The 144,179-nt window shown below is 34.5% G+C and overlaps 1 long non-coding RNA gene across 1 annotated transcript; it reads left to right on the forward strand.

Moving 5' to 3' along the window:
* The first annotated feature begins 9,092 nt into the window (after nt 1-9,092).
* On the forward strand, nt 9,093-106,761 carry LOC149895195 (uncharacterized). The gene is made up of 3 exons (XR_016458534.1): nt 9,093-9,197; nt 57,757-60,454; nt 106,631-106,761. It is a non-coding gene; the product is annotated as an uncharacterized LOC149895195 (long non-coding RNA).
* Nucleotides 106,762-144,179: the final 37,418 nt, after the last annotated feature.

Below are 144,179 nucleotides of genomic sequence, written 5' to 3' on the forward strand. Positions count from 1 at the left end.
GTGATTTTTCGTTTTTGAGGTTAGTATATTTTTTCTCTAGCTCTTTTATTTGTTTATTTTGGGCTTCAACAGTTCTTGTTAGTTCGTCGATTTTGTCACAGCAGAAGCTTAACGATGTTTCGATGGGCTGAAGCTCCTTCTTAAGTATTCTTTTCATTTCTAAAGTAATATCTTTTAGGAATTTGTTAGTATCTATACAACTTGTACCTTGGTTCCCTTCTGAAATAGTATCATCTTCTTCCTCCTCTAAAGGTATTATAAAAGATGATTTTTTGTGAGGCGAGTTAATTTGACAATCGTCACAGGTCCATTCCAGGCTCCCGGCGCCACGCAAGGCGGAGAGCTGTTTGGAGGACAGTCCAGTACATGATTGGGTTGCATGAACAACCTTTCCGCACTTGCTGCATTCCAATCCTGGTGTTCTTTTCGTTAGGCCCTTGTTACAGTTATCACACTTTGACATTGTAATTATTGCACGAGATGTATTGCACAGCAGAACCGGTCAGCGTAGCGGCGCGTATAAGACTCAAGTGTAGTACCTACTAAGAAAGTTCCCACCATAGGTTCACACGGTAACTCGTATATAAACAGTTTGTGCGTTATGCACAGTTAGTTAAGGGCTTGTCGGGACGCGGGTTGGTCGCATTAGGTCGAATATTAATTACATACGAATATATATATGTAGTTAACCTTTGCGTAGTTATTACATCTTTTATTACACCCGCACATAACAAGCCCCTACATTGGTGACCCCCGACGAAAAGTGAACATTATTATAGTGAATTGCATAGATTTCGTTTGTGTGATTATTTAATTTATTGATTAAATAAAAATTTAATTCAAAATGAATCCGGCAGTTCCAGTTAGAGCAGTTTCGTCGGTACAGTTAAACCTTCTCGAGCAGTTAGCACAATTAAAGCAGCGGGTAAACCAGCTGGAATGTGCAGGCTCGAGAGGCAGATCGTTTAGTGGTCGAAGGTATGGGAATCGCGCGCATCGCTCCGCATCCCGAAGTCGCGATCGTGCAGGGATATCAAAACAGAAAAATCCCAATTGGCTATGTTTTTTCATTACTGCTTTAAGCATATCGCCAGATTGTACTATCGTCAACCTTGTGCGTGGCAGAAGCAGCAGGAGAGCCGACTTTTAATAATTTTACCAGTGTCGAAAAATAACCAATCCGCGAGTGAGTGTACTGTGTAGTGATTATAAAGTGTAGTTTAGTGTAATTAAGACATTTGGTACTAAGTTAATGACTTTAGATCTTAGTTTACGGCGACCGTATAAATGGTTATTTATTATCGCCAAGGTAACTCAACTTATATTTTTGTTTATAAAGTGCAGATTTTTTTAGCACCCTAAGGCCGATGCATCGCTCGCACTTATGACGGACGCATCGGATACTCATGTAGGTTATTTTTCTAAGAATCTATCTAAGACTGAACGCAAGTATAGTACGTATGATAGGGAGTTATTAGCAATTTACTTAGCTATTCGTCATTTTCGGAATATGGTCGAAGGACGACAGTTAACGGTGTATACGGATCACAAACCGTTAATTTATGCATTTTCTAAAGTAAATAGCGAGAAAGAGTTACCCAGACGTACACGACACTTGATATTCATTAGTGAGTTCACAACGGATTTGAGGCACGTAAGTGGGCAAGATAATGTCATTGCAGATTCGTTATCACGAGTCGCAACAATAAGTTGTCCCACTGTAATAGATTATGCAGAACTTGCTAAGGATCAACAACAAGATTCTTATATGTTACAATTATCTAATTTGAAAGACGCTAATAATAGGTTAAAGAAAATAATGTTACCTGAAAGTGGTACATTTATTTATTGTAATTTAGATAATGATAAAATTAGACCCTACTTGACTGATAAATTTCGACGTATTGCCTTTGATAGTGTACATAATTTATGTCATCCCGGAATAAGGACTACACGCAAATTGATTCAAAATCGTTTTTATTGGCCAAATATGATTCGTCACGTTGGCCAATGGGTTAAAAGTTAAAACATGCATTGAATGTCAACGATCGAAGGTTAATCGACATACAATGTCAGGTTTAGGATCGTTTCTGCAGTGCGATAGGTTTGAACATATTCATGTTGATTTAATTGGACCTTTACCCACTTCACCCGAAGGTTTTAGGACGTATTGCCTAACCATAGTGATAGGGGGACGCGATGGCCAGAATGTTTTCCTACGAGAGATATAACTGCTGAAACGATTTCGCGTGTAATATATGAAGGATGGATCTCTCGTTTCGGTTGTCCGAAAAAGCTAATAAGCGATCAAGGACGCCAATTCGAAAGTCAATTATTTGCTACACTAATGAAGTTATTAGGTATTAATAAGTTGCGTACGACACCTTACCACCCACAGAGTAACGGGGCGGTAGAGCGTTGGCATAGGTCGCTTAAAGCGGCATTAACGGCTCGCTTATGCAATATATCATCTTCTTGGGTTACGGAATTACCAACTGTGTTGCTAGGACTTAGAACAGCAGTAAGAAGTGATACCGGCATAAGCGCAGCAGAAATAACGTACGGAACAACTTTACGATTACCAGGTGATTATTACGATAAAAAATCGAGTTTTGAAATAGATAGCAGTCTTGAGTATGTAAGTAAATTACGAGACTCTATTAGGAAATATCAGTCAGTAGCTATTAGGCAGAATGAAAGACGGAACATATTTATTCACCCCGATTTGCAAAAGTGCGATTATGTTTTTGTAAGAAACGACGCAGTACGTAAGCCTTTACAACCAACATACGACGGTCCTTATCGTGTGTTGAGTCGAGAGGAAAAGGTATTTTATATTCAAATGACTGGCAGGAAAGTTAGTATATCTGTAGACCGTCTAAAACCTGCATATTATTTGAATGATGATAGTGATACGACATCTGGGGCAGATACTGAGGTTCCGTTACAAATTCCAAGTAGCGAATTGCCTAATACACATACCACGCGTAGTGGAAGAGCTATACGATTACCAGTACGATTTAGGTAATAGTATTGTATTTGTAATTTTTTCAACTATTTTATATTTATTAGAATTACGATGATTATAAGTATTATTAAGTCTTCTTAGAAATGTATAATAAATACTTACTAATCAACACATCGTATTTAATAAATAATAGAACTTAAGTAATTTTGAAACGAGTTCATTGTTTAACGTTTTAAGTATGGTATTTCAAATTTATGTTTGTGTTGAGTTTTGATTGAAATGTTTACTACTTAGAAATTTAAGTACTTTTGATTTATGGCTTATGAGTGTATAGTAATAGCCTTTGTAATATTAAACGATACAAGTGTAAAGAACGTATTGAGATTTGAAATGTTGACGTTACTAAGTGTTAATTGACGTGTAACAATAATCGCACGCCACTTAGAAGACCCAACCGAGTTTTTGTAATAACATAAATAGTTTAACGAAATTAGGTGTTAACTGTAACCACTTGTATACGTTATGATTGATTTATATTGTGAACATTTTTTATACTTTATATTGTAAACATTTTGTAATCTTATATAGCGACACTTTATATATACCCCTTTGTTTATTGTTTAATTTTATTGTAAGATTTTTTTACTTGTATACCCTTTTTATTTTAACCCGCCAGACTCGCGCCTCAAGAAATTACATCAGCACTCGCGTGTAGAGCATTTTGCTCACGTTTATGAATGTCAATAAATGCATGTTTTACCAAAAAATATGAATAAAAAAACATTTTATTCAATAAAATACACATTATTTATTCTACAAAATATATATTCAAAGAGTTAACAATATTAATCTTTTTTATTTTAATTGACAATCATAGAAACTAATTTGCCAGTCTTGTAAGGCAGTCTTACGGAAAAAATTCGACAAAAAAAACTTTTCAAAAAAAAAACTTAACTAAATATAAATAACTAATCTTCGTCGTATACGCGAGCTTTACACATATCACATACTGTACGACTATGCTCGGTACATAAAAATTTTTGGCAGTAAATGCAGCTCTTTTTGGTCTTGCGATTTTTGCGTCTTGGGCAAACCGCGCAGATACCATTTGGTTTTTCTTCTTCTGGTAACTCAGATTCTGGTAAAAAAACGATTCAACACTTGCTGAAGAGGATATGAAATATTTTGGAAGGTGCTTCTTCTTTGGATATGTGGCTGTGTTAGTTGAAAAGCTAGTTGTTTCAAGTAGTCTTTGCGCGTGATGATTATACCCGTATTTTCTTTGTAAATGATTTGACTGTTGATTCCGGCTATGTTTAGGATCGTGAAAAATAATCTCAGCGGCCATCTACATGCCACTCTTGCCACAGAATACTCTTCTTTTAGTCGATCCACAACATCAACACCTCCTTTCGGTTTATTATAAAAGGTGATAATTTCTGGTTTCGCGGTAGTTCCAGTTGTTGGATCGATTTGGTCGTCGTTATGAAGTGTACTTATCATAAGAACATTTTTTTATTCTTCTTGTTTGGTACGTAAGATACCAGAACCTTGCTCTTATGAAAACCAAAGATACTACTAGGTTTTGGTCTAAAATAAAATAAAATTTGTTCATCCCTTCGATCACGATCCATCTATAACAGAAATTCATAATAGATTACTATTTCAGTAATGTAAAATCATAATATTACATAAAAGTAGCAGTAAAACAGTCGCTAAGATGAAAAAAAATAAAGTCATGAGTAAAAAAAAGTACTTGCGTCGATACCCGCGCGATGAGCAAAACGCCGCCTGATGGTACACGGCGCAACAAACCACCTCGTCCAAGTGACTGGCGCACACTTTCGAGAAGTGAACTGCATACAGGGGTGGGGGACGGAACAAAACTCAGCTACCAAATGAACGATGTACGTACGAATAATTTTGACAAAATGGCGGATGTTTTAAATTTACTGTGAGCAAAATGCTCATAGCGCGAGTGCTCGCGGGTTAAGGGGGGAATGATGTAGCGACGACAAGCCAATTTACGAGTTACCGAAATATTTCAAGTGTAGTACCTACTAAGAAAGTTCCCACCATAGGTTCACACGGTAACTCGTATATAAACAGTTTGTGCGTTATGCACAGTTAGTTAAGGGCTTGTCGGGACGCGGGTTGGTCGCATTAGGTCGAATATTAATTACATACGAATATATATATGTAGTTAACGAAATATAACCTTTGCGTAGTTATTACATCTTTTATTACACCCGCACATAACAAGCCCCTACATCACTTTTAAAGTAACAAAACACGGCTGACCTACCGTGTTTCGAACAAAATGCATGAAAACTTTCATTAGTAGATAGTTAAGTCTTGTATTTTAAAAGCATGCAATAATTTGTATTTCATTCAAAAACATAATTCGTTTATCGAAACGTTTTTTGCTTAAAACGGTTTCACAATGCATTTTTCTAATTATTATTTTCATTTCAATAATTAGTTACCTAGCCAAATTATTACAAACAATATTTTCGCTCCAACTCCAAGGTATCGTATTACGAGTAGGTACGAGTTAATTGTGTCTTTATGAAGTATAGTAATAAAAAAAAACAAAATAAATCTCGTGTAGAGCCATTTAAATCTCGATAATTATTTCTATTAATATTACCTATAGGTACAAACTTTTAAAACTGTCAATTAATGTCAATTGCGCGGCAAATTTGTATTTTTTTATTCTCTTTGAAAATTTCATCATCTGTTGTTTTACAGTATTTTTCTATGAAAATATGTGCAGTTTACAATAAAAACTACGTATATCGAAACAATACAGCTTTGTCTGAATATTAAAATATTATGTTCTCAGTTCAATTACATTATTACTATTTTCGTACATTTCGATATCAGTTGAAAATATTGTATCATATAAAATTTTTGGTATAACAAGGTAATGCGCTTTCGTGTTTTAACTACATAATTAGTTCAATATTAATTTAGCCGTAAAATACGTTATTTTGTTATTAATTTGAATAATATTATTGTAAGGAATCTAATTCAGTGTTAGATTTTCAAAATTAGATTAAGGATAATTTGTAATAATTGAAATAAATATTTTTGGATGTACATACTGGTATTTTTATTTTATTCCCCTGTGCTCATATTATGTCATGAAACCTTTCAGTAGATACATGGACGAAATCGCAGCCAGCGCCCAGCAGCAATTAGCTATAACATACCTATAGGTATTAGGTAAGGTAATAAATAATAGCTCTATAGTTAATACGCACCTTGATACTTACCGTAGAGTTGTTTGATGTTGAATCCGTAATAAATAAAATTAACACAATACATGTGTGATTTATATGTGATTTCACTAAGCCCAAATACATAGTCGTACGTACATCGACGATATATAGTTGTAGCATACTGATGGTTGTGTTGTCTCGTACGTTGTGAAGTAAATGTGTGTTGCGTGAAATAATATTGTGATGGTAATGTAGTTCATCGAAGGATGGTGGTGTTCTATCTGGCATGAGGTCCAGGATAGTAGATGTGTGTTCTGACCGGTCAGGAGGACCGGGGCAGTATGGTAACCCTGTAAGGTCAGTGTGGGCTGAGGCAGGATGGTAGTTATTTTGGTATCCTGAGATGAATTACCGTAGTAATGTAGTGTGAGAAATGGCGTACGGGGACACATGATTGTCAGTATGGCTGTATAGGAGATAACTTGAGTTTTAATATACTGTTGGATGAGTAATATTCAGTTCAGATAAGATTTCATTTTTTTTAACTGTTGAGCTATTGAATCCTATAAACACCAATAATCACTTTGAAAAGAAAGATGTTGTTTATACAATGTTCGGGTAACTTCACTTTGTCAATATATTGAGAATGCCTGAGGGCCAAGTACCACTTGAAGTTGATTAATGTTTGAAACTTGAGTTTGAGTTGAGTGATAGCGGTGAATCTTAGTTCGATTGGTCAGTGTGCCAGTAGTCATTTCGTAGCCGTAGTCCGTTGAAGTCGGTGTCTGCTATAAGGGGATTATGGCTGCTTATAGTAAACCGTGGATGCGCGGTATTACCGTAGTCCGTTGAAGCCGGCGTCTGCTATTAGGAGTACAGATAGCTGCTTATAGTAAACCGTGGATGCGCGGTGCGCGGGTGACGCTGGCGGAGGTTGGGTCTTGTAGAGACCATTAGATATGGAATATGGAGTCCGTGGGACTCGGCATTCGGAGGAATGCGTGTGGAACAAACATGAGGTTTGTTGTGGGGCTTAGTGAAAAGCCAGAGTTTGCATTCGGAGGAATGCGTGTGTGTTGTTGGGCTTAGTGAAAAGCCATAGTTGGCATTCGGTGGAATGCGTGTGTGATGATGGGCTTAGTGAAAAGCCAGAGTTGGCATTCGGTGGAATGCGTGTGTGATGATGGGCTTAGTGAAAAGCCACAGGCCTCGGATAAGATTCATGCTCTAGTTTTTTTGTGATACTTTAATAATGATCTTCTGATGACAATAGCAGTGAAAGTGGTGTTTGGTCGCTTATGCGTTATTTTCTTTTAGTAGTAGTTCATAAATTTAATTGAAATGATCAGAATTCAATGTTTCATTATTTTAATCAAAATGGTTAATTTCAAAGGGTTGAAGTTGGAAATTATTTTAGGATATTCAAATTAAGAAAAAAACCTGTTTAGTGTTTTCATATGAACTTAAATTTTGTTTTATGAGATTCTTTGCTATAAGACGTTTCTTGTACAAATTTCATGATTCTGTGTTCACAAGAAATATCCTGAAGGTATCGATTCCATGTGTCCGCTGCGAATGTCGAAAACTGCTATCTTTTGATCGACTGTTATAACTTTTCAAAGCTTAACGGGACGATGGTATGCGATATGAATTTCAAAGGTCTTGATAGATAGACTGATAGACTTACGGACAACTAAGTGATCATAAGGATTTAGTTTTTCAGTTTTGTGGTTTAAAAGCCTAAAAATTAAATATCAGAGTTTAATTGTAAAAATTTGTCAGGATTGGCCGAAGAGCATGTACTGTGCGAGATGTTTTCTGTGTTACAGCACCCACAAACACGAGGACGTGTTCAGCGCAGGATGGCCGTGTCGGAGACGGTCAATAGCGCGGATGTAAAACGACTCTAAGCACGAGTTCCAGGGAGGTGGCAGCACAGTGAAGTTGGCGGCTTACTTCATGCTTGTACCGGGTCGAGCCCGTGAAGGCTCGCCCTCGGGACGGCACTTCACATTCGAACATCGAAGAGTTCGGATCTTCCACTACTAGGAACTGTTAACCATTTCTCTGCTAGTGTTTAATTTAAATGTGTAACGTAACGGTTATTAAAATTGATTGTATTTAAAGTGATTGTATTTAAAATGACTGTATTGTAAAACTGACATGATTAAAAGAGCAACTATGGAGTTTCTTGCCGGTTCTTCTCTGTAGATACTGCTTTCCGAATCGGTGGTAAATAAAGAAATGATTGAGTTTGAGGTGTTTCTTTGCTCGATTACCCAACGCAACGCCCACAGCTTGAAAATAGATTCACAATCTACACCTTGCTCCGACATCAGAATTGGGATCAAATCGAGCAAATGAGAAAACACGTGGCGATAACCTCGATACGATATACGATAACCTGATTAAAAGTCAAAGCGCCGCAACCACGTGGCACTTCGATCCAGTTTCAACGGGAAGAAGCATCCTACAGATCTACGAGCATACGTGTCACTGAGCAGCCGGAGACAAAGGGAGAGCTCGTTATGTGCGGGCAGGGTGGCAACTTCGCCTCGCGCTGCACGGATGACACTGCCGCTCGCATCACCGCGTCGGAAGCCGTATCATCGAGAGCAGCGCCGTGTCATCATGTCGTGCACCGTGCCATTGCGTCGAGCGTCCGGCTTCGAGCATCATGCGTCGATCGTCGAGCATCATGCGTCGAGCATCATGCGTCGAGCGTCGAGCGTCATGCGTGGCGCCATGTGGTGCTGCATCCATACTGTGCGCCGCGGCACCAAGCTGGGCTCCGCGACACCACGCCAGGCGTTGCGCATCCACGCCAGGCACCGCAATATCACGCCGGGCGTCGCGCTACCATCACTACCATCAACACGTCGAGCCTGAGATCACCGGAACCAGAGCGACGTGTCGACGTGTCGTGCAACTATCCTTCAATCTCATACAAAACCGGTCAGTAGATAACATTCCACTTTGAGTGTACAGTAAGATAAAGAAAGTAGGTTTTCAAAATGTAGTTAACTTCAAGTAACTTATTCGAAAGAAAAAGAAATTTATTGCCAAAAACATTAGTTACAAAATTTATTTTAAATTAATTGAGGAAAATGGTCACAGCCGCGGCAAAATGCTGCACAACAAGTCAATAACTGCGTTAAAAACAACCGACTTCAAACTTGCACTTGCAACATTTACAAATACAGACAAAAATGCTCATAAAATAAAACTACGGGGCCTATCCGAATAAAATTTTTATGGGACCAATTCGACACCATCCCGCATCGAACAAAAAAAGAATCACGTAAATCGGTTCAGAAACCTCTGAGTAATCGGTGTACATACATAAAAAAAAAAAAAAAAACATACCGGCCGAATTGATAACCTCCTCCTTTTTTTTGAAGTCGGTTAAAAACAGTGCTGATTTACAGGTTGTACCGAATGTAACGATTAGATTTTGTTAAAAGTTGTAGCCTACAGACCAGTGTATAGTTAAATCGTATTGCATTACATTTAACTCAACTTATTTACGCAGTGTTGTTGTTATTAGGTCGTGCGATATTGCTTTACGGTTTTGTAGTTAGTTAAAACTTATTCCATTACATTCAGCCCATCTTAGTTACGCAGTGATAAATTAACAGTACCTATTTCACTTATTCAGGGACGGGTTCACTTTAGTAGGTAATTCACGTAATTTTAAAAAATACTTTGTGGCGTAAGCACTGCCAAACTGATGCGAAATGGGATTTTGAAAGTTTATGTTATGAAATTGTTCTATGAGAAAAATCTTTTGAAACATTTGTCTTATTGGCAGTACATTACAATAGCTAAATAGTTCGAGAGGTTTATCTTTAAACTTGTTTTTAATATTAATAGGTACAATTTTTTTTATTAGTCTTAGTTGTAAATTTGTGATTCTATCAATGTAAGTATTAAATGTACGTCCATAACTTGTGATACCGTATTGTATTATTGATTCTGCCAATGATCTATAGATACCGAGAAGAATTTTGTATGGTACTTTATTTCTGATGATATATAATTTTGAGAGTATGGCCCTAAGTTTATCACACAGATGGTCTATATGATGGTTCCAATTAAATCTGTTATCAACAATCAGTCCTAAGTAAGTATAATAAGGCACTTGGTCCACACATTCACACGAGCAGTCCGGGTTATAATATGTAGCTTTGTGAAGACATACGTGATTGTGTGCCGTGATTTTAAAATTATTAAAGTTTTTCAAATGACTCGAGTGTACATGTACTATTTTTGTTTTCTTAACATTTATGACAAGACCCGCATCGTGCGACCACATTAGGATACGCGTAAAATCTTCCTGTAACTGTTGAGCTGCAGTATTAATATTTTTGTCTGAGGCTATTAGACAGGTGTCATCAGCATATTGATAGATAGAACAGTGGTTGATGACATGTTCCATATCATTTACATACGCCAAGTACAATAAAGGTCCTAACACCGAGCCCTGTGCTGTACCCTCGGTGATGGTCATTTCATTGCTCATTTCATCGCCTACTTTAACACGAAATTTTCTATTAGCAAGATAATCTTTAAACCATCCCAGAAGAGGTCCACGGATACCGGAGTTGTCTAGTTTGTGTATAAGAGTGTCATGCCTGAGTGTATCGAATGCCCTACTATAATCGATAAATAATAGCAGTACATGTTTTTTGTTATCGAGACATGAGTTTACTTCATCTGTAAATTTTGACAAAAGTTGTGAAGTTGACTTACACGGTTGAAATCCAAATTGAGAGACAGATAAAATTTTATTTTCGGCATAGAAATTCTGCATTTGTTCGGCTATAAATTTTTCCACGATTTTGTCTAATACCGGAAGAATGGTAATCGGGCGATAATTTTCATACTCACTTCGCGTACCCTTTTTGTGAATAGGTCGGATTATTCCAGTTTTTAACTCTAAAGGATATTTAGCATTAACAATAGATGCATTAATAAATTTAACTATAATATCTACGATTTTAGTGCATATATTTTTTATGTCAATACATCGAATGTTGTCGAATGCGGGAGCTTTATTGATATTAAGTTTTTTAATTATATTACATACTTTATCTCTGTTAGCTTTTTTAAGTAGCATTGATTTATTTTGTGGATAATAATAATCATTTTCACATAATAGACGCTTATTGCATTTAGGAATGATTTTTTTAATACTATAATAAAATTCTTGTGCAAAATTATTAGCAATTGTTTTAATGTCTATGTTATTTTTATGAAATGCTTTTAAGATACAGTTGTCTATTGAATTTTTGCAGCGACCTGTTAATGAATTCAAAATTTGCCATAAAGCGTGACTATTGTTGTAGTTTTGATTAATTATTTGATTATGATAGTAATTATTTCTTGATTTTTCTATGAATTTACGCGTTTTATTACGTAATTTATTGTATTTTAATCGAAGTATTTTATTAGTCGGGTCATTTTTCCAGTCAATAAAAGATAAATCTTTTTTTTCACACATAGTTTTTATGGTGCTAGTAATCCAAGGATCTTTGTTTCTTTTACTTGATTTTGAAATTATTTGTTCAAATTGTGATTGATTATAACAATTTTGGATGGTATTTTTTAAGTTATCATATAATTTATATGGACACTCTGTATTCGTAAAATCATCCCAGCTAACATGATCAAGCAAATTATTAAGTTTATTGTTATCTATTTTTCGAATGACTTTAACGTCACCCTGTACATGTGCTAATGATTGTCCAATGCACGACAATACGATCATACGGTGATCAGCCATTGCAGTGCCGAGCGCGCCCGAGTACAGGTCTAACAATTGCGTCCTTACAAAAATGTGATCGATTACGCTACGCGTTATTATTTGGTTTCTTATTTCAATTCTTGTATAATCGGTTATAACACTTGTTAGACCGCACTCGGCCATGCTATTTATGTAAAAATCTTGAATGTTACCCTTTATTTTTATATCTATGTTCATGTCTCCTAAAACAAAAATATCTAAGTGTTTAAAAGGTTTACTAGATAAAAGATCCTTTATCTCCCTTACGAACAAGTATTTACTTTCGTTGGGTGGCCTATATATTGCACAAATTGTTGCAACGTATTTGTGATTAGTCGTTAAATGACCTATGATTGATTCACAGTGATTTAAAGTGTGATGTTTGAATGTAAATACGTGAACGTTCCGTATGTATATTATAATACCGGCACCTTTTTTATTCTTACGTAACTTTTTGTGCATTATATAGCCATTTACATTGAACATATTTGCGATATTATCTTTAATGTTTACTTCAGTTAATATGAGAATATCTATTGGTGAACATGAACTGTTTATTAATTCTAAAACATAACAAAAATTTTTAATTAGTGATCTTACATTTATATGGACTAAATTTAACTTAAATTGAGATTTCGCTAACGATGGAACATTTTTACAAAATGAGTTATATGTACTACAATTAAAAAGTTCTAAATTATTGCTTGGGATATTCGACTGAACTATGGTGACCTACATAAAATACTATATCTATTACCGCCGATGATGTGCTGGTGCTGCCTGGTTGAGGAGATTTTCAATGTCTGTTTCGCTTCTGATCACAATAGGTTTATTATTCTCTGATTTACGGATTAATATATTCCCATTCTGGAACCACACATATTTATAATTTGGTGTTAATTTTTGCTTAGCTTGCCACAGCAGGGTTTTATTCGCTTTAGTTAGGGCTTTGCGTACTATCACTTTGGTTTTAGCTGCTGGTACTGCTTCATCACATACCACCTGTCCCACAAGTACCTCTCTGCGTCTGGAAGCACGTACCCACATATTACATAATTCCTCCTGTTTGAACTCCAGTTGAATACATCCATCCTGTCCGTTTCTTCCTTCCAGGCGCTTCACGTTGGAGATTCCTTCTTTGGTTAGATTTAGGTTATCAGCTAACTTGTTACATAAGTCATTAAGGTCTTCATTAGGACGAGACGGAATGTTGGCAACTTCTATGACGGTATCCAGACGCTGCTGTTCCATATAGCGCACGTGTTGTTTTAATGCATTTATTTCTAGATCGAGGTGTGAATATGTGCGTGTACTACGCACGAAATGAAACTTCTTTATGACCTTATTTTTTCAAAAAAAATAATTTACTATATGCAACTTTACAGAAATATGTCGAATCACGCGTGATAGGGATAAGAAAAAAAATGGTGCGTAACGGAAAAATGTCACGCTAAATTTTTTTTCAACCCCGATAAAGAAGTTTCACTTCAAAAACCTTCAGAAAACCTGGATGGGTTTTTCTTTTCTCTATGCAATTAAACAGACATTATCTGACGATAGTATGTAAACTGTAAAGGCGCTATTAACCTTAAGATTATTTTCAACAGTCTTAAATCTTAATATCTTTACATTGAACGGACCCAAACGTCGATGAGATAGTTAAAATAATTTTAAAGCAATCAAGTTACGTACTCAAACTAAATCTAGACCCGTATTCCAATCATAACATTTATCTTAGGCCAGCTGTTTATTTGAACACGCTAATTATCTGCGACATTGTATTATGAACTGCCTAAATAAGGACCTAATAAATTCTCCCAAGTAAAAATTCAAAACTAAATGCCTCGATTTACCTTTTATTCGATCAAAGTAAATCTGTAACATTTCATAAAACTTCATATCGTAAAACTGTATACTGTGAATTGTTCACAACTTTATTTTAAGAAATTACCTCAAATATCACCTTAAATAAAACCTACGAAAAGTTTTTTTTTTAAACCTCTAATGCACTAGTTAAGGCATTACTTTTCGTTTTTAATCGAATAGCAATAAGGCTGTCTTTGTGTAGCAATTAATTGTTATTTGTCAAGGGTTATAGCCTAAATAAAAACTAACGCAGGTAGTTTAAGAAATTAATGCGGGTAGTCAAGAAACTAACGCGGGTAGTTAAGAAACTAATTTGAAAGTAATTCGCATACTGTTTTTGTTCTGATACACGGACAAGTGAATGTTTATTGTTTACGTTCGATTGAAGGATCTGGATGCAGTGTACCAATTAATGTGCTTTCTTTGTTAGTGTTAGCTCACAAAATAACAAACATTAAAGCAATTCGTTACTTAATTTATCTTGATGGCAGTGCTTACGCCACAAAGTATTTTTTAAAATTACGTGAATTACCTACTAAAGTGAACCCGTCCCTGAATAAGTGAAATAGGTACTGTTAATTTATCACTGCGTAACTAAGATGGGCTGAATGTAATGGAATAAGTTTTAACTAACTACAAAACCGTAAAGCAATATCGCACGACCTAATAACAACAACACTGCGTAAATAAGTTGAGTTAAATGTAATGCAATACGATTTAACTATACACTGGTCTGTAGGCTACAACTTTTAACAAAATCTAATCGTTACATTCGGTACAACCTGTAAATCAGCACTGTTTTTAACCGACTTCAAAAAAAAGGAGGAGGTTATCAATTCGGCCGGTATGTTTTTTTTTTTTTTTATGTATGTACACCGATTACTCAGAGGTTTCTGAACCGATTTACGTGATTCTTTTTTTGTTCGATGCGGGATGGTGTCGAATTGGTCCCATAAAAATTTTATTCGGATAGGCCCCGTAGTTTTATTTTATGAGCATTTTTGTCTGTATTTGTAAATGTTGCAAGTGCAAGTTTGAAGTCGGTTGTTTTTAACGCAGTTATTGACTTGTTGTGCAGCATTTTGCCGCGGCTGTGACCATTTTCCTCAATTAATTTAAAATAAATTTTGTAACTAATGTTTTTGGCAATAAATTTCTTTTTCTTTCGAATAAGTTACTTGAAGTTACTACATTTTGAAAACCTACTTTCTTTATCTTACTGTACACTCAAAGTGGAATGTTATCTACTGACCGGTTTTGTATGAGATTGAAGGATAGTTGCACGACACGTCGACACGTCGCTCTGGTTCCGGTGATCTCAGGCTCGACGTGTTGATGGTAGTGATGGTAGCGCGACGCCCGGCGTGATATTGCGGTGCCTGGCGTGGATGCGCAACGCCTGGCGTGGTGTCGCGGAGCCCAGCTTGGTGCCGCGGCGCACAGTATGGATGCAGCACCACATGGCGCCACGCATGACGCTCGACGCTCGACGCATGATGCTCGACGCATGATGCTCGACGATCGACGCATGATGCTCGAAGCCGGACGCTCGACGCAATGGCACGGTGCACGACATGATGACACGGCGCTGCTCTCGATGATACGGCTTCCGACGCGGTGATGCGAGCGGCAGTGTCATCCGTGCAGCGCGAGGCGAAGTTGCCACCCTGCCCGCACATAACGAGCTCTCCCTTTGTCTCCGGCTGCTCAGTGACACGTATGCTCGTAGATCTGTAGGATGCTTCTTCCCGTTGAAACTGGATCGAAGTGCCACGTGGTTGCGGCGCTTTGACTTTTAATCAGGTTATCGTATATCGTATCGAGGTTATCGCCACGTGTTTTCTCATTTGCTCGATTTGATCCCAATTCTGATGTCGGAGCAAGGTGTAGATTGTGAATCTATTTTCAAGCTGTGGGCGTTGCGTTGGGTAATCGAGCAAAGAAACACCTCAAACTCAATCATTTCTTTATTTACCACCGATTCGGAAAGCAGTATCTACAGAGAAGAACCGGCAAGAAACTCCATAGTTGCTCTTTTAATCATGTCAGTTTTACAATACAGTCATTTTAAATACAATCACTTTAAATACAATCAATTTTAATAACCGTTACGTTACACATTTAAATTAAACACTAGCAGAGAAATGGTTAACAGTTCCTAGTAGTGGAAGATCCGAACTCTTCGATGTTCGAATGTGAAGTGCCGTCCCGAGGGCGAGCCTTCACGGGCTCGACCCGGTACAAGCATGAAGTAAGCCGCCAACTTCACTGTGCTGCCACCTCCCTGGAACTCGTGCTTAGAGTCGTTTTACATCCGCGCTATTGACCGTCTCCGACACGGCCAACCTGCGCTGAACACGTCCTCGTGTTTGTGGGTGCTGTAACACAGAAAACATCTCGCACAGTACATGCTCTTCGGCCAATCCTGACAAATTTTTACAATTAAACTCTGATATTTAATTTTTAGGCTTTTAAACCACAAAACTGAAAAACTAAATCCTTATGATCACTTAGTTGTCCGTAAGTCTATCAGTCTATCTATCAAGACCTTTGAAATTCATATCGCATACCATCGTCCCGTTAAGCTTTGAAAAGTTATAACAGTCGATCAAAAGATAGCAGTTTTCGACATGCTACAACCCTACTCAACTAGAACTCTACTGAACTATACCTCCCAAATCTATCATTGTGCTAGCCTGTGCAGCTTGCTCAAATGTTAACAGCAGTTTTATTTTGTTGTTATGATCATTGACAAACAAATGTGACAACAGCACAAAAATAACATCTTAAAAAGTTTAAAACGAATAATTCGTAACTGAACCGCAGAAAACACTCAAAAAGTGGTGAAAGCTTATTCTCAACTAAATATTTACCAACTTGAATTTAAAGTAATCATGTGATAAATGCAGTAGAAAAACCCAGTAGTCCAGAGATATAATTATGATCTCCGAAGTTTATATAATTATGATAATTTTACGGAATTTTAAAAGCATATAAGTAGTTTACTAAATGTTACTTCATTACATATACATAATTGTAAATAAATAGGTCACAATGGTTATTTTATTGGTATACTAGATTTCCGCCCGCGGCTTCGCCTGCGTTTTCAAAGGAAAACCCGCATAGTTCCCGTTCCCGTGGGATTTCCGGGATAAAACCTATCCTATGTGTTAATCCAAGTTACCCTCTATATGTGTGCTAAATTTCATTGTAATCGGTTCAGTAGTTTTTACGTGAAAGAGTAACAAACATCCATACATCCATACAAACTTTCGCCTATATAATAGTACTAGATTTCCGCCCGCGGCTTCGCCCGCGTTTGCAAAGGAAAACCCGCACAGTTCCCGCTCCCGTGGGATTTCCGGGATAAAAACTATCCTATGTGTTAATCCAAGTTACCCTCTATATGTGTGCTAAATTTCATTGTAATCGGTTCAGTAGTTTTTACGTGAAAGAGTAACAAACATCCATACATCCATACATCCATACATCTATACATCCATACATCCTTACAAACTTTCGCCTTTATAATATGTATTAGATTAGATTTATTTGAATGATTTTTTTCCAAGTCACGTTTCACATGATATCTATAGTATTATACTATAGATTGAGTATAAAATGGGATCCAGACAACTTTAATACTAGGACGAAAAACCTTCAATTTTAGTAAATGACGATTATTGTCCTCCGCTGGATTTGGACTTCAAGCAAAGGGAGTGGGTGGCTGAAGATGTTGTCCGGAGTAAAACCGAATATGTTATGGGGTTTTGTTACCCATGTATAATGAAAGTCGTAGATTGTAAAATAAACCTTTAATCGATCTTTCAATAATACAGTACTATGTTGTTAATGCTATACAATGTTTCACCAGTCACCACAATGAGTCTAGTCTGTACAGGTTAGCAGGAGACAATCATTGAGTATTGGTATTAAATACGTATCAACTGCGTATTGCGTTTTGCGTATTAACTATTCTGCCGTCCTTTAACTAGAAAGCCGTTAAGCCCACGAAGTGAGTTTCGAGTAAATGGCAAAAAACACGGAAATCGTTATTTCTTAAAAATTATGACACTTAGAATAATTATTGTGAGATACATCGATCGAAATTTAATTATATTATATATAAATAATAGAATGCATAGAACGTGCATAGAATAAAATAGTAGGTAGCGTTTATTTCCCTCTGAGTAAGTAGTGTGTATTGTGTATCAAAAGTAACATTCAATTATGTATTGTGTTAATTTTATTTATTACGGATTCAACATCAAACAACTCTACGGTAAGTATCAAGGTGCGTATTAACTATAGAGCTATTGCACGCCTCATAAGCGAAGCGTTGAGGTGGGTACTACTGTCACTTCGCGCAAAACATCTGATTTTTCAAATTTAAAATGTCTTTATGTATCATACATTGCACTTGTAAGATAATACATACACACACATATTAAGAAAAAACACTATTTTTAACGTTCATGATATTTTTGATGTCATTTTTGTTATTTAAACTAGTTAAAAAACAGTTTAAAAAAGTTCTGTCTTGGACGTCCGTGTGTCTGTATGTGCGGATTTACATATTATAATAAGAAAAGCTTAATAAAAGTAATAAAACTTACTACAATGAATGATAAGGCACAGCCTATATTGTCTAGAAGCGTGAAATGTTCTATGAAGACTCGCAAAATAAAATTCCTATCCATAGTTAGTCGGACACCTTATGTTAATATTGTGAATAGTCGTAGTGCAGTTTTTTTTTAATTTTTATATTAAAATTATTATATTGATTTTTTTGTGATTTTTTTTTTAATTTTTATATTAAAATTATTATATTAATTATTTCTGTGATGATTAGGTATTAATTAATATCCGCTATATTATGACTAGCCACTAGGATGATACTTGGCCATATTTTTACGCTTAAAGTATGATAGTCTCACTGTCACCGTCTTATTATCATCGAATTAAGGTTAAAATAACATAAGAACTCACGCATAGTAAATCACGCATAAACAGACATACATACAATTACATTTCATTACTCATTCATGCTCTATGAAATTATTATAACTTAAAAATGTATACCTATGTTTCTACATAAGTATAATAGGTACTGACATTTTAACCCCCGACACAAAAATAGGGTTGTATATAAGTTTGACTAAATAACTGTCCGTGTGTGTATCTTTATGTGGCATTGTAGATCTGTTAGCTCTCAAAAGGATGGAATGAATGCTGCTTTTTTTAGTCAGGTGCCATGAAGTTCTTAGCCGTGTTTAGTAAATCGGTCAAAGATGGCCGCCACAACATATCTGACTTAATAATTTTTACAACTCCCTCAATATGTGTTAAATGTTTTAAAATTCAAGATGTCCGAAAATAAAAATGGAGTCGGGGGATTTTTATGGACGTTCAATATATCAGAAACTCACCTCGCATCTTATAATTTATATTTATCATAAACTAGTGGTCCGCCCTGGCTTCGCCCGTGGTACATATTTAGTATCCTATGTCCTTCTCCTGTCTCTTAACTACCTTCCTGCCAATTTTCAGCTAAATCGGTTCAGCCGCTCTTGAGTTATAAGTGGAGTAGGTAACGAACACGACTTTCTTTTATATACATATATAGATGAACGAATTCATAGTTAATATTTAATAATAAATAATTAAAAATACCAGTATGTACATCCAAAAATATTTATTTCAATTATTACAAATTATCCTTAATCTAATTTTGAAAATCTAACACTGAATTAGATTCCTTACAATAATATTATTCAAATTAATAACAAAATAACGTATTTTACGGCTAAATTAATATTGAACTAATTATGTAGTTAAAACACGAAAGCGCATTACCTTGTTATACCAAAAATTTTATATGATACAATATTTTCAACTGATATCGAAATGTACGAAAATAGTAATAATGTAATTGAACTGAGAACATAATATTTTAATATTCAGACAAAGCTGTATTGTTTCGATATACGTAGTTTTTATTGTAAACTGCACATAATATTTTCATAGAAAAATACTGTAAAACAACAGATGATGAAATTTTCAAATAATTTGGAAAATCCAAAAGTGCACGCCTCATAATTTTTTTTTAATAAATATTGCACGCCTCATAAGCGAAGCGTTGAGGTGGGTACTACTGTCACTTCGCGCAAAACATCTGATTTTTCAAACTTAAAATGTCTTTATGTATCATACATTGCACTTGTAAGATAATACATACACACACATATTAAGAAAAAACACTATTTTTAACGTACCGCGTATCCACGGTTCACTATAAGCAGCCATAGCTCCTAATAGCAGACACCGATTTCAACGGACTACGGCTACGAAATGACTACTGGCACTCTCTGACCAAACGAACTAAGATTCATCGCTACCACTCAACTCAAACTCAAATTTCAAACACTAACCAACTTCAAGTGGTACTTGGCCCTCAGGCATCCTCAATATATTAACAAGGTGAAGTTACCCGAACATAGTATAAACAAAATCTGTCTTTTCAAAGTGATTATTGGTGTTTACAGGATTCAATAGCTCAACAGTAAAAAAAAGTGAAACCTGAACTGAACTATTACTCATCCAACAGAATCAATATTCTTAATCGTTTTTCATTTTAATAAACTCAAGTTATCTCCTATACAGCCATACCGACAATCATGCGTCCTCGTACGCCATTTCTCACACTACATTACTACGGTAATTCATCTCGGGATACCAAAATAGCTACTATCCTGCCTCGGCCCACACTGACCTTACAGGGTTACCATACTGCCCCAGTCCTCCTGACCGGTCAGAACACATCTACTATCCTGGACTTCATGCCAGATTGAACACCACAATCCTTCGACGAACTACATTACCATCACAATATTATTTCACGCAACACACATTTACTTCACAACGTACGAGACAACACAACCATCAGTATGCTACAACTATACTCCACTACAACTCTACTGAATTATACCTCCCAAGTCTATCATAGTGATAGCCTGTGCAGCTTGCTCAAATTTTAACAGCAGTTTTATTTTGTTGTTATGATCATTGACAAACAAATGTGACAACAGCACAAAAATAACATCTTAAAAAGTTTAAAACGAATAATTCGTAACTGAACCGCAGAAAACACTCAAAGTGGTGAAAGCTTATTCTCAACTGAATATTTACCAACTTGAATTTAAAGTAATCATGTGATAACATATCTGCCTACAAAAAAATCGCGAGAAACCCTTCAAATTTTTTTTTTATCGGCAAATTTGAAAACTCAACTTAAAACAATTATTAAGTGTAGGCTTAAACTCATCTGTGAATCTAATATCGAACGGCAATAGGGCTGAGCTAAATTTTAGTTTCAACGTAATAAGAATGAACTGCTCAACAACTACTGTACAACTACCTAATTGATGTATTCAGTTGATGTCAAACTGCAGCTAGTCACAAAAACTATTATCAAGAAATTACATTAATAGTCCATTGAATGAGTCCCTCCAAGGGGGGTTTAGAGTGCGTGAGTTAGTAACGTAAGATGTTTCTTCGGAAACATGTCAAGAGTCCCTAGGTAATAAACATACTAAAACCCCGGGCCACTAGGAGGAGCCCCGGAGTGGGGGGAGAGGGGAAATGGGTCCATTTTTTCATTTTTCGCTTAAATCTCAAAAACGGTACATGTTAGAGAAAAACTTTCAAGGAAAAGTTGAAAGGCCATAAAATTATCTACAAGTTGTACCTCAATCATTTTTTCCTATATCCTACCGTTTCTGAGTTATACGCAGTAAAACATGATTTTGGCTCAAACAATTTCCACATCAATCGATCAAAAAATATTTCTTTCTTCCAAAAAACTCAAATGTGCAACTTGTGACCAGTACTGATAGATTGCTCTTAATTAGGTCTATAATTGGTAAAATGAACACATTCCTCCATGGAAGCCTTTAGGAGGAATCGATTGTCAAAATATTATAATAGGGCAGTTTGAGTTACTGAACTTGATATTTTATTTTTTTCTTCCAAAAAACTCAAAAGTGCAACTTGTGACCGGTACAGATAGATTGCTCATAATTAGGTCTATCATTGCTAAAAATACCAGATTCCACCACGGAGGCGTTTACGGGGAATTGAATTTTATCAGGGTAGTTACGATACATGAACTTTTTATTTTTTTTCTTCCAAAAAGCTCAAAAGTGCAACTTGTGACTGGTACAGATAGATTGCTCATAATTAGGTCTATAATTGGTAAAATAAACACATTCCTCCATGGAGGCGTTTACGGGGAATTAAATTTTATTAGGGTAGTTAGTTAAAAAGTTCATGTATCGTAACTACCCTAATAAAATTCAATACCTCCTAAACTCCTCCATGGTGGAATCTGGTTTTTTTATCAATGATAGACCTAATTATGAGCAATCTATCGATACCGGTCACAAGTTGCACTTTTGAGTTTTTTTATAAGAAAAAAAATAAAAAGTTCAAGTATCGTATCTACCCTAATAAAATTCAATTCCCCGTAACGCCTCCGTGGTGGAATCTAGTATTTTTATCAATGATAGAAGTTATTATGAGCAATTTATCTGTACCGGTCACAAGTTGCACTTATGAGTTTTTTGGAAGAAAAAAATAAAAAGATCAAGTTGAGTAACTCAAACTACCCTAATAAAGTATTTTGACAATCGATTCCTCCTAAAGGCTTCCATGGAGGAATGTGTTTATTTTACCAATTATAGACCTAATTAAGAGCAATCTAACAGTATCGGTCACAAGTTGCACTTTTGAGTTTTTTGGAAGAAAAAAATAAAAAGATCAAGTTCAGTAACTCAAACAACCCTAATATAGTATTTTGACAATCGATTCCTCCTAAAGGCTTCCATGGAGGAATGTGTTTATTTTACCAATTATAGACCTAATTAAGAGGAATCTATCAGTATCGGTCACAAGTTGCACTTTTGAGTTTTTTTGGAGAAAAAAAATAAAAAGTTCAAGTATCGTAACTACCCTAATAAAATTCAATTCCCCGTAAACGCCTCCGTGGTGGAATCTGGTATTTTTATCAATGATAGACCTAATTATGAGCAATCTATCTGTACCGGTCACAAGTTGCACTTTTGAGTTTTTTGGAAGAAAAAAATAAAAAGATCAAGTTCAGTAACTCAAACTACCATAATATAATATTTTGACAATCGATTCCTCCTAAAGGCTTCCATGGAGGAATGTGTTTATTTTACCAATTATAGACCTAATTAAGAGCAATCTATCAGTACCGGTCACAAGTTGCACATTTGAGTTTTTTGGAAGAAAGAAATATTTTTTAATCGATTGATGTGGAAATTGTTTGAGCCAAAATCATGTTTTACTGCGTCACTCATACTTTAGTAAACATTATTATAGTGAATTGCATAGATTTCGTTTGTGTGATTATTTAATTTATTGATTAAATAAAAATTTAATTCAAAATGAATCCGGCAGTTCCAGTTAGAGCAGTTTCGTCGGTACAGTTAAACCTTCTCGAGCAGTTAGCACAATTAAAGCAGCGGGTAAACCAGCTGGAATGTGCAGGCTCGAGAGGCAGATCGTTTAGTGGTCGAAGGTATGGGAATCGCGCGCATCGCTCCGCATCCCGAAGTCGCGATCGTGCAGGGATATCAAAACAGAAAAATCCCAATTGGCTATGTTTTTTCATTACTGCTTTAAGCATATCGCCAGATTGTACTATCGTCAACCTTGTGCGTGGCAGAAGCAGCAGGAGAGCCGACTTTTAATAATTTTACCAGTGTCGAAAAATAACCAATCCGCGAGTGAGTGTACTGTGTAGTGATTATAAAGTGTAGTTTAGTGTAATTAAGACATTTGGTACTAAGTTAATGACTTTAGATCTTAGTTTACGGCGACCGTATAAATGGTTATTTATTATCGCCAAGGTAACTCAACTTATATTTTTGTTTATAAAGTGCAGATTTTTTTAGCACCCTAAGGCCGATGCATCGCTCGCACTTATGACGGACGCATCGGATACTCATGTAGGTTATTTTTCTAAGAATCTATCTAAGACTGAACGCAAGTATAGCGTATAGTATCTAATATGATATCAATAAACTAATCTGAATTATTACTGACCCTACAATTCCTATTTTCATTAAGTATTCCAATTATCTTAATATTAGATACCCAATCTCGATTAAACGCGTTTCTATTTGTGCTTTTCCGTAAATCGTTGTTTCATTTTCGAATGTCACTTTTAAAGTAACAAAACACGGCTGACCTACCGTGTTTCGAACAAAATGCATGAAAACTTTCATTAGTAGATAGTTAAGTCTTGTATTTTAAAAGCATGCAATAATTTGTATTTCATTCAAAAACATAATTCGTTTATCGAAACGTTTTTTGCTTAAAACGGTTTCACAATGCATTTTTCTAATTATTATTTTCATTTCAATAATTAGTTACCTAGCCAAATTATTACAAACAATATTTTCGCTCCAACTCCAAGGTATCGTATTACGAGTAGGTACGAGTTAATTGTGTCTTTATGAAGTATAGTAATAAAAAAAACAAAATAAATCTCGTGTAGAGCCATTTAAATCTCGATAATTATTTCTATTAATATTACCTATAGGTACAAACTTTTAGAACTGTCAATGAATGTCAATTGCGCGGCAAATTTGTATTTTTTTTTCTTTTGCACGCCTCATAAGCGAAGCGTTGAGGTGGGTACTACTGTCACTTCGCGAAAAACATCTGATTTTTCAAACTTAAAATGTCTTTATGTATCATACATTGCACTTGTAAGATAATACATACACACACATATTAAGAAAAAACACTATTTTTAACGTTCATGATATTTTCGATGTCATTTTTGTTATTTAAACTAGTTAAAAAACAGTTTAAAAAAGTTCTGTCTTGGACGTCCGTGTGTCTGTATGTGCGGATCCTTTTTCTTGTTAACACGATAGCGACCGAAATACTTTACTAATCGAGTCTTTTTTTTTCTCTTACGCTTGAGTATGCTCAGGAATAGAACCCTTTCATTTTTCAGGGTCTGATTCGATGTGGTTTAATTGTTATTAAATAAACAAAAATAATAATTAATAAATATTTATTAAAAAAAAATTATGAGGCGTGCACTTTTGGATTTTCCAAATTATTTGAAAATTTCATCATCTGTTGTTTTACAGTATTTTTCTATGAAAATATTATGTGCAGTTTACAATAAAAACTACGTATATCGAAACAATACAGCTTTGTCTGAATATTAAAATATTATGTTCTCAGTTCAATTACATTATTACTATTTTCGTACATTTCGATATCAGTTGAAAATATTGTATCATATAAAATTTTTGGTTAATGCAGCTGGTATAACAAGGTAATGCGCTTTCGTGTTTTAACTACATAATTAGTTCAATATTAATTTAGCCGTAAAATACGTTATTTTGTTATTAATTTGAATAATATTATTGTAAGGAATCTAATTCAGTGTTAGATTTTCAAAATTAGATTAAGGATAATTTGTAATAATTGAAATAAATATTTTTGGATGTACATACTGGTATTTTTATTTTATTCCCCTGTGCTCATATTATGTCATGAAACCTTTCAGTAGATACATGGACGAAATCGCAGCCAGCGCCCAGCAGCAATTAGCTATAACATACCTATAGGTATTAGGTAAGGTAATAAATAATAGCTCTATAGTTAATACGCACCTTGATACTTACCGTAGAGTTGTTTGATGTTGAATCCGTAATAAATAAAATTAACACAATACATAATTGAATGTTACTTTTGATACACAATACACACTACTTACTCAGAGGGAAATAAACGCTACTTACTATTTTATTCTATGCACGTTCTATGCATTCTATTATTTATATATAATATAATTAAATTTCGATCGATGTATCTCACAATAATTATTCTAAGTGTCATAATTTTTAAGAAATAACGATTTCCGTGTTTTTTGCCATTTACTCGAAACTCACTTCGTGGGCTTAACGGCTTTCTAGTTAAAGGACGGCAGAATAGTTAATACGCAAAACGCAATACGCAGTTGATACGTATTTAATACCAATACTCAATGATTGTCTCCTGCTAACCTGTACAGACTAGACTCATTGTGGTGACTGGTGAAACATTGTATAGCATTAACAACATAGTACTGTATTATTGAAAGATCGATTAAAGGTTTATTTTACAATCTACGACTTTCATTATACATGGGTAACAAAACCCCATAACATATTCGGTTTTACTCCGGACAACATCTTCAGCCACCCAATCCCTTTGCTTGAAGTCCAAATCCAGCGGAGGACAATAATCGTCATTTACTAAAATTGAAGGTTTTTCGTCCTAGTATAAAAGTTGTCTGGATCCCATTTTATACTCAATCTATAGTATAATACTATAGATATCATGTGAAACGTGACTTGGAAAAAAATCATTCAAATAAATCACAAAATAAAAATTTGAAACAATTTTAAAAGTTACGAAAAGCCCAATTATACGTCAAAATGACGCACAACATCCTCTTTACAACCAAATGGCGGAATTAACATGGATGAGCCAACTATGTACTGCTAGGTCTCGACGGCTAATGAGTTGGTTCTGGATTTTGCAGCGATTCGATGGTAAATATAGAAGAGTTCATACGTCAAATTTACGTAGATTGGACTTCTAGGGTTAAATGCATGAATACCTAAATGATGTTTTGTTTTTATTATCTAATAACGATAAAAAAAACCCGTTGATTTCATTCGTTTTTCAAGCTACGTGCATAGTTTTTCCACTAAAAAGCCTCAATTGAGTCATAAAGTACACAAATTTCAAGCATAATAAGTCACATCATTTCTATAAAACCAAAACTGGCAATAATATAAGTCGTGTTGTGCGATTATGAACATAGTGCATAAGGGCATAAGTCGTTATATTATATATAAATAGCTAACTTAATTGTCTTACCATTTAACAATACCTCAGTCATGAACCACAGATCCTCGCACTCCGATTCCCAATTTTGAATGCGATACGATGGAGTGTCGCGTGATATTGCAAACAGTATTGTTATCGAGGGTACTTATAAAATTACTTAAAATTAATTAAGTTTAGGTAAGTTGATATTCAACTAATAATCCATCGTGCTATTATCTCGAATAGCCTCCTGGATAAGCAGGTAATTATAAAATAATTAAATAAACAATTATCTTAATCTAATACATATTATAAAGGCGAAAGTTTGTAAGGATGTATGGATGTATAGATGTATGGATGTATGGATGTATGGATGTTTGTTACTCTTTCACGTAAAAACTACTGAACCGATTACAATGAAATTTAGCACACATATAGAGGGTAACTTGGATTAACACATAGGATAGTTTTTATCCCGGAAATCCCACGGGAGCGGGAACTGTGCGGGTTTTCCTTTGCAAACGCGGGCGAAGCCGCGGGCGGAAATCTAGTACTATTATATAGGCGAAAGTTTGTATGGATGTATGGATGTTTGTTACTCTTTCACGTAAAAACTACTGAACCGATTACAATGAAATTTAGCACACATATAGAGGGTAACTTGGATTAACACATAGGATAGGTTTTATCCCGGAAATCCCACGGGAACGGGAACTATGCGGGTTTTCCTTTGAAAACGCAGGCGAAGCCGCGGGCGGAAATCTAGTATACCAATAAAATAACCATTGTGACCTATTTATTTACAATTATGTATATGTAATGAAGTAACATTTAGTAAACTACTTATATGCTTTTAAAATTCCGTAAAATTATCATAATTATATAAACTTCGGAGATCATAATTATATCTCTGGACTACTGGGTTTTTCTACTGCATTTAATTCTACTGATTCTTTGTCAATAGTATCAGATTTCGGGGCATCACACCCTCTTCGATCTGCCGATATAATTTCCTTCATTTTTTTCTCTAACTCCTGATAAAACTCTTCTGGGTCATCGTCATCTTTTCTTTTAGGTACCACTTCAATATTTAGCTCTGGTAAAGATTCACTCGAGTCAGTACTGCTGCGTCGCTCTCGCGATTCTGATGAGGGAGATAACCCTGAAAGTAAATGAACAATGATTTAGTTATTATACCTTTTCTTTATTTTTCCGATCGCATTGGAATCACTACATAGTATAAAACAAAGTCGCTTTCTCTGTCCCTATGTCCCTTTGTACGCTTAAATCTTTGAAACTACGCAGTGTACGCTACGATGTGACAAAACACATTTAATTCTACTGATTCTTTGTCAATAGTATCAGATTTCGGGGCATCACACCCTCTTCGATCTGCCGATATAATTTCCTTCATTTTTTTCTCTAACTCCTGATAAAACTCTTCTGGGTCATCGTCATCTTTTCTTTTAGGTACCACTTCAATATTTAGCTCTGGTAAAGATTCACTCGAGTCAGTACTGCTGCGTCGCTCTCGCGTTTCTGATGAGGGAGATAACCCTGAAAGTAAATGAACAATGATTTAGTTATTATACCTTTTCTTTATTTTTCCGATCGCATTGGAATCACTACATAGTATAAAACAAAGTCGCTTTCTCTGTCCCTATGTCCCTTTGTACGCTTAAATCTTTGAAACTACGCAACGGATTTTGATGCGGTTTTTTTAATAGATAGAGTGATTCAAGAGGAAGGTGTATATGTATAATAATTAAATTAAATAGTGGAGAAGTACTGTTATTTTTGAGGTTTCTAATGTGATGCCGTAAATAATTACATTTTTTCCTCTTACCTACATTGCAAACGCAGGCTAAACCCTACGAGTTTTATCAAAATAATGTACTAAGTATTGAAAAGGTCTACAGAAAAGTCCGTGATGGTATATATTATGTCTATCTCTTATGGATAACCCACAATAACTTTCTTTTGTCATTTACTTTAAAAATTGCGGGACGTAGCGTTTGCGGCGGTACCGGCCGGCCGCCATTGCACCCGTGCGAAGCCGGGGCGGGTAGCTAGTTTATATATAAAGAATAGTTTATGAGCAAACATAAACTACAAGTATCTTTTGCACATGATATCCCTCATAGAAGTGGACTTCATCACAGGGCCGTAGCTAGTCGAATTTGAGGTAGGGCAGCGGTTCATCATCATTATCTCCAGCAAAATTAGCCATAAGAGGTTAAAAAATACTAATAGCAGTACAGGCTTCTATTTTGATAAAATAAATATTGTCTCAACTTACTTGGTTCCTCCTCAAAATATTCTTCATTACTTAAGCGCGACATATTTAATTAATAGAGTTTTGTTTGATTTAACAATTAAATGAGATTATCGTGTTTAAAAAAATACTCTTGAAGAGGGTAGACGTGAATTAAAAGAATTCTAATTACGATGACGTGTCTCCATCTTGGCCCTCTTTTGTTCGCGGTTTTTATAAATGATGCACCCTTACGATTTAATATAGGTAGTAAATGTCTACTTTATGCGGATGATCTGAAACTATATAGAAAAGTCGATAATATTGCTGACTGTCAGTTGCTTCAAGAAGACTTAATTGCTCTTCATGCCTGGTGTAAGAGAAATTTAATGAAATTAAATACCTCTAAGTGTCATGTTGTCACATTTACTAATAAAGTAAACAGTATTAACTTTTCGTATCAAATTTCAAATATTATCTTAGGTCGTAAAGAATTCATACGAGATCTAGGGGTGACATTCGATAAAAGTTTATCATTTATCGATCATGTCGAATCTACTGTCAAAAAAGCCAATCAAAATTTAGGCTTTATATTACGAATGTCCAGATCTTTTAAAAATAAAAATAGTGTCCTAATTCTTTATAAATCTCTGGTCCGTAGCACCCTTGAATATGGCTCCTCAGTGTGGTCTCCATTCTACAAAACACATATCGACAAGCTCGAATCGGTACAAAAACGATTTTTACGTTCTCTATGCAATCGTGAACACCTTAGAAGATCCTTGCCCACCTATGACATTCGACTTAAATATTTCAATTTGGATTCACTTGAAATGCGACGTAAATTCATTGATTTAACCTATATGTATAAAATTATCAATAACCTAATTCACACCGATATACTTTGTAAATTCTCTTTATATTGTAACGCTCGTGTCACTCGGAACGCTAAACCCTTCTATATACCCGCCACTCGCTTATATATTTCTTATAATAACCCAGTATATAGGTTATGCCGACTATATAACGAAATAGTTAATAAAGATAACACTATTGACATTTTTTCAAATAGTCTAACCAGTTTTCGTCGCCTAGTACTTACTGCTCTGCGTAGCACCTGAAGCATACGGATTTATGTCGAATCTTGTTAGCCTATAAGTATATCTTTTATTGTATTTTTTTTTTTTTTTATTGTTGTGGTAACAGTATTTTTAATTGTTTTTACATCTTTCACACTCTAAACATTTGTGTATCCATAGAATAGGCTTATACATAGAACGTTATTAATTGTACTTGAATAATTTGTTTGTTATATTGTTGTATAAGCTGTTTGGAAACTAATAAAATAAAATAAAATAAAAAAATTTGCGACAAGAACGTGTTAACGAGCATATGTATCGTTATGGAATAATGACACAGTAGAATCCGGCGCATCGCGCTCTACTTTCTGCTAAAACGCGATATTTCTAGCTCCAAAAATGACCGAGTTATGAGGGAAAAGGTCGGCGACTATCGGTTTAGCGAAATCTCTTTAGGCTCTTGAATTTAATGCAAGAACGGTTCATGTCAGTTGTTGCTACTCCCTTGAGAAGGAAACTGCTGCCCGATTGCGGTAAAATCGTAACAGCTTATTGTGTCACGGTTTTGCTGAAAGGTAAGTACAGCTTTTTGTTTTTTTAGTGATTTATATTTTCAACTATAACGGGACATTTGCATGTGGGTCATTATTGTAGTAAAAATAGTATTCGCATGCTACGGTTTACATAGGAATGTCCCGTTGTTGCTGAAATGAACAATGTTTTTTGTTGGTTAATTTAATATGTTCCGTTACAGTTGATAATAAAAGTACAAAATGTTTTGTCTTTATGTTGGTTATCTCAAGTTAACACATTTTTCATGAAAAATAATACATTTTTACAACGAATACACTACAATGTTGCATTATAAATGATAAAAATGTTGTCTGATTACTTAATTTATTTTTCAGATGAAAGGTCTGAAGGTCTGATGAAGAAATGAAGGAAGATTGTAAATCTTGTCCCAGGAAATAATGAAAATTCACTTATGCTAGAAAAATTAAAAGATCATACTGATTCTCGAATTACTAATAAAGTTCTGAATATAATTTGATTCAAAAAAACGAGAACGTTTTAATATGTTATATTGAGCTGAATAGTCTAAGCATAATAATTAAAAAGTTACAGGAATTTTAAACTTTCAAATGCGTTTTCCCAACAATTGAGATTTTGACTTTGTCACGTTATAGAAGCAAATGAGCGATATTAGGTAAATAGGCATACAGCCGGTAATCAGGCCGAATACTCTGAACACAGATAATTATATAAAGTATAGGTAAATCGATGAATTTTGTGACTGCTTGAACCAAAAACGAATCACACTGGCGAATTTTTATATGGATAAATACAATTTGTACACTTAATTAAATGTTTATTTAGTTATCTCATTTCATTTCGTGTTCACAGTTTAGGCATGACTATCATCGTAATTCTTCTTCTTCTTCTTTTTTTTTCAAATGGCAACTCCTGATCCCAGATCATCGTAATTAGAATTCTTTTAATTCACGTCTACCCTCTTCAAGAGTATTTTTTTAAACACGATAATCTCATTTAATTGTTAAATCAAACAAAACTCTATTAATTAAATATGTCGCGCTTAAGTAATGAAGAATATTTTGAGGAGGAACCAAGTAAGTTGAGACAATATTTATTTTATCAAAATAGAAGCCTGTACTGCTATTAGTATTTTTTAACCTCTTATGGCTAATTTTGCTGGAGATAATGATGATGAACCGCTGCCCTACCTCAAATTCGACTAGCTACGGCCCTGTGATGAAGTCCACTTCTATGAGGGATATCATGTGCAAAAGATACTTGTAGTTTATGTTTGCTCATAAACTATTCTTTATATTATATAAACTAGCTACCCGCCCCGGCTTCGCACGGGTGCAATGGCGGCCGGCCGGTACCGCCGCAAACGCTACGTCCCGCAATTTTTAAAGTAAATGACAAAAGAAAGTTATTGTGGGTTATCCATAAGAGATAGACATAATATATACCATCACGGACTTTTCTGTAGACCTTTTCAATACTTAGTACATTATTTTGATAAAACTCGTAGGGTTTAGCCTGCGTTTGCAATGTAGGTAAGAGGAAAAAATGTAATTATTTACGGCATCACATTAGAAACCTCAAAAATAACAGTACTTCTCCACTATTTAATTTAATTATTATACATATACACCTTCCTCTTGAATCACTCTATCTATTAAAAAAACCGCATCAAAATCCGTTGCGTAGTTTCAAAGATTTAAGCGTACAAAGGGACATAGGGACAGAGAAAGCGACTTTGTTTTATACTATGTAGTGATTCCAATGCGATCGGAAAAATAAAGAAAAGGTATAATAACTAAATCATTGTTCATTTACTTTCAGGGTTATCTCCCTCATCAGAATCGCGAGAGCGACGCAGCAGTACTGACTCGAGTGAATCTTTACCAGAGCTAAATATTGAAGTGGTACCTAAAAGAAAAGATGACGATGACCCAGAAGAGTTTTATCAGGAGTTAGAGAAAAAAATGAAGGAAATTATATCGGCAGATCGAAGAGGGTGTGATGCCCCGAAATCTGATACTATTGACAAAGAATCAGTAGAATTAAATGCAGTAGAAAAACCCAGTAGTCCAGAGATATAATTATGATCTCCGAAGTTTATATATGTAATTATGATAATTTTACGGAATTTTAAAAGCATATAAGTAGTTTATTAAATGTTACTTCATTACATATACATAATTGTAAATAAATAGGTCACAATGGTTATTTTATTGGTATATAATTGTTTATTTAATTATTTAATAATTACCTGCTTATCCAGGAGGCTATTCGAGATAATAGCACGATGGATTATTAGTTGAATATCAACTTACCTAAACTTAATTAATTTTAAGTAATTTTATAAGTACCCTCGATAACAATACTTTTTGCAATATCACGCGACACTCCATCGTATCGCATTCAAAATTGGGAATCGGAGTGCGAGGATCTGTGGTTCATGACTGAGGTATTGTTAAATGGTAAGACAATTAAGTTAGCTATATAACGACTTATGCCCTTATGCACTATGTTCATAATCGCACAACACGACTTATATTATTGCCAGTTTTGGTTTTATAGAAATGATGTGACTTATTATGCTTGAAATTTGTGTTTTTGTGTACTTTATGACTCAATTGAGGCTTTTTAGTGGAAAAACTATGCACGTAGCTTGAAAAACGAATGAAATCAACGGGTTTTTTTATCGTTATTAGATAATAAAAACAAAACATCATTTAGGTATTTATGCATTTAACCCTAGAAGTCCAATCTACGTAAATTTGACGTATGAACTCTTCTATATTTACCATCGAATCGCTGCAAAATCCAGAACCAACTCATTAGCCGTCGAGACCTAGCAGTACATAGTTGGCTCATCCATGTAAATTCCGCCATTTGGTTGTAAAGAGGATGTTGTGCGTCATTTTGACGTAGGTATAATTGGGCTTTTCGTAACTTTTAAAATTGTTTCAAATTTTTATTTTGTGATTTATTTGAATGATTTTTTTCCAAGTCACGTTTCACATGATATCTATAGTATTATACTATAGATTGAGTATAAAATGGGATCCAGACAACTTTTATACTAGGACGAAAAACCTTCAATTTTAGTAAATGACGATTATTGTCCTCCGCTGGATTTGGACTTCAAGCAAAGGGATTGGGTGGCTGAAGATGTTGTCCGGAGTAAAACCGAATATGTTATGGGGTTTTGTTACCCATGTATAATGAAAGCCGTAGATTGTAAAATAAACCTTTAATCGATCTTTCAATAATACAGTACTATGTTGTTAATGCTATACAATGTTTCACCAGTCACCACAATGAGTCTAGTCTGTACAGGTTAGCAGGAGACAATCATTGAGTATTGGTATTAAATACGTATCAACTGCGTATTGCGTTTTGCGTATTAACTATTGTCCTAGTGAATCATTTTCACTATCGTCGAATCAATTTAAAATTCGATCAAGTGCGTTCCGTTTCGGAACGCCACACATAATAAAATATAGATAATAAAAGTGGCAACGCCACAATGTCATGGTGGTATACATTGAGGATACAAGCACTATAAAGAGATAAGAGAAGCCCGAAAACCATATTCCTGTATGTTCAGTTAATACAGGAAAAGTTATAGGTGGTCAGTGGCGATATTTTACGGCATGATATAGAATTTTAACAATTTCTATATCATATAATATCAAAATAATGTAGATAAATGCTAATGCTTCCTTCTAGGGAAGCGCGCTCCATCATAGGCCACATCTCAGCTTACCATTAGGCGAGATCGTGGTCAAGCGCTTCCCTATCACACAATAAAAAATAAAAAAAATAAATAAATAAAATACAATGAGCCGCAAAGATTTTATGAAAAAATTAAGCACAGATTTGAAGGTGCCTTGGATGCAAATACGACTTGTGGCACGCACTTTGAAGAGACTCTACGTGACAATAGCCCAATTTTTTCAAAATATGTGGTACCAGAGTATCCATAAAATGTTTACGAAAATGCAGGACCAAAGAAGTATCGATATTGCGGATTTTTTTCCCATAAAAAGGCAAATTACCAAAGCACAGTGGCTAAAACGCTCATAAATTGTCAAGACTGGTTATAAATACTTTTTTTTTATGCGACTATTATAGACTATAGTATTATTGTCTTGATTATTGTAGTTAGATAATTTTTTTGAAAAAAGATTAAAAACGAGTTATTTTTTAAAAACTTACCCAATTATAAGAAGAAAATATAAGTTTAACATTTTTTGTTGGCTTTTTTTAGATGATTCAATTATCGTTCTGTATTTATATAAACAAAGAGTATAATATCATTAAATGCACTTAATGTGTTAACTGTATTTTTAATATCTATTGCAAAAAATAGTTAATTTCCATAGAAATATATTAGTATCCCAAGTTAACTGATAAATACCTTTTGCACGCCTCATAAGCGAAGCGTTGAGGTGGGTACTACTGTCACTTCGCGCAAAACATCTGATTTTTCAAACTTAAAATGTCTTTATGTATCATACATTGCACTTGTAAGATAATACATACACACACATATTAAGAAAAAACACTATTTTTAACGTTCATGATATTTTTGATGTCATTTTTGTTATTTAAACTAGTTAAAAAACAGTTTAAAAAAGTTCTGTCTTGGACGTCCGTGTGTCTGTATGTGCGGATCCTTTTTCTTGTTAACACGATAGCGACCGAAATACTTTACTAATCGAGTCTTTTTTTTTCTCTTACGCTTGAGTATGCTCAGGAATAGAACCCTTTCATTTTTCAGGGTCTGATTCGATGTGGTTTAATTGTTATTAAATAAACAAAAATAATAATTAATAAATATTTATTAAAAAAAAATTATGAGGCGTGCACTTTTGGATTTTCCAAATTATTTTTAAAAATATAAAGATTTGTTGTTGCAGATTTATTGAAAAAAACGATTTAAAAATAATAAGGAATAGTGTGTGTTGTTTCCGTGCAGTATTCAATTAATAGACCAATAGCAACACGGCATTAATGCCAAACTGTCTCATGTCGTCACTTGAACCAATGACACTAAAAGAGTTGTTCCTTTATGCTCATGAAACTGTATATAATATTATGTAGTATTTAATAAACTAAATATACGTGTTTGTGAAAAAGTAAATTCTAGCCTATGTTCAAATAAAAATAGTAGGTAGCGTTTATTTCCCTCTGAGTAAGTAGTGTGTATTGTGTATCAAAAGTAACATTCAATTATGTATTGTGTTAATTTTATTTATTACGGATTCAACATCAAACAACTCTACGGTAAGTATCAAGGTGCGTATTAACTATAGAGCTATTATTTATTACCTTACCTAATACCTATAGGTATGTTATAGCTAATTGCTGCTGGGCGCTGGCTGCGATTTCGTCCATGTATCTACTGAAAGGTTTCATGACATAATATGAGCACAGGGGAATAAAATAAAAATACCAGTATGTACATCCAAAAATATTTATTTCAATTATTACAAATTATCCTTAATCTAATTTTGAAAATCTAACACTGAATTAGATTCCTTACAATAATATTATTCAAATTAATAACAAAATAACGTATTTTACGGCTAAATTAATATTGAACTAATTATGTAGTTAAAACACGAAAGCGCATTACCTTGTTATACCAGCTGCATTAACCAAAAATTTTATATGATACAATATTTTCAACTGATATCGAAATGTACGAAAATAGTAATAATGTAATTGAACTGAGAACATAATATTTTAATATTCAGACAAAGCTGTATTGTTTCGATATACGTAGTTTTTATTGTAAACTGCACATAATATTTTCATAGAAAAATACTGTAAAACAACAGATGATGAAATTTTCAAATAATTTGGAAAATCCAAAAGTGCACGCCTCATAATTTTTTTTTAATAAATATTTATTAATTATTATTTTTGTTTATTTAATAACAATTAAACCACATCGAATCAGACCCTGAAAAATGAAAGGGTTCTATTCCTGAGCATACTCAAGCGTAAGAGAAAAAAAAAGACTCGATTAGTAAAGTATTTCGGTCGCTATCGTGTTAACAAGAAAAAGGATCCGCACATACAGACACACGGACGTCCAAGACAGAACTTTTTTAAACTGTTTTTTAACTAGTTTAAATAACAAAAATGACATCAAAAATATCATGAACGTTAAAAATAGTATTTTTTCTTAATATGTGTGTGTATGTATTATCTTACAAGTGCAATGTATGATACATAAAGACATTTTAAGTTTGAAAAATCAGATGTTTTTCGCGAAGTGACAGTAGTACCCACCTCAACGCTTCGCTTATGAGGCGTGCAAAAGAAAAAAAAATACAAATTTGCCGCGCAATTGACATTCATTGACAGTTCTAAAAGTTTGTACCTATAGGTAATATTAATAGAAATAATTATCGAGATTTAAATGGCTCTACACGAGATTTATTTTGTTTTTTTTTATTACTATACTTCATAAAGACACAATTAACTCGTACCTACTCGTAATACGATACCTTGGAGTTGGAGCGAAAATATTGTTTGTAATAATTTGGCTTGGTAACTAATTATTGAAATGAAAATAATAATTAGAAAAATGCATTGTGAAACCGTTTTAAGCAAAAAACGTTTCGATAAACGAATTATGTTTTTGAATGAAATACAAATTATTGCATGCTTTTAAAATACAAGACTTAACTATCTACTAATGAAAGTTTTCATGCATTTTGTTCGAAACACGGTAGGTCAGCCGTGTTTTGTTACTTTAAAAGTGACATTCGAAAATGAAACAACGATTTACGGAAAAGCACAGATAGAAACGCGTTTAATCGAGATTGGGTATCTAATATTAAGATAATTGGAATACTTAATGAAAATAGGAATTGTAGAGTCAGTAATAATTCAGATTAGTTTATTGATATCATATTAGATACTTACTTAGGTCGAGTGAACGCATTTTTACAATTCGTTCTATACAAAGTATGTTTTTAACTAAATTTTCGAATTTCATCGTGTATTTTACAATAATTTTGAATGATTTGAATGCGAAATGTACTAATGTATGATCAAACGAACTTCAGAGTGAAGTTTGATCATTATTATATGAATCGTTTCATTCGAAGATATTATTTACTATGTAGTTCCCTTTTTCAATGCTAGCAACTACGCACGCCTTTAGATTTTATTTTTTTTTTAATTGTGGGTATTACGACCTGACAAGTATTTGCTCGCTTTGTACGATATTCGTTATTTTTAGAGTCTGTAATCTTACAAAACTTTGGGTTAGGGTGTGGTGGGTGTTAATATCTTCGAATGAAGCGATTCATATAATAATGATCGAACTTCACTCTGAAGTTCGTTTGATCATATATTATATTTCATCGCTTCATTCTTCAGATATTATTTACTATGTAGATGTTAAGAGATAAAAGTTTTGTAAGAATCATTTTGGGTGCAAGTTTAGAATAAAACATATATAGATATTATTAGTTTTATTTTGTATATTAACAAAAATATAATCAAACATTATTCTTGCAAAATTGATTCTGCAAATTCGTTTTCATTAACTACATTAAGTTTATAGAACCTTGCAAAGGTTTCGGAATGTTTAGTCCAGCCAGCAGTTTTACGTATATTATCAACGCATACACCACTAGCACAAGCAGTAGATGTTGAAGCGTGTCTTGTGCTATGTGAACTAAATATTGAAATGTTGACACCACTTTCCGATAAAACGTTTTTGATCCAACGACTGATTGTTTGAGTTGTGGCGGGTTTATTAGGTTTTTTAAAAGTTAGTATTAATCTATTGTCCTCCTCATTCCTCAAATGTTTTGTGACATTGATATAATCAGAAAGTGCAGTAGCGGGACAAATACTTATATTTTCTTTAAAGTATGGAAGTATAAGAAGGGGTTGATCTCTACCCGGAGCCGAAGTTTTTATCAAGTCTGTTATGAAAATCTTAGCTCCACTGTCTGAGAAATAAATATTATTAAGATTGATAAGGGATAAAGTTTGGAACCGCTGTGCTGTACACAGCGCAAGTAAAATTACTAATTTTTTAGTCAACTGCTCCAAATTAATGTTTATATTAGGAAACCAGCTTGAGATATGGTTCAAAACTAATTGTGGGTCCCAAGAATAATTGTATTTAGGATTACTGGGTTTCAATTTGAATGCTCCCTTTAGGAGTCGTTTTATGCATTCATCCGACCCGATATTATTTCCTAAGATTAAAGACAAGGCAGACCTGTGCGAGTTTAAAGTACCATATGAAGCCCCTTTGTTAAACTCATTTGTTAAAAACGATATAACTGTCGCTACTGTACTTTCAAAATTGGAAATATTTCTATCTAGACAAAATTGCCACCATAGTTTATAAGTTACGTTATATTGATTCTTAGTGTTACTGGAAAGCGATGCCAACATTAGTTCGACAGCTTCCGATGGGATGTTTCTCCGTAAGAAGGCTTCGCGGAGAGCCTCGCTGCAGCCAGCGTAAGGTGTGAGTGCAGTGGGCGCGACAGGTGACTGAAATGAGAATGCGTTAGATTCGTATCTGCTTTAAACTTGGAACCCCTACCCTTTACGAGAAAGCTCTGCCAAATGACTTCTCATTTCTTTGCTTTTAGGGGGGGGGGGGGGGGGGCAATAAATGAAATGTACAGACTATACGGCTTTTAAAATATAAGTCTGGTAAGCGAACTAAACTTTGCTGGTTTAGTTCTTGCTATATCGCTATCCGTGCCTGCTTCTCGTGTTTACGGGTGAATTAAGTTTATCAATAGTCATAAATGCAATGCTATACAGAGGATATACTGCATTTAAAACATGACAAAGTCTGGTAAGCGAACTAAACTTTGCTAGTTTAGTTCTTGCTATATCGCTGTCCGTGGCTGCCTCGCGTGTTTACGGATGAATAAAGTAATGTCCTGTCTTCGCATCCACAGCTAACTGTCCTATACTGTCATAATCTTAACACAGATTCATTCGACATAGCTCCCCACGAGCTCAGTTCTTCATTTTTGCACTCGCACAACTGTGGACAACACAAGAGCAATGCCTCCATTGGTAGCAGTTACAATCAAGGGCTAGCAAGGCAGGCTAGCCATATTACGGATGTTGGAACAACCGACTATATTTAGGGCAATTTTCTTTGTACAGTGTAACGTTTAGACTGTCGTAGCATTCCTACGGAACAAAGATGGGATCAGATCTGCATCCTTAATTAAGTTAATCGAAAGGAGATACTTTCAGACGACGATAGTATTCAAAATCCACCATATTCCTGAACATAATAATAAAAAATTAAATTTTTGTGAATTATGTTCGTCAAAACTTTACGGAAGTTTTAGCGAATAATAAATATAAAGCGAATTCATACAGACCATTAACATAGCACAATAATTAGTTTACTTTCCTTTTTTCAATATAATTTTGCGTAGATATTAGGTAAGATCGAGCTGAGTGAATGAAATGATACGTCCAGGGTACTTTTTTCAAGTTTTGTGGTGTATTAGTTTCTAGATTAGTCAAGACTAATAAGGCGTGTGAATGTGTGCGTTTCGAGTCACGGGATCGTCCATTTGTTTTATTCAAGGTCGAACGCGGAGGGGGGAGGGGGGGGGGAAGTTGGTTAAGTAGTAGTTAGTAGTCGGAAGAATGTCACGAATTGTCAATAGAGGGGTTACCATGTTTTATAGGAGTATTATTTCCAATGTGGGCAAGTGATGGCGCTCGACTACTAATACAGGGTTAATGAAAATTAGCGCATAACCTCTTGTAGGCATCCTAACAGTATTTGTTCTACCTCTAATTTTCATTACCTAACCCTGTAGAGCGCTGTCATTTCCACACTGGATAAAATACTGCATTAAACATTATGGGGCGGGGCAGGTGCTAGGGGGGAAGAAATGAGATCACGTGTATTTTTAAATATAAGGTATATTTTTATATATAGGTAATAATAAGGTAGGTGTTCACCTAAGATAACACAAAACAAATACATATATGTCAATTTAATTAAGAGGGGTTAACATATGAATGAGAGATCTAAAATAGTATCTACATACCAGCAATGTGGCGTTCGATTCTAACAATTGTTTCAAAAGTCTAAAATTCTCATATTATCTGCGTTATATAAGAAATACACGTGAATTTGTAGGCGTGGTCGGTTTGTAGGTTGGGCGGGGGCGAGTTGGTCGTAAATATTGAGGGTAGATAAGAACCATCCCTGTGTGAAAACATTGAAAAACAAAGAGTCAAATACCGGCAGAAAAGATCAATATTAAAGTGATTTTCAAAAGTTATTACAACAATTTATAAAATTCAATCTTATAAATAAATAAATCGAAAATTCAAACTTAACAAAAATATTTCAAAATTTTCATTTGACCTAATATTACCTATGATATCAAACATCTAATAAGAAAGTATTTATGTAGTTACCAACTTTTCATCTATACTCTTTTATTATTGTGTTTAATTTCAAATCTTTTCTGATATTTGATGCCTTTAGACAAACAGTTCTTATAACCTTTTCCACGATTTTATTACCTTAGGACTTTATACCCATAATTTAAAATCATCAAGATTATATTATAGGGATGGTAGGGGGTTTGGGGGTCTAATGAAATAACGGACGACCCCATGACGATTAGAATGTATGTCATACAATTTTAGTACAAAACAATGTAGATACCACAAGCTACAAATGTATTTATTGGGCGATATAAGGGTATTATATTTAATAATTATCACATATGGGCACACGAAAAGATTTGTGTAAATATAGATTACTTATAAGATTCGAAATGTGATTTCGTATGTAGATATGTAAATATAGGTTTAAACAAATTCAAATGACCCGCGTATCTTAGTTATTAAATAGCTTATGTTACCTATTATAAATACCAACACAATAGCTGGTTAAATCTGAATTGATGGTCATTGGTTAAACTTAAGTGTTTTTATTAAAATTGAGACATTTTAATAGCTAACATTTAATTTCTGTCAGTTTTATCTGCAAAGTGTTACCTCACATGTGTTATAAAAATATTATTTCATCCACTTTAAATTTGTCGATAGTTTTTTATTGTTTGGATGAAATATAAAATCAACCGCGCTTTTTAACACGCATTTTGCTAGTAAACATCAAATTTTGTAAGGCCACCTAGGTTTAACCAATGTCTCCCGATTAAACTTCGTTCTAGCCATTATAAACAAGGTGCAGCCTCGATTCATATTATGTGGGTATCACTATTTATTGGTATAGAGTTTTTCAATAAGTAAAAAATGATTAATAAATAATAATAAAATAAGAGTTTTTCAATAATAATAAGAGGCGTAGGGATGTGACGACCCCACCGCCCACGGGCTGGATAACTGTGTGACAGTAGTTATCCAACCCGTGCAGCCAGTCAGTACCCATTCCCAGCAAGTGTGCAAACCGTGCTTCAGCTGGGGAGTACATAGGGTACTAAAAATATATGCAATTAACGGTTTCCTCGGGGAAGTGGGCGACCCTCGAGTGTATAAAGCCTGGTTAATGGATGGCAGACAACAGAATACGATCAGGGCCGCTTCCTGGGGGTCGACCGACCCGACCACCTGGTCGGTCGAACCCACCATCCCCACCAGTTAGCTTGACGACAGCAGGGCCGGCAACGACCCAGCATGACCCAACGACCTGCTGAATGACCGCCAATACGGCTTTCGACGTAATAGATCAACTGGCGATCTTTTGGTGCATGTGACTCATCTTTTAGGAGAAGCCGTTGAGGAATTCTTATCAGATGTTTTGCGCGAAGTGACAGTAGTACCCACCTCAACGCTTCGCTTATGAGGCGTGCAATATTTATTAAAAAAAAATTATGAGGCGTGCACTTTTGGATTTTCCAAATTATTTGAAAATTTCATCATCTGTTGTTTTACAGTATTTTTCTATGAAAATATTATGTGCAGTTTACAATAAAAACTACGTATATCGAAACAATACAGCTTTGTCTGAATATTAAAATATTATGTTCTCAGTTCAATTACATTATTACTATTTTCGTACATTTCGATATCAGTTGAAAATATTGTATCATATAAAATTTTTGGTATAACAAGGTAATGCGCTTTCGTGTTTTAACTACATAATTAGTTCAATATTAATTTAGCCGTAAAATACGTTATTTTGTTATTAATTTGAATAATATTATTGTAAGGAATCTAATTCAGTGTTAGATTTTCAAAATTAGATTAAGGATAATTTGTAATAATTGAAATAAATATTTTTGGATGTACATACTGGTATTTTTAATTATTTATTATTAAATATTAACTATGAATTCGTTCATCTATATATGTATATAAAAGAAAGTCGTGTTCGTTACCTACTCCACTTATAACTCAAGAGCGGCTGAACCGATTTAGCTGAAAATTGGCAGGAAGGTAGTTAAGAGACAGGAGAAGGACATAGGATACTAAATATGTACCACGGGCGAAGCCAGGGCGGACCACTAGTTTATGATAAATATAAATTATAAGATGCGAGGTGAGTTTCTGATATATTGAACGTCCATAAAAATCCCCCGACTCCATTTTTATTTTCGGACATCTTGAATTTTAAAACATTTAACACATATTGAGGGAGTTGTAAAAATTATTAAGTCAGATATGTTGTGGCGGCCATCTTTGACCGATTTACTAAACACGGCTAAGAACTTCATGGCACCTGACTAAAAAAAGCAGCATTCATTCCATCCTTTTGAGAGCTAACAGATCTACAATGCCACATAAAGATACACACACGGACAGTTATTTAGTCAAACTTATATACAACCCTATTTTTGTGTCGGGGGTTAAAATGTCAGTACCTATTATACTTATGTAGAAACATAGGTATACATTTTTAAGTTATAATAATTTCATAGAGCATGAATGAGTAATGAAATGTAATTGTATGTATGTCTGTTTATGCGTGATTTACTATGCGTGAGTTCTTATGTTATTTTAACCTTAATTCGATGATAATAAGACGGTGACAGTGAGACTATCATACTTTAAGCGTAAAAATATGGCCAAGTATCATCCTAGTGGCTAGTCATAATATAGCGGATATTAATTAATACCTAATCATCACAGAAATAATTAATATAATAATTTTAATATAAAAATTAAAAAAAAAATCACAAAAAAATCAATATAATAATTTTAATATAAAAATTAAAAAAAAACTGCACTACGACTATTCACAATATTAACATAAGGTGTCCGACTAACTATGGATAGGAATTTTATTTTGCGAGTCTTCATAGAACATTTCACGCTTCTAGACAATATAGGCTGTGCCTTATCATTCATTGTAGTAAGTTTTATTACTTTTATTAAGCTTTTCTTATTATAATATGTAAATATATTATAATTACGGTGTACATTGACAGGGTCGAGCTGTGAAACTAATTTTGTGAACCAGGAAAATAGCTAACATACTAATAATCTTTTAAAATGAAAATTGTATATCATTCAAGGATACGATACAATCCCATCCTTATAACATCTGACAGTCATAAATCGATACAACTTTAAACCTAAAATTCAAGCCTAGTTCATGGAAAGAGTGTTAGAGAAATTATTTCTCGTGTTCATTGAATTTGTACACGTTTCGGAGCCGGACTTGTACAAATGACGATTTTCATTGAACAGTAATTTCTTAGTATACAGTAATTTCTTAGTATACTTATGTAGTCTTGTACATAGTAGTGCGTAGAATTAGATTTCTATAACTTAAGTATTAGTACGACGAAATTTTTTTTGTCTCGTGTCAGTAAAATTATTAATATTTTGTTTTTCTTTTAAAAAACCCTCTTGAATGGCCTAATGATTTTACCACTTTGCATTGTGTGTACTGAAATGAAATTAATTATATTGAAATAGATGGTAGTTTCTCGACTGAGAAAACCACGAGCAAACATTTATAACAGTGATACATAGATACTCAAAAATTAACGAATCGATTTTATCTCCGGTGCGTGAAGTAATACTAAACTTAAATTAAAGTAATCCTCTTGGTGAATTATAATTTCAGTTCCTTTGCTAAAACTAACGTTATAGGTTGTATATATGTATAGCGGTAAGAATTACATTAAGATGTAGAATAGTTATTCCCCGACAGGCTGCAGTTAGGTTAGGAAACTCGCATAAATTCATTGAATTTTTATTTCATTCATTCACGATCATAACACGTCACTGTTAAACTAAATGCCGAATAGGTTTAACAATAAGCATTGTAAATATCATTATCATGTAAGAATGGTTACTTATTTTTTTTATATTTTAAATTTTTTATGTGTGCATGGCGAAATCATTTCATTGGGAGGACTCAAACTTAGGGTGTAGCGTATTGAACAGATTATAAGGTACCTGCGGATAGACCGCGTTGTCGCGGTTTAGAAAAATCTATATCTATATGTATATATCTATATCTATATATCTATATTATCTACATATAATAATATTAAAAGAGGAAAGGTTTGTTATTATGTATGTATGGTTTTCACGCATAAACTACTGGACCGATTTCAAAAATTCTTTCACCATTAGAAAGCTGCAACTTCACTGAGCAACATAGGCTATATTGCATTTTCAATAAAATTAGAGATCCTTACCAAAAATGCAATAATGTAACCCAAGGTGTAAAAAATTCCTCAATAAAAATTCTGTCATCGCGTGCGCTGCGGAATCGAAGTACGAGCTTGAAGTACGAGGGTGGTTCTTATGAAAAAAAAAACGTAAACATGTAGGTACCACGGGCGAAGCCGGGGCGAACCGCTAGTATATTATAAGTTACGTAAAAGTACCTACAGCAGTTTTCGAGATATTGGTCGTTTTCGAATATTCCAACCAATACAAACAACCCTTTGAAACTAAACATGAAATATATTTTTATGAACCGCCACAACGTCCACTACCCGCTAGTGTAAAATTATCCATTCATTACGGAACACCCTATATATTGGTTGGAGTTCACATCGGCGGAGCGGGGTTGGGGCTCCACATTTGAGAAAAATTGTATAATATATTGTGTAATTGTTGTGCATATTACTTATAAATTATTGAATATATAGTTGCTCTTGTATTTATTTATAAGAATGTGCACAGATATTTTAATATGACTTGAATATATTTTGCCTACGCGCTTGGTTAGTTATTTTATTATTGCGTAGTTTTCTCTCAGTAAAGTATTTTGTAGATTACAAGCATATTTTTTCTTCTTTCCATTCATGCATCTGTGCCAATGACTTATGTTATATACTTTTTATTTATAACAATATAAGCGTGATCCGGGGGACTTGTAGATATGGTTGAAGTCCACGTTGGCTAGCGGGGCGGAGCTGCCAAACTAATTTCATGAACTGGGCTGTGGGCTTTTGATATTTCTCAAATAAACCATCCACCCTAAGATGCGTTTCCACCAGAGATGTGCGAGGATGCGCAGCGAGGGATGGGTTTGTAAAGAACCAATCATATCGTTTCATATAGCGTTTGAGGCGATACTATTGGTTCTTTACACGTGCCTCGCTACGCATCCTAGCTTATCTCGTGTGGAAACGCAGCCTTAACCTGAAATCTCAAAATGCTTCAGATATTGTGTGGTGGCCGGCATCTTTGACCGATTTACATGAAACATGGCTAATAAAAAAACCGCATTCATCCTTTTTAGAGCTAACAGATCTACAATGCCACATAAAGATACACACACGGACAGTTATTTACGTCAAACTTATATACGACCCTATTTTTGTGTCTGGGGTTAAAACCACAGTTTAAAACGCTAGTAAGACTTGAGTAGTAGTAACATATTATTTTTCATAGAGCATGTGTGAGTAATGAAATGTATGTGTATGTATGTATGTATATGCGTGAGTTCTTATGTTACTTTAACCTTAGTTTGATGATAAAATAGACGGTGACAGTGAGATTATCACATTACTTTAAACGAAAAACGGTACGGTACGGTCTACATTGACAGGGTCGAGCTGTGAAACTAATTTCGTGAACCAGGCAAATAGCTAACATTCCTCTAGTAATCTTTTAAAATGAAAATTATACATCATTCAAGGATACGATACAATCCTTTAATTATAACATCTGACAGTCATAAATCGATACAACTTTACACATATATATTATATAGATACAAATTCAAGTCTAGTTCATGGAAAGAGTGTTAAAGAAATTATTGGTCGTGTTCATTGAATTTGTACAAGTTTCGGAGTTGGACTTGTACAAATTACGATTTTCATTGAACAGTAATTTCTTAGTATACTTATGTAGTCTTGTACATAGTAGTGCGTAGAATTAGATTTCTATAACGTAAGTATTAGTACGACGAAATTTTTGCACGCCTCATAAGCGAAGCGTTGAGGTGGGTACTACTGTCACTTCGCGCATAACATCTGATTTTTCAAACTTAAAATGTCTTTATGTATCATACATTGCACTTGTAAGATAAGACATACACACACATATTAAGAAAAAACACTATTTTTAACGTTCATGATATTTTTGATGTCATTTTTGTTATTTAAACTAGTTAAAAAACAGTTTAAAAAAGTTCTGTCTTGGACGTCCGTGTGTCTGTATGTGCGGATCCTTTTTCTTGTTAACACGATAGCGACCGAAATACTTTACTAATCGAGTCTTTTTTTTTCTCTTACGCTTGAGTATGCTCAGGAATAGAACCCTTTCATTTTTCAGGGTCTGATTCGATGTGGTTTAATTGTTATTAAATAAACAAAAATAATAATTAATAAATATTTATTAAAAAAAAATTATGAGGCGTGCACTTTTGGATTTTCCAAATTATTTTTTGTCTCGTGTCACTAAAATTATTAATATTTTGTTTTTCTTTTAAAAAACCCTCTTGAATGGCCTAATGATTTTACCACTTTGCATTTTGTGTACTGAAATGAAATTAATTATATTGAAATAGATGGTAGTTTCTCGACTGAGCAAACCACGAGCAAATATTTATAACAGTGATACATAGATACTCAAAAATTAACGAATCGATTTTATCTCCGGTGCGTGAAGTAATACTAAACTTAAACTAAAGTAATCCTCTTGGTGAATTATAATTTCAGTTCCTTTGCTAAAACTAACGTTATAGGTTGTATATATGTATAGCGGTAAGAATTACATTAAGATGTAGAAAAGTTATTCCCCGACAGGCTGCAGTTAGGTTAGGAAACTCGCATAAATTCATTGAATTTTTATTTCATTCATTCACGATCATAACACGTCACTGTTAAACCGAATGCCGAATAGGTTTAACAATAAGCATTGTAAATATCATTATCATGTAAGAATGGTTACTTATTTTTTTTATATTTTAAATTTTTTATGTGTGCATGGCGAAATCATTTCATTGGGAGGACTCAAACTTAGGGTGTAGCGTATTGAACAGATTATAAGGTACCTGCGGATAGACCGCGTTGTCGCGGTTTAGAAAAATTAATATCTATATGTATATATCTATATGTATATATCTATATGTATATATCTATATGTATATATCTATATTTATATATCTATATTATCTACATATAATAATATTAAAAGAGGAAAGGTTTGTTATTATGTATGTATGGTTTTCACGCATAAACTACTGGACCGATTTCAAAAATTCTTTCACCATTAGAAAGCTGCAACTTCACTGAGCAACATAGGCTATATTGCATTTTCAATAAAATTAGAGATCCTTACCAAAAATGCAATAATGTAACCCAAGGTGTAAAAAATTCCTCAATAAAAATTCTGTCATCGCGTGCGCTGCGGAATCGAAGTACGAGCTTGAAGTACGAGGGTGGTTCTTATGAAAAAAAAACGTAAACATTTAGGTACCACGGGCGAAGCCGGGGCGAACCGCTAGTATATTATAAGTTACGTAAAAGTACCTACAGCAGTTTTCGAGATATTGGTCGTTTTCGAATATTCCAACCAATACAACCCTTTGAAACTTAACATGAAATATATTTTTATGAACCGCCACAACGTCCACTACCCGCTAGTGTAAAATTATCCATTCATTACGGAACACCCTGTATATTGGTTGGAGTTCACATCGGCGGAGCGGGGTTGGGGCTCCACATTTGAGAAAAATTGTATAATATATTGTGTAATTGTTGTGCATATTACTTATAAATTATTGAATATATAGTTGCTCTTGTATTTATTTATAAGGATGTGCACAGATATTTTAATATGACTTGAATATATTTTGCCTACGCGCTTGTTAGTTATTTTATTATTGCGTAGTTTTCTCTCAGTGAAGTATTTTGTAGATTACAAGGATATTTTTTCTTCTTTCCATTCATGCATCTGTGCCAATGACTTATGTTATATACTTTTTATTTATAACAATATAAGCGTGATCCGGGGGACTTGTAGATATGGTTGAAGTCCACGTTGGCTAGCGGGGCGGAGCTGCCAAACTAATTTCATGAACTGGGCTGTGGGCTTTTGATATTTCTCAAATAAACCATCCACCCTAAGATGCGTTTCCACCAGAGATGTGCGAGGATGCGCAGCGAGGGATGGGTTTGTAAAGAACCAATCATATCATTTCATATAGCGTTTGAGGCGATACTATTGGTTCTTTACACGTGCCTCGCTACGCATCCTAGCTTATCTCGTGTGGAAACGCAGCCTTAACCTGAAATCTCAAAATGCTTCAGATATTGTGTGGTGGCCGGCATCTTTGACCGATTTACATGAAACATGGCTAATAAAAAAACCGCATTCATCCTTTTTAGAGCTAACAGATCTACAATGCCACATAAAGTATGCGGGGACAAAATGGTTCTGAATTCTATTTGTTTCCGGGAGAATATGAATTAAAAGATGGATTAGGCTGTCTTCTTATCTTAAATCCTAGAACTAAGGGTTTAATTCTAGAACGTGAACAGTTGCTGATACGCAGTATGGTAATGAGTAATGATTGTAAATATGTAAATAACGTTAATTTCACTGACAGGAATGATATATCTGAGCCTGTTATAGGGGATAATCTTAGCGAATTAGAAAAACAAATGGTGAAGGACTTGCTCGCAAGATATAGCAGCTGTTTTTCTTCCTGTCTTAAGGATCTCGGATTTACAACTGTATTAGAAATGGATATACAATTAAAGAATGAAGAACCGGTAGTTTACAGGCCTTATAGACTCTCGTATGCAGAAAGAGAAGATGTCAGGCGCATGGTAGCAGAAATGTTAGATTGTGGTATAGTTAAGGAGTCTTCATCACCTTACGCGAGCCCCATTGTATTGGTAAGAAAGAAAAGTGGTGAGAGGCGAATGTGTGTTGACTACAGAGCCTTAAACAGCAGGACTAAGCGAGACCATTATCCTCTCCCTAGGGTAGAAGACCTTCTTGATCAATTAGCGGGCCATAAGATGTTCATATCGCTGGATTTGGCTTCAGGGTACTATCAGATTCCCATCTCGGAGAAGTCTCAAGAGAAGACCGCGTTTGTTACGCCAGATGGACAATATGAATACACCAGAATGCCATTTGGCTTAGCAAACGCTCCTTCGGTTTTCCAAAGAGCCATGCATAAGATTCTTAATAAAGCACGGTTAAGTTATGTAATTGTGTATATGGATGATGTTTTGATACCCGCGCGTTGCTTTGATGAAGCGCTGCAAAGACTAGAAGAAGTTTTGAACTTATTAAAAGAAGGAGGCTTAACACTGAAAATGCAGAAATGTAAATTTATGTTTGATAAATTAGACTTTTTAGGGTTTGAAATAAGTGGTAATGGTATCCAACCAGGCTCTGCGAAAACTGGAGCAGTCTCAAAATTTCCTACTCCCTTAAATCAGCATGACGTTAGACGATTTTTAGGTCTTGCCAGCTTCTTTAGAAGATTTGTCAAGGATTTTGCTCTGATAGTAAAACCATTGACGGGTCTTCTAAAGAAAAATGCGCCTTGGAAATGGGGGGAAGAAGAAGCAACTGCATTTACAGAGATTAAAAAACGATTGACCAGCAGACCAATTCTCGCACTATACGACAAAAATTTAGAAACTCAGTTACACACGGATGCGTGTAGATTCGGCATCGCGGGTATTCTTCTTCAGAAAGACGAGAAAGGTTTATGGAGAGTTGTAGCATACTACAGTCGTCAAACCACGGTAGAAGAGCAGAAACTTCACTCGTTTGAGTTAGAAACTCTAGCTGTGATAGCGTCATTAAACAAGTTTAGGGTCTACTTGTTAGGCCTACGCTTCAAAATACTAACAGATTGTAATTCATTACGCACCACACTTACAAAACGAGATGTGATCCCGAAAATTGCAAGATGGTGGGTGCAGTTACAAGAATATGACTGTGAAATTGAGTATCGACCAGGAGATAAGATGTCACATGTGGATGCCCTGAGTCGAGCTCCATCAGACTCAAAAGTAGACGATTTGCACGTTATTGATATACTTAGTGTTACTGCTGAAGATTGGATTACTACTGTTCAATCTTCAGATGACGATATAAGGCGTATTAAAGAAATATTAAGTGATCCAGAATCCCCCAACATAGTAAGTACATTTCAAAATTACAAATTAAAAAATGGACGTGTATACAGGATCATAGCTGATGATAATATCAAATGGGTAGTGCCTAGAGGCGCACGCTGGCAAATTGTTAAAGCCAATCACGATGACGTAGGCCATTTTGGGTTAGAAAAGACTTTAGATCGTATTCGGGCATTATATTGGTTTCCTAAAATGAGAACCTTTGTCACCAAATATGTTTCAGCATGTTTAGAATGTGCTCACCATAAGATGCCAGGTGGTGCTCGACAAGGTCACCTACATTCCATAAAAAAAGTAGAAATCCCCTTTCACACGGTCCACGTGGACCATGTTGGGCCTTTCATTAAGAGTAAGAAGGGGAACTCATATATCTTAGTAATCATCGATGCCTTTACTAAATTTGTTTCTTTGGCTGCCGTCAAAAGTACCAAAACGTCGGAAACTATAAAAGTAATTAAAAAAAAATCTTATTGGGTATTTTGGTACTCCAACACGCCTCATTTCTGATAGAGGTAGCTGTTTTACCAGCAAGAGGTTTAGGAAGTTTATACAGGCCTTAGGCATAAAGCATGTTATGAATGCAGTAGCCACGCCGCGAGCAAATGGTCAAGTAGAAAGGTCAAACCGAACTATATTGGCATCATTGGGAACCATGAACCATGGCAAAGATCCTAGAACATGGGATGATAATCTATCGGATATACAGTTAGGCATTAATACGACAATACACGACGTCACAAAAAAAACTCCTAGTGAATTATTATTTGGGCGTAGAGTTACAAATCCTTCGCAAGGTATATTAAGTGAAGTAATTTCGGATGTAGGACATGGAATAGTAGACGGTAAGATTGACGATATTAGATTAGATGCACGCTGCCTGATGCAACAGCAAGCGAAGGTCAGTGAAGAACGGTATAATAGAAAAAGAAAAGCGGCAAAAGTATATAAAGTAGGTGATCTAGTGCGAATTTTGAGAGCAGTTGCATCTGGCAGCGGGATGCCTAACTGTATATCCGATAGATTATCATCCCATGTTCTAGGATCTTTGCCATGGTTCATGGTTCCCAATGATGCCAATATAGTTCGGTTTGACCTTTCTACTTGACCATTTGCTCGCGGCGTGGCTACTGCATTCATAACATGCTTTATGCCTAAGGCCTGTATAAACTTCCTAAACCTCTTGCTGGTAAAACAGCTACCTCTATCAGAAATGAGGCGTGTTGGAGTACCAAAATACCCAATAAGATTTTTTTTAATTACTTTTATAGTTTCCGACGTTTTGGTACTTTTGACGGCAGCCAAAGAAACAAATTTAGTAAAGGCATCGATGATTACTAAGATATATGAGTTCCCCTTCTTACTCTTAATGAAAGGCCCAACATGGTCCACGTGGACCGTGTGAAAGGGGATTTCTACTTTTTCTATGGAATGTAGGTGACCTTGTCGAGCACCACCTGGCATCTTATGGTGAGCACATTCTAAACATGCTGAAACATATTTGGTGACAAAGGTTCTCATTTTAGGAAACCAATATAATGCCCGAATACGATCTAAAGTCTTTTCTAACCCAAAATGGCCTACGTCATCGTGATTGGCTTTAACAATTTGCCAGCGTGCGCCTCTAGGCACTACCCATTTGATATTATCATCAGCTATGATCCTGTATACACGTCCATTTTTAGGGTTCCGTAGCCAAAATGGCAAAAACGGAACCCTTATAGTTTCGTCATGTCCGTCTGTCCGTCTGTCCGTCTGTCCGTCTGTCACAGCCGATTTACTCGGAAACTATAAGTACTACAGTGATGAAATTTGATGGGAATATGTGTTGTATGAACCGCTACAAAAATATGACACTAAATAGTAAAAAAAAGAATTGGGGGTGGGGCCCCCCATACATGTAACTGAGGGATGAAATTTTTTTTTTCGATGTACATACCCGTGTGGGGTATCAATGGAAAGGTCTTTTAAAATGATATAAAGTTTTCTAAAAAACATTTTTCTTAAAGTGAACGGTTTTTGAGATATCAGCTCTCAAAGTCGTAAAAAGTATGTCCCCCCCCCTCTATTTTTATAACTACGGGGTATAAAATTCTAAAAAAAATAGAGGTGATGCATGCTAATTAACTCTTTCAACGATTTTTGGTTTGATCAAAGTATCTCTTATAGTTTTTGAGATAGGTTGATTTAACTGTAATTTATTATATTTGCTGCTACGGAACCCTTTGTGCGCGAGCCCGACTCGCACTTGGCCGGTTTTTTAATTTGTAATTTTGAAATGTACTTACTATGTTGGGGGATTCTGGATCACTTAATATTTCTTTAATACGCCTTATATCGTCATCTGAAGATTGAACAGTAGTAATCCAATCTTCAGCAGTAACACTAAGTATATCAATAACGTGCAAATCGTCTACTTTTGAGTCTGATGGAGCTCGACTCAGGGCATCCACATGTGACATCTTATCTCCTGGTCGATACTCAATTTCACAGTCATATTCTTGTAACTGCACCCACCATCTTGCAATTTTCGGGATCACATCTCGTTTTGTAAGTGTGGTGCGTAATGAATTACAATCTGTTAGTATTTTGAAGCGTAGGCCTAACAAGTAGACCCTAAACTTGTTTAATGACGCTATCACAGCTAGAGTTTCTAACTCAAACGAGTGAAGTTTCTGCTCTTCTACCGTGGTTTGACGACTGTAGTATGCTACAACTCTCCATAAACCTTTCTCGTCTTTCTGAAGAAGAATACCCGCGATGCCGAATCTACACGCATCCGTGTGTAACTGAGTTTCTAAATTTTTGTCGTATAGTGCGAGAATTGGTCTGCTGGTCAATCGTTTTTTAATCTCTGTAAATGCAGTTGCTTCTTCTTCCCCCCATTTCCAAGGCGCATTTTTCTTTAGAAGACCCGTCAATGGTTTTACTATCAGAGCAAAATCCTTGACAAATCTTCTAAAGAAGCTGGCAAGACCTAAAAATCGTCTAACGTCATGCTGATTTAAGGGAGTAGGAAATTTTGAGACTGCTCCAGTTTTCGCAGAGCCTGGTTGGATACCATTACCACTTATTTCAAACCCTAAAAAGTCTAATTTATCAAACATAAATTTACATTTCTGCATTTTCAGTGTTAAGCCTCCTTCTTTTAATAAGTTCAAAACTTCTTCTAGTCTTTGCAGCGCTTCATCAAAGCAACGCGCGGGTATCAAAACATCATCCATATACACAATTACATAACTTAACCGTGCTTTATTAAGAATCTTATGCATGGCTCTTTGGAAAACCGAAGGAGCGTTTGCTAAGCCAAATGGCATTCTGGTGTATTCATATTGTCCATCTGGCGTAACAAACGCGGTCTTCTCTTGAGACTTCTCCGAGATGGGAATCTGATAGTACCCTGAAGCCAAATCCAGCGATATGAACATCTTATGGCCCGCTAATTGATCAAGAAGGTCTTCTACCCTAGGGAGAGGATAATGGTCTCGCTTAGTCCTGCTGTTTAAGGCTCTGTAGTCAACACACATTCGCCTCTCACCACTTTTCTTTCTTACCAATACAATGGGGCTCGCGTAAGGTGATGAAGACTCCTTAACTATACCACAATCTAACATTTCTGCTACCATGCGCCTGACATCTTCTCTTTCTGCATACGAGAGTCTATAAGGCCTGTAAACTACCGGTTCTTCATTCTTTAATTGTATATCCATTTCTAATACAGTTGTAAATCCGAGATCCTTAAGACAGGAAGAAAAACAGCTGCTATATCTTGCGAGCAAGTCCTTCACCATTTGTTTTTCTAATTCGCTAAGATTATCCCCTATAACAGGCTCAGATATATCATTCCTGTCAGTGAAATTAACGTTATTTACATATTTACAATCATTACTCATTACCATACTGCGTATCAGCAACTGTTCACGTTCTAGAATTAAACCCTTAGTTCTAGGATTTAAGATAAGAAGACAGCCTAATCCATCTTTTAATTCATATTCTCCCGGAAACAAATAGAATTCAGAACCATTTTGTCCCCGCATACCACCTCTAACATATACAGTACAAGAAAGTTCAGGTTTTGCTAATACTGTGACAGTTTGTATTGCCTCAGGGTTAATATAAGTTTGCTCCCTACATAACAAGTGTATTTTAGCGTTTTGGGTCTTACAAATCTCCAGTTTATCTACGGTTTTAGTAATTTTAATACCCGGCCGTTCTGAAAATGAATGCCCTAGAAGCACTGGATAGTTAATGAGGTTATCATTAATAACTAATATTTCTATATCTTTTTCAGTAATTCCTTGTACCTCAATATTAACTAACGACTTACCGATAGGCTGGTACGGTATATTGCCTAGGCCTTTTAGTAAGGGTAAATCATTTGTGGTCCAATCGAACCCTAGATTTAGGGCGTCCGTCAACCTTACTACGTTTCCTACTTCTACGGTCCCGATCAATATTCATAATTCTGCTATCGTGGCGATTTCGTAGCTGACTGCGGCTACGACTTCGATGTTCACCTGATCGTTGGCTGCGACGTTCAATACTACGCCTAGAACGTCGCTCACCGGGACTCCTTTGGTGGTGCTCAGTGTTAGGGCGGCTCCGGTGACTGGCACTTCGGTTCGGGCTTGGGCGCTGACTGCGGCGGTCTGAGCGCTTTTCACTGCGGCGCTCTCTACTACGCCGGCTTCGCTGTTCATTGCCCTCACGACTGCCGTCTCGGCTGCGTGAAGGAGTCCTTGACCAATCACGGCCCATCACCAATCTTGTTATCGTTATCCCACTTCTGAAGCTGTTGGGTTGTGGAATGAAACGCCTTCTTCACAATTGATATTTTAATATTCCTCCTTGTTACATTCACTTTTTACTATAATATTCGCAATCTTTCACAATCTTAAATAATAGATTTAAATAACCCTAAAACAAGCATGAGGCACGACTAAGGCACTGACTTGTTGACCGCACTAGTCGGTTGTTCAGGATCAATTGCTAGCTGATCGTTTCTTCAAAAAATGTGAGCGATCGACTGACAACTAACCGACTGGAGGGGAGGTTAAGTTGTCAGGCGGTAGATTATAAATAACAGAAAACCTTGTCTATGGAAAATAATGTACTATGTATGATTTTAAGATTTGTAACAGCTCGGCCATCCGATCTTCAACGAGTGCCTTCGTTGGCTTAAATTAAATTTAAACAAAAATAAAATGTTAAAATATGGAAAACAAAATGCAACCATACTTACATGAAATTGAAACAAATACTTATAATAATATGTATTTACAACTAGTTCCCGAAGTTTGAATTGGTATGATTAGCTTTTACAAATAATCAAAATTACACAAGGAAACAAGCCTAGAATAAGATTTACAAATTTCGAAAAAAAAAAAGAAAATAAATAAATATATATGTCGGAGACGGTCAATAGCGCGGATGTAAAACGACTCGAAGCACGAGTTCCGTGAGGTGGCAGCACAGTGATGTTGGCGGCTTACTTCATGCTTGTACCGGGTCGAGCCGGTGAAGGCTCGCCCTCGGGACAGCACTTCACATTCGAACATCGAAGAGTTCGGACCTTCCACTACTAGGAACTGTTAACCTTTTCTTTGCTAGTGTTTAATTTAAATGTGTAACGTAACGGTTATTAAAAGTGATTGTATTTAAAGTGATTGTATTAAAATGACTGTATTGTAAAACTGACATGATTAAAAAGAGCAACTATGGAGTTTCTTGCCGGTTCTTCTCTGTAGATACTGCCTTCCGAATCGGTGGTAAATAAAGAAATGATTGAGTTTGAGGTGTTTCTTTGCTCGATTACCCAACGCAACGCCCACAGCTTGAAAATAGATTCACAATCTACACCTTGCTCCGACATCAGAATTGGGATCAAATCGAGCAAATGAGAAAACACGTGGCGATAACCTCGATACGATATACGATAACCTGATTGAAAGTCAAAGCGCCGCAACCACGTGGCACTTCGATCCAGTTTCAACGGGAAGAAGCATCCTACAGATCTACGAGCATACTTGTCACTGAGCAGCCGGTGACAAAGGGAGAGCTCGTTATGTGCGGGCAGGGTGGCAACTTCGGCTCGCGCTGCGCGGATGCCACTGCCGCTCGAATCACCGCGTCGGAAGCCGTATCATCGCGAGCAGCGCCGTGTCATCATGTCCTGCACCGTGCCATCGCGTCGAGCGTCCGGCTTCGAGCATCATGCGTCGAGCGTCGAGCATCATGCGTCGAGCATCATGCGTAGAGCGTCGAGCGTCATGCGTGGCGCCATGTGGTGCATTACGCATCCATACTGAGCGCCGCGGCACCAAGCTGGGCTCCGCGACACCACGCCAGGCGTTTCACATCCACGCCAGGCACCGCAATACCACGCCGGGCGTCGCGCTACCATCACTACCATCAACACGTCGGGCCTGAGATCACCAGAGCCAGAGCGACGTGTCGACGTGTCGTCCTTCAATCTCATACCAAACCGGTCAGTAGATAACATTTCACTCTGAGTGAACAGTTAGATAAAGAAAGGTTTTCAAAATGTAGTAACTTATTTGAAAGAAAAAGAAATTTATTGCCAAAAACGTTAGTTACAAAATTTATTTTAAAATTAATTGAGGTAAATGGTCACAGCCTCGGCAACATGCTGCACAAAAACAGCGCTAATTTACAGGCTGTACCGAATGTAATGATTACAGATTTTGTTAAAAGTTGTAACCTACAAGACCAGTGTATAGTTTAATCTTATTGCAATACATTTAACTCAACTTATTTACGCAGTGTTGTTATTATTAGGTCGTGCGATATTGCTTTACGGTTTTGTAGTTAGTTAAAACTTATTCCATTACATTCAGCCCATCTTAGTTACGCAGTGATAAATTAACAGTACCTATTTCACTTATTCAGGGACGGGTTTACTTTAGTAGGTAATTGACGTAATTTAAAAAAAATATATTAACTAACACTAACAAAGAAAGCACATTAATTGGTACACTGCATCCAGATCCTTCAATCGAACGTAAACGATAAACATTCACTTGTCCGTGTATCAGAACAAAAACAGTATGCGAATTACTTTCAAATTAGTTTTCTAACTACCCGCGTTAGTTTCTTGACTACCCGCATTAATTTCTTGAACTACCTGCGTTAGTTTTTATTTAGGCTATACCCTTGACAAATAGCAATTAATTGCTACACAAAGACAGCCTTATTGTTATTCGAATAAAAACGAAAAGTAATGCGTTAACTAGTGCATCGAAGGTTTAATAAACTTTTCGTAGGTTTTATTTAAGGTGACATTTGAGGTCATTTCTTTAAAAAAATAATAATAATAATAAAGTTGTGAACAATTCACAGTATGCAGTTTTTACAATATGCAGTTTTATGAAATGTTACAGATTTAGTTTTATCGAATAAAAGGTAAATCGAGGCATTTAGTTTTGAATTTTTACAGAGAATTTATTGGGTCCTTATTTAGGCAGTTCATAATACAATGTCGCAGATAATTAGCGTGTTCAAATAAACAGCTGGCCTAAGATAAATGTTATGATTGGAATACGGGTCTGGATTTAGTTTCAGTACGTAACTTGATTGCTTTAAAATTATTTTAACTATCTCATCGACGTTTGGGTCCGTTCAATGTTAAGATATTAAGACTGTTGAAAATAATCTTAAGGTTAATAGCGCCTTTACAGTTTACATACTGTCGTCAGAAAATGTCTGTTTAATTGAATAGAGAAAAGAAAAACCCATCCAGGTTTTCTAAAGGTTTTTGAAGTGAAACTTCTTTATCGGGGTTGAAAAAAGAATTTAGTGTAACATTTTTCGTTACGTGTGACATTTTTCCGTTACGCACCATTTTTTTCTTATCCCTATCACGCGTGATTCGACATATTTCTGTAAAGTTGCATATAGTAAATTATTTTTTGAAAAAATAAGATCATAAAGAAGTTTCATTTCTTACGTGTACACGCACATATTTTTTGTTTTTTTAGCTTCAAATAAGTCCTAAACGTGGAGTATTCGATAGTACCTAATCGATTTACATCGATAGTACCTGATCGATTTACATCGATGGTACCTAATCGATTTACATCGATAGTACCTAATCGATTTACATCGATAGTACCTAATCGATTTACATCGATAGTACCTAATCGATTTACATCGATAGTACCTAATCGATTTACATCGATAGTACCTAATCGATTTACATCGATAGTACCTAATCGATTTACATCGATAGTACCTAATCGATTTACATCGATAGTACTTCATCGATTTACATTGTGTGCATTTAATGTAATTTCTTGATAATAGTTTTTGTGACTAGCTGCAGTTTAACATCAACTAAATACATCAATTAGGTAGTTGTACAGCTGTAGTTGTTGAGCAGTTCAATCTTATTACGTTGAAACTAAAATTTAGCCCTTTTGCCGTTCGATATTAGATTAACAGATGAGTTTAAGCCTACATTTATTAATTGTTTTAAGTTGAGTTTTCAAAAGCAAACATACCGTTAAGGAATTTAGCCATATGCAAATTTGCCGATAAAAAAAAGTTTTGAAGGGTTTCTCGCGATTTTTTTGTAGGCAGATATGTTATCACATGATTACTTTAAATTCAAGTTGGTAAATATTCAGTTGAGAATAAGCTTTCATCACTTTTTGAGTGTTTTCTGCGGTTCAGTTACGAATTATTCGTTTTAAACTTTTTGAGATGTTATTTTTGTGCTGTTGTCACATTTGTTTGTCAATGATCATAACAACAAAATAAAACTGCTGTTAAAATTTGAGCAAGCTGCACAGGCTATCACTATGATAGAATTGAGGTATAGTTCAGTAGAGTTGAGTTGTAGCATACTGATGGTTGTGTTGTCTCGTACGTTGTGAAGTAAATGTGTGTTGCGTGAAATAATATTGTGATGGTAATGTAGTTCATCGAAGGGTTGTGGTGTTCTATCTGGCATGAGGTCCAGGATAGTAGATATGTGTTCTGACCGGTCAGGAGGACCGGGGCAGTATGGTTACCCTGTAAGGTCAGTGTGGGCTGAGGCAGGATGGTAGTTATTTTGGTATTCCGAGATGAATTACCGTAGTAATGTAGTGTGAGAAATGGCGTACGGGGACACATGATTGTCAGTATGGCTGTATAGGAGATAACTTGAGTTTATTAAAACGAAAAACGATTAAGAATATTGATTCTGTTGGATGAGTAATATTCAGTTCAGGTTTCACTTTTTTTTTACTGTTGAGCTATTGAATCCTGCAAACACCAATAATCACTTTGAAAAGACAGATTTTGTTTATACTATGTTCGGGTAACTTCACCTTGTTAATATATTGAGGATGCCTGGGGGCCAAGTACCACTTGAAGTTGATTAATGTTTGAAATTTGAGTTTGAGTTGAGTGATAGCGATGAATCTTAGTTCGGTTGGTCAGAGTGTGCCAGTAGTCATTTCGTAGCCGTAGTCCGTTGAAATCGGTGTCTGCTATTAGGAGTTATGGCTGCTTATAGTAAACCGTGGATACGCGGTATTACCGTAGTCCGTTTGAAATCGGCGTCTGCTATTAGGAGTACAGATAGCTGCTTGTAGTAAACCGTGGATACGCGGTGGGCGAGTGACGCTGGCGGAGGTTGGGTCTTGTAGAGACCATTGGAATATGGGAGTCCGTGGGACTCGGCATTCGGAGGAATGCGTGTGGAACAAACATGAGGTTTGTTGTGGGGCTTAGTGAAAAGCCAGAGTTTGCATTCGGAGGAATGCGTGTGTGTTGTTGGGCTTAGTGAAAAGCCAGAGTTGGCATTCGGTGGAATGCGTGTGTGATGATGGGCTTAGTGAAAAGCCAGAGTTGGCATTCGGTGGAATGCGTGTGAGATGATGGGCTTAGTGAAAAGCCACAGGCCTCGGATAAGATTCATGCTCTAGTTTTTTTGTGATACTTTAATAATGATCTGCTGATGACAATAGCAGTGAAAGTGGTATTTGGTTGCTTAAGCGTTATTTTCTTTTAGTAGTTAGTTCATAAATTTAATCGAAATGATCAGGATTCAATGTTTCATTACTTTAATCAAAATGGTTAATTTCAAAGGGTTGAAGTTGGAAATTATTTTAGGATATTCAAATTAAGAAAAAACCTGTTTTCATATGAACTTAAATTTTGTATTATGAGATTCTTTGCTATAGGACGTTCCTTGTACAAATTTCATGATTCTGTGTTCACAAGAAATATCCTGAAGGTATTGATTCCTTGTGTCCCCTGCGAATGTCGAAAACTGCTATCTTTTGATCGACTGTTATAACTTTTCAAAGCTTAACGGGACGATGGTATGCGATATGAATTTCAAAGGTCTTGATAGATAGACTGATAGACTTACGGACAACTAGGTGATCTTAAGGGTTTAGTTTTTTTTAGTTTTGTGGTTTAAAAGCCTAAAAATTAGATATCAGAGTTTAATTGTAAAAATTTGTCAGGATTGGCCGAAGAGCATGTACTGTGCGAGATGTTTTCTATGTTACAGCACACACATACACGAGGACGTGTACAGCGCAGGATGGCCGTGTCGGAGACGGTCAATAGCGCGGATGTAAAACGACTCGAAGCACGAGTTCCGTGAGGTGGCAGCACAGTGATGTTGGCGGCTTACTTCATGCTTGTACCGGGTCGAGCCGGTGAAGGCTCGCCCTCGGGACAGCACTTCACATTCGAACATCGAAGAGTTCGGACCTTCCACTACTAGGAACTGTTAACCTTTTCTTTGCTAGTGTTTAATTTAAATGTGTAACGTAACGGTTATTAAAAGTGATTGTATTTAAAGTGATTGTATTAAAATGACTGTATTGTAAAACTGACATGATTAAAAAGAGCAACTATGGAGTTTCTTGCCGGTTCTTCTCTGTAGATACTGCCTTCCGAATCGGTGGTAAATAAAGAAATGATTGAGTTTGAGGTGTTTCTTTGCTCGATTACCCAACGCAACGCCCACAGCTTGAAAATAGATTCACAATCTACACCTTGCTCCGACATATATATCTCTATTGGAACTACTTCGACAATCGCTACAAACATTTGTATAACAAAAACTCACTTCTCTATCCGTTTGATTAGGACTAATTCAAATTCAAATAATTTATTGCTCACCAATACATTTTTACATATTAGTGACCTTATGCAGGTATTGCAATACAATCATAATGTTATATTTAAATTACATAATACTATCTCATACATTTAAATTTGACAATAATTAGATCACAAAAATAACAATGTACAATAATAATTGTTGCTTTCTTATGGGCGGCACACCATTGTACCCAGCATGCCCTCAACAGTAATCAAAATCACTCAGAACTCACTGCTTGCACATAGACTGCATATTGTTACTCTTTGGGCGGCACATCATTGTACCCAGCATGCCCTCAACAGTAATAAAAATCACTCAGTACTCATTGCTTGCACATAGACTGCATATTGTTACTCTTTGGGCGGCACATCATGCCCGGCATGCCCACAGTATGTAAGCTATTCGTTTTGGGCGGCACATCATTGTGCCCGGCATACCCATAATAATCATACAAAATCACTCGGTACTCACTGTTCACACATATACTGCATTTTGGTTCTCGTTGGGCGGCATATTGTGCCCGGCATGCCCACAATATGCAAGCTATTTCAAATTCCATGTGTTTGTTATAAACGTCGATCATTCTTCGTTCATACCAAACACGTAGACTTGACTCGTCATTTATAGAAGGATGTGTATTACAATATACATAAAGAACTTTAAACTACCTAATGTGTATGTATAAAATTTAATTATTTTGATTCTCAATGGCATCAGAACAACTATCATCACCGTCATTATCGCTATCAGACATCGATTTAAAATTTAACCAAGGGTGCATTTTGTCGGCTGCCACGACAGCTTCGTACCGCCTACCTTTTCGAGATAAAGGGGTATCCTCTACCACATAACGGTCGTTTGGTAAAACTTTAATTACGCGGTACGGTCCCTGTAGTTTGGGTTCCAACTTTTTAGACTGCCCGCTGCCAGATGCAACTGCTCTCAAAATTCGCACTAGATCACCTACTTTATATACTTTTGCCGCTTTTCTTTTTCTATTATACCGTTCTTCACTGACCTTCGCTTGCTGTTTCATCAGGCAGCGTGCATCTAATCTAATATCGTCAATCTTACCGTCTACTATTCCATGTCCTACATCCGAAATTACTTCACTTAATATACCTTGCGAAGGATTTGTAACTCTACGCCCAAATAATAATTCACTAGGAGTTTTTTTTGTGACGTCGTGTATTGTCGTATTAATGCCTAACTGTATATCCGATAGATTATCATCCCATGTTCTAGGATCTTTGCCATGGTTCATGGTTCCCAATGATGCCAATATAGTTCGGTTTGACCTTTCTACTTGACCATTTGCTCGCGGCGTGGCTACTGCATTCATAACATGCTTTATGCCTAAGGCCTGTATAAACTTCCTAAACCTCTTGCTGGTAAAACAGCTACCTCTATCAGAAATGAGGCGTGTTGGAGTATCAAAATACCCAATAAGATTTTTTTTTAATTACTTTTATAGTTTCCGACGTTTTGGTACTTTTGACGGCAGCCAAAGAAACAAATTTAGTAAAGGCATCGATGATTACTAAGATATATGAGTTCCCCTTCTTACTCTTAATGAAAGGCCCAACATGGTCCACGTGGACCGTGTGAAAGGGGATTTCTACTTTTTTTATGGAATGTAGGTGACCTTGTCGAGCACCACCTGGCATCTTATGGTGAGCACATTCTAAACATGCTGAAACATATTTGGTGACAAAGGTTCTCATTTTAGGAAACCAATATAATGCCCGAATACGATCTAAAGTCTTTTCTAACCCAAAATGGCCTACGTCATCGTGATTGGCTTTAACAATTTGCCAGCGTGCGCCTCTAGGCACTACCCATTTGATATTATCATCAGCTATGATCCTGTATACACGTCCATTTTTTAATTTGTAATTTTGAAATGTACTTATGTTGGGGGATTCTGGATCACTTAATATTTCTTTAATACGCCTTATATCGTCATCTGAAGATTGAATAGTAGTAATCCAATCTTCAGCAGTAACACTAAGTATATCAATAACGTGCAAATCGTCTACTTTTGAGTCTGATGGAGCTCGACTCAGGGCATCCACATGTGACATCTTATCTCCTGGTCGATACTCAATTTCACAGTCATATTCTTGTAACTGCACCCACCATCTTGCAATTTTCGGGATCACATCTCGTTTTGTAAGTGTGGTGCGTAATGAATTACAATCTGTTAGTATTTTGAAGCGTAGGCCTAACAAGTAGACCCTAAACTTGTTTAATGACGCTATCACAGCTAGAGTTTCTAACTCAAACGAGTGAAGTTTCTGCTCTTCTACCGTGGTTTGACGACTGTAGTATGCTACAACTCTCCATAAACCTTTCTCGTCTTTCTGAAGAAGAATACCCGCGATGCCAAATCTACACGCATCCGTGTGTAACTGAGTTTCTAAATTTTTGTCGTATAGTGCGAGAATTGGTCTGCTGGTCAATCGTTTTTTAATCTCTGTAAATGCAGTTGCTTCTTCTTCCCCCCATTTCCAAGGCGCATTTTTCTTTAGAAGACCCGTCAATGGTTTTACTATCAGAGCAAAATCCTTGACAAATCTTCTAAAGAAGCTGGCAAGACCTAAAAATCGTCTAACGTCATGCTGATTTAAGGGAGTAGGAAATTTTGAGACTGCTCCAGTTTTCGCAGAGCCTGGTTGGATACCATTACCACTTATTTCAAACCCTAAAAAGTCTAATTTATCAAACATAAATTTACATTTCTGCATTTTCAGTGTTAAGCCTCCTTCTTTTAATAAGTTCAAAACTTCTTCTAGTCTTTGCAGCGCTTCATCAAAGCAACGCGCGGGTATCAAAACATCATCCATATACACAATTACATAACTTAACCGTGCTTTATTAAGAATCTTATGCATGGCTCTTTGGAAAACCGAAGGAGCGTTTGCTAAGCCAAATGGCATTCTGGTGTATTCATATTGTCCATCTGGCGTAACAAACGCGGTCTTCTCTTGAGACTTCTCCGAGATGGGAATCTGATAGTACCCTGAAGCCAAATCCAGCGATATGAACATCTTATGGCCCGCTAATTGATCAAGAAGGTCTTCTACCCTAGGGAGAGGATAATGGTCTCGCTTAGTCCTGCTGTTTAAGGCTCTGTAGTCAACACACATTCGCCTCTCACCACTTTTCTTTCTTACCAATACAATGGGGCTCGCGTAAGGTGATGAAGACTCCTTAACTATACCACAATCTAACATTTCTGCTACCATGCGCCTGACATCTTCTCTTTCTGCATACGAGAGTCTATAAGGCCTGTAAACTACCGGTTCTTCATTCTTTAATTGTATATCCATTTCTAATACAGTTGTAAATCCGAGATCCTTAAGACAGGAAGAAAAACAGCTGCTATATCTTGCGAGCAAGTCCTTCACCATTTGTTTTTCTAATTCGCTAAGATTATCCCCTATAACAGGCTCAGATATATCATTCCTGTCAGTGAAATTAACGTTATTTACATATTTACAATCATTACTCATTACCATACTGCGTATCAGCAACTGTTCACGTTCTAGAATTAAACCCTTAGTTCTAGGATTTAAGATAAGAAGACAGCCTAATCCATCTTTTAATTCATATTCTCCCGGAAACAAATAGAATTCAGAACCATTTTGTCCCCGCATACCACCTCTAACATATACAGTACAAGAAAGTTCAGGTTTTGCTAATACTGCGACAGTTTGTATTGCCTCAGGGTTAATATAAGTTTGCTCCCTACATAACAAGTGTATTTTAGCGTTTTGGGTCTTACAAATCTCCAGTTTATCTACGGTTTTAGTAATTTTAATACCCGGCCGTTCTGAAAATGAATGCCCTAGAAGCACTGGATAGTTAATGAGGTTATCATTAATAACTAATATTTCTATATCTTTTTCAGTAATTCCTTGTACCTCAATATTAACTAACGACTTACCGATAGGCTGGTACGGTATATTGCCTAGGCCTTTTAGTAAGGGTAAATCATTTGTGGTCCAATCGAACCCTAGATTTAGGGCGTCCGTCAACCGAATTAGAGTACATTCGCTCCCTAAATCTAAATGACATTGGACATTTACCCCGTTAATACGTATAGGAAAAGTGTAAATACTCGCCGATTGTTGACTAGAGATTTTCAACACGGTTTTTTCCTTATCTAGCTTTTGAGCGGGTTCCATTTTAGAACACGCATTAGACAAATGACCTAATAAATTACAACGACTACACTTTAATAACGGTTTATTGCATTTATAGCTGGGGTGACCTACTTCGTTACAATTGAAACAAGTTATCCGACCCGGTTCGAATCTATTCGGCTTATTCAAGACGCTATTTGAATTATTTGGTACCGGCCGTTTATCCCTATCTCGAATTGATCTTTCGGTATCCCTAGAAACGCCTGGTTTAACAGTTTTAAAAAATTTGAGTAACTGTTCAGGTTCAGAAAATTGTGCCGCTTGAGCTCCTAGTCTAATACCCCTATCTTCAATTCCATAAATTAGACAATCAACTGCATTTTTGCCATATATGTTGCAACGGTTTAGTAAGTTAATTTTAGTGTAATAATATAATTCGGGAGATTCACTAAACCGTAGTTTTTTATTCAACATTTCAGTTAATAATTCACCATAATTCTGGGTAGATGGAAAAGTTTCAATTAATTTAACTTTCCATTCCTCCCAAGAATACAGCAAAGTGGGGAGACTTTGGTACCACGTTTTAGCTATTCCCGAGAGTTTAGGCAGAGCGTAGTGCACGACTTGTTTTTCTGACCATTCGTAAATTAATTTACATTCCTCAACCTTCGATAACCACGCATTAACAGTCTGTTCTTTTGCCATTGGATCAAAATCAGGTATTACATTGTGAATAGACGAAAATTTATCACTAGAACTAGATTTCATCGATTTAATCGCATCAACAAATGAATCTATTAAAGTACTAGTTACATCGCTTTTATCACCTTTTTGGGGTCTTGTAATAGAACAGTCCTTACTACGTTTCCTACTTCTACGGTCCCGATCAATATTCATAATTCTGCTATCGTGGCGATTTCGTAGCTGACTGCGGCTACGACTTCGATGTTCACCTGATCGTTGGCTGCGACGTTCAATACTACGCCTAGAACGTCGCTCACCGGGACTCCTTTGGTGGTGCTCAGTGTTAGGGCGGCTCCGGTGACTGGCACTTCGGTTCGGGCTTGGGCGCTGACTGCGGCGGTCTGAGCGCTTTTCACTGCGGCGCTCTCTACTACGCCGGCTTCGCTGTTCATTGCCCTCACGACTGCCGTCTCGGCTGCGTGAAGGAGTCCTTGACCAATCACGGCCCATCACCAATCTGATAAAAAAAAAAAAATCCGAATCAGGTTCATTTATTATTATTAATGTCGGAGACGGTCAATAGCGCGGATGTAAAACGACTCTAAGCACGAGTTCCGGGAGGTGGCAGCACAGTGAAGTTGGCGGCTTACTTCATGCTTGTACCGGGTCGAGCCCGTGAAGGCTCGCCCTCGGGACGGCACTTCACATTCGAACATCGAAGAGTTCGGATCTTCCACTACTAGGAACTGTTAACCTTTTCTTTGCTAGTGTTTAATTTAAATGTGTAACGTAACGGTTATTAAAAGTGATTGTATTTAAAGTGATTGTATTAAAATGACTGTATTGTAAAACTGACATGATTAAAAAGAGCAACTATAGAGTTTCTTGCCGGTTCTTCTCTGTAGATACTGCTTTCCGAATCGGTGGTAAATAAAGAAATGATTGAGTTTGAGGTGTTTCTTTGCTCGATTACCCAACGCAACGCCCACAGCTTGAAAATAGATTCACAATCTACATCTTGCTCCGACATCAGAATTGGGATCAAATCGAGCAAATGAGAAAACACGTGACGATAACCTCGATACGATATACGATAACCTGATTAAAAGTCAAAGCGCCGCAACCACGTGGCACTTCGATCCAGTTTCAACGGGAACAGCAAGAAGTCGGAAGCGAGCATCATCGTATCATCGAGAGCAGCGCCGTGTCATGTCGTGCACCGTGCCATCGCGTCGAGCATCCGGCTTCGAGCATCATGCGTCGAGCGTCGAGCATCATGCGTCGAGCGTCATGCGTTGCGCCATGTGGTGCATTACGCATCCATACTGAGCGCCGCGGCACCAAGCTGGGCTCCGCGACACCACGCCAGGTGTTGCACATCCACGCCAGGCACCGCAATACCACGCCGGGCGTCGCGCTACCATCACTACCATCAACACGTCGAGCCTGAGATCACCGGAACCAGAGCGACGTGTCGACGTGTCGTGCAACTATCCTTCAATCTCATACAAAACCGGTCAGTAGATAACATTCCACTTTGAGTGTACAGTAAGATAAAGAAAGTAGGTTTTCAAAATGTAGTAACTTCAAGCAACTTATTCGAAAGAAAAAGAAATTTATTGCCAAAAACATTAGTTACAAAATTTATTTTAAAATTAATTGAGGAAAATGGTCACAGCCTCGGCAAAATGCTGCACAAAAACATCGCTAATTTACAGGCTGTACCGAATGTAATGATTACAGATTTTGTTAAAAGTTGTAACCTACAAGACCAGTGTATAGTTTAATCTTATTGCATTACATTTAACTCAACTTATTTACGCAGTGATAAATTAACAGTACCTATTTCACTTATTCAGGGACGGGTTTACATTAGTAGGTAATTCACGTAATTTTAAAAAATACTTTGTGGCGTAAGCACTGCCATCAAGATAAATTAAGTAACGAATTGCTTTAATGTTTGTTATTTTGTGAGCTAACACTAACAAAGAAAGCACATTAATTGGTACACTGCATCCAGATCCTTCAATCGAACGTAAACAATAAACATTCACTTGTCCGTGTATCAGAACAAAAACAGTATGCGAATTACTTTCAAATTAGTTTCTTAACTACCCGCGTTAGTTTCTTGACTACCCGCATTAATTTCTTAAACTACCTGCGTTGGTTTTTTAGGCTATAACCCTTGACAAATAGCAATTAATTGCTACACAAAGACAGCCTTATTGCTATTCGATTAAAAACGAAAAGTAATGCCTTAACTAGTGCATTTGAGGTTTAAAAAAAAACTTTTCGTAGGTTTTATTTAAGGTGATATTTGAGGTAATTTCTTAAAATAAAGTTGTGAACAATTCACAGTATACAGTTTTACGATATGAAGTTTTATGAAATGTTGCAGATTTAGTTTTATCGAATAAAAGGTAAATCGAGGCATTTAGTTTTGAATTTTTACAGAGAATTTATTGGGTCCTTATTTAGGCAGTTCATAATACAATGTCACAGATAATTAGCGTGTGTTCAAATAAACATCTAGCGTAAGATAAATCTTTGGAATCTACATTTGGTTTTAGTACATTAGATTGCTTTAAAATTAAGAACTATCCCATCAACGTTAGGGTACGTTAAATGTTAAGATATTAAGACTTTAAAAAAAAAAAAACTGGAAATAATCTTAAGGTTAATAGCGCCTTTACAGTTTACATACTGTCGTCAGATAATGTCTGTTTAATTGAATAGAGAAAAGAAAAACCCATCCAGGTTTTCTGAAAGTTTTTGAAGTGAAACTTCTTTATCGGGGTTGGACAAAAATTTAGTGTAACATTTTTGCGTTACGCCGTAAGCGTGACATTTTTGCGTTACGCCGTACGCGTGACATTTTTGCGTTACGCCATACTCGTGACATTTTTAAGGTCATAAAGAAGTTTCACTTCTTACGTGTGTACTCTAGTACACGCATACATTTTTTTTCTTATCCCTATCAATTATTTTTTGAAAAAATAAGGTCAAAAAGAAGTTTCATTTCTTACGTGTGTACACGTACGCGTAGCACACGCACACATTTTTTTTGGTTTTTAGCTTCAAATAAGTCCTAAACGTGGAGTATTCGATAGTACCTAATCGATTTACATTGTGTGCATTTAATGTAATTTCTTGATAATAGTTTTTGTGACTAGCTGCAGTTTGACATCAACTGAATACATCAATTAGGTAGTTGTACAGTAGTTGTTGAGTAGTTCATTCTTATTACGTTGAAACTAAAATTTAGCTCAGCCCTTTTGCCGTTCGATATTAGATTCACAGATGCTGCTTATAGCTGCTTATAGTATACACTTATTAATTGTTTTAAGTTGAGTTTTCAAAAGTAAACATAACGTTAAGGAATTTAGCCATATGCAAATTTGCCGATAAAAAAAAGTTTTGAAGGGTTTCTCGCGATTTTTTTTTGTAGGCAGATATTATGTTATCACATGATTACTTTAAATTCAAGTTGGTAAATATTCAGTTGAGAATAAGCTTTCACCACTTTTTGAGTGTTTTCTGCGGTTCAGTTACGAATTATTCGTTTTAAACTTTTTAAGATGTTATTTTTGTGCTGTTGTCACATTTGTTTGTTAATGATCATAACAACAAAATAAAACTGCTGTTAACATTTGAGCAAGCTGCACAGGCTAGCACAATGATAGATTTGGGAGGTATAGTTCAGTAGAGTTCTAGTTGAGTAGAGTTGTAGCATACTGATAGTTGTGTTGTCTCGTACGTTGTGAAGTAAATGTGTGTTGCGTGAAATAATATTGTGATGGTAATGTAGTTCATCGAAGGATTGTGGTGTTCTATCTGGCATGAGGTCCAGGATAGTAGATGTGTGTTCTGACCGGTCAGGAGGACCGCGGCAGTATGGTAACCCTGTAAGGTCAGTGTGGGCCGAGGCAGGATGGTAGTTATTTTGGTATCCCGAGATGAATTACCGTAGTAATGTAGTGTGAGAAATGGCGTACGGGGACGCATGATTGTCAGTATGGCTGTATAGAAGATACCTAGAGTTTTAATATTCGGTTGGATGAGTAATATTCAGTTCAGATAAGATTTCTCTTTTTTTTTAACTGTTGAGCTATTGAAATACTAAACACCAATAATCACTTTGAAAAGACAGATGTTGTTTATACAATGTTCGGGTAACTTCACTTTGTTAATATACTGAGGATGCCTGAGGGCCAAGTACCACTTGAAGTTGATTAATGTTTGAAACTTGAATTTGAGTTGAGTGATAGCGGTGAATCTTAGTTCGATTGGTCAGAGTGTGCCAGTAGTCATTTCGTAGCCGTAGTCCGTTGAAGTCGGTGTCTGCTATAAGGGGTTATGGCTGCTTATAGTAAACCGTGGATGCGCGGTATTACCGTAGTCCGTTGAAGCCGGCGTCTGCTATTAGGAGTACAGATAGCTGCTTATAGTAAACCGTGGATGCGCGGTGCGCGGGTGACGCTGGCGGAGGTTGGGTCTTGGAGAGACCATTGGAATATGGGAGTCCGTGGGACTCGGCATTCGGAGGAATGCGTGTGGAACAAACATGAGGTTTGTTGTGGGGCTTAGTGAAAAGCCAGAGTTTGCATTCGGAGGAATGCGTGTGTGTTGTTGGGCTTAGTGAAAAGCCAGAGTTGGCATTCGGTGGAATGCGTGTGTGATGATGGGCTTAGTGAAATCACATATGGCATTCGCGGCCTCAATGTATACCACCATGACATTGTGGCGTTGCCACTTTTATTATCTATATTTTATTATCTGTGGCGTTCCGAAACGGAACGCACTTGATCGAATTTTAAATTGATTCGACGATAGTGAAAATGATTCACTAGGACAATAGTTAATACGCAAAACGCAATACGCAGTTGATACGTATTTAATACCAATACTCAATGATTGTCTGCTGCTAACCTGTACAGACTAGACTCATTGTGGTGACTGGTGAAACATTGTATAGCATTAACAACATAGTACTGTATTATTGAAAGATCGATTAAAGGTTTATTTTACAATCTACGACTTTCATTATACATGGGTAACAAAACCCCATAACATATTCGGTTTTACTCCGGACAACATCTTCAGCCACCCAATCCCTTTGCTTGAAGTCCAAATCCAGCGGAGGACAATAATCGTCATTTACTAAAATTGAAGGTTTTTCGTCCTAGTATAAAAGTTGTCTGGATCCCATTTTATACTCAATCTATAGTATAATACTATAGATATCATGTGAAACGTGACTTGGAAAAAAATCATTCAAATAAATCACAAAATAAAAATTTGAAACAATTTTAAAAGTTACGAAAAGCCCAATTATACGTCAAAATGACGCACAACATCCTCTTTACAACCAAATGGCGGAATTTACATGGATGAGCCAACTATGTACTGCTAGGTCTCGACGGCTAATAAGTTGGTTCTGGATTTTGCAGCGATTCGATGGTAAATATAGAAGAGTTCATACGTCAAATTTACGTAGATTGGACTTCTAGGGTTAAATGCATAAATACCTAAATGATGTTTTGTTTTTATTATCTAATAACGATAAAAAAAACCCGTTGATTTCATTCGTTTTTCAAGCTACGTGCATAGTGTTTCCACTAAAAAGCCTCAATTGAGTCATAAAGTACACAAATTTCAAGCATAATAAGTCACATCATTTCTATAAAACCAAAACTGGCAATAATATAAGTCGTGTTGTGCGATTATGAACATAGTGCATAAGGGCATAAGTCGTTATATTGCAAAGAGTAAAAAAAAAATTATGTGAATACATTGAGTTATTCCATGAAGTACTCGTTCATAAGGCCACAACTACAAAAAAACACGAAAAAAGTATATTTCTGGGGTTGTTACAACATGTGTTCATATGTAAAAATATAGTCTAACATCATATCTTACACATACAAGCTTAAAATTTTGAATTAATAAAGATTTAGTATTGATATATAGTTTTTTGTCTCTCCTGAAAAGTGCTGTTTTTGAGTTATTCCCTTATTCACTGGAGGCACAGAATATATGGACGCCAATGTGAATTTGAATACATAAGTAATTACTTATTTCTTTATTTGAAAGAGTAAGGTGTGCAGATAGTATACCTACCAATAAATCACACAAATTTTTATATTATATAATATATTAACAATCCCAGATGAAAAGTTAATCAAATAAGAACCAAAAAGTAAATTAGATTTAGATACATTTATTTCAAAGGATTTACAATTCACTTCTAACGTTTTAGAATAATATTATAAACTTGTACACCTTGACAAAAAGTAAAAAATTGCGGGTGAGTTTATTTGAAAGAGTAGTAGTAGTAGTAAGAGTAGTAGTAGTAGAGTAGAGTATTCCGATGTAAATGTCTCGTTAAATAGTACGTGGTTAGAATTCTGGAAGTAGGATCAGAAATTTAAAGGAAAATGGTATGGAAATATTCAAGAAGATTTACAGAGAAGACCTTGGTATGATGAGCTGGATGTAACTAGTCGTGAGTTTATCATCACAATCAACAGATTAAGATTTGGCCACAATAAACCAATAAATCACTTCACACCTTGCAAGACTGAACATAATTAATAGCAATATATGCACTTTCTGTAATGAGAAGATCGGCGATATGAAATTATTATGAACCATCAACCTTATTATTTTCTTTGTTTTCATAATCTTCAACAGTCAACTGTTAAAACCATGCCAAACGCCCAAACAGCCAAAATACGCAAGTCGCAACTTGTAGGTACGCAACATTGATTTGAATTTTGACGTCTATCAAATTTATCTTCGAAGAGAGGTAACCTGCTTAGAAAGTGAAACATCGATTATAGTGAATTAATCGATACTGACTAGAAACATGTGTCGCTCGAACTTGATACACATGTCAATTTTAAAATTCATCAAGCGAATCCCTTTTAAAGTAGTATACTTTCTTTCGTAAATTTAAGGAGCAAAAAAAGGGCAAGTATAATAAAAAAACACAACGCATTTATTATTATGATGATTTTTATTCACTGCATTCGATTACTGATGTCAGATTTCGATTTCTAGAGTAACGTCTCGGGCAGTGTTGCCAATTTGGCATAATTTATGCTAAATTTAGCATATTTTTACATTGTTTAGCATTTTTATTTGTTGTCTAGCATATAGCTTATTTTTTAGCATATAAAATATTATAATATAATAAAAGTTAAACCATATGAAACCAACTACAGTTTTGCTACCTTGCATACGTAAATTTAGTCGACATTTCATGGACATGCACAACTTCCACCTTGGAATTCTGGAATGAAGTAATGGATTATAAAGACGCAGCTGGTAATAACCCTTTTGCAGATTTATCACAGCTGGCAATATCATTATTATCACTACCACATTCCAACGCGGAAATAGAACGTGTTTTTAGCCAAATGAATGTCGTCAAAACTAAGCTTCGCAACCGTTTATCGGTAAAAACTTTAAATGCCATTTTATACATAAGATTCGACCTAAAGAGGGCAGGAAAATGCTGCTACTCTTACACAGTTCCGGATAATGTACTGCGCTCTATAGGCACCAAGGAAATATATAGTCTTGGCAATGAGGCTTCCACGTCTACGTCAACATTATCGGCTGCGGATGAAGACCAAGATATTAATATTTTATTTGATAATAACACACTCGAATAAGAGATGTTATTATTTATGATGTCATTATTTACATATTATGTGTAAATAAATGTGTTGGATATATAAAATTTTAAGTAAAATGTCGTTTTATTTGACATTAAAAATTTTTAGCAAAATATTTAGCTTAATTATAAATCCTTTAGCAAAATTTTGGCAAAATTTTAACAGCCATTTAGCAAATTTTATGTTAGTCTTGCTGGCAACACTGGTCTCGGGCACAGAACAGTAAAAACCTCGGAGCAATTAAAACAAATAGAAGTGCTATAGTGTCATAATTATTAATATGAAAACCACTGTCGCCAAACCCACACATTTAAACCGATAGCTAAACACAAGTTTGATGCTAATTTTTGTTTTTAATCAGTGTTGCCAACGTAGGCGATTTTTCGCCATTTATGCTACTCCAGGGACAATTTTTTATACTACATATCGCTCATTTGCGACAAGAACGTGTTAACGAGCATATGTATCGTTATGGAATAATGACACAGTAGAATCCGGCGCATCGCGCTCTACTTTCTGCTAAAACGCGATATTTCTAGCTCCAAAAATGACCGAGTTATGAGGGAAAAGGTCGGCGACTATCGGTTTAGCGAAATCTCTTTAGGCTCTTGAATTTAATGCAAGAACGGTTCATGTCAGTTGTTGCTACTCCCTTGAGAAGGAAACTGCTGCCCGATTGCGGTAAAATCGTAACAGCTTATTGTGTCACGGTTTTGCTGAAAGGTAAGTACAGCTTTTTGTTTTTTTAGTGATTTATATTTTCAACTATAACAATAGTTAATACGCAAAACGCAATACGCAGTTGATACGTATTTAATACCAATACTCAATGATTGTCTCCTGCTAACCTGTACAGACTAGACTCATTGTGGTGACTGGTGAAACATTGTATAGCATTAACAACATAGTACTGTATTATTGAAAGATCGATTAAAGGTTTATTTTACAATCTACGGCTTTCATTATACATGGGTAACAAAACCCCATAACATATTCGGTTTTACTCCGGACAACATCTTCAGCCACCCAATCCCTTTGCTTGAAGTCCAAATCCAGCGGAGGACAATAATCGTCATTTACTAAAATTGAAGGTTTTTCGTCCTAGTATAAAAGTTGTCTGGATCCCATTTTATACTCAATCTATAGTATAATACTATAGATATCATGTGAAACGTGACTTGGAAAAAAATCATTCAAATAAATCACAAAATAAAAATTTGAAACAATTTTAAAAGTTACGAAAAGCCCAATTATACCTACGTCAAAATGACGCACAACATCCTCTTTACAACCAAATGGCGGAATTTACATGGATGAGCCAACTATGTACTGCTAGGTCTCGACGGCTAATGAGTTGGTTCTGGATTTTGCAGCGATTCGATGGTAAATATAGAAGAGTTCATACGTCAAATTTACGTAGATTGGACTTCTAGGGTTAAATGCATAAATACCTAAATGATGTTTTGTTTTTATTATCTAATAACGATAAAAAAACCCGTTGATTTCATTCGTTTTTCAAGCTACGTGCATAGTTTTTCCACTAAAAAGCCTCAATTGAGTCATAAAGTACACAAATTTCAAGCATAATAAGTCACATCATTTCTATAAAACAAAAACTGGCAATAATATAAGTCGTGTTGTGCGATTATGAACATAGTGCATAAGGGCATAAGTCGTTATATTGCAAAGAGTAAAAAAAAAATTATGTGAATACATTGAGTTATTCCATGAAGTACTCGTTCATAAGGCCACAACTACAAAAAAACACGAAAAAAGTATATTTCTGGGGTTGTTACAACATGTGTTCATATGTAAAAATATAGTCTAACATCATATCTTACACATACAAGCTTAAAATTTTGAATTAATAAAGATTTAGTATTGATATATAGTTTTTTGTCTCTCCTGAAAAGTGCTGTTTTTGAGTTATTCCCTTATTCACTGGAGGCACAGAATATATGGACGCCAATGTGAATTTGAATACATAAGTAATTACTTATTTCTTTATTTGAAAGAGTAAGGTGTGCAGATAGTATACCTACCAATAAATCATACAAATTTTTATATTATATAATATATTAACAATCCCAGATGAAAAGTTAATCAAATAAGAACCAAAAAGTAAATTAGATTTAGATACATTTATTTCAAAGGATTTACAATTCACTTCTAACGTTTTAGAATAATATTATAAACTTGTACACCTTGACAAAAAGTAAAAAATTGCGGGTGAGTTTATTTGAAAGAGTAGTAGTAGTAGTAAGAGTAGTAGTAGTAGAGTAGAGTATTCCGATGTAAATGTCTCGTTAAATAGTACGTGGTTAGAATTCTGGAAGTAGGATCAGAAATTTAAAGGAAAATGGTATGGAAATATTCAAGAAGATTTACAGAGAAGACCTTGGTATGATGAGCTGGATGTAACTAGTCGTGAGTTTATCATCACAATCAACAGATTAAGATTTGGCCACAATAAACCAATAAATCACTTCACACCTTGCAAGACTGAACATAATTAATAGCAATATATGCACTTTCTGTAATGAGAAGATCGGCGATATGAAATTATTATGAACCATCAACCTTATTATTTTCTTTGTTTTCATAATCTTCAACAGTCAACTGTTAAAACCATGCCAAACGCCCAAACAGCCAAAATACGCAAGTCGCAACTTGTAGGTACGCAACATTGATTTGAATTTTGACGTCTATCAAATTTATCTTCGAAGAGAGGTAACCTGCTTAGAAAGTGAAACATCGATTATAGTGAATTAATCGATACTGACTAGAAACATGTGTCGCTCGAACTTGATACACATGTCAATTTTAAAATTCATCAAGCGAATCCCTTTTAAAGTAGTATACTTTCTTTCGTAAATTTAAGGAGCAAAAAAAGGGCAAGTATAATAAAAAAACACAACGCATTTATTATTATGATGATTTTTATTCACTGCATTCGATTACTGATGTCAGATTTCGATTTCTAGAGTAACGTCTCGGGCAGTGTTGCCAATTTGGCATAATTTATGCTAAATTTAGCATATTTTTACATTGTTTAGCATTTTTATTTGTTGTCTAGCATATAGCTTATTTTTTAGCATATAAAATATTATAATATAATAAAAGTTAAACCATATGAAACCAACTACAGTTTTGCTACCTTGCATACGTAAATTTAGTCGACATTTCATGGACATGCACAACTTCCACCTTGGAATTCTGGAATGAAGTAATGGATTATAAAGACGCAGCTGGTAATAACCCTTTTGCAGATTTATCACAGCTGGCAATATCATTATTATCACTACCACATTCCAACGCGGAAATAGAACGTGTTTTTAGCCAAATGAATGTCGTCAAAACTAAGCTTCGCAACCGTTTATCGGTAAAAACTTTAAATGCCATTTTATACATAAGATTCGACCTAAAGAGGGCAGGAAAATGCTGCTACTCTTACACAGTTCCGGATAATGTACTGCGCTCTATAGGCACCAAGGAAATATATAGTCTTGGCAATGAGGCTTCCACGTCTACGTCAACATTATCGGCTGCGGATGAAGACCAAGATATTAATATTTTATTTGATAATAACACACTCGAATAAGAGATGTTATTATTTATGATGTCATTATTTACATATTATGTGTAAATAAATGTGTTGGATATATAAAATTTTAAGTAAAATGTCGTTTTATTTGACATTAAAAATTTTTAGCAAAATATTTAGCTTAATTATAAATCCTTTAGCAAAATTTTGGCAAAATTTTAACAGCCATTTAGCAAATTTTATGTTAGTCTTGCTGGCAACACTGGTCTCGGGCACAGAACAGTAAAAACCTCGGAGCAATTAAAACAAATAGAAGTGCTATAGTGTCATAATTATTAATATGAAAACCACTGTCGCCAAACCCACACATTTAAACCGATAGCTAAACACAAGTTTGATGCTAATTTTTGTTTTTAATCAGTGTTGCCAACGTAGGCGATTTTTCGCCATTTATGCTACTCCAGGGACAATTTTTTATACTACATATTAGGTAAATAGGCATACAGCCGGTAATCAGGCCGAATACTCTGAACACAGATAATTATATAAAGTATAGGTAAATCGATGAATTTTGTGACTGCTTGAACCAAAAACGAATCACACTGGCGAATTTTTATATGGATAAATACAATTTGTACACTTAATTAAATGTTTATTTAGTTATCTCATTTCATTTCGTGTTCACAGTTTAGCCATGACTATCATCGTAATTCTTCTTCTTCTTCTTTTTTTTTCAAATGGCAACTCCTGATCCCAGATCATCGTAATTAGAATTCTTTTAATTCACGTCTACCCTCTTCAAGAGTATTTTTTTAAACACGATAATCTCATTTAATTGTTAAATCAAACAAAACTCTATTAATTAAATATGTCGCGCTTAAGTAATGAAGAATATTTTGAGGAGGAACCAAGTAAGTTGAGACAATATTTATTTTATCAAAATAGAAGCCTGTACTGCTATTAGTATTTTTTAACCTCTTATGGCTAATTTTGCTGGAGATAATGATGATGAACCGCTGCCCTACCTCAAATTCGACTAGCTACGGCCCTGTGATGAAGTCCACTTCTATGAGGGATATCATGTGCAAAAGATACTTGTAGTTTATGTTTGCTCATAAACTATTCTTTATATATAAACTAGCTACCCGCCCCGGCTTCGCACGGGTGCAATGGCGGCCGGCCGGTACCGCCGCAAACGCTACGTCCCGCAATTTTTAAAGTAAATGACAAAAGAAAGTTATTGTGGGTTATCCATAAGAGATAGACATAATATATACCATCACGGACTTTTCTGTAGACCTTTTCAATACTTAGTACATTATTTTGATAAAACTCGTAGGGTTTAGCCTGCGTTTGCAATGTAGGTAAGAGGAAAAAATGTAATTATTTACGGCATCACATTAGAAACCTCAAAAATAACAGTACTTCTCCACTATTTAATTTAATTATTATACATATACACCTTCCTCTTGAATCACTCTATCTATTAAAAAAACCGCATCAAAATCCGTTGCGTAGTTTCAAAGATTTAAGCGTACAAAGGGACATAGGGACAGAGAAAGCGACTTTGTTTTATACTATGTAGTGATTCCAATGCGATCGGAAAAATAAAGAAAAGGTATAATAACTAAATCATTGTTCATTTACTTTCAGGGTTATCTCCCTCATCAGAATCGCGAGAGCGACGCAGCAGTACTGACTCGAGTGAATCTTTACCAGAGCTAAATATTGAAGTGGTACCTAAAAGAAAAGATGACGATGACCCAGAAGAGTTTTATCAGGAGTTAGAGAAAAAAATGAAGGAAATTATATCGGCAGATCGAAGAGGGTGTGATGCCCCGAAATCTGATACTATTGACAAAGAATCAGTAGAATTAAATGCAGTAGAAAAACCCAGTAGTCCAGAGATATAATTATGATCTCCGAAGTTTATATATGTAATTATGATAATTTTACGGAATTTTAAAAGCATATAAGTAGTTTATTAAATGTTACTTCATTACATATACATAATTGTAAATAAATAGGTCACAATGGTTATTTTATTGGTATATAATTGTTTATTTAATTATTTAATAATTACCTGCTTATCCAGGAGGCTATTCGAGATAATAGCACGATGGATTATTAGTTGAATATCAACTTACCTAAACTTAATTAATTTTAAGTAATTTTATAAGTACCCTCGATAACAATACTTTTTGCAATATCACGCGACACTCCATCGTATCGCATTCAAAATTGGGAATCGGAGTGCGAGGATCTGTGGTTCATGACTGAGGTATTGTTAAATGGTAAGACAATTAAGTTAGCTATATAACGACTTATGCCCTTATGCACTATGTTCATAATCGCACAACACGACTTATATTATTGCCAGTTTTGGTTTTATAGAAATGATGTGACTTATTATGCTTGAAATTTGTGTACTTTATGACTCAATTGAGGCTTTTTAGTGGAAAAACTATGCACGTAGCTTGAAAAACGAATGAAATCAACGGGTTTTTTTTTATCGTTATTAGATAATAAAAACAAAACATCATTTAGGTATTTATGCATTTAACCCTAGAAGTCCAATCTACGTAAATTTGACGTATGAACTCTTCTATATTTACCATCGAATCGCTGCAAAATCCAGAACCAACTCATTAGCCGTCGAGACCTAGCAGTACATAGTTGGCTCATCCATGTAAATTCCGCCATTTGGTTGTAAAGAGGATGTTGTGCGTCATTTTGACGTATAATTGGGCTTTTCGTAACTTTTAAAATTGTTTCAAATTTTTATTTTGTGATTTATTTGAATGATTTTTTTCCAAGTCACGTTTCACATGATATCTATAGTATTATACTATAGATTGAGTATAAAATGGGATCCAGACAACTTTTATACTAGGACGAAAAACCTTCAATTTTAGTAAATGACGATTATTGTCCTCCGCTGGATTTGGACTTCAAGCAAAGGGATTGGGTGGCTGAAGATGTTGTCCGGAGTAAAACCGAATATGTTATGGGGTTTTGTTACCCATGTATAATGAAAGCCGTAGATTGTAAAATAAACCTTTAATCGATCTTTCAATAATACAGTACTATGTTGTTAATGCTATACAATGTTTCACCAGTCACCACAATGAGTCTAGTCTGTACAGGTTAGCAGGAGACAATCATTGAGTATTGGTATTAAATACGTATCAACTGCGTATTGCGTTTTGCGTATTAACTATTGTCCTAGTGAATCATTTTCACTATCGTCGAATCAATTTAAAATTCGATCAAGTGCGTTCCGTTTCGGAACGCCACAGATAATAAAATATAGATAATAAAAGTGGCAACGCCACAATGTCATGGTGGTATACATTGAGGATACAAGCACTATAAAGAGATAAGAGAAGCCCGAAAACCATATTCCTGTATGTTCAGTTAATACAGGAAAAGTTATAGGTGGTCAGTGGCGATATTTTACGGCATGATATAGAATTTTAACAATTTCTATATCATATAATATCAAAATAATGTAGATAAATGCTAATGCTTCCTTCTAGGGAAGCGCGCTCCATCATAGGCCACATCTCAGCTTACCATTAGGCGAGATCGTGGTCAAGCGCTTCCCTATCACACAATAAAAAATAAAAAAAAATAAATAAATAAAATACAATGAGCCGCAAAGATTTTATGAAAAAATTAAGCACAGATTTGAAGGTGCCTTGGATGCAAATACGACTTGTGGCACGCACTTTGAAGAGACTCTACGTGACAATAGCCCAATTTTTTCAAAATATGTGGTACCAGAGTATCCATAAAATGTTTACGAAAATGCAGGACCAAAGAAGTATCGATATTGCGGATTTTTTTCCCATAAAAAAGGCAAATTACCAAAGCACAGTGGCTAAAACGCTCATAAATTGTCAAGACTGGTTATAAATACTTTTTTTTTATGCGACTATTATAGACTATAGTATTATTGTCTTGATTATTGTAGTTAGATAATTTTTTTGAAAAAAGATTAAAAACGAGTTATTTTTTAAAAACTTACCCAATTATAAGAAGAAAATATAAGTTTAACATTTTTTGTTGGCTTTTTTTAGATGATTCAATTATCGTTCTGTATTTATATAAACAAAGAGTATAATATCATTAAATGCACTTAATGTGTTAACTGTATTTTTAATATCTATTGCAAAAAATAGTTAATTTCCATAGAAATATATTAGTATCCCAAGTTAACTGATAAATACCTTTTTTTAAAAATATAAAGATTTTTTGTGGCAGATTTATTGAAAAAAACGATTTAAAAATAATAAGGAATAGTGTGTGTTGTTTCCGTGCAGTATTCAATTAATAGACCAATAGCAACACGGCATTAATGCCAAACTGTCTCATGTCGTCACTTGAACCAATGACACTAAAAGAGTTGTTCCTTTATGCTCATGAAACTGTATATAATATTATGTAGTATTTAATAAACTATAATATTATGCTTTTAAAAATATACGTGTTTGTGAAAAAGTAAATTCTAGCCTATGTTCAAATAAAAATAGTAGGTAGCGTTTATTTCCCTCTGAGTAAGTAGTGTGTATTGTGTATCAAAAGTAACATTCAATTATGTATTGTGTTAATTTTATTTATTACGGATTCAACATCAAACAACTCTACGGTAAGTATCAAGGTGCGTATTAACTATAGAGCTATTATTTATTACCTTACCTAATACCTATAGGTATGTTATAGCTAATTGCTGCTGGGCGCTGGCTGCGATTTCGTCCATGTATCTACTGAAAGGTTTCATGACATAATATGAGCACAGGGGAATAAAATAAAAATACCAGTATGTACATCCAAAAATATTTATTTCAATTATTACAAATTATCCTTAAACTAATTTTGAAAATCTAACACTGAATTAGATTCCTTACAATAATATTATTCAAATTAATAACAAAATAACGTATTTTACGGCTAAATTAATATTGAACTAATTATGTAGTTAAAACACGAAAGCGCATTACCTTGTTATACCAGCTGCATTAACCAAAAATTTTATATGATACAATATTTTCAACTGATATCGAAATGTACGAAAATAGTAATAATGTAATTGAACTGAGAACATAATATTTTAATATTCAGACAAAGCTGTATTGTTTCGATATACGTAGTTTTTATTGTAAACTGCACATATTTTCATAGAAAAATACTGTAAAACAACAGATGATGAAATTTTCAAAAAGAAAAAAAAAATACAAATTTGCCGCGCAATTGACATTAATTGACAGTTTTAAAAGTTTGTACCTATAGGTAATATTAATAGAAATAATTATCGAGATTTAAATGGCTCTACACGAGATTTATTTTGTTTTTTTTTATTACTATACTTCATAAAGACACAATTAACTCGTACCTACTCGTAATACGATACCTTGGAGTTGGAGCGAAAATATTGTTTGTAATAATTTGGCTAGGTAACTAATTATTGAAATGAAAATAATAATTAGAAAAATGCATTGTGAAACCGTTTTAAGCAAAAAACGTTTCGATAAACGAATTATGTTTTTGAATGAAATACAAATTATTGCATGCTTTTAAAATACAAGACTTAACTATCTACTAATGAAAGTTTTCATGCATTTTGTTCGAAACACGGTAGGTCAGCCGTGTTTTGTTACTTTAAAAGTGACATTCGAAAATGAAACAACGATTTACGGAAAAGCACAGATAGAAACGCGTTTAATCGAGATTGGGTATCTAATATTAAGATAATTGGAATACTTAATGAAAATAGGAATTGTAGAGTCAGTAATAATTCAGATTAGTTTATTGATATCATATTAGATACTTACTTAGTTCGAGTGAACGCGTTTTTACAATTCGTTCTATACAAAGTATGTTTTTAACTAAATTTTCGAATTTCATCGTGTATTTTACAATAATTTTGAATGATTTGAATGCGAAATGTACTAATATATGATCAAACGAACTTCAGAGTGAAGTTTGATCATTATTATATGAATCGTTTCATTCGAAGATATTATTTACTATGTAGTTCCCTTTTTCAATGCTAGCAACTACGCACGCCTTTAGATTTTATTTTTTATTAATTGTGGGTATTACGACCTGACAAGTATTTGCTCGCTTTGTACGATATTCGTTATTTTTAGAGTCTGTAATCTTACAAAACTTTGGGTTAGGGTGTGATGGGTGTTAATATCTTCGAATGAAGCGATTCATATAATAATGATCGAACTTCACTCTGAAGTTCGTTTGATCATATATTATATTTCATCGCTTCATTCTTCAGATATTATTCACTATGTAGATGTTAAGAGATAAAAGTTTTGTAAGAATCATTTTGGGTGCAAGTTTAGAATAAAACATATATAGATATTATTAGTTTTATTTTGTATATTAACAAAAATATAATCAAACATTATTCTTGCAAAATTGATTCTGCAAATTCGTTTTCATTAACTACATTAAGTTTATAGAACCTTGCAAAGGTTTCGGAATGTTTAGTCCAGCCAGCAGTTTTACGTATATTATCAACGCATACACCACTAGCACAAGCAGTAGATGTTGAAGCGTGTCTTGTGCTATGTGAACTAAATATTGAAATGTTGACACCACTTTCCGATAACACGTTTTTGATCCAAAGACTGATTGTTTGAGTTGTGGCGGGTTTATTAGGTTTTTTAAAAGTTAGTATTAATCTATTGTCCTCCTCATTCCTCAAATGTTTTGTGACATTGATATAATCAGAAAGTGCAGTAGCGGGACAAATACTTATATTTTCTTTAAAGTATGGAAGTATAAGAAGGGGTTGATCTCTACCCGGAGCCGAAGTTTTTATCAAGTCTGTTATGAAAATCTTAGCTCCACTGTCTGAGAAATAAATATTATTAAGATTGATAAGGGATAAAGTTTGGACCCGCTGTGCTGTACACAGCGCAAGTAAAATTACTATTTTTTTAGTCAACTGCTCCAAATTAATGTTTATATTAGGAAACCAGCTTGAGATATGGTTCAAAACTAATTGTGGGTCCCAAGAATAATTATTGTACTTAGGATTACTGGGTTTCAATTTGAATGCTCCCTTTAGGAGTCGTTTTATGCATTCATCCGACCCGATATTATTTCCTAAGATTAAAGACAAGGCAGACCTGTGCGAGTTTAAAGTACCATATGAAGCCCCTTTGTTAAACTCATTTGTTAAAAACGATATAACTGTCGCTACTGTACTTTCAAAATTGGAATATATTTATATGGAATATATAAATATTTCTATCTAGACAAAATTGCCACCATAGTTTATAAGTTACGTTATATTGCTTCTTAGTGTTACTGGAAAGTGATGCCAACATTAGTTCGACAGCTTCCGATGGGATGTTTCTCCGTAAGAAGGCTTCGCGGAGAGCCTCGCTGCAGCCAGCGTAAGGTGTGAGTGCAGTGGGTGCGACAGGTGACTGAAATGAGAATGCGTTAGATTCGTATCTGCTTTAAACTTGGAACCCCTACCCTTTACGAGAAAGCTCTGCCAAATGACTTCTCATTTCTTTGCTTTTAGGGGGGGGGGGGGGCAATAAATGAAATGTACAGACTATACGGCTTTTAAAATATAAGTCTGGTAAGCGAACTAAACTTTGCTGGTTTAGTTCTTGCTATATCGCTATCCGTGCCTGCTTCTCGTGTTTACGGGTGAATTAAGTTTATCAATAGTCATAAATGCAATGCTATACAGAGGATATACTGCATTTAAAACATGACAAAGTCTGGTAAGCGAACTAAACTTTGCTAGTTTAGTTCTTGCTATATCGCTGTCCGTGGCTGCCTCGCGTGTTTACGGATGAATAAAGTAATGTCCTGTCTTCGCATCCACAGCTAACTGTCCTATACTGTCATAATCTTAACACAGATTCATTCGACATAGCTCCCCACGAGCTCAGTTCTTCATTTTTGCACTCGCACAACTGTGGACAACACAAGAGCAATGCCTCCATTGGTAGCAGTTACAATCAAGGGCTAGCAAGGCAGGCTAGCCATATTACGGATGTTGGAACAACCGACTATATTTAGGGCAATTTTCTTTGTACAGTGTAACGTTTAGACTGTCGTAGCATTCCTACGGAACAAAGATGGGATCAGATCTGCATCCTTAATGAAGTTTATCGAAAGGAGATACTTTCAGACGACGATAGTATTCAAAATCCACCATATTCCTGAACATAATAATGCATAGTTAAGCTTATAATCTCTCTTGCCATTATCCTGCAGCAGAATTCCTTGGCGATAATTTGTTCTCGTTAGAACGAGCGAGGTTGTTACGATAATATGAGAAATCCTGTCAGTTAGAGACCTGAACGACGCGATAGAGTACCGCTATTTCAGTAGTAGTAGCACCTAGAAGGGTGAAGGTATTCTGGAAAGCGGAACTGAAGGCCCGGTCGGCAGCACCAGCCACCTAATAGACAGTGTTCAGTGCTGCACCACTATAATCTGCAAAATGACTCTGACGGTATGAAAATGTACCTACCGTACACGAACGTACATTTTCAAAATATCAAATGATATAGTTGGAATAAAAATCCTATTTGCCTCCGTCTACCCAAAAGACATACGGAGTAGCTAGTAGTAGTTGGTTGAATTAGAATAAAGTACCTATAGTTAAAATCCTTTGTTACTGACTGGATAAATTTGGCTCTTTTCCTATCTGACGTTCATATAGCTGTTGACTGCCTAGTGTTATGCACAAACACAATTATTATAAATAAGTCAGCCCGAGGCTTTCGGTATATAAGTTCTGATGTAAATCATAATTATATTTTAAAACCGAATTGATTAAAAGTAACGTACTTGGCTGTAGTAATTGCAGTTTTGGGACACAGATAAGCTCCTTATCATTTTAGTCTCTTGAGTTCAGTATATTTGTTTCCAGTACAGAGTTTATGACCTATCAGTTTTAAATAAATAATTCATGCATTGTACTGAAAGTACTAGCCATGTTTAGATTATGATTGGTGGCGTTGGCTCTAAACATTAATAGATACCGCACGGTTTGGTTGGATGTTAAAAATCTGTATTATAATTAAAACCGTTTACCTGTTTTGATATTTTATTGCCTTATTCAAGGGGTGACCTTTTAAATTTATTTCTGACCCCAAAAGTAAGGACCAAGGTCTCTTCTTGTCCGGTTGGGTTAATACTGTGTGAGTTGAGACAGGTGGCAATTCTATGTTAAGATGGTTCAATTGTGCTTCTGCAGAGTTCTAATTGAATAAATAAAGGTTTGAGTTTGAGGTATTTTTGCCTCGTCGGGATCAGCTGTTGCTTCATTTTGTAAGTAACATCTAAATGCGTAATTGAAAGTCGTTACTGGCACTTTCGCAGATTTACGCTAAAGATAGTGGAAATTGTAGTAACTTTAACTTTTCAAGCCCAAAAGGTTAACTAAGGTACACTTGAACCAATCTCATAAGTTCTAATACTTTTAATCATTATGATTAAAAAAATACTGTAAAACAACAGATGATGAAATTTTCAAAAAGAAAAAAAAATACAAATTTGCCGCGCAATCGACATTAATTGACAGTTCTAAAAGTTTGTACCTATAGGTAATATTAATAGAAATAATTATCGAGATTTAAATGGCTCTACACGAGATTTATTTTGTTTTTTTTTATTACTATACTTCATAAAGACACAATTAACTCGTACCTACTCGTAATACGATACCTTGGAGTTGGAGTGAAAATATTGTTTGTAATAATTTGGCTAGGTAACTAATTATTGAAATGAAAATAATAATTAGAAAAATGCATTGTGAAACCGTTTTAAGCAAAAAACGTTTCGATAAACGTAAGTAATTTTATAAGTACCCTCGATAACAATACTTTTTGCAATATCACGCGACACTCCATCGTATCGCATTCAAAATTGGGAATCGGAGTGCGAGGATCTGTGGGTCATGACTGAGGTATTGTTAAATGGTAAGACAATTAAGTTAGCTATTTATATATAATATAACGACTTATGCCCTTATGCACTATGTTCATAATCGCACAACACGACTTATATTATTGCCAGTTTTGGTTTTATAGAAATGATGTGACTTATTATGCTTGAAATTTGTGTACTTTATGACTCAATTGAGGCTTTTTAGTGGAAAAACTATGCACGTAGCTTGAAAAACGAATGAAATCAACGGGTTTTTTTATCGTTATTAGATAATAAAAACAAAACATCATTTAGGTATTTATGCATTTAACCCTAGAAGTCCAATCTACGTAAATTTGACGTATGAACTCTTCTATATTTACCATCGAATCGCTGCAAAATCCAGAATCAACTCATTAGCCGTCGAGACCTAGCAGTACATAGTTGGCTCATCCATGTAAATTCCGCCATTTGGTTGTAAAGAGGATGTTGTGCGTCATTTTGACGTATAATTGGGCTTTTCGTAACTTTTAAAATTGTTTCAAATTTTTATTTTGTGATTTATTTGAATGATTTTTTTCCAAGTCACGTTTCACATGATATCTATAGTATTATACTATAGATTGAACATTTAGTTCGCTTACCAGACTTATATTTTAAAAGCCGTATAGTCTGTACATTTCATTTATTGCCCCCCCCCCCCCCCCTAAAAGCAAAGAAATGAGAAGTCATTTGGCAGAGCTTTCTCGTAAAGGGTAGGGATTCCAAGTTTAAAGCAGATACGAATCTAACGCATTCTCATTTCAGTCACCTGTCGCACCCACTGCACTCACACCTTACGCTGGCTGCAGCGAGGCTCTCCGCGAAGCCTTCTTACGGAGAAACATCCCATCGGAAGCTGTCGAACTAATGTTGGCATCGCTTTCCAGTAACACTAAGAAGCAATATAACGTAACTTATAAACTATGGTGGCAATTTTGTCTAGATAGAAATATTTCCAATTTTGAAAGTACAGTAGCGACAGTTATATCGTTTTTAACAAATGAGTTTAACAAAGGGGCTTCATATGGTACTTTAAACTCGCACAGGTCTGCCTTGTCTTTAATCTTAGGAAATAATATCGGGTCGGATGAATGCATAAAACGACTCCTAAAGGGAGCATTCAAATTGAAACCCAGTAATCCTAAATACAATAATTATTCTTGGGACCCACAATTAGTTTTGAACCATATCTCAAGCTGGTTTCCTAATATAAACATTAATTTGGAGCAGTTGACTAAAAAAATAGTAATTTTACTTGCGCTGTGTACAGCACAGCGGGTCCAAACTTTATCCCTTATCAATCTTAATAATATTTATTTCTCAGACAGTGGAGCTAAGATTTTCATAACAGACTTGATAAAAACTTCGGCTCCGGGTAGAGATCAACCCCTTCTTATACTTCCATACTTTAAAGAAAATATAAGTATTTGTCCCGCTACTGCACTTTCTGATTATATCAATGTCACAAAACATTTGAGGAATGAGGAGGACAATAGATTAATACTAACTTTTAAAAAACCTAATAAACCCGCCACAACTCAAACAATCAGTCTTTGGATCAAAAACGTGTTATCGGAAAGTGGTGTCAACATTTCAATATTTAGTTCACATAGCACAAGACACGCTTCAACATCTACTGCTTGTGCTAGTGGTGTATGCGTTGATAATATACGTAAAACTGCTGGCTGGACTAAACATTCCGAAACCTTTGCAAGGTTCTATAAACTTAATGTAGTTAATGAAAACGAATTTGCAGAATCAATTTTGCAAGAATAATGTTTGATTATATTTTTGTTAATATACAAAATAAAACTAATAATATCTATATATGTTTTATTCTAAACTTGCACCCAAAATGATTCTTACAAAACTTTTATCTCTTAACATCTACATAGTGAATAATATCTGAAGAATGAAGCGATGAAATATAATATATGATCAAACGAACTTCAGAGTGAAGTTCGATCATTATTATATGAATCGCTTCATTCGAAGATATTAACACCCACCACACCCTAACCCAAAGTTTTGTAAGATTACAGACTCTAAAAATAACGAATATCGTACAAAGCGAGCAAATACTTGTCAGGTCGTAATACCCACAATTAATAAAAAATAAAATCTAAAGGCGTGCGTAGTTGCTAGCATTGAAAAAGGGAACTACATAGTAAATAATATCTTCGAATGAAACGATTCATATAATAATGATCAAACTTCACTCTGAAGTTCGTTTGATCATATATTAGTACATTTCGCATTCAAATCATTCAAAATTATTGTAAAATACACGATGAAATTCGAAAATTTAGTTAAAAACATACTTTGTATAGAACGAATTGTAAAAACGCGTTCACTCGAACTAAGTAAGTATCTAATATGATATCAATAAACTAATCTGAATTATTACTGACTCTACAATTCCTATTTTCATTAAGTATTCCAATTATCTTAATATTAGATACCCAATCTCGATTAAACGCGTTTCTATCTGTGCTTTTCCGTAAATCGTTGTTTCATTTTCGAATGTCACTTTTAAAGTAACAAAACACGGCTGACCTACCGTGTTTCGAACAAAATGCATGAAAACTTTCATTAGTAGATAGTTAAGTCTTGTATTTTAAAAGCATGCAATAATTTGTATTTCATTCAAAAACATAATTCGTTTATCGAAACGTTTTTTGCTTAAAACGGTTTCACAATGCATTTTTCTAATTATTATTTTCATTTCAATAATTAGTTACCTAGCCAAATTATTACAAACAATATTTTCGCTCCAACTCCAAGGTATCGTATTACGAGTAGGTACGAGTTAATTGTGTCTTTATGAAGTATAGTAATAAAAAAAACAAAATAAATCTCGTGTAGAGCCATTTAAATCTCGATAATTATTTCTATTAATATTACCTATAGGTACAAACTTTTAAAACTGTCAATTAATGTCAATTGCGCGGCAAATTTGTATTTTTTTTTTCTTTTTGAAAATTTCATCATCTGTTGTTTTACAGTATTTTTCTATGAAAATATGTGCAGTTTACAATAAAAACTACGTATATCGAAACAATACAGCTTTGTCTGAATATTAAAATATTATGTTCTCAGTTCAATTACATTATTACTATTTTCGTACATTTCGATATCAGTTGAAAATATTGTATCATATAAAATTTTTGGTTAATGCAGCTGGTATAACAAGGTAATGCGCTTTCGTGTTTTAACTACATAATTAGTTCAATATTAATTTAGCCGTAAAATACGTTATTTTGTTATTAATTTGAATAATATTATTGTAAGGAATCTAATTCAGTGTTAGATTTTCAAAATTAGATTAAGGATAATTTGTAATAATTGAAATAAATATTTTTGGATGTACATACTGGTATTTTTATTTTATTCCCCTGTGCTCATATTATGTCATGAAACCTTTCAGTAGATACATGGACGAAATCGCAGCCAGCGCCCAGCAGCAATTAGCTATAACATACCTATAGGTATTAGGTAAGGTAATAAATAATAGCTCTATAGTTAATACGCACCTTGATACTTACCGTAGAGTTGTTTGATGTTGAATCCGTAATAAATAAAATTAACACAATACATAATTGAATGTTACTTTTGATACACAATACACACTACTTACTCAGAGGGAAATAAACGCTACCTACTATTTTTATTTGAACATAGGCTAGAATTTACTTTTTCACAAACACGTATATTTTTAAAAGCATAATATTATAGTTTATTAAATACTACATAATATTATATACAGTTTCATGAGCATAAAGGAACAACTCTTTTAGTGTCATTGGTTCAAGTGACGACATGAGACAGTTTGGCATTAATGCCGTGTTGCTATTGGTCTATTAATTGAATACTGCACGGAAACAACACACACTATTCCTTATTATTTTTAAATCGTTTTTTTCAATAAATCTGCAACAACAAATCTTTATATTTTTAAAAAAAGGTATTTATCAGTTAACTTGGGATACTAATATATTTCTATGGAAATTAACTATTTTTTGCAATAGATATTAAAAATACAGTTAACACATTAAGTGCATTTAATGATATTATACTCTTTGTTTATATAAATACAGAACGATAATTGAATCATCTAAAAAAAGCCAACAAAAAATGTTAAACTTATATTTTCTTCTTATAATTGGGTAAGTTTTTAAAAAATAACTCGTTTTTAATCTTTTTTCAAAAAAATTATCTAACTACAATAATCAAGACAATAATACTATAGTCTATAATAGTCGCATAAAAAAAAAGTATTTATAACCAGTCTTGACAATTTATGAGCGTTTTAGCCACTGTGCTTTGGTAATTTGCCTTTTTTATGGGAAAAAAATCCGCAATATCGATACTTCTTTGGTCCTGCATTTTCGTAAACATTTTATGGATACTCTGGTACCACATATTTTGAAAAAATTGGGCTATTGTCACGTAGAGTCTCTTCAAAGTGCGTGCCACAAGTCGTATTTGCATCCAAGGCACCTTCAAATCTGTGCTTAATTTTTTCATAAAATCTTTGCGGCTCATTGTATTTTATTTATTTATTTTTTTTATTTTTTATTGTGTGATAGGGAAGCGCTTGACCACGATCTCGCCTAATGGTAAGCTGAGATGTGGCCTATGATGGAGCGCGCTTCCCTAGAAGGAAGCATTAGCATTTATCTACATTATTTTGATATTATATGATATAGAAATTGTTAAAATTCTATATCATGCCGTAAAATATCGCCACTGACCACCTATAACTTTTCCTGTATTAACTGAACATACAGGAATATGGTTTTCGGGCTTCTCTTATCTCTTTATAGTGCTTGTATCCTCAATGTATACCACCATGACATTGTGGCGTTGCCACTTTTATTATCTATATTTTATTATCTGTGGCGTTCCGAAACGGAACGCACTTGATCGAATTTTAAATTGATTCGACGATAGTGAAAATGATTCACTAGGACAATAGTTAATACGCAAAACGCAATACGCAGTTGATACGTATTTAATACCAATACTCAATGATTGTCTCCTGCTAACCTGTACAGACTAGACTCATTGTGGTGACTGGTGAAACATTGTATAGCATTAACAACATAGTACTGTATTATTGAAAGATCGATTAAAGGTTTATTTTACAATCTACGGCTTTCATTATACATGGGTAACAAAACCCCATAACATATTCGGTTTTACTCCGGACAACATCTTCAGCCACCCAATCCCTTTGCTTGAAGTCCAAATCCAGCGGAGGACAATAATCGTCATTTACTAAAATTGAAGGTTTTTCGTCCTAGTATAAAAGTTGTCTGGATCCCATTTTATACTCAATCTATAGTATAATACTATAGATATCATGTGAAACGTGACTTGGAAAAAAATCATTCAAATAAATCACAAAATAAAAATTTGAAACAATTTTAAAAGTTACGAAAAGCCCAATTATACGTCAAAATGACGCACAACATCCTCTTTACAACCAAATGGCGGAATTTACATGGATGAGCCAACTATGTACTGCTAGGTCTCGACGGCTAATGAGTTGGTTCTGGATTTTGCAGCGATTCGATGGTAAATATAGAAGAGTTCATACGTCAAATTTACGTAGATTGGACTTCTAGGGTTAAATGCATAAATACCTAAATGATGTTTTGTTTTTATTATCTAATAACGATAAAAAAACCCGTTGATTTCATTCGTTTTTCAAGCTACGTGCATAGTTTTTCCACTAAAAAGCCTCAATTGAGTCATAAAGTACACAAATTTCAAGCATAATAAGTCACATCATTTCTATAAAACCAAAACTGGCAATAATATAAGTCGTGTTGTGCGATTATGAACATAGTGCATAAGGGCATAAGTCGTTATATAGCTAACTTAATTGTCTTACCATTTAACAATACCTCAGTCATGAACCACAGATCCTCGCACTCCGATTCCCAATTTTGAATGCGATACGATGGAGTGTCGCGTGATATTGCAAAAAGTATTGTTATCGAGGGTACTTATAAAATTACTTAAAATTAATTAAGTTTAGGTAAGTTGATATTCAACTAATAATCCATCGTGCTATTATCTCGAATAGCCTCCTGGATAAGCAGGTAATTATTAAATAATTAAATAAACAATTATATACCAATAAAATAACCATTGTGACCTATTTATTTACAATTATGTATATGTAATGAAGTAACATTTAATAAACTACTTATATGCTTTTAAAATTCCGTAAAATTATCATAATTACATATATAAACTTCGGAGATCATAATTATATCTCTGGACTACTGGGTTTTTCTACTGCATTTAATTCTACTGATTCTTTGTCAATAGTATCAGATTTCGGGGCATCACACCCTCTTCGATCTGCCGATATAATTTCCTTCATTTTTTTCTCTAACTCCTGATAAAACTCTTCTGGGTCATCGTCATCTTTTCTTTTAGGTACCACTTCAATATTTAGCTCTGGTAAAGATTCACTCGAGTCAGTACTGCTGCGTCGCTCTCGCGATTCTGATGAGGGAGATAACCCTGAAAGTAAATGAACAATGATTTAGTTATTATACCTTTTCTTTATTTTTCCGATCGCATTGGAATCACTACATAGTATAAAACAAAGTCGCTTTCTCTGTCCCTATGTCCCTTTGTACGCTTAAATCTTTGAAACTACGCAACGGATTTTGATGCGGTTTTTTTAATAGATAGAGTGATTCAAGAGGAAGGTGTATATGTATAATAATTAAATTAAATAGTGGAGAAGTACTGTTATTTTTGAGGTTTCTAATGTGATGCCGTAAATAATTACATTTTTTCCTCTTACCTACATTGCAAACGCAGGCTAAACCCTACGAGTTTTATCAAAATAATGTACTAAGTATTGAAAAGGTCTACAGAAAAGTCCGTGATGGTATATATTATGTCTATCTCTTATGGATAACCCACAATAACTTTCTTTTGTCATTTACTTTAAAAATTGCGGGACGTAGCGTTTGCGGCGGTACCGGCCGGCCGCCATTGCACCCGTGCGAAGCCGGGGCGGGTAGCTAGTTTATATATAAAGAATAGTTTATGTTCAAACATAAACTACAAGTATCTTTTGCACATGATATCCCTCATAGAAGTGGACTTCATCACAGGGCCGTAGCTAGTCGAATTTGAGGTAGGGCAGCGGTTCATCATCATTATCTCCAGCAAAATTAGCCATAAGAGGTTAAAAAATACTAATAGCAGTACAGGCTTCTATTTTGATAAAATAAATATTGTCTCAACTTACTTGGTTCCTCCTCAAAATATTCTTCATTACTTAAGCGCGACATATTTAATTAATAGAGTTTTGTTTGATTTAACAATTAAATGAGATTATCGTGTTTAAAAAAATACTCTTGAAGAGGGTAGACGTGAATTAAAAGAATTCTAATTACGATGATCTGGGATCAGGAGTTGCCATTTGAAAAAAAAAGAAGAAGAAGAAGAATTACGATGATAGTCATGCCTAAACTGTGAACACGAAATGAAATGAGATAACTAAATAAACATTTAATTAAGTGTACAAATTGTATTTATCCATATAAAAATTCGCCAGTGTGATTCGTTTTTGGTTCAAGCAGTCACAAAATTCATCGATTTACCTATACTTTATATAATTATCTGTGTTCAGAGTATTCGGCCTGATTACCGGCTGTATGCCTATTTACCTAATATGTAGTATAAAAAATTGTCCCTGGAGTAGCATAAATGGCGAAAAATCGCCTACGTTGGCAACACTGATTAAAAACAAAAATTAGCATCAAACTTGTGTTTAGCTATCGGTTTAAATGTGTGGGTTTGGCGACAGTGGTTTTCATATTAATAATTATGACACTATAGCACTTCTATTTGTTTTAATTGCTCCGAGGTTTTTACTGTTCTGTGCCCGAGACCAGTGTTGCCAGCAAGACTAACATAAAATTTGCTAAATGGCTGTTAAAATTTTGCCAAAATTTTGCTAAAGGATTTATAATTAAGCTAAATATTTTGCTAAAAATTTTTAATGTCAAATAAAACGACATTTTACTTAAAATTTTATATATCCAACACATTTATTTACACATAATATGTAAATAATGACATCATAAATAATAACATCTCTTATTCGAGTGTGTTATTATCAAATAAAATATTAATATCTTGGTCTTCATCCGCAGCCGATAATGTTGACGTAGACGTGGAAGCCTCATTGCCAAGACTATATATTTCCTTGGTGCCTATAGAGCGCAGTACATTATCCGGAACTGTGTAAGAGTAGCAGCATTTTCCTGCCCTCTTTAGGTCGAATCTTATGTATAAAATGGCATTTAAAGTTTTTACCGATAAACGGTTGCGAAGCTTAGTTTTGACGACATTCATTTGGCTAAAAACACGTTCTATTTCCGCGTTGGAATGTGGTAGTGATAATAATGATATTGCCAGCTGTGATAAATCTGCAAAATGGTTATTACCAGCTGCGTCTTTATAATCCATTACTTCATTCCAGAATTCCAAGGTGGAAGTTGTGCATGTCCATGAAATGTCGACTAAATTTACGTATGCAAGGTAGCAAAACTGTAGTTGGTTTCATATGGTTTAACTTTTATTATATTATAATATTTTATATGCTAAAAAATAAGCTATATGCTAGACAACAAATAAAAATGCTAAACAATGTAAAAATATGCTAAATTTAGCATAAATTATGCCAAATTGGCAACACTGCCCGAGACGTTACTCTAGAAATCGAAATCTGACATCAGTAATCGAATGCAGTGAATAAAAATCATCATAATAATAAATGCGTTGTGTTTTTTTATTATACTTGCCCTTTTTTTGCTCCTTAAATTTACGAAAGAAAGTATACTACTTTAAAAGGGATTCGCTTGATGAATTTTAAAATTGACATGTGTATCAAGTTCGAGCGACACATGTTTCTAGTCAGTATCGATTAATTCACTATAATCGATGTTTCACTTTCTAAGCAGGTTACCTCTCTTCGAAGATAAATTTGATAGACGTCAAAATTCAAATCAATGTTGCGTACCTACAAGTTGCGACTTGCGTATTTTGGCTGTTTGGGCGTTTGGCATGGTTTTAACAGTTGACTGTTGAAGATTATGAAAACAAAGAAAATAATAAGGTTGATGGTTCATAATAATTTCATATCGCCGATCTTCTCATTACAGAAAGTGCATATATTGCTATTAATTATGTTCAGTCTTGCAAGGTGTGAAGTGATTTATTGGTTTATTGTGGCCAAATCTTAATCTGTTGATTGTGATGATAAACTCACGACTAGTTACATCCAGCTCATCATACCAAGGTCTTCTCTGTAAATCTTCTTGAATATTTCCATACCATTTTCCTTTAAATTTCTGATCCTACTTCCAGAATTCTAACCACGTACTATTTAACGAGACATTTACATCGGAATACTCTTTACTACTCTTTCAAATAAACTCACCCGCAATTTTTTACTTTTTGTCAAGGTGTACAAGTTTATAATATTATTCTAAAACGTTAGAAGTGAATTGTAAATCCTTTGAAATAAATGTATCTAAATCTAATTTACTTTTTGGTTCTTATTTGATTAACTTTTCATCTGGGATTGTTAATATATTATATAATATAAAAATTTGTGTGATTTATTGGTAGGTATACTATCTGCACACCTTACTCTTTCAAATAAAGAAATAAGTAATTACTTATGTATTCAAATTCACATTGGCGTCCATATATTCTGTGCCTCCAGTGAATAAGGGAATAACTCAAAAACAGCACTTTTCAGGAGAGACAAAAAACTATATATCAATACTAAATCTTTATTAATTCAAAATTTTAAGCTTGTATGTGTAAGATAATTCGCACGCTGAGAACGAAAGTGACCTAACTCAAAATTTTGCAAAAATGAGTTATACTCATAAAATGACTCAGAATAAGGTATTCTATCATTTAATAAATCAAAAACTATCCTATGTCACCTAGAAACCGAAAAACACGTATGTTGCGTCTCTTTATAATTTGCGTATTTTAAACGTCCCTCCGCTAAAATAGTGACCGTTTTAGTATTATGTCGGCACGGTGATTACATTTCTTAGTTTTAAAGTGATTTAATCCTGATTGCGGCGTTTATTTACCGAAAGGTAAGTAAATATTATGTCAATGTTCTAATCCTAACAAGACCTTTATTCGTATTAGGTCACTTTTGTACTAAAATGCAGTTTTTGAATTGTGACTTAAATCATATTAAGTCATTTTTGTATTATCAACTATTCTAAAGGTAACGACATATTTCTCGTTATGCCTGTACTTTATTAAATGCTTTCTTTGTTTAAGTGTATTATGTATAAATAGGCCGTTTTAATAATATTTTGATAAGTTAATTTTATGGCGTATTAAAGTTTATGTCATTGTTTCAATAATAATTTGTTTAAATATTTATGTTTAGGTCATTATTATGAAGAGATTAAAGATGATTTTATATTACAAATGGTTCAAGAAAATGAAAAAGAAAACGAAAAATTCATACCCAAAAAGTTATCATGAAATACAAGAGTTTCCTCGCTGAGTGATCATCATCATCTGAGGCTCTACAGCTGCTAGTGGGCCTTGGCCTGGTCCAGTATTTTCTTCCAGATCTCTCGGTCCTTTGTCTGAGTTCTCCAGATTTTCACAGCAATCATTAGATGCCATCCAACCATCGGAGCTTCGGCCCATCTGGTTTTCCATAGAGAAGACGCAGAGGTGCCTTCTTGTCGTCCATACGTGCCTCGTATCCGGCCCAGCGTAAACGGCCTAGTTTTATGGTCTATAAGACATTCGGCTCCTCGTACATTTCATAAAGCTCATGGTTATACCGCGTTCTCCAATGTCTATTTTCCAGCACAGCACCGAAAATCCGTCTGAGGATTTTTCGCTAGAACACCAGCAGGCAATCCTCATTTTTTTGCTCAGGACCCAACTTTCGGACCCGTATGTTAGTACTGGTCTTAGTAGGGTCTTTTATAGCAGTACCTTTATGTTTCGGCATAGCAGTTTCGATCAAAAATATCTTAGAAGGCCGAATCAGCCATAATTCGTTTAAATATTTCTGCAGATATTTCGTTCTGGTTTGTTATTAATTATGCCAGGTACACAAAGTCACGTACAGCCACGAACTTGACTTGTAGACCGAGCTTTTGGGCAGTTTGGTCTATAGTAATATATGCGTTAACAGCAGTAGAGGATCACTGCTGGTAGCGTCCTCCCGATCCAGGTCTATATCATCCGCGTATCTCAGTATTTGTATCTATTCGAAAAATAAAGTGCCCGATGTCTCAATTTCTGGAATCTCGGATGCATTTTTCTAAGGCTATGTTAATCAGAAGGCTGGAGAGCGCATCACATTGCCTAAGGCCTTCCATTGCCCTAAAAGGTTGCAAGATACTGAATGGATCCGAACGACGCTTTTTTATTTTTTTAACGTCATTGCTGTAAGTGACGACACCAATTGTGGTGGAATGCCGATCTCAGTCAACGCTTGGTACAGGAAATTTCGGTGAACATTGTCGTATGCAGCCTTAAAATTCACGAAAATAATATGGTGTGTTATGACATTGAACTCAAGTGTTTTAAAATCTGATCAGTAGTCGAACGGTTAGGGCCCCAAGCGTACTGGTAGTCGCCTAGTTTGTCTTCTGTGTATGGAGATATTCTATTGAAAAGGACATAGGCGAAGATTTTATATGCCGTGTTTAAAAGAGATATACCGTGATAATTCTGGCAATCAAATATGTCACCTTTCTTGTGCTGTACACACCGCTGTAATATATACCCTATGTTACTGCGATGTTCCACTCATCGGGCGTATTAGATTATATTAGAAAAACTTAACTATAATTATTTTTCTTATGTCATTGTTGTGGCAACCCTGTACTTAGTCTGTGGTTCATGTACCTATGCAATGTGTAAGGCAATGTGCTTTTAGAAAGAATAAAGAAAAGTTAACAGGGCGTCGTTTCAGACTACTACACCTGGACTATCAGCTCATAAAATTTCTCCTTAAAGCTAGTTTCAGCATATTTAAGCAATTCCACAGAGATGTAATCAGTTCCTGGTGGCTTATGATTTTTGAGTTTCCTAATGGCCAATCTAACTTCGTCTATTTGTAGGCAGTGAGATATCTGGGATGTTAGTATAATTTTGTATGGCAGAAGGTGTTTCAGCAGTTTCTGTGCTATTTAGCAGTTCTTGGAAGTACTAATTCCATCTTTTAATAATATCGTTCTTACTATTTAGTAGCTCACTATCTTTACTTTTACAAGCTGAGGTTCTAGGTTTGAAATCTTTCCTACCTCTATTAGTTTGGCTGTAAAAGTTTCTCGAGTCCTTCGTTGAGAAACTTTTAGCAATCTCTTCAAGTTAGTTGACATCAACACATTTCTTCTTCTTTCTCTTGTGTAGTTATTTTTTTTCCTTCGTCGCGCTTTATGCTCTCTCTCGTCTGCAAGTGTAAGTCTGCTGTAACGATAGGTATGCTTCATTCTTTTCGTTAGTAACCTTTTGGCATTCGGCCACTTGTTTCTGCATCGTATCTCATTACCTAGATTTTCACTCGCAGCTGTTAGTAGAATTTTACTTAGTACTTCCCAGGATCTTACTTGCGTTTTGTTCGCTATTTATCTATCTGCTCTGAGCCAAAATTTTTAGATAAACTTTCACTTTAAGAGGTGCGAAATAAATCTACACTACATAGTATAAAACAAAGTCGCTTTTTCTGTTCCTATGTCCCTTTGTATGCTTAAATCTTTAAAACTACGGAACGGATTTTGATGCGGTTTTTTTTAATTCATAGAGTGATTAAATAGGAAGGTTTTAGTGTATAATTTATTAGGTTTGAAACAAAGTAGGCGAAGCCGCGGGCGGTAAGCTAGTAATATTATAAAGAGGAAAGGTTTGTATGTATGTATGGTTTTCACGCATAAACTACTGAACCGATTTTGATGAAATTTGGCACAGATAATCTTTAGACATTGAGAAAGAACATAGACTACCTTTTATTGTGAAATATGTACCACGGGCGGAGCCGGGGCGGACCGCTAGTTCCTAACTAAAACTGCACTTTTGTATTACTTTTTTTAATTAATTATACTGAAGTATAATTTTTTGTTGATTAATAATACCAATATTAGAGTTGATTGCCCATAGGTATTAAGTAAAATTAAAAATGAGTCTTGAAACAAACAATAAATATAATTTCTTAGTTAACATTTGGTTTCATTAGACTACTTCCCATTAATATTTTAATACTAAGTTGACATAATTCAGGTTACGTCCAAATGCATGCATAGAACAAAAATACTAAAGTGACTCATTCCCAAACTAGTCAAAGATGAGTTACAAGTTTTCAGTACTAAAGTGACGCAATATCTAATGGTAATTTTTAAAAAAAGATAAAAAATATTTAAATTTAATTTAATTTATTTTTTATGGATTGTATGGGTGGATAATATCCTCTAAAATGATATCAGACTTTAATATCTTATATAACTTTGCATTCGAACAAATTATGACATGATTTGTAAATAGTTCTGTAAATTACGAACACTTTTTTGATGATTCCCAAAAAACACGAATTTCGTATTAGGTCACTTTCGTTCTCAGCGTGCGAATTATGATGTTAGACTATATTTTTACATATGAACACATGTTGTAACAACCCCAGAAATATACTTTTTTCGTGTTTTTTTGTAGTTGTGGCCTTATGAACGAGTACTTCATGGAATAACTCAATGTATTCACATAATTTTTTTTTTACTCTTTGCAATATAACGACTTATGCCCTTATGCACTATGTTCATAATCGCACAACACGACTTATATTATTGCCAGTTTTGGTTTTATAGAAATGATGTGACTTATTATGCTTGAAATTTGTGTACTTTATGACTCAATTGAGGCTTTTTAGTGGAAAAACTATGCACGTAGCTTGAAAAACGAATGAAATCAACGGGTTTTTTTATCGTTATTAGATAATAAAAACAAAACATCATTTAGGTATTTATGCATTTAACCCTAGAAGTCCAATCTACGTAAATTTGACGTATGAACTCTTCTATATTTACCATCGAATCGCTGCAAAATCCAGAACCAACTTATTAGCCGTCGAGACCTAGCAGTACATAGTTGGCTCATCCATGTAAATTCCGCCATTTGGTTGTAAAGAGGATGTTGTGCGTCATTTTGACGTATAATTGGGCTTTTCGTAACTTTTAAAATTGTTTCAAATTTTTATTTTGTGATTTATTTGAATGATTTTTTTCCAAGTCACGTTTCACATGATATCTATAGTATTATACTATAGATTGAGTATAAAATGGGATCCAGACAACTTTTATACTAGGACGAAAAACCTTCAATTTTAGTAAATGACGATTATTGTCCTCCGCTGGATTTGGACTTCAAGCAAAGGGATTGGGTGGCTGAAGATGTTGTCCGGAGTAAAACCGAATATGTTATGGGGTTTTGTTACCCATGTATAATGAAAGTCGTAGATTGTAAAATAAACCTTTAATCGATCTTTCAATAATACAGTACTATGTTGTTAATGCTATACAATGTTTCACCAGTCACCACAATGAGTCTAGTCTGTACAGGTTAGCAGGAGACAATCATTGAGTATTGGTATTAAATACGTATCAACTGCGTATTGCGTTTTGCGTATTAACTATTCTGCCGTCCTTTAACTAGAAAGCCGTTAAGCCCACGAAGTGAGTTTCGAGTAAATGGCAAAAAACACGGAAATCGTTATTTCTTAAAAATTATGACACTTAGAATAATTATTGTGAGATACATCGATCGAAATTTAATTATATTATATATAAATAATAGAATGCATAGAACGTGCATAGAATAAAATAGTAGGTAGCGTTTATTTCCCTCTGAGTAAGTAGTGTGTATTGTGTATCAAAAGTAACATTCAATTATGTATTGTGTTAATTTTATTTATTACGGATTCAACATCAAACAACTCTACGGTAAGTATCAAGGTGCGTATTAACTATAGAGCTATTATTTATTACCTTACCTAATACCTATAGGTATGTTATAGCTAATTGCTGCTGGGCGCTGGCTGCGATTTCGTCCATGTATCTACTGAAAGGTTTCATGACATAATATGAGCACAGGGGAATAAAATAAAAATACCAGTATGTACATCCAAAAATATTTATTTCAATTATTACAAATTATCCTTAATCTAATTTTGAAAATCTAACACTGAATTAGATTCCTTACAATAATATTATTCAAATTAATAACAAAATAACGTATTTTACGGCTAAATTAATATTGAACTAATTATGTAGTTAAAACACGAAAGCGCATTACCTTGTTATACCAAAAATTTTATATGATACAATATTTTCAACTGATATCGAAATGTACGAAAATAGTAATAATGTAATTGAACTGAGAACATAATATTTTAATATTCAGACAAAGCTGTATTGTTTCGATATACGTAGTTTTTATTGTAAACTGCACATAATATTTTCATAGAAAAATACTGTAAAACAACAGATGATGAAATTTTCAAATAATTTGGAAAATCCAAAAGTGCACGCCTCATAATTTTTTTTTAATAAATATTGCACGCCTCATAAGCGAAGCGTTGAGGTGGGTACTACTGTCACTTCGCGCAAAACATCTGATTTTTCAAACTTAAAATGTCTTTATGTATCATACATTGCACTTGTAAGATAATACATACACACACATATTAAGAAAAAACACTATTTTTAACGTTCATGATATTTTTGATGTCATTTTTGTTATTTAAACTAGTTAAAAAACAGTTTAAAAAAGTTCTGTCTTGGACGTCCGTGTGTCTGTATGTGCGGATCCTTTTTCTTGTTAACACGATAGCGACCGAAATACTTTACTAATCGAGTCTTTTTTTTTCTCTTTCGCTTGAGTATGCTCAGGAATAGAACCCTTTCATTTTTCAGGGTCTGATTCGATGTGGTTTAATTGTTATTAAATAAACAAAAATAATAATTAATAAATATTTATTAAAAAAAATTATGAGGCGTGCACTTTTGGATTTTCCAAATTATTTATTAATTATTATTTTTGTTTATTTAATAACAATTAAACCACATCGAATCAGACCCTGAAAAATGAAAGGGTTCTATTCCTGAGCATACTCAAGCGTAAGAGAAAAAAAAAGACTCGATTAGTAAAGTATTTCGGTCGCTATCGTGCTAACAAGAAAAAGGATCCGCACATACAGACACACGGACGTCCAAGACAGAACTTTTTTAAACTGTTTTTTAACTAGTTTAAATAACAAAAATGAACCGCTTGACAAATAGCAATTAATTGCTACACAAAGACAGCCTTATTGCTATTCGATTAAAAACGAAAAGTAATGCCTTAACTAGTGCATTTGAGGTTTAAAAAAAAACTTTTCGTAGGTTTTATTTAAGGTGATATTTGAGGTAATTTCTTAAAATAAAGTTGTGAACAATTCACAGTATACAGTTTTACGATATGAAGTTTTATGAAATGTTGCAGATTTAGTTTTATCGAATAAAAGGTAAATCGAGGCATTTAGTTTTGAATTTTTACAGAGAATTTATTGGGTCCTTATTTAGGCAGTTCATAATACAATGTCACAGATAATTAGCGTGTGTTCAAATAAACATCTAGCGTAAGATAAATCTTTGGAATCTACATTTGGTTTTAGTACATTAGATTGCTTTAAAATTAAGAACTATCCCATCAACGTTAGGGTACGTTAAATGTTAAGATATTAAGACTTTAAAAAAAAAAAAACTGGAAATAATCTTAAGGTTAATAGCGCCTTTACAGTTTACATACTGTCGTCAGATAATGTCTGTTTAATTGAATAGAGAAAAGAAAAACCCATCCAGGTTTTCTGAAAGTTTTTGAAGTGAAACTTCTTTATCGGGGTTGGACAAAAATTTAGTGTAACATTTTTGCGTTACGCCGTAAGCGTGACATTTTTGCGTTACGCCGTACGCGTGACATTTTTGCGTTACGCCATACTCGTGACATTTTTAAGGTCATAAAGAAGTTTCACTTCTTACGTGTGTACTCTAGTACACGCATACATTTTTTTTCTTATCCCTATCACGCGTGATTTGATATATTTCTGTAAAGTTGCATATTGTAAATTATTTTTTGAAAAAATAAGGTCAAAAAGAAGTTTCATTTCTTACGTGTGTACACGTACGCGTAGCACACGCACACATTTTTTTTGGTTTTTAGCTTCAAATAAGTCCTAAACGTGGAGTATTCGATAGTACCTAATCGATTTACATTGTGTGCCTTTAATGTAATTTCTTGATAATAGTTTTTGTGACTAGCTGCAGTTTGACATCAACTGAATACATCAATTAGGTAGTTGTACAGTAGTTGTTGAGCAGTTCATTCTTATTACGTTGAAACTAAAATTTAGCTCAGCCCTATTGCCGTTCGATATTAGATTCACAGATGAGTTTAAGCCTACACTTAATAATTGTTTTAAGTTGAGTTTTCAAATTTGCCGATAAAAAAAAAATTTTAAGGGTTTCTCGCGATTTTTTTGTAGGCAGATATGTTATCACATGATTACTTTAAATTCAAGTTGGTAAATATTCAGTTGAGAATAAGCTTTCACCACTTTGAGTGTTTTCTGCGGTTCAGTTACGAATTATTCGTTTTAAACTTTTTAAGATGTTATTTTTGTGCTGTTGTCACATTTGTTTGTCAATGATCATAACAACAAAATAAAACTGCTGTTAAAATTTGAGCAAGCTGCACAGGCTATCACTATGATAGACTTGGGAGGTATAATTCAGTAGAGTTGTAGTGGAGTATAGTTGTAGCATACTGATGGTTGTGTTGTCTCGTACGTTGTGAAGTAAATGTGTGTTGCGTGAAATAATATTGTGATGGTAATGTAGTTCGTCGAAGGATTGTGGTGTTCTATCTGGCATGAAGTCCAGGATAGTAGATGTGTTCTGACCGGTCAGGAGGACTAGGGCAGTATGGTAACCCTGTAAGGTCAGTGTGGGCCGAGGCAGGATAGTAGCTATTTTGGTATCCCGAGATGAATTACCGTAGTAATGTAGTGTGAGAAATGGCGTACGAGGACGCATGATTGTCGGTATGGCTGTATAGGAGATAACTTGAGTTTATTAAAATGAAAAACGATTAAGAATATTGATTCTGTTGGATGAGTAATAGTTCAGTTCAGGTTTCACTTTTTTTTACTGTTGAGCTATTGAATCCTGTAAACACCAATAATCACTTTGAAAAGACAGATTTTGTTTATACTATGTTCGGGTAACTTCACCTTGTTAATATATTGAGGATGCCTGAGGGCCAAGTACCACTTGAAGTTGGTTAGTGTTTGAAATTTGAGTTTGAGTTGAGTGGTAGCGATGAATCTTAGTTCGTTTGGTCAGAGAGTGCCAGTAGTCATTTCGTAGCCGTAGTCCGTTGAAATCGGTGTCTGCTATTAGGAGCTATGGCTGCTTATAGTGAACCGTGGATACGCGGTATTACCGTAGTCCGTTTGAAACCGGCGTCTGCTATTAGGAGTACAGATAGCTGCTTATAGTAAACCGTGGATACGCGGTGCGCGGGTGACGCTGGCGGAGGTTGGGTCTTGTAGAGACCATTGGAATATGGGAGTCCGTGGGACTCGGCATTCGGAGGAATGCGTGTGGAACAAACATGAGGTTTGTTGTGGGGCTTAGTGAAAAGCCAGAGTTTGCATTCGGAGGAATGCGTGTGTGTTGTTGGGCTTAGTGAAAAGCCAGAGTTTGCATTCGGAGGAATGCGTGTGTGTTGTTGGGCTTAGTGAAAAGCCAGAGTTGGTATTCGGTGGAATGCGTGTGTGATGTTGGGCTTAGTGAAAAGCCAGAGTTGGCATTCGGTGGAATGCGTGCGTGATGATGGGCTTAGTGAAAAGCCACAGGACTCGGATAAGATTCATGCTCTAGTTTTTTTGTGATACTTTAATAATGATCTGCTGATGACAATAGCAGTGAAAGTGGTATTTGGTTGCTTAAGCGTTATTTTCTTTTAGTAGTTAGTAGTTCATAAATTTAATCGAAATGATCAGGATTCAATGTTTCATTACTTTAATCAAAATGGTTAATTTCAAAGGGTTGAAGTTGGAAATTATTTTAAGGTATTCAAATTAAGAAAAAAACCTGTTTTCATATGAACTTAAATTTTGTATTATGAGATTCTTTGCTATAGGACGTTTCTTGTACAAATTTCATGATTCTGTGTTCACAAGAAATATCCTGAAGGTATTGATTCCTCGTGTCCCCTGCGAATGTCGAAAACTACTATCTTTTGATCGACTGTTATAACTTTTCAAAGCTTAACGGGACGATGGTATGCGATATGAATTTCAAAGGTCTTGATAGATAGACTGATAGACGTACGGACAACTAAGTGATCTTAAGGATTTAGTTTTTTTCAGTTTTGTGGTTTAAAAGCCTAAAAATTAAATATCCGAGTTTAATTGTAAAAATTTGTCAGGATTGGCCGAAGAGCATGTACTGTGCGAGATGTTTTCTGTGTTACAGCACCAAGCAGTAAAATGATTTAGTTGTATCGTCCCATCCATTTATTTCCCCAATTTGGTCAATTTTACGAATCCATGCTTGTACCGTGCATTCCTCACTATCAGGGTCAAATTCGGGGATTAAAGATGCAGCACGATGGACTTTTGACTTATTTGGAGCTTGGGGGTCATCTTCCAGGTTGCGTAAAGCCTTAACTACTTCTTTTTTCAGCAGATTCTTGAGCAGCTTCCGTGCAGGCGGTGAAGAAGTACCCTCATCTTCCTCCGACATTGATTCGTCAGGAAGTCGATAAACTTGTGGCCGATGTCGTTTCATCCCGCTTCTGATTTGTGAAGCAATGGAGAAAATAAAATTGCAGCGTAACGACACACTTATTTATTTTGAAAGTTTTAACAAGAATAATCCACGTTTAACAATGGCCAGCTAATATATAGGCTTATCCCCTCCGCGTGGCTGGCTGGTAGGCATGGCGGTGGCATGGCGGCTGGCAGGAGGGGATGTCAACATGGCGGCTTGGCTTGACGGAGGTGACAGGCGACGTCACGTCCGTTACCACAGAACACATATTACTGTCCGTCACATAATATAATAAAAGTTAAACCATATGAAACCAACTACAGTTTTGCTACCTTGCATACGTAAATTTAGTCGACATTTCATGGACATGCACAACTTCCACCTTGGAATTCTGGAATGAAGTAATGGATTATAAAGACGCAGCTGGTAATAACCCTTTTGCAGATTTATCACAGCTGGCAATATCATTATTATCACTACCACATTCCAACGCGGAAATAGAACGTGTTTTTAGCCAAATGAATGTCGTCAAAACTAAGCTTCGCAACCGTTTGTCGGTAAAAACTTTAAATGCCATTTTATACATAAGATTCGACCTAAAGAGGGCAGGAAAATGCTGCTACTCTTACACAGTTCCGGATAATGTACTGCGCTCTATAGGCACCAAGGAAATATATAGTCTTGGCAATGAGGCTTCCACGTCTACGTCAACATTATCGGCTGCGGATGAAGACCAAGATATTAATATTTTATTTGATAATAACACACTCGAATAAGAGATGTTATTATTTATGATGTCATTATTTACATATTATGTGTAAATAAATGTGTTGGATATATAAAATTTTAAGTAAAATGTCGTTTTATTTGACATTAAAAATTTTTAGCAAAATATTTAGCTTAATTATAAATCCTTTAGCAAAATTTTGGCAAAATTTTAACAGCCATTTAGCAAATTTTATGTTAGTCTTGCTGGCAACACTGGTCTCGGGCACAGAACAGTAAAAACCTCGGAGCAATTAAAACAAATAGAAGTGCTATAGTGTCATAATTATTAATATGAAAACCACTGTCGCCAAACCCACACATTTAAACCGATAGCTAAACACAAGTTTGATGCTAATTTTTGTTTTTAATCAGTGTTGCCAACGTAGGCGATTTTTCGCCATTTATGCTACTCCAGGGACAATTTTTTATACTACATATCGCTCATTTGCGACAAGAACGTGTTAACGAGCATATGTATCGTTATGGAATAATGACACAGTAGAATCCGGCGCATCGCGCTCTACTTTCTGCTAAAACGCGATATTTCTAGCTCCAAAAATGACCGAGTTATGAGGGAAAAGGTCGGCGACTATCGGTTTAGCGAAATCTCTTTAGGCTCTTGAATTTAATGCAAGAACGGTTCATGTCAGTTGTTGCTACTCCCTTGAGAAGGAAACTGCTGCCCGATTGCGGTAAAATCGTAACAGCTTATTGTGTCACGGTTTTGCTGAAAGGTAAGTACAGCTTTTTGTTTTTTTAGTGATTTATATTTTCAACTATAACAATAGTTAATACGCAAAACGCAATACGCAGTTGATACGTATTTAATACCAATACTCAATGATTGTCTCCTGCTAACCTGTACAGACTAGACTCATTGTGGTGACTGGTGAAACATTGTATAGCATTAACAACATAGTACTGTATTATTGAAAGATCGATTAAAGGTTTATTTTACAATCTACGGCTTTCATTATACATGGGTAACAAAACCCCATAACATATTCGGTTTTACTCCGGACAACATCTTCAGCCACCCAATCCCTTTGCTTGAAGTCCAAATCCAGCGGAGGACAATAATCGTCATTTACTAAAATTGAAGGTTTTTCGTCCTAGTATAAAAGTTGTCTGGATCCCATTTTATACTCAATCTATAGTATAATACTATAGATATCATGTGAAACGTGACTTGGAAAAAAATCATTCAAATAAATCACAAAATAAAAATTTGAAACAATTTTAAAAGTTACGAAAAGCCCAATTATACCTACGTCAAAATGACGCACAACATCCTCTTTACAACCAAATGGCGGAATTTACATGGATGAGCCAACTATGTACTGCTAGGTCTCGACGGCTAATGAGTTGGTTCTGGATTTTGCAGCGATTCGATGGTAAATATAGAAGAGTTCATACGTCAAATTTACGTAGATTGGACTTCTAGGGTTAAATGCATAAATACCTAAATGATGTTTTGTTTTTATTATCTAATAACGATAAAAAAACCCGTTGATTTCATTCGTTTTTCAAGCTACGTGCATAGTTTTTCCACTAAAAAGCCTCAATTGAGTCATAAAGTACACAAATTTCAAGCATAATAAGTCACATCATTTCTATAAAACCAAAACTGGCAATAATATAAGTCGTGTTGTGCGATTATGAACATAGTGCATAAGGGCATAAGTCGTTATATTGCAAAGAGTAAAAAAAAAATTATGTGAATACATTGAGTTATTCCATGAAGTACTCGTTCATAAGGCCACAACTACAAAAAAACACGAAAAAAGTATATTTCTGGGGTTGTTACAACATGTGTTCATATGTAAAAATATAGTCTAACATCATATCTTACACATACAAGCTTAAAATTTTGAATTAATAAAGATTTAGTATTGATATATAGTTTTTTGTCTCTCCTGAAAAGTGCTGTTTTTGAGTTATTCCCTTATTCACTGGAGGCACAGAATATATGGACGCCAATGTGAATTTGAATACATAAGTAATTACTTATTTCTTTATTTGAAAGAGTAAGGTGTGCAGATAGTATACCTACCAATAAATCATACAAATTTTTATATTATATAATATATTAACAATCCCAGATGAAAAGTTAATCAAATAAGAACCAAAAAGTAAATTAGATTTAGATACATTTATTTCAAAGGATTTACAATTCACTTCTAACGTTTTAGAATAATATTATAAACTTGTACACCTTGACAAAAAGTAAAAAATTGCGGGTGAGTTTATTTGAAAGAGTAGTAGTAGTAGTAAGAGTAGTAGTAGTAGAGTAGAGTATTCCGATGTAAATGTCTCGTTAAATAGTACGTGGTTAGAATTCTGGAAGTAGGATCAGAAATTTAAAGGAAAATGGTATGGAAATATTCAAGAAGATTTACAGAGAAGACCTTGGTATGATGAGCTGGATGTAACTAGTCGTGAGTTTATCATCACAATCAACAGATTAAGATTTGGCCACAATAAACCAATAAATCACTTCACACCTTGCAAGACTGAACATAATTAATAGCAATATATGCACTTTCTGTAATGAGAAGATCGGCGATATGAAATTATTATGAACCATCAACCTTATTATTTTCTTTGTTTTCATAATCTTCAACAGTCAACTGTTAAAACCATGCCAAACGCCCAAACAGCCAAAATACGCAAGTCGCAACTTGTAGGTACGCAACATTGATTTGAATTTTGACGTCTATCAAATTTATCTTCGAAGAGAGGTAACCTGCTTAGAAAGTGAAACATCGATTATAGTGAATTAATCGATACTGACTAGAAACATGTGTCGCTCGAACTTGATACACATGTCAATTTTAAAATTCATCAAGCGAATCCCTTTTAAAGTAGTATACTTTCTTTCGTAAATTTAAGGAGCAAAAAAAGGGCAAGTATAATAAAAAAACACAACGCATTTATTATTATGATGATTTTTATTCACTGCATTCGATTACTGATGTCAGATTTCGATTTCTAGAGTAACGTCTCGGGCAGTGTTGCCAATTTGGCATAATTTATGCTAAATTTAGCATATTTTTACATTGTTTAGCATTTTTATTTGTTGTCTAGCATATAGCTTATTTTTTAGCATATAAAATATTATAATATAATAAAAGTTAAACCATATGAAACCAACTACAGTTTTGCTACCTTGCATACGTAAATTTAGTCGACATTTCATGGACATGCACAACTTCCACCTTGGAATTCTGGAATGAAGTAATGGATTATAAAGACGCAGCTGGTAATAACCCTTTTGCAGATTTATCACAGCTGGCAATATCATTATTATCACTACCACATTCCAACGCGGAAATAGAACGTGTTTTTAGCCAAATGAATGTCGTCAAAACTAAGCTTCGCAACCGTTTATCGGTAAAAACTTTAAATGCCATTTTATACATAAGATTCGACCTAAAGAGGGCAGGAAAATGCTGCTACTCTTACACAGTTCCGGATAATGTACTGCGCTCTATAGGCACCAAGGAAATATATAGTCTTGGCAATGAGGCTTCCACGTCTACGTCAACATTATCGGCTGCGGATGAAGACCAAGATATTAATATTTTATTTGATAATAACACACTCGAATAAGAGATGTTATTATTTATGATGTCATTATTTACATATTATGTGTAAATAAATGTGTTGGATATATAAAATTTTAAGTAAAATGTCGTTTTATTTGACATTAAAAATTTTTAGCAAAATATTTAGCTTAATTATAAATCCTTTAGCAAAATTTTGGCAAAATTTTAACAGCCATTTAGCAAATTTTATGTTAGTCTTGCTGGCAACACTGGTCTCGGGCACAGAACAGTAAAAACCTCGGAGCAATTAAAACAAATAGAAGTGCTATAGTGTCATAATTATTAATATGAAAACCACTGTCGCCAAACCCACACATTTAAACCGATAGCTAAACACAAGTTTGATGCTAATTTTTGTTTTTAATCAGTGTTGCCAACGTAGGCGATTTTTCGCCATTTATGCTACTCCAGGGACAATTTTTTATACTACATATTAGGTAAATAGGCATACAGCCGGTAATCAGGCCGAATACTCTGAACACAGATAATTATATAAAGTATAGGTAAATCGATGAATTTTGTGACTGCTTGAACCAAAAACGAATCACACTGGCGAATTTTTATATGGATAAATACAATTTGTACACTTAATTAAATGTTTATTTAGTTATCTCATTTCATTTCGTGTTCACAGTTTAGCCATGACTATCATCGTAATTCTTCTTCTTCTTCTTTTTTTTTCAAATGGCAACTCCTGATCCCAGATCATCGTAATTAGAATTCTTTTAATTCACGTCTACCCTCTTCAAGAGTATTTTTTTAAACACGATAATCTCATTTAATTGTTAAATCAAACAAAACTCTATTAATTAAATATGTCGCGCTTAAGTAATGAAGAATATTTTGAGGAGGAACCAAGTAAGTTGAGACAATATTTATTTTATCAAAATAGAAGCCTGTACTGCTATTAGTATTTTTTAACCTCTTATGGCTAATTTTGCTGGAGATAATGATGATGAACCGCTGCCCTACCTCAAATTCGACTAGCTACGGCCCTGTGATGAAGTCCACTTCTATGAGGGATATCATGTGCAAAAGATACTTGTAGTTTATGTTTGCTCATAAACTATTCTTTATATATAAACTAGCTACCCGCCCCGGCTTCGCACGGGTGCAATGGCGGCCGGCCGGTACCGCCGCAAACGCTACGTCCCGCAATTTTTAAAGTAAATGACAAAAGAAAGTTATTGTGGGTTATCCATAAGAGATAGACATAATATATACCATCACGGACTTTTCTGTAGACCTTTTCAATACTTAGTACATTATTTTGATAAAACTCGTAGGGTTTAGCCTGCGTTTGCAATGTAGGTAAGAGGAAAAAATGTAATTATTTACGGCATCACATTAGAAACCTCAAAAATAACAGTACTTCTCCACTATTTAATTTAATTATTATACATATACACCTTCCTCTTGAATCACTCTATCTATTAAAAAAACCGCATCAAAATCCGTTGCGTAGTTTCAAAGATTTAAGCGTACAAAGGGACATAGGGACAGAGAAAGCGACTTTGTTTTATACTATGTAGTGATTCCAATGCGATCGGAAAAATAAAGAAAAGGTATAATAACTAAATCATTGTTCATTTACTTTCAGGGTTATCTCCCTCATCAGAATCGCGAGAGCGACGCAGCAGTACTGACTCGAGTGAATCTTTACCAGAGCTAAATATTGAAGTGGTACCTAAAAGAAAAGATGACGATGACCCAGAAGAGTTTTATCAGGAGTTAGAGAAAAAAATGAAGGAAATTATATCGGCAGATCGAAGAGGGTGTGATGCCCCGAAATCTGATACTATTGACAAAGAATCAGTAGAATTAAATGCAGTAGAAAAACCCAGTAGTCCAGAGATATAATTATGATCTCCGAAGTTTATATATGTAATTATGATAATTTTACGGAATTTTAAAAGCATATAAGTAGTTTATTAAATGTTACTTCATTACATATACATAATTGTAAATAAATAGGTCACAATGGTTATTTTATTGGTATATAATTGTTTATTTAATTATTTAATAATTACCTGCTTATCCAGGAGGCTATTCGAGATAATAGCACGATGGATTATTAGTTGAATATCAACTTACCTAAACTTAATTAATTTTAAGTAATTTTATAAGTACCCTCGATAACAATACTTTTTGCAATATCACGCGACACTCCATCGTATCGCATTCAAAATTGGGAATCGGAGTGCGAGGATCTGTGGTTCATGACTGAGGTATTGTTAAATGGTAAGACAATTAAGTTAGCTATATAACGACTTATGCCCTTATGCACTATGTTCATAATCGCACAACACGACTTATATTATTGCCAGTTTTGGTTTTATAGAAATGATGTGACTTATTATGCTTGAAATTTGTGTACTTTATGACTCAATTGAGGCTTTTTAGTGGAAAAACTATGCACGTAGCTTGAAAAACGAATGAAATCAACGGGTTTTTTTTTATCGTTATTAGATAATAAAAACAAAACATCATTTAGGTATTTATGCATTTAACCCTAGAAGTCCAATCTACGTAAATTTGACGTATGAACTCTTCTATATTTACCATCGAATCGCTGCAAAATCCAGAACCAACTCATTAGCCGTCGAGACCTAGCAGTACATAGTTGGCTCATCCATGTAAATTCCGCCATTTGGTTGTAAAGAGGATGTTGTGCGTCATTTTGACGTATAATTGGGCTTTTCGTAACTTTTAAAATTGTTTCAAATTTTTATTTTGTGATTTATTTGAATGATTTTTTTCCAAGTCACGTTTCACATGATATCTATAGTATTATACTATAGATTGAGTATAAAATGGGATCCAGACAACTTTTATACTAGGACGAAAAACCTTCAATTTTAGTAAATGACGATTATTGTCCTCCGCTGGATTTGGACTTCAAGCAAAGGGATTGGGTGGCTGAAGATGTTGTCCGGAGTAAAACCGAATATGTTATGGGGTTTTGTTACCCATGTATAATGAAAGCCGTAGATTGTAAAATAAACCTTTAATCGATCTTTCAATAATACAGTACTATGTTGTTAATGCTATACAATGTTTCACCAGTCACCACAATGAGTCTAGTCTGTACAGGTTAGCAGGAGACAATCATTGAGTATTGGTATTAAATACGTATCAACTGCGTATTGCGTTTTGCGTATTAACTATTGTCCTAGTGAATCATTTTCACTATCGTCGAATCAATTTAAAATTCGATCAAGTGCGTTCCGTTTCGGAACGCCACAGATAATAAAATATAGATAATAAAAGTGGCAACGCCACAATGTCATGGTGGTATACATTGAGGATACAAGCACTATAAAGAGATAAGAGAAGCCCGAAAACCATATTCCTGTATGTTCAGTTAATACAGGAAAAGTTATAGGTGGTCAGTGGCGATATTTTACGGCATGATATAGAATTTTAACAATTTCTATATCATATAATATCAAAATAATGTAGATAAATGCTAATGCTTCCTTCTAGGGAAGCGCGCTCCATCATAGGCCACATCTCAGCTTACCATTAGGCGAGATCGTGGTCAAGCGCTTCCCTATCACACAATAAAAAATAAAAAAAATAAATAAATAAAATACAATGAGCCGCAAAGATTTTATGAAAAAATTAAGCACAGATTTGAAGGTGCCTTGGATGCAAATACGACTTGTGGCACGCACTTTGAAGAGACTCTACGTGACAATAGCCCAATTTTTTCAAAATATGTGGTACCAGAGTATCCATAAAATGTTTACGAAAATGCAGGACCAAAGAAGTATCGATATTGCGGATTTTTTTCCCATAAAAAAGGCAAATTACCAAAGCACAGTGGCTAAAACGCTCATAAATTGTCAAGACTGGTTATAAATACTTTTTTTTTATGCGACTATTATAGACTATAGTATTATTGTCTTGATTATTGTAGTTAGATAATTTTTTTGAAAAAAGATTAAAAACGAGTTATTTTTTAAAAACTTACCCAATTATAAGAAGAAAATATAAGTTTAACATTTTTTGTTGGCTTTTTTTAGATGATTCAATTATCGTTCTGTATTTATATAAACAAAGAGTATAATATCATTAAATGCACTTAATGTGTTAACTGTATTTTTAATATCTATTGCAAAAAATAGTTAATTTCCATAGAAATATATTAGTATCCCAAGTTAACTGATAAATACCTTTTTTTAAAAATATAAAGATTTTTTGTGGCAGATTTATTGAAAAAAACGATTTAAAAATAATAAGGAATAGTGTGTGTTGTTTCCGTGCAGTATTCAATTAATAGACCAATAGCAACACGGCATTAATGCCAAACTGTCTCATGTCGTCACTTGAACCAATGACACTAAAAGAGTTGTTCCTTTATGCTCATGAAACTGTATATAATATTATGTAGTATTTAATAAACTATAATATTATGCTTTTAAAAATATACGTGTTTGTGAAAAAGTAAATTCTAGCCTATGTTCAAATAAAAATAGTAGGTAGCGTTTATTTCCCTCTGAGTAAGTAGTGTGTATTGTGTATCAAAAGTAACATTCAATTATGTATTGTGTTAATTTTATTTATTACGGATTCAACATCAAACAACTCTACGGTAAGTATCAAGGTGCGTATTAACTATAGAGCTATTATTTATTACCTTACCTAATACCTATAGGTATGTTATAGCTAATTGCTGCTGGGCGCTGGCTGCGATTTCGTCCATGTATCTACTGAAAGGTTTCATGACATAATATGAGCACAGGGGAATAAAATAAAAATACCAGTATGTACATCCAAAAATATTTATTTCAATTATTACAAATTATCCTTAAACTAATTTTGAAAATCTAACACTGAATTAGATTCCTTACAATAATATTATTCAAATTAATAACAAAATAACGTATTTTACGGCTAAATTAATATTGAACTAATTATGTAGTTAAAACACGAAAGCGCATTACCTTGTTATACCAGCTGCATTAACCAAAAATTTTATATGATACAATATTTTCAACTGATATCGAAATGTACGAAAATAGTAATAATGTAATTGAACTGAGAACATAATATTTTAATATTCAGACAAAGCTGTATTGTTTCGATATACGTAGTTTTTATTGTAAACTGCACATATTTTCATAGAAAAATACTGTAAAACAACAGATGATGAAATTTTCAAAAAGAAAAAAAAAATACAAATTTGCCGCGCAATTGACATTAATTGACAGTTTTAAAAGTTTGTACCTATAGGTAATATTAATAGAAATAATTATCGAGATTTAAATGGCTCTACACGAGATTTATTTTGTTTTTTTTATTACTATACTTCATAAAGACACAATTAACTCGTACCTACTCGTAATACGATACCTTGGAGTTGGAGCGAAAATATTGTTTGTAATAATTTGGCTAGGTAACTAATTATTGAAATGAAAATAATAATTAGAAAAATGCATTGTGAAACCGTTTTAAGCAAAAAACGTTTCGATAAACGAATTATGTTTTTGAATGAAATACAAATTATTGCATGCTTTTAAAATACAAGACTTAACTATCTACTAATGAAAGTTTTCATGCATTTTGTTCGAAACACGGTAGGTCAGCCGTGTTTTGTTACTTTAAAGGTGACATTCGAAAATGAAACAACGATTTACGGAAAAGCACAGATAGAAACGCGTTTAATCGAGATTGTGTATCTAATATTAAGATAATTGGAATACTTAATGAAAATAGGAATTGTAGAGTCAGTAATAATTCAGATTAGTTTATTGATATCATATTAGATACTTACTTAGTTCGAGTGAACGCGTTTTTACAATTCGTTCTATACAAAGTATGTTTTTAACTAAATTTTCGAATTTCATCGTGTATTTTACAATAATTTTGAATGATTTGAATGCGAAATGTACTAATATATGATCAAACGAACTTCAGAGTGAAGTTTGATCATTATTATATGAATCGTTTCATTCGAAGATATTATTTACTATGTAGTTCCCTTTTTCAATGCTAGCAACTACGCACGCCTTTAGATTTTATTTTTTATTAATTGTGGGTATTACGACCTGACAAGTATTTGCTCGCTTTGTACGATATTCGTTATTTTTAGAGTCTGTAATCTTACAAAACTTTGGGTTAGGGTGTGGTGGGTGTTAATATCTTCGAATGAAGCGATTCATATAATAATGATCGAACTTCACTCTGAAGTTCGTTTGATCATATATTATATTTCATCGCTTCATTCTTCAGATATTATTCACTATGTAGATGTTAAGAGATAAAAGTTTTGTAAGAATCATTTTGGGTGCAAGTTTAGAATAAAACATATATAGATATTATTAGTTTTATTTTGTATATTAACAAAAATATAATCAAACATTATTCTTGCAAAATTGATTCTGCAAATTCGTTTTCATTAACTACATTAAGTTTATAGAACCTTGCAAAGGTTTCGGAATGTTTAGTCCAGCCAGCAGTTTTACGTATATTATCAACGCATACACCACTAGCACAAGCAGTAGATGTTGAAGCGTGTCTTGTGCTATGTGAACTAAATATTGAAATGTTGACACCACTTTCCGATAACACGTTTTTGATCCAAAGACTGATTGTTTGAGTTGTGGCGGGTTTATTAGGTTTTTTAAAAGTTAGTATTAATCTATTGTCCTCCTCATTCCTCAAATGTTTTGTGACATTGATATAATCAGAAAGTGCAGTAGCGGGACAAATACTTATATTTTCTTTAAAGTATGGAAGTATAAGAAGGGGTTGATCTCTACCCGGAGCCGAAGTTTTTATCAAGTCTGTTATGAAAATCTTAGCTCCACTGTCTGAGAAATAAATATTATTAAGATTGATAAGGGATAAAGTTTGGACCCGCTGTGCTGTACACAGCGCAAGTAAAATTACTATTTTTTTAGTCAACTGCTCCAAATTAATGTTTATATTAGGAAACCAGCTTGAGATATGGTTCAAAACTAATTGTGGGTCCCAAGAATAATTATTGTATTTAGGATTACTGGGTTTCAATTTGAATGCTCCCTTTAGGAGTCGTTTTATGCATTCATCCGACCCGATATTATTTCCTAAGATTAAAGACAAGGCAGACCTGTGCGAGTTTAAAGTACCATATGAAGCCCCTTTGTTAAACTCATTTGTTAAAAACGATATAACTGTCGCTACTGTACTTTCAAAATTGGAATATATTTATATGGAATATATAAATATTTCTATCTAGACAAAATTGCCACCATAGTTTATAAGTTACGTTATATTGCTTCTTAGTGTTACTGGAAAGTGATGCCAACATTAGTTCGACAGCTTCCGATGGGATGTTTCTCCGTAAGAAGGCTTCGCGGAGAGCCTCGCTGCAGCCAGCGTAAGGTGTGAGTGCAGTGGGTGCGACAGGTGACTGAAATGAGAATGCGTTAGATTCGTATCTGCTTTAAACTTGGAACCCCTACCCTTTACGAGAAAGCTCTGCCAAATGACTTCTCATTTCTTTGCTTTTAGGGGGGGGGGGGGGCAATAAATGAAATGTACAGACTATACGGCTTTTAAAATATAAGTCTGGTAAGCGAACTAAACTTTGCTGGTTTAGTTCTTGCTATATCGCTATCCGTGCCTGCTTCTCGTGTTTACGGGTGAATTAAGTTTATCAATAGTCATAAATGCAATGCTATACAGAGGATATACTGCATTTAAAACATGACAAAGTCTGGTAAGCGAACTAAACTTTGCTAGTTTAGTTCTTGCTATATCGCTGTCCGTGGCTGCCTCGCGTGTTTACGGATGAATAAAGTAATGTCCTGTCTTCGCATCCACAGCTAACTGTCCTATACTGTCATAATCTTAACACAGATTCATTCGACATAGCTCCCCACGAGCTCAGTTCTTCATTTTTGCACTCGCACAACTGTGGACAACACAAGAGCAATGCCTCCATTGGTAGCAGTTACAATCAAGGGCTAGCAAGGCAGGCTAGCCATATTACGGATGTTGGAACAACCGACTATATTTAGGGCAATTTTCTTTGTACAGTGTAACGTTTAGACTGTCGTAGCATTCCTACGGAACAAAGATGGGATCAGATCTGCATCCTTAATGAAGTTTATCGAAAGGAGATACTTTCAGACGACGATAGTATTCAAAATCCACCATATTCCTGAACATAATAATGCATAGTTAAGCTTATAATCTCTCTTGCCATTATCCTGCAGCAGAATTCCTTGGCGATAATTTGTTCTCGTTAGAACGAGCGAGGTTGTTACGATAATATGAGAAATCCTGTCAGTTAGAGACCTGAACGACGCGATAGAGTACCGCTATTTCAGTAGTAGTAGCACCTAGAAGGGTGAAGGTATTCTGGAAAGCGGAACTGAAGGCCCGGTCGGCAGCACCAGCCACCTAATAGACAGTGTTCAGTGCTGCACCACTATAATCTGCAAAATGACTCTGACGGTATGAAAATGTACCTACCGTACACGAACGTACATTTTCAAAATATCAAATGATATAGTTGGAATAAAAATCCTATTTGCCTCCGTCTACCCAAAAGACATACGGAGTAGCTAGTAGTAGTTGGTTGAATTAGAATAAAGTACCTATAGTTAAAATCCTTTGTTACTGACTGGATAAATTTGGCTCTTTTCCTATCTGACGTTCATATAGCTGTTGACTGCCTAGTGTTATGCACAAACACAATTATTATAAATAAGTCAGCCCGAGGCTTTCGGTATATAAGTTCTGATGTAAATCATAATTATATTTTAAAACCGAATTGATTAAAAGTAACGTACTTGGCTGTAGTAATTGCAGTTTTGGGACACAGATAAGCTCCTTATCATTTTAGTCTCTTGAGTTCAGTATATTTGTTTCCAGTACAGAGTTTATGACCTATCAGTTTTAAATAAATAATTCATGCATTGTACTGAAAGTACTAGCCATGTTTAGATTATGATTGGTGGCGTTGGCTCTAAACATTAATAGATACCGCACGGTTTGGTTGGATGTTAAAAATCTGTATTATAATTAAAACCGTTTACCTGTTTTGATATTTTATTGCCTTATTCAAGGGGTGACCTTTTAAATTTATTTCTGACCCCAAAAGTAAGGACCAAGGTCTCTTCTTGTCCGGTTGGGTTAATACTGTGTGAGTTGAGACAGGTGGCAATTCTATGTTAAGATGGTTCAATTGTGCTTCTGCAGAGTTCTAATTGAATAAATAAAGGTTTGAGTTTGAGGTATTTTTGCCTCGTCGGGATCAGCTGTTGCTTCATTTTGTAAGTAACATCTAAATGCGTAATTGAAAGTCGTTACTGGCGCTTTCGCAGATTTACGCTAAAGATAGTGGAAATTGTAGTAACTTTAACTTTTCAAGCCCAAAAGGTTAACTAAGGTACACTTGAACCAATCTCATAAGTTCTAATACTTTTAATCATTATGATTAAAAAAATACTGTAAAACAACAGATGATGAAATTTTCAAAAAGAAAAAAAAATACAAATTTGCCGCGCAATCGACATTAATTGACAGTTCTAAAAGTTTGTACCTATAGGTAATATTAATAGAAATAATTATCGAGATTTAAATGGCTCTACACGAGATTTATTTTGTTTTTTTTTATTACTATACTTCATAAAGACACAATTAACTCGTACCTACTCGTAATACGATACCTTGGAGTTGGAGTGAAAATATTGTTTGTAATAATTTGGCTAGGTAACTAATTATTGAAATGAAAATAATAATTAGAAAAATGCATTGTGAAACCGTTTTAAGCAAAAAACGTTTCGATAAACGTAAGTAATTTTATAAGTACCCTCGATAACAATACTTTTTGCAATATCACGCGACACTCCATCGTATCGCATTCAAAATTGGGAATCGGAGTGCGAGGATCTGTGGGTCATGACTGAGGTATTGTTAAATGGTAAGACAATTAAGTTAGCTATTTATATATAATATAACGACTTATGCCCTTATGCACTATGTTCATAATCGCACAACACGACTTATATTATTGCCAGTTTTGGTTTTATAGAAATGATGTGACTTATTATGCTTGAAATTTGTGTACTTTATGACTCAATTGAGGCTTTTTAGTGGAAAAACTATGCACGTAGCTTGAAAAACGAATGAAATCAACGGGTTTTTTTATCGTTATTAGATAATAAAAACAAAACATCATTTAGGTATTTATGCATTTAACCCTAGAAGTCCAATCTACGTAAATTTGACGTATGAACTCTTCTATATTTACCATCGAATCGCTGCAAAATCCAGAATCAACTCATTAGCCGTCGAGACCTAGCAGTACATAGTTGGCTCATCCATGTAAATTCCGCCATTTGGTTGTAAAGAGGATGTTGTGCGTCATTTTGACGTATAATTGGGCTTTTCGTAACTTTTAAAATTGTTTCAAATTTTTATTTTGTGATTTATTTGAATGATTTTTTTCCAAGTCACGTTTCACATGATATCTATAGTATTATACTATAGATTGAGTATAAAATGGGATCCAGACAACTTTTATACTAGGACGAAAAACCTTCAATTTTAGTAAATGACGATTATTGTCCTCCGCTGGATTTGGACTTCAAGCAAAGGGATTGGGTGGCTGAAGATGTTGTCCGGAGTAAAACCGAATATGTTATGGGGTTTTGTTACCCATGTATAATGAAAGTCGTAGATTGTAAAATAAACCTTTAATCGATCTTTCAATAATACAGTACTATGTTGTTAATGCTATACAATGTTTCACCAGTCACCACAATGAGTCTAGTCTGTACAGGTTAGCAGGAGACAATCATTGAGTATTGGTATTAAATACGTATCAACTGCGTATTGCGTTTTGCGTATTAACTATTGTCCTAGTGAATCATTTTCACTATCGTCGAATCAATTTAAAATTCGATCAAGTGCGTTCCGTTTCGGAACGCCACAGATAATAAAATATAGATAATAAAAGTGGCAACGCCACAATGTCATGGTGGTATACATTGAGGATACAAAGAGATAAGAGAAGCCCGAAAACCATATTCCTGTATGTTCAGTTAATACAGGAAAAGTTATAGGTGGTCAGTGGCGATATTTTACGGCATGATATAGAATTTTAACAATTTCTATATCATATAATATCAAAATAATGTAGATAAATGCTAATGCTTCCTTCTAGGGAAGCGCGCTCCATCATAGGCCACATCTCAGCTTACCATTAGGCGAGATCGTGGTCAAGCGCTTCCCTATCACACAATAAAAAATAAAAAAAATAAATAAATAAAATACAATGAGCCGCAAAGATTTTATGAAAAAATTAAGCACAGATTTGAAGGTGCCTTGGATGCAAATACGACTTGTGGCACGCACTTTGAAGAGACTCTACGTGACAATAGCCCAATTTTTTCAAAATATGTGGTACCAGAGTATCCATAAAATGTTTACGAAAATGCAGGACCAAAGAAGTATCGATATTGCGGATTTTTTTCCCATAAAAAAGGCAAATTACCAAAGCACAGTGGCTAAAACGCTCATAAATTGTCAAGACTGGTTATAAATACTTTTTTTTTATGCGACTATTATAGACTATAGTATTATTGTCTTGATTATTGTAGTTAGATAATTTTTTTGAAAAAAGATTAAAAACGAGTTATTTTTTAAAAACTTACCCAATTATAAGAAGAAAATATAAGTTTAACATTTTTTGTTGGCTTTTTTTAGATGATTCAATTATCGTTCTGTATTTATATAAACAAAGAGTATAATATCATTAAATGCACTTAATGTGTTAACTGTATTTTTAATATCTATTGCAAAAAATAGTTAATTTCCATAGAAATATATTAGTATCCCAAGTTAACTGATAAATACCTTTTTTTAAAAATATAAAGATTTTTTGTGGCAGATTTATTGAAAAAAACGATTTAAAAATAATAAGGAATAGTGTGTGTTGTTTCCGTGCAGTATTCAATTAATAGACCAATAGCAACACGGCATTAATGCCAAACTGTCTCATGTCGTCACTTGAACCAATGACACTAAAAGAGTTGTTCCTTTATGCTCATGAAACTGTATATAATATTATGTAGTATTTAATAAACTATAATATTATGCTTTTAAAAATATACGTGTTTGTGAAAAAGTAAATTCTAGCCTATGTTCAAATAAAAATAGTAGGTAGCGTTTATTTCCCTCTGAGTAAGTAGTGTGTATTGTGTATCAAAAGTAACATTCAATTATGTATTGTGTTAATTTTATTTATTACGGATTCAACATCAAACAACTCTACGGTAAGTATCAAGGTGCGTATTAACTATAGAGCTATTATTTATTACCTTACCTAATACCTATAGGTATGTTATAGCTAATTGCTGCTGGGCGCTGGCTGCGATTTCGTCCATGTATCTACTGAAAGGTTTCATGACATAATATGAGCACAGGGGAATAAAATAAAAATACCAGTATGTACATCCAAAAATATTTATTTCAATTATTACAAATTATCCTTAATCTAATTTTGAAAATCTAACACTGAATTAGATTCCTTACAATAATATTATTCAAATTAATAACAAAATAACGTATTTTACGGCTAAATTAATATTGAACTAATTATGTAGTTAAAACACGAAAGCGCATTACCTTGTTATACCAGCTGCATTAACCAAAAATTTTATATGATACAATATTTTCAACTGATATCGAAATGTACGAAAATAGTAATAATGTAATTGAACTGAGAACATAATATTTTAATATTCAGACAAAGCTGTATTGTTTCGATATACGTAGTTTTTATTGTAAACTGCACATATTTTCATAGAAAAATACTGTAAAACAACAGATGATGAAATTTTCAAAAAGAAAAAAAAAATACAAATTTGCCGCGCAATTGACATTAATTGACAGTTTTAAAAGTTTGTACCTATAGGTAATATTAATAGAAATAATTATCGAGATTTAAATGGCTCTACACGAGATTTATTTTGTTTTTTTTTATTACTATACTTCATAAAGACACAATTAACTCGTACCTACTCGTAATACGATACCTTGGAGTTGGAGCGAAAATATTGTTTGTAATAATTTGGCTAGGTAACTAATTATTGAAATGAAAATAATAATTAGAAAAATGCATTGTGAAACCGTTTTAAGCAAAAAACGTTTCGATAAACGAATTATGTTTTTGAATGAAATACAAATTATTGCATGCTTTTAAAATACAAGACTTAACTATCTACTAATGAAAGTTTTCATGCATTTTGTTCGAAACACGGTAGGTCAGCCGTGTTTTGTTACTTTAAAAGTGACATTCGAAAATGAAACAACGATTTACGGAAAAGCACAGATAGAAACGCGTTTAATCGAGATTGGGTATCTAATATTAAGATAATTGGAATACTTAATGAAAATAGGAATTGTAGAGTCAGTAATAATTCAGATTAGTTTATTGATATCATATTAGATACTTACTTAGTTCGAGTGAACGCGTTTTTACAATTCGTTCTATACAAAGTATGTTTTTAACTAAATTTTCGAATTTCATCGTGTATTTTACAATAATTTTGAATGATTTGAATGCGAAATGTACTAATATATGATCAAACGAACTTCAGAGTGAAGTTTGATCATTATTATATGAATCGTTTCATTCGAAGATATTATTTACTATGTAGTTCCCTTTTTCAATGCTAGCAACTACGCACGCCTTTAGATTTTATTTTTTATTAATTGTGGGTATTACGACCTGACAAGTATTTGCTCGCTTTGTACGATATTCGTTATTTTTAGAGTCTGTAATCTTACAAAACTTTGGGTTAGGGTGTGGTGGGTGTTAATATCTTCGAATGAAGCGATTCATATAATAATGATCGAACTTCACTCTGAAGTTCGTTTGATCATATATTATATTTCATCGCTTCATTCTTCAGATATTATTCACTATGTAGATGTTAAGAGATAAAAGTTTTGTAAGAATCATTTTGGGTGCAAGTTTAGAATAAAACATATATAGATATTATTAGTTTTATTTTGTATATTAACAAAAATATAATCAAACATTATTCTTGCAAAATTGATTCTGCAAATTCGTTTTCATTAACTACATTAAGTTTATAGAACCTTGCAAAGGTTTCGGAATGTTTAGTCCAGCCAGCAGTTTTACGTATATTATCAACGCATACACCACTAGCACAAGCAGTAGATGTTGAAGCGTGTCTTGTGCTATGTGAACTAAATATTGAAATGTTGACACCACTTTCCGATAACACGTTTTTGATCCAAAGACTGATTGTTTGAGTTGTGGCGGGTTTATTAGGTTTTTTAAAAGTTAGTATTAATCTATTGTCCTCCTCATTCCTCAAATGTTTTGTGACATTGATATAATCAGAAAGTGCAGTAGCGGGACAAATACTTATATTTTCTTTAAAGTATGGAAGTATAAGAAGGGGTTGATCTCTACCCGGAGCCGAAGTTTTTATCAAGTCTGTTATGAAAATCTTAGCTCCACTGTCTGAGAAATAAATATTATTAAGATTGATAAGGGATAAAGTTTGGACCCGCTGTGCTGTACACAGCGCAAGTAAAATTACTATTTTTTTAGTCAACTGCTCCAAATTAATGTTTATATTAGGAAACCAGCTTGAGATATGGTTCAAAACTAATTGTGGGTCCCAAGAATAATTATTGTACTTAGGATTACTGGGTTTCAATTTGAATGCTCCCTTTAGGAGTCGTTTTATGCATTCATCCGACCCGATATTATTTCCTAAGATTAAAGACAAGGCAGACCTGTGCGAGTTTAAAGTACCATATGAAGCCCCTTTGTTAAACTCATTTGTTAAAAACGATATAACTGTCGCTACTGTACTTTCAAAATTGGAATATATTTATATGGAATATATAAATATTTCTATCTAGACAAAATTGCCACCATAGTTTATAAGTTACGTTATATTGCTTCTTAGTGTTACTGGAAAGTGATGCCAACATTAGTTCGACAGCTTCCGATGGGATGTTTCTCCGTAAGAAGGCTTCGCGGAGAGCCTCGCTGCAGCCAGCGTAAGGTGTGAGTGCAGTGGGTGCGACAGGTGACTGAAATGAGAATGCGTTAGATTCGTATCTGCTTTAAACTTGGAACCCCTACCCTTTACGAGAAAGCTCTGCCAAATGACTTCTCATTTCTTTGCTTTTAGGGGGGGGGGGGGCAATAAATGAAATGTACAGACTATACGGCTTTTAAAATATAAGTCTGGTAAGCGAACTAAACTTTGCTGGTTTAGTTCTTGCTATATCGCTATCCGTGCCTGCTTCTCGTGTTTACGGGTGAATTAAGTTTATCAATAGTCATAAATGCAATGCTATACAGAGGATATACTGCATTTAAAACATGACAAAGTCTGGTAAGCGAACTAAACTTTGCTAGTTTAGTTCTTGCTATATCGCTGTCCGTGGCTGCCTCGCGTGTTTACGGATGAATAAAGTAATGTCCTGTCTTCGCATCCACAGCTAACTGTCCTATACTGTCATAATCTTAACACAGATTCATTCGACATAGCTCCCCACGAGCTCAGTTCTTCATTTTTGCACTCGCACAACTGTGGACAACACAAGAGCAATGCCTCCATTGGTAGCAGTTACAATCAAGGGCTAGCAAGGCAGGCTAGCCATATTACGGATGTTGGAACAACCGACTATATTTAGGGCAATTTTCTTTGTACAGTGTAACGTTTAGACTGTCGTAGCATTCCTACGGAACAAAGATGGGATCAGATCTGCATCCTTAATGAAGTTTATCGAAAGGAGATACTTTCAGACGACGATAGTATTCAAAATCCACCATATTCCTGAACATAATAATGCATAGTTAAGCTTATAATCTCTCTTGCCATTATCCTGCAGCAGAATTCCTTGGCGATAATTTGTTCTCGTTAGAACGAGCGAGGTTGTTACGATAATATGAGAAATCCTGTCAGTTAGAGACCTGAACGACGCGATAGAGTACCGCTATTTCAGTAGTAGTAGCACCTAGAAGGGTGAAGGTATTCTGGAAAGCGGAACTGAAGGCCCGGTCGGCAGCACCAGCCACCTAATAGACAGTGTTCAGTGCTGCACCACTATAATCTGCAAAATGACTCTGACGGTATGAAAATGTACCTACCGTACACGAACGTACATTTTCAAAATATCAAATGATATAGTTGGAATAAAAATCCTATTTGCCTCCGTCTACCCAAAAGACATACGGAGTAGCTAGTAGTAGTTGGTTGAATTAGAATAAAGTACCTATAGTTAAAATCCTTTGTTACTGACTGGATAAATTTGGCTCTTTTCCTATCTGACGTTCATATAGCTGTTGACTGCCTAGTGTTATGCACAAACACAATTATTATAAATAAGTCAGCCCGAGGCTTTCGGTATATAAGTTCTGATGTAAATCATAATTATATTTTAAAACCGAATTGATTAAAAGTAACGTACTTGGCTGTAGTAATTGCAGTTTTGGGACACAGATAAGCTCCTTATCATTTTAGTCTCTTGAGTTCAGTATATTTGTTTCCAGTACAGAGTTTATGACCTATCAGTTTTAAATAAATAATTCATGCATTGTACTGAAAGTACTAGCCATGTTTAGATTATGATTGGTGGCGTTGGCTCTAAACATTAATAGATACCGCACGGTTTGGTTGGATGTTAAAAATCTGTATTATAATTAAAACCGTTTACCTGTTTTGATATTTTATTGCCTTATTCAAGGGGTGACCTTTTAAATTTATTTCTGACCCCAAAAGTAAGGACCAAGGTCTCTTCTTGTCCGGTTGGGTTAATACTGTGTGAGTTGAGACAGGTGGCAATTCTATGTTAAGATGGTTCAATTGTGCTTCTGCAGAGTTCTAATTGAATAAATAAAGGTTTGAGTTTGAGGTATTTTTGCCTCGTCGGGATCAGCTGTTGCTTCATTTTGTAAGTAACATCTAAATGCGTAATTGAAAGTCGTTACTGGCACTTTCGCAGATTTACGCTAAAGATAGTGGAAATTGTAGTAACTTTAACTTTTCAAGCCCAAAAGGTTAACTAAGGTACACTTGAACCAATCTCATAAGTTCTAATACTTTTAATCATTATGATTAAAAAAATACTGTAAAACAACAGATGATGAAATTTTCAAAAAGAAAAAAAAATACAAATTTGCCGCGCAATCGACATTAATTGACAGTTCTAAAAGTTTGTACCTATAGGTAATATTAATAGAAATAATTATCGAGATTTAAATGGCTCTACACGAGATTTATTTTGTTTTTTTTTATTACTATACTTCATAAAGACACAATTAACTCGTACCTACTCGTAATACGATACCTTGGAGTTGGAGTGAAAATATTGTTTGTAATAATTTGGCTAGGTAACTAATTATTGAAATGAAAATAATAATTAGAAAAATGCATTGTGAAACCGTTTTAAGCAAAAAACGTTTCGATAAACGTAAGTAATTTTATAAGTACCCTCGATAACAATACTTTTTGCAATATCACGCGACACTCCATCGTATCGCATTCAAAATTGGGAATCGGAGTGCGAGGATCTGTGGGTCATGACTGAGGTATTGTTAAATGGTAAGACAATTAAGTTAGCTATTTATATATAATATAACGACTTATGCCCTTATGCACTATGTTCATAATCGCACAACACGACTTATATTATTGCCAGTTTTGGTTTTATAGAAATGATGTGACTTATTATGCTTGAAATTTGTGTACTTTATGACTCAATTGAGGCTTTTTAGTGGAAAAACTATGCACGTAGCTTGAAAAACGAATGAAATCAACGGGTTTTTTTATCGTTATTAGATAATAAAAACAAAACATCATTTAGGTATTTATGCATTTAACCCTAGAAGTCCAATCTACGTAAATTTGACGTATGAACTCTTCTATATTTACCATCGAATCGCTGCAAAATCCAGAATCAACTCATTAGCCGTCGAGACCTAGCAGTACATAGTTGGCTCATCCATGTAAATTCCGCCATTTGGTTGTAAAGAGGATGTTGTGCGTCATTTTGACGTATAATTGGGCTTTTCGTAACTTTTAAAATTGTTTCAAATTTTTATTTTGTGATTTATTTGAATGATTTTTTTCCAAGTCACGTTTCACATGATATCTATAGTATTATACTATAGATTGAACATTTAGTTCGCTTACCAGACTTATATTTTAAAAGCCGTATAGTCTGTACATTTCATTTATTGCCCCCCCCCCCCCCCCTAAAAGCAAAGAAATGAGAAGTCATTTGGCAGAGCTTTCTCGTAAAGGGTAGGGATTCCAAGTTTAAAGCAGATACGAATCTAACGCATTCTCATTTCAGTCACCTGTCGCACCCACTGCACTCACACCTTACGCTGGCTGCAGCGAGGCTCTCCGCGAAGCCTTCTTACGGAGAAACATCCCATCGGAAGCTGTCGAACTAATGTTGGCATCGCTTTCCAGTAACACTAAGAAGCAATATAACGTAACTTATAAACTATGGTGGCAATTTTGTCTAGATAGAAATATTTCCAATTTTGAAAGTACAGTAGCGACAGTTATATCGTTTTTAACAAATGAGTTTAACAAAGGGGCTTCATATGGTACTTTAAACTCGCACAGGTCTGCCTTGTCTTTAATCTTAGGAAATAATATCGGGTCGGATGAATGCATAAAACGACTCCTAAAGGGAGCATTCAAATTGAAACCCAGTAATCCTAAATACAATAATTATTCTTGGGACCCACAATTAGTTTTGAACCATATCTCAAGCTGGTTTCCTAATATAAACATTAATTTGGAGCAGTTGACTAAAAAAATAGTAATTTTACTTGCGCTGTGTACAGCACAGCGGGTCCAAACTTTATCCCTTATCAATCTTAATAATATTTATTTCTCAGACAGTGGAGCTAAGATTTTCATAACAGACTTGATAAAAACTTCGGCTCCGGGTAGAGATCAACCCCTTCTTATACTTCCATACTTTAAAGAAAATATAAGTATTTGTCCCGCTACTGCACTTTCTGATTATATCAATGTCACAAAACATTTGAGGAATGAGGAGGACAATAGATTAATACTAACTTTTAAAAAACCTAATAAACCCGCCACAACTCAAACAATCAGTCTTTGGATCAAAAACGTGTTATCGGAAAGTGGTGTCAACATTTCAATATTTAGTTCACATAGCACAAGACACGCTTCAACATCTACTGCTTGTGCTAGTGGTGTATGCGTTGATAATATACGTAAAACTGCTGGCTGGACTAAACATTCCGAAACCTTTGCAAGGTTCTATAAACTTAATGTAGTTAATGAAAACGAATTTGCAGAATCAATTTTGCAAGAATAATGTTTGATTATATTTTTGTTAATATACAAAATAAAACTAATAATATCTATATATGTTTTATTCTAAACTTGCACCCAAAATGATTCTTACAAAACTTTTATCTCTTAACATCTACATAGTGAATAATATCTGAAGAATGAAGCGATGAAATATAATATATGATCAAACGAACTTCAGAGTGAAGTTCGATCATTATTATATGAATCGCTTCATTCGAAGATATTAACACCCACCACACCCTAACCCAAAGTTTTGTAAGATTACAGACTCTAAAAATAACGAATATCGTACAAAGCGAGCAAATACTTGTCAGGTCGTAATACCCACAATTAATAAAAAATAAAATCTAAAGGCGTGCGTAGTTGCTAGCATTGAAAAAGGGAACTACATAGTAAATAATATCTTCGAATGAAACGATTCATATAATAATGATCAAACTTCACTCTGAAGTTCGTTTGATCATATATTAGTACATTTCGCATTCAAATCATTCAAAATTATTGTAAAATACACGATGAAATTCGAAAATTTAGTTAAAAACATACTTTGTATAGAACGAATTGTAAAAACGCGTTCACTCGAACTAAGTAAGTATCTAATATGATATCAATAAACTAATCTGAATTATTACTGACTCTACAATTCCTATTTTCATTAAGTATTCCAATTATCTTAATATTAGATACCCAATCTCGATTAAACGCGTTTCTATCTGTGCTTTTCCGTAAATCGTTGTTTCATTTTCGAATGTCACTTTTAAAGTAACAAAACACGGCTGACCTACCGTGTTTCGAACAAAATGCATGAAAACTTTCATTAGTAGATAGTTAAGTCTTGTATTTTAAAAGCATGCAATAATTTGTATTTCATTCAAAAACATAATTCGTTTATCGAAACGTTTTTTGCTTAAAACGGTTTCACAATGCATTTTTCTAATTATTATTTTCATTTCAATAATTAGTTACCTAGCCAAATTATTACAAACAATATTTTCGCTCCAACTCCAAGGTATCGTATTACGAGTAGGTACGAGTTAATTGTGTCTTTATGAAGTATAGTAATAAAAAAAACAAAATAAATCTCGTGTAGAGCCATTTAAATCTCGATAATTATTTCTATTAATATTACCTATAGGTACAAACTTTTAAAACTGTCAATTAATGTCAATTGCGCGGCAAATTTGTATTTTTTTTTTCTTTTTGAAAATTTCATCATCTGTTGTTTTACAGTATTTTTCTATGAAAATATGTGCAGTTTACAATAAAAACTACGTATATCGAAACAATACAGCTTTGTCTGAATATTAAAATATTATGTTCTCAGTTCAATTACATTATTACTATTTTCGTACATTTCGATATCAGTTGAAAATATTGTATCATATAAAATTTTTGGTTAATGCAGCTGGTATAACAAGGTAATGCGCTTTCGTGTTTTAACTACATAATTAGTTCAATATTAATTTAGCCGTAAAATACGTTATTTTGTTATTAATTTGAATAATATTATTGTAAGGAATCTAATTCAGTGTTAGATTTTCAAAATTAGATTAAGGATAATTTGTAATAATTGAAATAAATATTTTTGGATGTACATACTGGTATTTTTATTTTATTCCCCTGTGCTCATATTATGTCATGAAACCTTTCAGTAGATACATGGACGAAATCGCAGCCAGCGCCCAGCAGCAATTAGCTATAACATACCTATAGGTATTAGGTAAGGTAATAAATAATAGCTCTATAGTTAATACGCACCTTGATACTTACCGTAGAGTTGTTTGATGTTGAATCCGTAATAAATAAAATTAACACAATACATAATTGAATGTTACTTTTGATACACAATACACACTACTTACTCAGAGGGAAATAAACGCTACCTACTATTTTTATTTGAACATAGGCTAGAATTTACTTTTTCACAAACACGTATATTTTTAAAAGCATAATATTATAGTTTATTAAATACTACATAATATTATATACAGTTTCATGAGCATAAAGGAACAACTCTTTTAGTGTCATTGGTTCAAGTGACGACATGAGACAGTTTGGCATTAATGCCGTGTTGCTATTGGTCTATTAATTGAATACTGCACGGAAACAACACACACTATTCCTTATTATTTTTAAATCGTTTTTTTCAATAAATCTGCAACAACAAATCTTTATATTTTTAAAAAAAGGTATTTATCAGTTAACTTGGGATACTAATATATTTCTATGGAAATTAACTATTTTTTGCAATAGATATTAAAAATACAGTTAACACATAAAGTGCATTTAATGATATTATACTCTTTGTTTATATAAATACAGAACGATAATTGAATCATCTAAAAAAAGCCAACAAAAAATGTTAAACTTATATTTTCTTCTTATAATTGGGTAAGTTTTTAAAAAATAACTCGTTTTTAATCTTTTTTCAAAAAAATTATCTAACTACAATAATCAAGACAATAATACTATAGTCTATAATAGTCGCATAAAAAAAAAGTATTTAAATACTTGTGACGAAAATGTGACGAAAAGCCCAATTATACGTCAAAATGACGCACAACATCCTCTTTACAACCAAATGGCGGAATTTACATGGATGAGCCAACTATGTACTGCTAGGTCTCGACGGCTAATGAGTTGGTTCTGGATTTTGCAGCGATTCGATGGTAAATATAGAAGAGTTCATACGTCAAATTTACGTAGATTGGACTTCTAGGGTTAAATGCATAAATACCTAAATGATGTTTTGTTTTTATTATCTAATAACGATAAAAAAACCCGTTGATTTCATTCGTTTTTCAAGCTACGTGCATAGTTTTTCCACTAAAAAGCCTCAATTGAGTCATAAAGTACACAAATTTCAAGCATAATAAGTCACATCATTTCTATAAAACCAAAACTGGCAATAATATAAGTCGTGTTGTGCGATTATGAACATAGTGCATAAGGGCATAAGTCGTTATATAGCTAACTTAATTGTCTTACCATTTAACAATACCTCAGTCATGAACCACAGATCCTCGCACTCCGATTCCCAATTTTGAATGCGATACGATGGAGTGTCGCGTGATATTGCAAAAAGTATTGTTATCGAGGGTACTTATAAAATTACTTAAAATTAATTAAGTTTAGGTAAGTTGATATTCAACTAATAATCCATCGTGCTATTATCTCGAATAGCCTCCTGGATAAGCAGGTAATTATTAAATAATTAAATAAACAATTATATACCAATAAAATAACCATTGTGACCTATTTATTTACAATTATGTATATGTAATGAAGTAACATTTAATAAACTACTTATATGCTTTTAAAATTCCGTAAAATTATCATAATTACATATATAAACTTCGGAGATCATAATTATATCTCTGGACTACTGGGTTTTTCTACTGCATTTAATTCTACTGATTCTTTGTCAATAGTATCAGATTTCGGGGCATCACACCCTCTTCGATCTGCCGATATAATTTCCTTCATTTTTTTCTCTAACTCCTGATAAAACTCTTCTGGGTCATCGTCATCTTTTCTTTTAGGTACCACTTCAATATTTAGCTCTGGTAAAGATTCACTCGAGTCAGTACTGCTGCGTCGCTCTCGCGATTCTGATGAGGGAGATAACCCTGAAAGTAAATGAACAATGATTTAGTTATTATACCTTTTCTTTATTTTTCCGATCGCATTGGAATCACTACATAGTATAAAACAAAGTCGCTTTCTCTGTCCCTATGTCCCTTTGTACGCTTAAATCTTTGAAACTACGCAACGGATTTTGATGCGGTTTTTTTAATAGATAGAGTGATTCAAGAGGAAGGTGTATATGTATAATAATTAAATTAAATAGTGGAGAAATACTGTTATTTTTGAGGTTTCTAATGTGATGCCGTAAATAATTACATTTTTTCCTCTTACCTACATTGCAAACGCAGGCTAAACCCTACGAGTTTTATCAAAATAATGTACTAAGTATTGAAAAGGTCTACAGAAAAGTCCGTGATGGTATATATTATGTCTATCTCTTATGGATAACCCACAATAACTTTCTTTTGTCATTTACTTTAAAAATTGCGGGACGTAGCGTTTGCGGCGGTACCGGCCGGCCGCCATTGCACCCGTGCGAAGCCGGGGCGGGTAGCTAGTTTATATATAAAGAATAGTTTATGTTCAAACATAAACTACAAGTATCTTTTGCACATGATATCCCTCATAGAAGTGGACTTCATCACAGGGCCGTAGCTAGTCGAATTTGAGGTAGGGCAGCGGTTCATCATCATTATCTCCAGCAAAATTAGCCATAAGAGGTTAAAAAATACTAATAGCAGTACAGGCTTCTATTTTGATAAAATAAATATTGTCTCAACTTACTTGGTTCCTCCTCAAAATATTCTTCATTACTTAAGCGCGACATATTTAATTAATAGAGTTTTGTTTGATTTAACAATTAAATGAGATTATCGTGTTTAAAAAAATACTCTTGAAGAGGGTAGACGTGAATTAAAAGAATTCTAATTACGATGATCTGGGATCAGGAGTTGCCATTTGAAATAACTGTCAATTGCCATTTGAAAAAAAAACTGTCAATTAATGTCGATTGCGCGGCAAATTTGTATTTTTTTTTCTTTTTGAAAATTTCATCATCTGTTGTTTTACAGTATTTTTTTAATCATAATGATTAAAAGTATTAGAACTTATGAGATTGGTTCAAGTGTACCTTAGTTAACCTTTTGGGCTTGAAAAGTTAAAGTTACTACAATTTCCACTATCTTTAGCGTAAATCTGCGAAAGCGCCAGTAACGACTTTCAATTACGCATTTAGATGTTACTTACAAAATGAAGCAACAGCTGATCCCGACGAGGCAAAAATACCTCAAACTCAAACCTTTATTTATTCAATTAGAACTCTGCAGAAGCACAATTGAACCATCTTAACATAGAATTGCCACCTGTCTCAACTCACACAGTATTAACCCAACCGGACAAGAAGAGACCTTGGTCCTTACTTTTGGGGTCAGAAATAAATTTAAAAGGTCACCCCTTGAATAAGGCAATAAAATATCAAAACAGGTAAACGGTTTTAATTATAATACAGATTTTTAACATCCAACCAAACCGTGCGGTATCTATTAATGTTTAGAGCCAACGCCACCAATCATAATCTAAACATGGCTAGTACTTTCAGTACAATGCATGAATTATTTATTTAAAACTGATAGGTCATAAACTCTGTACTGGAAACAAATATACTGAACTCAAGAGACTAAAATGATAAGGAGCTTATCTGTGTCCCAAAACTGCAATTACTACAGCCAAGTACGTTACTTTTAATCAATTCGGTTTTAAAATATAATTATGATTTACATCAGAACTTATATACCGAAAGCCTCGGGCTGACTTATTTATAATAATTGTGTTTGTGCATAACACTAGGCAGTCAACAGCTATATGAACGTCAGATAGGAAAAGAGCCAAATTTATCCAGTCAGTAACAAAGGATTTTAACTATAGGTACTTTATTCTAATTCAACCAACTACTACTAGCTACTCCGTATGTCTTTTGGGTAGACGGAGGCAAATAGGATTTTTATTCCAACTATATCATTTGATATTTTGAAAATGTACGTTCGTGTACGGTAGGTACATTTTCATACCGTCAGAGTCATTTTGCAGATTATAGTGGTGCAGCACTGAACACTGTCTATTAGGTGGCTGGTGCTGCCGACCGGGCCTTCAGTTCCGCTTTCCAGAATACCTTCACCCTTCTAGGTGCTACTACTACTGAAATAGCGGTACTCTATCGCGTCGTTCAGGTCTCTAACTGACAGGATTTCTCATATTATCGTAACAACCTCGCTCGTTCTAACGAGAACAAATTATCGCCAAGGAATTCTGCTGCAGGATAATGGCAAGAGAGATTATAAGCTTAACTATGCATTATTATGTTCAGGAATATGGTGGATTTTGAATACTATCGTCGTCTGAAAGTATCTCCTTTCGATAAACTTCATTAAGGATGCAGATCTGATCCCATCTTTGTTCCGTAGGAATGCTACGACAGTCTAAACGTTACACTGTACAAAGAAAATTGCCCTAAATATAGTCGGTTGTTCCAACATCCGTAATATGGCTAGCCTGCCTTGCTAGCCCTTGATTGTAACTGCTACCAATGGAGGCATTGCTCTTGTGTTGTCCACAGTTGTGCGAGTGCAAAAATGAAGAACTGAGCTCGTGGGGAGCTATGTCGAATGAATCTGTGTTAAGATTATGACAGTATAGGACAGTTAGCTGTGGATGCGAAGACAGGACATTACTTTATTCATCCGTAAACACGCGAGGCAGCCACGGACAGCGATATAGCAAGAACTAAACTAGCAAAGTTTAGTTCGCTTACCAGACTTTGTCATGTTTTAAATGCAGTATATCCTCTGTATAGCATTGCATTTATGACTATTGATAAACTTAATTCACCCGTAAACACGAGAAGCAGGCACGGATAGCGATATAGCAAGAACTAAACCAGCAAACTATTATACTTGCCCTTTTTTTGCTCCTTAAATTTACGAAAGAAAGTATACTACTTTAAAAGGGATTCGCTTGATGAATTTTAAAATTGACATGTGTATCAAGTTCGAGCGACACATGTTTCTAGTCAGTATCGATTAATTCACTATAATCGATGTTTCACTTTCTAAGCAGGTTACCTCTCTTCGAAGATAAATTTGATAGACGTCAAAATTCAAATCAATGTTGCGTACCTACAAGTTGCGACTTGCGTATTTTGGCTGTTTGGGCGTTTGGCATGGTTTTAACAGTTGACTGTTGAAGATTATGAAAACAAAGAAAATAATAAGGTTGATGGTTCATAATAATTTCATATCGCCGATCTTCTCATTACAGAAAGTGCATATATTGCTATTAATTATGTTCAGTCTTGCAAGGTGTGAAGTGATTTATTGGTTTATTGTGGCCAAATCTTAATCTGTTGATTGTGATGATAAACTCACGACTAGTTACATCCAGCTCATCATACCAAGGTCTTCTCTGTAAATCTTCTTGAATATTTCCATACCATTTTCCTTTAAATTTCTGATCCTACTTCCAGAATTCTAACCACGTACTATTTAACGAGACATTTACATCGGAATACTCTTTACTACTCTTTCAAATAAACTCACCCGCAATTTTTTACTTTTTGTCAAGGTGTACAAGTTTATAATATTATTCTAAAACGTTAGAAGTGAATTGTAAATCCTTTGAAATAAATGTATCTAAATCTAATTTACTTTTTGGTTCTTATTTGATTAACTTTTCATCTGGGATTGTTAATATATTATATAATATAAAAATTTGTGTGATTTATTGGTAGGTATACTATCTGCACACCTTACTCTTTCAAATAAAGAAATAAGTAATTACTTATGTATTCAAATTCACATTGGCGTCCATATATTCTGTGCCTCCAGTGAATAAGGGAATAACTCAAAAACAGCACTTTTCAGGAGAGACAAAAAACTATATATCAATACTAAATCTTTATTAATTCAAAATTTTAAGCTTGTATGTGTAAGATAATTCGCACGCTGAGAACGAAAGTGACCTAACTCAAAATTTTGCAAAAATGAGTTATACTCATAAAATGACTCAGAATAAGGTATTCTATCATTTAATAAATCAAAAACTATCCTATGTCACCTAGAAACCGAAAAACACGTATGTTGCGTCTCTTTATAATTTGCGTATTTTAAACGTCCCTCCGCTAAAATAGTGACCGTTTTAGTATTATGTCGGCACGGTGATTACATTTCTTAGTTTTAAAGTGATTTAATCCTGATTGCGGCGTTTATTTACCGAAAGGTAAGTAAATATTATGTCAATGTTCTAATCCTAACAAGACCTTTATTCGTATTAGGTCACTTTTGTACTAAAATGCAGTTTTTGAATTGTGACTTAAATCATATTAAGTCATTTTTGTATTATCAACTATTCTAAAGGTAACGACATATTTCTCGTTATGCCTGTACTTTATTAAATGCTTTCTTTGTTTAAGTGTATTATGTATAAATAGGCCGTTTTAATAATATTTTGATAAGTTAATTTTATGGCGTATTAAAGTTTATGTCATTGTTTCAATAATAATTTGTTTAAATATTTATGTTTAGGTCATTATTATGAAGAGATTAAAGATGATTTTATATTACAAATGGTTCAAGAAAATGAAAAAGAAAACGAAAAATTCATACCCAAAAAGTTATCATGAAATACAAGAGTTTCCTCGCTGAGTGATCATCATCATCTGAGGCTCTACAGCTGCTAGTGGGCCTTGGCCTGGTCCAGTATTTTCTTCCAGATCTCTCGGTCCTTTGTCTGAGTTCTCCAGATTTTCACAGCAATCATTAGATGCCATCCAACCATCGGAGCTTCGGCCCATCTGGTTTTCCATAGAGAAGACGCAGAGGTGCCTTCTTGTCGTCCATACGTGCCTCGTATCCGGCCCAGCGTAAACGGCCTAGTTTTATGGTCTATAAGACATTCGGCTCCTCGTACATTTCATAAAGCTCATGGTTATACCGCGTTCTCCAATGTCTATTTTCCAGCACAGCACCGAAAATCCGTCTGAGGATTTTTCGCTAGAACACCAGCAGGCAATCCTCATTTTTTTGCTCAGGACCCAACTTTCGGACCCGTATGTTAGTACTGGTCTTAGTAGGGTCTTTTATAGCAGTACCTTTATGTTTCGGCATAGCAGTTTCGATCAAAAATATCTTAGAAGGCCGAATCAGCCATAATTCGTTTAAATATTTCTGCAGATATTTCGTTCTGGTTTGTTATTAATTATGCCAGGTACACAAAGTCACGTACAGCCACGAACTTGACTTGTAGACCGAGCTTTTGGGCAGTTTGGTCTATAGTAATATATGCGTTAACAGCAGTAGAGGATCACTGCTGGTAGCGTCCTCCCGATCCAGGTCTATATCATCCGCGTATCTCAGTATTTGTATCTATTCGAAAAATAAAGTGCCCGATGTCTCAATTTCTGGAATCTCGGATGCATTTTTCTAAGGCTATGTTAATCAGAAGGCTGGAGAGCGCATCACCCTGCCTAAGGCCTTCCATTGCCCTAAAAGGTTGCAAGATACTGAATGGATCCGAACGACGCTTTTTTATTTTTTTAACGTCATTGCTGTAAGTGACGACACCAATTGTGGTGGAATGCCGATCTCAGTCAACGCTTGGTACAGGAAATTTCGGTGAACATTGTCGTATGCAGCCTTAAAATTCACGAAAATAATATGGTGTGTTATGACATTGAACTCAAGTGTTTTAAAATCTGATCAGTAGTCGAACGGTTAGGGCCCCAAGCGTACTGGTAGTCGCCTAGTTTGTCTTCTGTGTATGGAGATATTCTATTGAAAAGGACATAGGCGAAGATTTTATATGCCGTGTTTAAAAGAGATATACCGTGATAATTCTGGCAATCAAATATGTCACCTTTCTTGTGCTGTACACACCGCTGTAATATATACCCTATGTTACTGCGATGTTCCACTCATCGGGCGTATTAGATTATATTAGAAAAACTTAACTATAATTATTTTTCTTATGTCATTGTTGTGGCAACCCTGTACTTAGTCTGTGGTTCATGTACCTATGCAATGTGTAAGGCAATGTGCTTTTAGAAAGAATAAAGAAAAGTTAACAGGGCGTCGTTTCAGACTACTACACCTGGACTATCAGCTCATAAAATTTCTCCTTAAAGCTAGTTTCAGCATATTTAAGCAATTCCACAGAGATGTAATCAGTTCCTGGTGGCTTATGATTTTTGAGTTTCCTAATGGCCAATCTAACTTCGTCTATTTGTAGGCAGTGAGATATCTGGGATGTTAGTATAATTTTGTATGGCAGAAGGTGTTTCAGCAGTTTCTGTGCTATTTAGCAGTTCTTGGAAGTACTAATTCCATCTTTTAATAATATCGTTCTTACTATTTAGTAGCTCACTATCTTTACTTTTACAAGCTGAGGTTCTAGGTTTGAAATCTTTCCTACCTCTATTAGTTTGGCTGTAAAAGTTTCTCGAGTCCTTCGTTGAGAAACTTTTAGCAATCTCTTCAAGTTAGTTGACATCAACACATTTCTTCTTCTTTCTCTTGTGTAGTTATTTTTTTTCCTTCGTCGCGCTTTATGCTCTCTCTCGTCTGCAAGTGTAAGTCTGCTGTAACGATAGGTATGCTTCATTCTTTTCGTTAGTAACCTTTTGGCATTCGGCCACTTGTTTCTGCATCGTATCTCATTACCTAGATTTTCACTCGCAGCTGTTAGTAGAATTTTACTTAGTACTTCCCAGGATCTTACTTGCGTTTTGTTCGCTATTTATCTATCTGCTCTGAGCCAAAATTTTTAGATAAACTTTCACTTTAAGAGGTGCGAAATAAATCTACACTACATAGTATAAAACAAAGTCGCTTTTTCTGTTCCTATGTCCCTTTGTATGCTTAAATCTTTAAAACTACGGAACGGATTTTGATGCGGTTTTTTTTAATTCATAGAGTGATTAAATAGGAAGGTTTTAGTGTATAATTTATTAGGTTTGAAACAAAGTAGGCGAAGCCGCGGGCGGTAAGCTAGTAATATTATAAAGAGGAAAGGTTTGTATGTATGTATGGTTTTCACGCATAAACTACTGAACCGATTTTGATGAAATTTGGCACAGATAATCTTTAGACATTGAGAAAGAACATAGACTACCTTTTATTGTGAAATATGTACCACGGGCGGAGCCGGGGCGGACCGCTAGTTCCTAACTAAAACTGCACTTTTGTATTACTTTTTTTAATTAATTATACTGAAGTATAATTTTTTGTTGATTAATAATACCAATATTAGAGTTGATTGCCCATAGGTATTAAGTAAATAGTAAAAATGAGTCTTGAAACAAACAATAAATATAATTTCTTAGTTAACATTTGGTTTCATTAGACTACTTCCCATTAATATTTTAATACTAAGTTGACATAATTCAGGTTACGTCCAAATGCATGCATAGAACAAAAATACTAAAGTGACTCATTCCCAAACTAGTCAAAGATGAGTTACAAATTTTCTGTACTAAAGTGACGCAATATCTAATGGTAATTTTTAAAAAAAGATAAAAAATATTTAAATTTAATTTAATTTATTTTTTATGGATTGTATGGGTGGATAATATCCTCTAAAATGATATCAGACTTTAATATCTTATATAACTTTGCATTCGAACAAATTATGACATGATTTGTAAATAGTTCTGTAAATTACGAACACTTTTTTGATGATTCCCAAAAAACACGAATTTCGTATTAGGTCACTTTCGTTCTCAGCGTGCGAATTATGATGTTAGACTATATTTTTACATATGAACACATGTTGTAACAACCCCAGAAATATACTTTTTTCGTGTTTTTTTGTAGTTGTGGCCTTATGAACGAGTACTTCATGGAATAACTCAATGTATTCACATAATTTTTTTTTTACTCTTTGCAATATAACGACTTATGCCCTTATGCACTATGTTCATAATCGCACAACACGACTTATATTATTGCCAGTTTTGGTTTTATAGAAATGATGTGACTTATTATGCTTGAAATTTGTGTACTTTATGACTCAATTGAGGCTTTTTAGTGGAAAAACTATGCACGTAGCTTGAAAAACGAATGAAATCAACGGGTTTTTTTATCGTTATTAGATAATAAAAACAAAACATCATTTAGGTATTTATGCATTTAACCCTAGAAGTCCAATCTACGTAAATTTGACGTATGAACTCTTCTATATTTACCATCGAATCGCTGCAAAATCCAGAACCAACTTATTAGCCGTCGAGACCTAGCAGTACATAGTTGGCTCATCCATGTAAATTCCGCCATTTGGTTGTAAAGAGGATGTTGTGCGTCATTTTGACGTATAATTGGGCTTTTCGTAACTTTTAAAATTGTTTCAAATTTTTATTTTGTGATTTATTTGAATGATTTTTTTCCAAGTCACGTTTCACATGATATCTATAGTATTATACTATAGATTGAGTATAAAATGGGATCCAGACAACTTTTATACTAGGACGAAAAACCTTCAATTTTAGTAAATGACGATTATTGTCCTCCGCTGGATTTGGACTTCAAGCAAAGGGA

Source organism: Colias eurytheme, chromosome 32 (genome assembly GCF_061535395.1).
Source record: "Colias eurytheme isolate Ceu_HAF_F1 chromosome 32, ilColEury1 Martin Lab GWU primary, whole genome shotgun sequence".
Taxonomy (NCBI): Eukaryota; Metazoa; Arthropoda; class Insecta; order Lepidoptera; family Pieridae; genus Colias; species Colias eurytheme.